General features: G+C 44.6%; 1 long non-coding RNA gene across 1 annotated transcript; it reads left to right on the top strand.

The window, feature by feature from the left end:
- The first annotated feature begins 37,404 nt into the window (after positions 1–37,404).
- LOC149127356 (uncharacterized) lies at positions 37,405–39,720 on the top strand. The gene is made up of 2 exons (XR_016231494.1): positions 37,405–37,732; positions 39,355–39,720. It is a non-coding gene; the product is annotated as an uncharacterized LOC149127356 (long non-coding RNA).
- Positions 39,721–144,179: the final 104,459 nt, after the last annotated feature.

Here is a 144,179-nt window from a genome sequence, read left to right as displayed (position 1 = left end):
GCCCAATTTTTTGTCAATTCATTAGCAAAGATACGAAAGTAATGGCAGGTGCAATCATGGTAAGGCTGTTGTCACACAAATGCTCTCATATAATATTTGTTTCATATCTTCCTCAATGAGCATGAGTTATTTTGTTATTCATGAAAAAAGTATTTTTAAAAGATTTATTTATTTGAAAGACAGAGTTACATAGAGAGAGGGAGAGACAGAGAAGAGACAGAGAGATCTTCCATCTGCTGGTTCACTCTCCAAATGGCTGCAAAAGCAGGGGCTGGGCTGGGTCAAAGCCAGGAGCTTCCTCTGGGTCTCCCACATTGGTGGCAGGAGCCCAAGCACTTGGGCCATGTTCCACTTCTTTTCCCAGGCCGATAGCTGAGAGCTGGGTGGGAAGTGGAGCAGCCAGGATGAACCAATGCCCATATGGGTGCTCCAGGTAGCCGCTTAACCTGCTGTGTCACAGTGCTGACCCCCAAATAAGTATTTTTATAAAAGATGGTGAAGGCAGAGTTGATTCTAATTTAGACCCCACAATATGCCAATTGTGTATATTAGATAAATTACTTACTCTCCCTGAGTCTCGATTTGTATCTAAAATAGAGAAGATCCATTCAATTTGCAGGACAGCTGTGGTGCTTAAACAGACACTGTATCTAAGGAGGCTCACACAATGGCTGGCACACACTAGACAGTCAATGAGGAGCACTTACTATAATTTTTACTCTGGGGTTAGAGATGATTGGAAACTGGCAGGAAAATTGTCTTTACCAATTAATCTTCTATTTTTTATTGTGTACTTCGACATTTTACAGAAAAAAGATAAAGAACCTCTTACTGTTAGACTCCAGTTAATCATGTATATGCCTTTTCTGATTTTCAATGTAGAAACATACATTTTTGTCCTGTTTAAGGGGGTGAATCTTGTTTTACCATATCTGCACATCACTTTACCTCTGTCAATGTTATTTAATGGCTACCTAATAGGCTATGATAGTGATAGCAATATATCAGAATTTACTTATCTCTTTCCCAATTGTTGGACTTAAGAAATTCCTTCAATAAAATTGCTAGAAACATCTTTGTACAAGGAGCTTTTATTTCTTTTTAAATAGTTTCCTCAGAACCTGCAATTCAAAATGCATTAGTGTACCAAAAGATAATTTTAAAAGTTCTTATCGGCCGGCGCCGTGGCTCACTAGGCTAATCCTCCGCCTGCGGTGCCGGCACCCCGGGTTCTAGTCCCGGTCGGGGCGCCGGATTCTGTCCCGGTTGTCCCTCTCCCAGGCCAGCTCTCTGCTGTGGCCAGGGAGTGCAGTGGAGGATGGCCCAAGTGCTTGGGCCCTGCACTCCATGGGAGACCAGGAGAAGCACCTGGCTCCTGCCATCGCATCAGCACGGTGCGCCGGCCACAGTGGGCCGGCTGCGGCAGCCTTTGAAGGGTGACCCAACGGCAAAGGAAGACCTTCCTCTCTGTCTCTCTCACTGTCCACTCTGCCTGTCCAAAAAAAAAAAAAAAAAAAAAAAAAAAAAAGCTCTTATTGTATTTTTCTAAATAGCCCTTTAAAAAAGAATATTTATATACAATCCTACCAGAATGATTACACATGCAATTTAGAATTTTTGCTAATACAAAAGCATGGACCAGGTCATAGTTGCTTTAATCTACATTTTTACTATTGGGAAATCAGAATATAAATTATAAATATTGATTTTTATTTGCACGTTATGTTTTTGGATGAGAACTGTAGTCTTATTTTTAAAGGACTTTTATTTACTTATTTGAGAGGCAGAGAGAGAGAGAGAGAGATCCTGTCTGCTGGGTCATTCTACAAATGCCCATTACAGGCAGTGTGGGGAGCAACTGGGAGCAACTCGGACTAGACTAAGTTACTGGAATTAAGACTTATTCTATGCATCTGCTCTCCCACAATATGGCGCTGGGAGAGGAGGAAACAGCTTCTACACAGCTGCCTCCAGTTCAACCAATAAACAGCAGGACCTGCTCCTGATTGGAGGAGAGCAGCGTGCTCGGCGTGTGGGTAGCAGAGTTGGGATTGGTGAAGAGGACTATAAAGGAGGAGAGAGACAACATGCACCAGGAACATCTAAGGGGAACATCTATCTGAAGGAACACCTGTGCAGCCCCCGAGAGAGCCGGCCGGCGGTGTGCTGCTCCCCCGCGGAAGTGGGGAAAGTGGCCAGGGGGAACCGCCCTTCCACGGAGGTGGAGGGACGGTAGCCAACCCAAAAGAACGAGCAGCAAACCTGGGAAGGGCCGAGCAGATGAAAGAACAACGCAGGGTCCTGTGTCGCTCCTCCACGAAGACGGGGAGCGACAGGCAGATCTGGACCAGTGCTGAAGAGAGGAGCCAGAACTTAATCGAGATCTGCCATGGTGGAAGAAACCCAATTACTCAAGCCAGGACCACTAGTCCTATGAGTCTGCATTAGTAGGAAGGCAATTAGGAGCCTGAGGGGGGAATTGAACCCAGGCACCCACATAAGGATGAAGATTTCTTAACCACTAGACCAAAGATCTGCGCCATGAATTACAGTATTCATATTTTTCCTTTTATACTCACCATTTTAACTCATCTAAAATAAATAGTTTTATCACAAAAGGTACTTCAAAATGTTTATGGAAAAACAGAATGAAAAGCTTTGTTTATTTTGGTGCAAAAATTTTGAAATCCATAGATAATTTTTTATAATATGCATTTTTCCATGAACTATTTAAAGATCTCATGTGTGTAAAATGGACCTGATTTTTTTCCCCAAACTGATTTCCATCCAATTTACTCACCAGCAACTATTAAATATTTATTTATTTCCAATTGGTTTATTAGTTTTAGTTAAATTCTCTGTTGGGTACCATAGAATATTTAGATATGTTGCTTACCAAACAAGCTCATTTTCATAAAAGCTTTTGTAACACTGGGAGGATAAACTGTGTCATTAAAAATGCCTATGTTGGATTGGACATTTAGCCTAGAAGTTAAGGTGCTTGTATCCCACATTGCAGTGCCTGGGTTCCATTCCTGCCAGTGTAGAACCCTGGGAGGCAACAGGGATGCCCAGAGAAATTGCATTCCTACCACCCGCCCGGGAGACCTGGATGGTGTCCCCAGCTCCAGGTCTCAGCCGTCGCCCAGCCCTGGTTGCTGTGGCCATCTGGGGAGTGAACCAGCAGATGGAAGCTCTGTGTCTCTCTGTCTTGCCACCTCGCAAATGAATAAAGAAATGCTCTGTTAGGTACTAAAGAAATTCTTTTCCAAGACTCTAAAGCAATCCTTCTGAGTGGAAGAACACCAATTTGGATTGAGTAGAAAAGCCACTAATTCCACTGGGGGTGTTCTTAGAGATAGTTGGAATGTACTTTATTTGTATGTAGTCTTAAAAATGCATGAAACAGATTTAGCCAGCTACATGGGCATTTTACTGACAGAACTGGCACCATTACTATGGAGGAAATTTTGATGGCTCCCCATACCTAGTAAGACAGAGGAAGAGTTCCGTAGCATTCTCCCCTTTTGGCATCCTTCATCTTCCCTGGCCCCCATGCCTCTCTGTCCCTTTTGCACCTCGCCATGAACTTACCAGACCAGGTTCCCTTTGTTACTTAGGATAGCAGGCCAGCTGCTTTAACAGAGACCATTCCACAGTGACTGCAACAAGGCAAGGTTTATTTCTATTTCGTGCAAGTGTGAGCTGGTGGACAGGCCCAGAGTGAGTTTCTCTTTCCCCTTGGGTCATTTAGGACCAAGATGCCTTCTCCCGGAGGCTTGTTTTTAACCACATGGTTTAACTAGGCTATCACGCCCTGCACCTGAGCCGCGGAAGCGCTCAAAGAGGCCGCGGAAAACAAGAGGCTCCTGTTTAAGGACGCGGTCCCGGAGCTGCTAGCACACAGCTGCTTCCTGTGGCACTGTGATGCCGGGCTCGTGGTAGGAAGAGAGGCTGGAGCTTTAGTGTGCTCAGTGCTGACTCCTGTGGAGATGTGGGGTGGGGAGTGTGTTCCACCAGGGGAAGAAGAACAGACTAGATAATGGGTTTCCTCACTTCCGCTCCATTTTCTCTACGAGGACTTTTCTGAGATTCTCAGGCACAGTTAATTTCTCACCCCTCTGGGCTCCATACTTATGGCAAGCCATTTGTGTGAGTTACCTTTTTATTTCACACTTAGGAGGACACTCGTTTTGTGTCTCAGTGTCATGCATTATCTACCACGTTGACTTCTCCCCAGGAAGATGCAACTTGAACTCCTTGCCAACTTCCTCCCCTAGCACACAGCCTTCTGATGTCCCCACCCACTCAATACACTTCTACAGTCATTTTATCAGTGCCAGCATTGTGCTCTGTTCAGATGATATGACATGTAAATGCTTATCCAGGTGAGGAGCCATGTGGTGTAATATAACCATTTTTTCCCATCCTGCCTAAAATGTTCTTTTTGCAGAGTTTATAATTAGGCTTGTTTTGAATAAATTATTGTTATTTAATGTCTATGTACTTATCAAAGAATTTGATTCAAAATTTCCCCAAATTGCACAATATGCTTAAACACATTCAACATAACCTACAGCTGCTTGAAGAAAATAAGCCTTCCGATGTGCTTGCATTGGCAACCCTTGTCCGCTCTTGGCATGTGCAGGCTCTTTTGTGTTGGTCCCTTGTTTCCTAGATTCCATGACTCCTCCCTATTTCGGGCACTGCACATCCTCCAAAGCCTTGAGAAAGCATTCAGAGATGTAATATTTGAGATCTTATTGGTTTGAAAACAAAATGGCTTTATTCTACACTCATTCTTAAGCGAGAGTTTGGTTGGTTATAGAATCCTGGGTTGGTAATAATTCTCCTTCAGCATGTCGGAGGCCTTGCTTCATTGCCCTCCGGAGTTGGGGTTTACCTTGAGAAGGCACACTCTCTTCTACTTCTTGATCCCTCAGAGGTGTCGGCTTTACCCTTCTGGAATATTCGGGGGCCCTTCTTTTTGTTTTCAGTGTTCTGAAACTTCATGCTACCGTACCTGGACACGAATCGATTTTGTTCTGCATACATGGTAGGACTTTCCATTCTGGAACTGGGTGTTTTTCCGTATTAAATTTGGTGCTGTGGAAAGCCAAGACACTCTGGCAAAAAGATCTCTGTGAGTGAGATCCCAGTGGAAAGAACAGGTCTTCAAAGAGGGAGGTGCCTTTCTCTGAAGGGAGGAGAGAACCTCCACTTTGACTATGACCGTGTCTAAACAAGATAAGAGTCGGAGAACTCAAAGGGCTTCCATAGCCTTGGAAACTCATAACTGGTGCATGGGGAGATTACTGATGCCATAAACAGGAGTGTCAATTGGTAAAGTCAACAGCAGGAGTCACTGTGCACTTACTCCTCATGTAGGATCTCTGTCCTTAACGTGCTGTACACTGGGGCTTGATGCTATAACGAGTACTCAAACAGTATATTTCACTTTGTGTTTCTATGGGGGTGCAAACGACTGAAATCTTTACTTAATGTACACTGAACTGATCTTCTGTAAAAAAAAAAAAAAAAAAAAAAAGAAATTATCAATTCCCAACTTGACTCTCACTGGGATTAAACATGACAATAGGTCTGATCTGATTTCATCATCATTTAAAAAAAATCATCTATTATTTTTCACTTTATGTTTCTGTGTGGGAGCAAACTGTTGAAATACTTACTTAAGGTATACTAAGCTGATCTTCTGTATATTAAGATAATCGAAAATGAATCTTGATGTGAATGGAAGGGGAGAGGGAGTGGGAAGGGGGAGGGTTGTGGGTGGGAGGGACGGTATGGGGGGGGAAGCCATTGTAACACATGAGTCGTACTTTGGAAATTTATATTCATTAAATAAAAGATAAAAAAAAAAGATAATGTTAAAAATCTTCACTGGTTTAGATTTTCAGGAAATAAGTTCAGGTAACTAAATGGACATTGTTGGCTTCTAGAGACCAGTTACAGGCAGATCTATCCTATGATGCCATCCTAGAAAAGAAGATGCCACCTACATCTTCTCCTTTCTGTAGTGTTCCTCTAGAGCACCATTCAGACATATTGGAATGTTTACTCAAAACCTCCAAATCCCAGCTCAACCCCATTAAGTTCTTCCAACCTTTCCTGGTCTTCACAGCTGAATGTTCATCTGAGCATGGACACCTCTGCGCTCAATTTTTCTTTGAAGCCGAAATATGGACAGAATTTTGAAGGGAGGTTCTTCTTGCAAGATTCCATCCATCCCAGAAACAAAGCTGGGGCTGGCTCTGAGGCCTTTCACAAGACTTAGCTAATTTGAGGAAGAGATCCGGATTTTATAGCCAGTTCTCGCTCTTCCACACCAACAGGAGGGTATTGGGCTGGAGAATACATTAACAAATTCCACAGATACTCCAAAGTTTCCGATTGTGTCAATAAATTTTCTTTCCTTTTATTAAAAAAAAAAAATTTGGTGCTGAATGATTCCCTTTATTTCTCCTCAGTTTCTTCTTTCTTTCTGTATTTCCCAGTGCCTGGACTTCAGACTCCCTGGCCTAATGCTCTAGTTTGCTTTGAGTATTACCTCCTTTTTAGTTCATAGTTTCTTTCTGCCCTAATTTCTAATTTCCAAGGTGTTTTTAAACTATTTTGACTCTCACATTTTAAATTTATATAAAAATGACAATCACATTTTAAAATATTTATTAAAGCAAAGCATATTAAAATATTTCACACCTTAGAAGATCTCTCTTTTCTCCAACTCTCACGTGTGGGTTCTCGCTCTCTGGGCTTTTTTTTTTTGGTTTGTTTTTTGCTTGTTTTGGCCTCCTATTTTTTGTATTATAGACTTTCATCATGTATCTAGTGATTCTTGGCTACTTTCTTATTTCAGATTAGGATCAGTAAAAACCTCTGTTCATGTGAGTAACGCACGTGGATGCTGAAACAAGTGAGTCAGATGGACCTGAGCCAAACTGACATAGCAAGAGCAAGACATAAACCTTTATTGTTGTATGTTACTGAGTTGTGGGTGCTCTTTACACCTACAGCATAACATAGCTGAGGAATACCGGGAACCTATAGCCTCTTCTGCCACAAGAATATTTGTTAAAATCAACTTCATTTTGGTAAAATTTGTATATGATACATTGCAGGCATTTAAAATATCCTGCTCATTGGGTTTTGTTGGATGTGCACCCCTGTGAAGCTACTTCCACAATCAACATGTAGAGCATCACCAACATCCTACAAAATCCCTCATGTCTAATTGCAATCCATTCTTCCCTCTGGCTCTGGTCCCAGGCTGCTGTACTTTCTGTCACTGGATTAACCTGCATTTTCTACGTTTTTACGCAAATGGAATCATGCAGCATACCCTCTCTGGTTTTACACCGCTTTCTTTCAGTATACTGGTTTGGAGATTCACCATATTGTATGAGGAGGCTTGGAAAAGTTTGAAAAAAAAAGTATTGAAAAAATTCACAGAGGCCGACGCCGCGGCTCACTAGGCTAATCCTCCACCTTACGGCGCTGGCACACAACGTTCTAGTCCCGGTCGGGGCGCCGGATTCTGTCCCGGTTGCCCCTCTTCCAGGCCAGCTCTCTGCTGTGGTCAGGGAGTGCAGTGGAGGATGGCCCAAGTGCTTGGGCCCTGCACCCCATGGAAGACCAGGAGAAGTACCTGGCTCCTGCCTTCAGATCAGCGCGGTGTGCTGGCCGCAGCGTGCTGGTGGAAGTGGCCATTGGAGGGTGAACCAACAGCAAAGGAAGACCTTTCTCTCTGTCTCTCTCTCTCTCACTGTCCACTCTGCCTGTCAAAAAGAAATTTTTTTCACAGGAAATGTATATTATGATAAAACTATTCATGAATTTCAAAAATTTTGCCCCAACATAAACTAATCTTTAATTCCACTTCCCATGAACTTTTTTTTTTTAACTTTTATTTAATGAATATGAATTTCCAAAGTACGACTTACGGATTACAATGGCTTCCCCCACCATACCGTCCCTCCCACCACAACCCTCCCCTTTCCCACCCCCTCTCCCCTTCCATTCACATCAAGATTCATTTTCAATTATCTTAATATACAGAAGATCAGCTTAGTATACATTAAGTAAGGATTTCAACAGTTTGCTCCCACACAGAAACATAAAGTGAAAAATAATAGATGATTTTTTAAATGATGATGAAATCAGATCAGACCTATTGTCATGTTTAATCCCAGTGAGAGTCAAGTTGGGAATTGATAATTTCTTTTCTTTCTTTTTTTTTTTTTTTTTTTACAGAAGATCAGTTTAGTATGCATTAAGTAAAGATTTCAACAGTTTGCACCCCCATAGAAACACAAAGTGAAATATATTGTTTGAGTACTCATTATAGCATTAAATCTCAATGTACAGCACATTAAGGACAGAGATCCCACTTCCCATGAACTTTTAAAAGTACCTTTGTATTAGCAATTCTTGGCCTTCATTGCTGAGTAATATTCTATATATGGAAATACCTCTGAAAGATTTTGATTATTCTTCCATATTACTAATAATTTTTGAGTGTTCACTCATATACTTAGTGTATGAGTACTACAATACATTATAGACTGATACAAACATCTAAAATTTAACAGAAGAAAATAAATTTGGCTTCTTACATATAAAACATCATCCTGATGAGTTCATGAGCGTACATAGTCGGAGGCCATATTAGCACACCATTTGGATACCTTATGATTCTTCCAAATTGATTCACTTTCCTCCCCCTAGATTTAGCTTCTGTTGGTTTCCTTGTGCATGCAATTCATCATTTTACCCAACTAGACAAGGTTAGCAAGAATTACCTTCACCCACCTCTTTCTTATTCCTTATAAACAATTTCTAATCCAAAAGTATCTCTTGGATTCATCCAGTAGGCGGTTCAACACCTCCTCTCTGTGTTCGTGGTGATTCCTGCTTGCCATTTCTCTTTGGATCAACTATGAAATATAATACTTTTTCCAGGAAATCATCCATTTCCTTTAGGTTTCAAATGTGTCACTGCAAGTTGTATGTGGTATTCTATTATAGTCCCGTAAGCCTCTTTAGGACTTGAGACTGTGCCCTTTTCACATTCCTAATTTTACTGTTTGGCTCTTGTTCCCTTCATCACGTTTGGGAGGAGTTCGCCCCATCTATTAGTCTTTTCAAAGAACTACTTTTAGAACTTATGCAGTTTTGTTTTCCATTTGACTAATTTCAACTTTAATCCCCCTAAAGTATAGTTTACATCAAGTCATTCCTTTCTTGGTAAGCCCTCAATGGCTCCCCATGGCCTTCTGAATTATGTACACACTCTTCAGACAAGTGTTTTTGGCCTTAAGGAGATGTGTGTTGAATGGAGCTCTTTCTCCATTGTCGGAGGAGGAGAGCCAAAGTTGTGTGGAGAAGAAAACCATGTCTGCAGACCAGCCCGTAATCTGTTTAGCTGTGTTATACAACACCTTTTATGTTTAACATCAGGGCCAGATCTCTGACCTCTGGCAAGGCTGTGAAATAGACCTTGCTTTCCTGAAAGTTGGGGATATAAATAATATTTATATATAAGGTCTGCAAAACTATAGGATCAGTTTCATGAGCTGTAATTAAATAGGACTCTTGCCATAAATTCTTCAGTTCCTGATGGCATGCAACAGCTGGTGACCTTAGTTTTTAATAGTGTTTTCAGGGGAGGAGGGAAGAAAAAGAGAGGACCATTAATATGGCCTAGCCTCTGAGACTTTTGTGAATATTTTGGTTTAGTATATACCCCCATCCACTAACTGAAAGACATCTGTTCCTCCTGTCTGTAGGCAGTTGATATTGGCATTGAAGGCCGCCCAGATGAATGGGCCATCCCAGTCATGGTCCACCCGTTTGATGGAGAGGTGGTATTTATCACTTTTGGTGGACTTAGGCAACTGAGCTGATTTTTATTCCCCACAGACTAACATTCTCAAAAGCTGAAATTACTGATTGATTTGAGATCTCTTTATACTTTCTATGAGAAAAAAATGCACTGCCAGCTGCCACACAACTTGCCACATTTAGGCAAGTGTGACTGGGGCCTAGTGGGCTTGTGGATTTTCCTGAACGTGTTGCATGAGAATGTCATGGCCATGTCCACGGTCACTTCCCACACTGATTGGGTTCCCAGACTCATTACGGATTGCGAGGCATGGCAGGCAACTGGTGGTCTAAGCCATTGGGGAGATTTGTTTATTTATTTATTAAGATTTTTATTTGAGAAGTAGAGGTACAGACAGTGAGAGGAAGAGACAGAGAGAAAGGTCTTCCATCCTTTGGTTCACTCCCCAATTGGCCACAACGGCCGATTCGAAGCCAGGAACCAGGAGCCAGGAGCTTCCTCTGGTCTCCCACATGGGTGCAGGAGCCCAAGGACTTGGGCCATCTTCTACTGTTTTTTCAAAGGCCACAGCAGAGAGCTGGATTGGAAGAGGAGCAGCCGGGACTAGAACCAGCACCCATATGGGGTGCCGGCGCTGCAGGCGGAGGATTAACCTACTGCGTCATGGTGCTGGCCCCTTGGGGAGATTTATTTATATGAATATGATGGAACACAAGGATGGACTCCTGTACTACTTGCACTTGGGGGTGTGATGGATTGGAAGATAGCTGTGGGGGGAAGTGTCCAGCTAGTGCAGAATAGGGAGGTAAAATATAGCTCAAATGTTCTTTCTAAACTTTAAACATTAAAACATTTTTGATTTGTTTCTGTTCATAAAATTAATAGAGATTCAGTATAAAAATTGGGTTAAAGAGGTGAAAATAAAATGCATCCAGTTTTCAGAGAAAAGTCACTCAATATTTTATTTATGTCCTTATAATCATTTTCCCCCCTGCCACATGTCTAATTAACCAAAATACATCTATACTAGATATTTAGTGATTGGCTAGGACAGTTTAAAAGGTATCAGCTTTGTGATGCTCTTTTCATTGTCTCTTGCCTCAAGTCTAGGCAGTTTGTGACTTGCTTGTAATTGATAGAATGTGGCCCAAGTGGCTCGGTGGGACTTTGAGGGCTGGGCCAGAAGCTTTGGTTCAACTTTTACCTGTTCTTCCTCACGCTCGTGCTGAAACCCCAAGCTACGATGCCAGGTCAACTTCCTGAATATGAGCTTGATGTCCAATGAAGAGGCCAGGTGTCGGGACAGAGTTAACAGCCCAAGCCCAGCCCAAACTCCCTGCTGAGCCACCCCATCTTGGCGCCAAAGAGCTCTGCAGATGACGCAGCCTTAGTGTTCGGCTTACTGCCGTGGCTTGGGAAGTCTCCCACAGGAACTTCTCAACGGAGCCCTTCCTAAATTCTTGACCTGCAATTTTTTACAAAAGCTTTTATTTATTTATTTGAGAGCTAGAGTTACAAACAGAGAGAGGGAGACACAGAGAGCAAGGTCTTCCATCTGCTGGTTCACTCCCCAAGTGGCTGCAACTGCCAGAGCTGGGAGGACCTGAAGCCAGGAGCCAGGAGCTTCTTCCAGGTCTCCCATGTGGGTGCAAGGGTCCAAGGGCTTGGGCCATCTTCTGCTTTCTCAGGTCATAAGCAGAGACCTGGACTGGAAGAGGAACAGCAAGGACACGAACTGGCACCCATATAGAATGCTGGTGCCACAGGCAGAGGCTTTGCCTACTATACCGCAGCGCCAGCTCCCTGCCCTAAACATAACCAGAAAACATGGTTAAAATGAAACATATTGTGCAAAATATTGTGAATTCTTCTTTCATATCATTTCATTTCCCTGTATACAACATCAGTGGTTGTAAAATGTTTTATGGGATGAAAATAACATTCTTTCTAAAATAACCCCCCAGTGTCTACCTACTATTAAATCTTTTAATGAGTAACATATAGTGAAATCTTTGTGCATACCTAGGAGTTATCTCTTAAGATAACTTCCTACATTCAAAAAGTCGAAGTGCTAGTTATTATTTTTAGTGCTTTTAACAAATGCCATCAAATTGTCCTCTACCAGTAGTGTATGATAGTGTGTGTGTGCCTGCTCACTCGCTCTCTCTTTCTCTCTCTCTCTCTCCCCATGTGTGTGTGTAAGAGAGAGAGAGAGAATGAATAGAAGATAAATTATGAATGAACAAAAGAATGAATAGAGGAGAAATTTGCAAATCAAAGTTCCACAATTTGGATGACCTTGAGCAAATTCCTACAGCTCCCTGAACTTCATTATAATCATGGGCAACCTGGAGATGAGAATACTTACCTCAAAGGATTGTTAGGAGAATTAAATAAGAAAAGGTATTAAAATGCCAGGCCCAGAGAGGTCATTCAGAAGGCTACCTGTTGTTCTTACAGTTAGTTATGCTGAGAGCGAGGTAATCATTCCCAGGTTCTTGTTCCCGCGGGTGGTTCTGCTTTCCTTCTGGTTCTCTCTGTGGTCCCTGTGCTCTGGGACTTTTTAATGCTGGATCGATGCTTTCTGAGTGGTAGCCGGAAAAGGTTGCAAGTGTCACTTCTGCCAGCTACTGGGTGCATCTGAAGAGGCCAGGCTTGAAAGCAAGGCATCTTTAAGGTCAGCGGCACGGGTCCCTGACGCCACCAGGACTCCTGCACCTGCCCTGCCGAGGGAGCAGACGTTCTGGGGAGGAAGACCCCCTGTCATCACGCCCTTCACCCCACCAGCCTCGAGCACTGCCTGTCATGAGGCTGACCCTGTTCCCCAGCAAGCCGGCCTTGCTGCTGAATTAGACGTGAGAAAACCAAACCCCGCAGACAGTTCTTTCACATTAAGTTCTGAATTAATTTTGGGAGACAGCACGTGAGCTCTAAGGCGTGTGTGAAGGGAAAAGTGTTCACAGATGTGGGCAGGGGCAGGGTGGGGGCTCTGTAGGCTCTTTGGAGGACGTCCAGCTCTGGGCAGCCAGAAAGGCTGATGGCACGCATGCTCTCTGCTCGCTATTGGCAGAGGACAGTGGGGACGATTTTCTGCACCACTTGGATTAATCTCTTTAGTATTCTTTCTCATTCCAGAAAACGGGATGAATTGAGCACTACAAGGAAGAATGTGTTTTTGACTTTGTTGAAGCTTTTCCATGGGACTCAGCCCTGTTTTACTTTCCATGTACACAGATGGTCTTGTGGTAAATGTACTATTAGGCAGCAGTTAAAGATCCTTCTTTAGAGACTGGAACTAGGCAAGATGCTTTTTTAAAAAAAAAAAAAAGTAAAAATTTGAAATTTCAAAAACAGTACATTATTTTCATTTGTATATTTCTTTTTAATCTTTGTCTACATACTCATGGTGTAGTTATAAATTTTCTCTTAATATGCTCAGGTCTGCAAAAATACAGCTTTTTGTCTCCACAAATCCAATCTGATCTTCTTGACTTCCCACCTGCATGTTGGTGGTATGAAAAAAGGTAAATAGTAGGTGTTGTTAGTGGGCAGATTTGGTTGATATGAGCATTAAGCAGTCTTCATAAATGTTCACCTGCTTCAGATAACATGGGCTCTGATGCATGCCCGCCCCTACCCTGCTCTTCTCTTAGGAGGATCTGGTGAGTGAGAGAGGACGTGGGAGGAGATGGGGGCCTTTGAATCTGAAGAGATTTCCTTGGTATATGTGTTGGTCCCTGCTGTAAAATTTGGTGGCTGTCCAGGAGGGCAACCGTGGGGTAGGACCTGTCCCATAATTGGGTATGATTGGGAGCCAAGGCTCAGGTCTCTGGTTAGGCAGCTTGGGAAAGGTTGGAGGTCTCCCCTAGGGACCTGGCATCTCTCACCTGGACTTTCACTGGAGGCTCCACGCCCTTGGATTCTGTGCCACATGCTCCGTCTGGCCTGGCCTGGTCCTTGCATTTCAACCTTCATCTCCACGGGCCCTGCTGGCTTTCAGTGCAGCGGCCATCTGTGTCTGTCCTCAGGGCATGTGAGAAGTTCTGGGTCATATTCAAGCCACACATTATCCAGGTGGCCAGGAAAGCTGGCCTGTTGCTACCCATGCTGTGCTACAGTTTATTTTCATGCCTCCACTTCCAGTTTGGAGGGGCCAACCTCCTCACGGAGTTCAAATATGAGGTGGGACCAAAGCTCTCCTCCCTCCAGCCTCCCCTCCCATCTTCCCCAATTAAAAATGTGGTCCAGTTGGCGAGGCCTCAGCTTGGTTATTCCAACAAGGGCACTTTGTTATCTAGACCTCACTCCACCTCTCAGCCACGTCTGGCTTTCAAGAAAAATGTCTCCCTGAAGAAAAGAGAAGATTGGCCCCAGCCTCAAAGCTAACCCATAGTCTCTTTGTTCTGTCTACACTACTTACCTGAGTATCTTCTGTGGGACAATAACTCAGTTGTTTTAGACTGAAAGTAAAAGGCTGCAAGAAGACATGATTTCAAGTTGGCAATATAAATACATGAGTTTAATGCTTGCAGGCTATCATCCTAGTAACAAAATATTTTATATTATTACATTCAAAATATAGATAATTTTATATTATGTTCTTCCATCACTTACAATATTTGTCCCTTATACTATAATAAATATCCATGTTTTCATAAAACAATTTTAAAATGACTATTTTTAGCAGCTATGAAATATTTCACAAGTTTGGGGTACCGTGATTTAATTAAATGGTTGTCAGACATTGTATTAGTTGGCTACGCTGCCATAATGAAGTACCATACACCAAGTAGCTTTAAAAACCCAGAAACTTATTATCTCACAGTTCTAGAGGCTGGAAGCCCAAAGTCAAGAATATCAGCAGAGCCATGCTCCCTCTGAGATACCTAAGAGAATCCTTCCTTGCCTCCTCTTAGCTTCCGGTGATTTGCCAGGAGTCGTTGGTGCTCCTTGAATCGTAGATGCATCACCACAGTCCTCAGGCTGCACATGGCACTCTTCCTGTGTCTCTTCTCATATTCACCCCTCTGTGCACGTCCTGGTCAGGTCTAATTTTCCTCTTTATTTTTTTTTTTTAAAGAAATCAGTCATACTGGCTCAAGATCCACCCTAAACTCCTCATCTTGCCTACATCTGCAAAGACCCTGTTTCTAAATAAGATCACATTTTGAGGCTGTGGGGGGATAGGACTTCAACATATCTTTCTTGGGGAGCATAGTTTTTGTTAACAGGAGTTCAGGCTGCTTCTTGATTGTTGTTGTTGTTAGTGGTGATCACGGTGATATTATTATAGGTAAAGCTGCTCTTGAATTCTTCCAAGTAGATAACCATTTTACTTTTGTTGAAATGAATTCTAAAATTGAAAGCAATGAAAACATACTGGAAATAAACATTTTTAACGTAAATTATTGAATTCCACTTTTCATTATTCATACATTTTCAATTGATATTGTAATAAAAACTTGTTCAGAGCTTGAAATCAGTTCATTCATAAATAATAGACTCAGATTGAGTTGAACATAATCTGATCACTAGTAAGGCACTGTGAACAAAATAAAAATTTAAGAACTGAAAAATTACTTCTTTTTCTAAAGAGTTGTTTTGGAATCATGTTGCGTCGCCACATGTAGTAAAGTTTTTCCAGATAGTTTTCCGTGAAGGACAACTGGTAGTCATGTTTTCAACATGTTTCGAAGTTCTAATGTTGCCAAAGGCTGCCAGAAGAAAGGAACTTCTGTTTTGGAAAGATGTCCTGGGAAAATCGTATCTTTATAATTTATGATGGGAGGTTCCTTTATTCTGTATCCCTGAAAAACTCATCCAGATCTCATTTACTGGGCCTCTGCCTCAAGGCCTGGGCTGTGTGTGTGTGTGTGTGTGTGTGCGTGTGTTTGGGGTTTCCAATTGGATCCCACATGTCCTTCACCTGATCCAGTTTTGTGGGTGGCTGGGATTCAGTAGACTCTTGGTACTCCGGGGAGACCTGAGATTTCCTGGCAATGGTTGATCGCAATGTTCTCATTACAGTTATTCTGAGTCTGAGTCTTCAAGGCCTGCAGTATAGCTCCACAATCTTTCTATATCTTTCTGTTGGTAATTCCTTCCTCTTTTCTAGTTGCTTTGATGCCACAATTAGTGAGAAGGCATTAATGTTGCTGGGCTCTTCCTGTGTGCCAGCATTGTGTTATGTTTTTCACAGACCAATTATATAATATTGCAATTGAAAGCTGGCGCTGTAATTCCCACTTGCAAATGGGAGAATGGGACTCAGGGTAAATTAGAAATATTGTCTAAAGGTCCCCAGTGACCGTGTGGTAAAACCTGCATTCAAACCGAAATCTGCCAGGTGCTCAAAGCTGTGTGCTAATTCTAGTACACCTCAATTCCTCCCGAGACAAGGTGTACTTCTCTGCAATGGGCACACCTAAAGCAAACCTGAGCATATCTGGGATTGGTTTGGGGCTAAGGAATCATGAGGCAAATCGAGATGGGACTAGCGCAGTGGTTCACAACCGGGTTGATTTAGGCCCCAAGGGACATCTGGCAAAAAATGGAGACGTATTTGGTTGTCATAGCTGGGGAGATGGGTTTTATCGGCACCAGGTGGGTAGAAGCCAGGGACACTGATGAAGATCCTACAACACACACTTTGCTATTGTTAAGAGAAGTAGAATAGAGAAAGAACAGAGTTTGGAGAAATTGATTCATAAATTAACAGGCTCAGAATGAGATTGATACTTACTATCCAATAGATAATCAGATGAAACAAAATGCTCACAACATACAAATATCTGGTATAAAATGTTAACGGTGCTAAGGTTGACAAACCCTAGTCTAAAGGGTTCGCTTTTCCTAAGGCTTAGGAAGTTAGTGTTGTCACTTGGCGTCTCTCTGCCTCAGTATCTTTAAGTGTAAAGTGTATTTGCAGAGACCCATGAACTCTGTGATTCCAGGGTTCATTAAAGAATTCCCATGCCTGAAAAACCAAAAATGATATAATCCTGCTTTTTCCCCCCAGAAACCTTTTATTTAAGGAAGACAAACTTTATGCATTTCATAAATACAACTTTAGGAACATAGTGATTTTTCCCACTGTACCCAGCCTCCCACCCTCACTCCCACCCCTCTTTCTCCCTCTCCTATTTCCATTCTTTTTTTTTTTTTACTAAGATATATTTTCAGTTAACTTTATACACATATGATTAACTCTATACTAAGTAAAAACTTCAACAAATAGTATGAAAAATAACTGTTTCTCAACAGTCAAAATAAGGGCTTTTCAAAGTCATTGCTTCTCAAAGTGTCAATTTCACTTCTATAGATTACTTTTTAGGTGCTCTATTAGTTACCACAGATCATGGAGAACATATGGTATTTGTCCTTTTGAGACTGGCTTATTTACTAAGTATGATGTTTTCCAGTTTCATCCATTTTGTTGCAAACAACAGAATTTCATTTTTTTTACTGCTGTGTAGTATTCCATGGTGTTTTTATCCCATAATTTCTTTATCCAGTCTTCAATTGACAGGCATTTTTGAGTTAATTCCATAACTTACCTATTGTGAATTGAGCTGCAATAAACATGGGGGTACAGATAACTTTTTCACATGCTGATTTCATTTCCCTTGAGTAAATTCCCAGGAGTGGGATGGTTGGGTCATATGGTAGGTCTATATTCAGATTTTTTATACATTTCCACACAGTCTTCACAGTGGCTATACCAGTTTGCATTCCCACCAACAGTGGATTAGGGTACCTTTTTCCTCACATCCTCAGCAGCATTCGTTGATTTCTGTTTGAAAGCCATTCCAACTAGGATGAGGTGAAAGCTCACTGTGTTTCGATTTGCGTTTCTCTGAGGGCTGGTGATCCTGAGCATTTTTTATGTGTCTGTTGGCCATTTGGATTTCCTCATTTGGAAAATGCCTGTTTAAGGGGCTGGTGCCGTGGCTCACTTGGTTAATCCTTTGCCTGTGGCACCAGCATTCCATACGGGTGCCGGGTTCTAGTCCTGGTTGCTCCTCTTCCAATCCAGCTCTCTGCTGTGGCCAGGGAGGGCTGTGGAGGATGGCCCAAGTGCTTGGACCCCTGCACCCACATGGGAGACCAGGAGAAGCACCTGGCTCCTGGCTTCGGATAGGCGTAGTTCCGGCCATAGCGGTCATTTGGGGAGTGAACCATCGGAAGGAAGACCTTTCTCTCTGTCTCTTTCTCTCTCTCTGTCTATAACTCTACCTGTCAAATAAAAAAATAAAAAATAATAAAATAAATAAAAAAGAAAAATGCCTGTTTAAGTCCTTTGCCCATTTCTTAACTGGGTAGTTTGTTTTGTTGATGTTGAGTTTCTTGATATCTTTATATATTCTGGTTATTAATCCTTTACCAGTTACATATTTGTAAATAATCTCTCCCATTCTGTTAGTTGCCTCTTTACTTTGCTCAGTGTTTATTTTGCAGTGCAGAAGCTTCTCAACTTGATATAATCCCATTTGTTAATTTTGGCTTTCACTGCCTGTGCCTCTGGGGTCTTTTCTAAGAACTCTTTGCCTATGCCAATGTCTTGCAGAGTTTCCCCAATATTCTCTAGTAAATTGATGGTATTTAGGTCTTTAATCCATTTTGAGTGGATTTTTGTGTAAAATGTAAGGTAGGGGTCCCACTTCATACTTCTGCATGTGGAGATCCAGTTTCCCCAGCACCATTTGTTGAAGAGACTGTCCTCGCTCCAGGGATTGATTTTAGCTCCTTTGTCCAAGAGGAATTGACAAGTTGGTTGTAGATGTATGGGTTGATTTCTGACATTTCTATTCTGTTCCATTGCTCTATCCATCTGTTTTTGTACCAGCACCAGGCTGTTTGATTATAACTGTCCCTATACTATGTTTTGAAATCTGGTATTGTGATGCTTCCAGCTTTGTTTTTGTTGTATAAGATTGGTTAGCTATTCTGGGTCTCTTGTGTTTCCATGTGAATTTCAGCATCATTTTTTCTATATCTGAGAAGAATGTCCTTGGTATTTTGATTGGTATTGCATTGAATCTGTATATTGCTTTTGGTAGTATGGACATTTTTATGTTATTGATTCTTTCAATCCTTGAACATGAAAGAGTTTTCCATTTTTTTCTATCTTCTTCTGTTTATTTAATGTTTGTAATTCTCATCATAAAGATCTTTGACATTCTTGGTTAAATTATTCCAAGATATTTGATTTTTTTGTTAGCTTTTGTGAATGGGATTGATCTTAGATGTTCTTCCTCAGCTGTGGCATTGTCTGTGTATACAAAGGCTATTGATTTTTGTGTGTTGATTTTATATCCTGCCACTTTACCAAACTCTTATATGAGTTCCAACATTCTCTTAGTGGAGTCTTTTGGATCCTTTATATATAGAATCATGTCATCTGCAAATAGGGATAATTTGATTGCCTTCTTCCCAATTTGTATCCCTTTGATTTCTTTTTCTTCCCTAATGGTTCTGGCTAAAGCTTCCAGGACTAAACTGAATAGCAATGGTGGGAGTGGACATTCTTGTCCGGTCCCAGATATCAGTGAGAATGTTTCTAACTTTTCCTCATTCAATAGAATCTGGCTATGGGTTTGTTGTAAATTGCCTTGATTATGTTGAGGAATGTTCTTTTTATACTCAACTGGCTTAAAATTTTCATCGTGAAATGGTGTTGTTTTTCATCAAATACTTTTTCTGCATCTATCGTGATAACTGTATGTTTTTTTTTTGTACTTCAGTTTGTTAATGTGATGTATCACATTGATTGATTTGCAAATGTTGAACTATCCCTACAACCAGAGATAAAACCAACTTGGTCCAGGTGAATGATCTTTCTGATGTGTTGTTGGATTTGATTGACTAGTATTTTGTTGAAGATTTTTGTGGCTATTTGTAAAGGAAATTGGTCTGTAGTTCTCTTTCTCTTTTGTATCTTTTTCAGGTTTAGTAATTAAGGTGATGCTGGCTTCATTGAAGGAGTTTGTAGGATTCCTTCCTTTTCAATTGTTTTGAATAGCTTGAGAAAAGTTATGGTTAGTTCTTCTTTAAATGTGTGGTAGAATTCAGCAGTGAAGCCATCTCGTCTTGGGCTTTTCTTTGCTGGGAGAGTCTTTGTTACTGATTCAATTTCCATCTTGGTTATTGGTCTGGTTAGGTCTTCTATGTCTTGGCTCAATTTAGGTAGGTTGTATGTGTCTAGTAATCTATCCATTTCTTCTAGGTTTCCTAATTTATTGGCATATAGCTCTTTGTAGTTATTTCTTATGATTCTTTTTATTTCTGTGGTGTCTTGTTGTTACATTTCCTTTTGCATCTCTAATTTTATTGATTTGGGTCTTTTTTTTTTTTTTAGTTCATTGGGATGGTGTGTCAATTTTGTTTATTTTTTAAAAAAACCAGCTCTTTGTTTTGTTGATTTTTTTGTATTTTCTTTTGGTTTCAATTTCTAATTTTAATGATTTCTTTTCTCCCACTAGTTTTGAGTTTGGTTTGCTGTTGTTTTTCTAGGTCCTTGAGATGCACTGATAGCTCATTTATTTGGTGCCTTTCCAATTTCTTGGTGTAGGCACCAATTGCTATAAGCTTTCCTCTTAACACTGCTTTTGCTGTATCTCATAAGTTTTGGTATGTTGTGTTGTCGTCTTCATTTGTTTCCAGAAATTTTTTTATTTCTCTTTTCATTTCTTCAATGACTCACTGTTCATTCAGGAACATGTTGTTCAGTCTCCATGTGTTTGCACATGTTTTAGAGATTATTTAGTTGTTGATTTCCAGCTTCATTGCATTTTGGTCTAAGAAGATGCATGGTATGATTTCAATTTTTTTGAATTTGCTGAGACTTGCTTTATTGTACTGCATGTGTTCTATCCTAGATAAAGTCCCATGCACTGATGAGAAGAATGTGTATTCTGTAGCTTTAGGATGAAAAATTCTATAGATATCCATTAGACCATTTGGTCTACAGTGTTGATTAACTCTATTGTTTCCTTGCTGATTTTTGCCTGGTTGATCTGTCCATTGCTGAAAGTGGGGTACTGAAGTCCCCCATTACTATTATATTGGAGTCTGTGTCTCACTTTAGATCCATTAACATTTCTTTTAAATAGCCAGGTGCCCTGAAATTAGGTGCACATATGTTTATAATAGTCACATCTTCCTGTTGAATTGATCTCTTATCATTACATAGTGCACTTTTTCTCTTTTAATAGCTTTTTGTTAAAGTCTATTTTGTCTGATATTAGGATGTCTACACCAGCTCTTTTTTCGTTTCTGTTAGCATGGAATATGTTTTTCCATCTTTCAGTTTTAGTCTGCATGTATCTTTGTTGGTGAGATGTGTTTCTTGTAGGGAGCAAATAGATGAGTTTTTGTTTTTAATTCATTCAGCCAGTTTGAGTCTTTTAACTGAGTGGTGAGGCCATTTCCATTCAAGGTGACTATTTATAATAAATGACTTGGCCCTGCCATTTTCCCATAAATATTCCTGTTGTTTACTTTGGATTTCCTTTGTACTTTTACTGGGAGATTTCCTACCTTTTCCTTCTTTCATTAGTGATGACCATGTTTCTGTGTTTTTGTGTGTAGCACATCCTTAAGCATCTTTTGTAAGGCTGGACGAGTGTTGACAAATTCAATTTCTGTTTGTTACGGAAGGTCTTTATTTCACCTTCATTCCTAAATGAGAGCTTTGCAGGGTACAGTATTCTGGGTTGACAGTTTCTTTTTTTTCTCTTAAGACTTGGAATATACCTCACCATTCTCCCCTAGCCTGTAGGGTTTTTGATGAGAAGTCAGATGTAAGTCTAATTGGAGATCCTCTGAAAGTAATCTGGTGTTTCTCTCATGCCCATTTTAGAATCTTTTCTTTATGTTTTACTATAAAGAGTTTGAAAACAATGTGTCGTGGTGAAGATCTTTTTTGTTTATGTCTATTTGGAATTCTATGTGCTTCCTGTACTTGGGTGTCCCTTTCTTTCTCCAAATTAGGAAAGCTTTCTGTAATTATTCACTAAAAAGGTGTTCTAATTTATTCTCTCTTTCCACACCTTCACTGTATGTTGGGTCATTTGATAGCATCCCAAAAATCTCCAATACTGCTTTTTAGTTTTCTAATTTCTTGTCTTTTTTGGTCTGAGTGTAAAATTTCTAGAGATTTGTCTTCTAACTTGCATATTCTTTCTTCTGCCTCACTGAATCTATTCTTAATGCTTTCCACAACATTTGATTTGAATTCTTCATTTCCAATATTTTGTTTTGATTTCTCTTTAAAATCTGAATTTCATGGGAAAATTTTTCATTCATGTCATGTATGAATTTCTTTAGTTTGTGGATTTTCTTCTGATTACTTCTAAGTAATCATATGATCAATTTTTTTTTGAATTCTGTTTCTGGCATTTCTTCAATCTCTTCATCTTCACATTCTAGTATTGAAGTGTTGCATTCTTTTGAGGGCATCATGTTGTCTTCCTTATTCTTGTTTCTTGAATTGCTGCATTTATTATTAGGCATTTGTGAGATTATTTTTTCTCCCCCCTCTATGATGGCTTTTATCTTTGGACTATCCCTCTGTGGCTTAGTGGAGTGTCCACTCATTCAGCACACACTGAGGTGTGTGCTGGGTGTGGTCAGGGAGCTCTGTTCAGTGCTCAGGGGTGAAGGGAGTGTTTAAAGTGACACCAAGTTTAGCATGGTAAATATCCTCTTCCCCCCCCCCCTTTTTTTTTTAAATCCGAGGGGAGATTTGCTCAGCTCTGTTGGCATATTCTCAGTCTCACCTCCTCTTCTCCAAGGAGACCAATGCCTGGACACTAGCCCCAGTGGGTACAATATTTGTCTACACTGCCACAAGAACCACACAAAGGATCCATGCAGTCCTCAGTGTGAGCACAGATCCTACAGCAATGACCCTCACCAGGGAGTAAGGGAGCCCTGAGTGTGTTGAGCTGCCCATAGTGACTGCCCAAAGACCCAGCCACATTCTGCACCCTCCCATGCAGCCACAGTGTTTTCACAGTCCTGGCACACAAGGCTCCCACAATCAGGGCCTCCCAGCTCCCTGTCAACTCTCCCAGCAAGACTCAGGCATCTCCTCTCTGCTGGTTCCTGCGCACCAGGACATTAGCTGGTGCAGTTTTTATGTATATCCAAAATGGCGCCCGCCTCTCAGCTAGTCACAGGATGCTGGTGCTGGGTAGTAGGGAAGAGAGAAACATGTCCCCCTTTTTTGGCAGGTACACTGTCCCTTACAGGGCTCCAAGGGTACCCATGCCAGGCTCTTCCTGCAGCTTTATTGCCAGTGGCTTGGGCTGCTGCAGTCTGGTCTCACCTCAGTCAAGGCTGTTGCTGAGGCTCTCAGCTGCTGGGGTCCTGGGTTGTGCACGTCCATATCTCCACATAGGTCCACAGTGTCCTTCTAATTTGCGTGGAGTTCCCTCTGCCATTTTCTCCCTCTTTCCTGAGACTGCACTCTCTCTACTTTTTTTTAAAACTATCTTTCTCCTAGACTAGAGAAGTTAAATTCCCTCCCTATTCTGCAATCTTGGAAAACTCCTGTAATCCTGCTGGGCAAGTACTAAAACATGTTAGAGTTGGAATTAAAAGCATCTATTTATATTTAAATGAACTAATTGGAATGGCTCCCTCCCCCTCCCAACCCTCCAGGTTATTATAAGGTAGCTCTTCTCTCTTCTCAGCTGGCTGTTTCAATTCATTCTGCTATTGCGGATCTGCTTGTAGTGGCAGGAAGCTCCATACATGTATTATTATTTTCTGAGAACAGTTTCCATGTATCAGTCTCTGCTCACTTTCTGTTGCATCATTTGAAATATTTTGAATCTTCTTTTAGAGAGTCTAAGTATTAACTTTTCTTGAGTGAGTTAGATTCCAATGAAAGTATGGCTATTATAGAAATTAATTTAAATATTTAATGCAAAGTTGGATATTTCGAGGACTACGAGTTTAAAAAAAGCATCAGGAGATAGAACTGCTGAGTTTTTAGCTATAGACGGAAAATCCTAAGTCAGTTCAGAATGGCTGTATTAGTCCAACATCAGTGCTGAGAACATTACTTGCATGTATCGTGTGGATTATGTCCAAAAGTTACTTTTTCCTTACTCTCAACAACCTCATATATGTTATTTCTAGAATAGCTACATGAGACTTAGTGCTGGAATATTCATACTAACTAAAAAATATATCTAGTTACTTTTATTTAGACTGGAGGATAGATGATTCTCTTCCAATAACATTTAATGGGAAATAGTAGGTAATAATAAGATGCTCCAATAATAAGAAATATAATAGGATTTTGTAAAAATAAAATTTTCTTTTGGTATGACCACTACCAACCAAATGAAATCATATGTCTGCCATTCAGTGCAAAAAAATTGTTCATGTAAGGAAAACAACACCTCCATTAATCATGATTTTTTTGTTATTGTTAAGAATTCGAAGTGTAGAGTATGGCTTTACCAACAGACGTGATGACATAATTTTCTGGAGTGTTTAATTGCCAAAATTTCTTTTTTCCTCTAATGTGCTTAAGGTCTAAGTTATTAGGAAATGGGCATTATTTGCTGACTGTTGCTAACCCAGGCAGTGTTCTCCATCTGCTCCCAAGCTCATGGGTGTGTCTGTCAGAAGCCCACTGCGGCAGGTTTGTATGTGACTCATCACAGTGAGGCCCAAGAAGAAAGGCCTGTGACAGACTTCTCAGCAGAAAATTCCCTTATTAACAGATAGAGGTTACGTGGCCCCTGTACTGTGGGGGAACAGAAAAGCCAGCCAGTATGTACGTTGTCTCTGCGGTCAGAGATGGCCCACCTCAAATCCTCCCTGTCCCAACACTAGCTACATGGACTTAGACAACTTCCCTAAGCTTTCCCTTGTAGTCTGTTTTCTTTTCTGTGGAACAGGGCTATTATTTTCCTCACTGGGTTGTTTGGAAAAATTATTTCAATGAGACAGAGTATGCAAATTGCCTGACTTAAAATATGTGCTTAATAAATGTTAGTGTTCTTTCCATGCACCTGCCTGTTCGCATTCCTCCCAGCACCTTCCACGGTTTATATAGCAGTGGATGAGGGAGGGGCATTTGTCTCACAGGGGCACGTGATTCGTGTCAGGTGAGATGGAGACCCAGGATTCTGAAGGGTGAGGCCACTCCAACCTGGTGAGCCTGGGAGAGAAGCAAACTTCATGGTGAATAATCTCATAGGCTTCTCTTGGTGGGGCACCTCCATGCCACCCACAGACCCACCACCCAGACTATGCATGGCTCTGTGCACAACCATGGTCCTTCTGGCCCTGTGTGTGTGCGCGCGTGTGTGTATGCATGTGTATGTGTGCATGCATGTATTGCATGTATGTATGTGCACATACATGTGTGCGTGTGTGCATGCATGTCTCTGTGTGCATGTGTGTGTGTACTTGAGGTTAATGCCCTTACCTTAAATATCCATGCATCCCCGGGTCTACTTGCATAGGACAGTTACACGTAAATGGTCATGGGCTGAATGAATGAAATGAATGAGCATGGAAGCTGTGCTGAGAACTGTGTGTATTTGGAAATGTCCAACAGACAAGTATATTTCAGGAGTAGTGAACGTCTACAACCTGCTTCCTCCCCCCAGTTCATGATCGATTTATTATTTGACAGGAAGAGTTAGCAAAAGACAGGGAGAGCAGAGAGAGAAAAAGAGATCTTCCATCTGCTTGCTCATTCCCCAAATGGCCATAAAGGCTGGTACTGGGCCAGGCCAAAGCCAGGAGCTTCGTCTGGGTCTCCTGTGTGGGTGCAGAGGTCCAAACATGCCGGACATCTTCTGCTGCTTTCCCAGGTGCATTAGCAGGGAGCTGGATCAGAAGTGGAGCAGCCAGGACTCGAACTGGCACTCATATGGGATGCCGGCATTGCAGGTCGTGGCCTAACCTGCTGTGCCGCAATGTCAGCCCCTCAAAGCATATTTTTAATAAAATTGTGCAAAAAGTTGTAAAATGTTACTTTGTTACTTGCTCTGGGCAAATGGTTAAGTGGTCATTGCTGTGATAGTTTTTCTTTGAACCCAGGACTAGGAGGCGGAGGACAGGGCACATTTCACTACAGTTCTATTAGAATTCCCTCCAGTGTGAGGGCCTACACGGGCTGGAGCTGTGCCCTCATTTTACAGACTCAGGCCCTGAGGCCAGTGGAGGGACCACAGTGCCTGGACACAGTGCTGCTTCGAATGGTGAGACACAGGATCCCACCCTTCAGTTTAGCTTAAACAAAAGAAAGAAAAAAATCAAACAAACATTACCATTTGCTTTCTATGATTCTTTCTGACTGTTTACTTACAGCCAGGCAGAGACCAACTGCTCACCACAGCTCACTAAATGCCTGTCGGCCACCAGCTGGGCTGCCAGGCGGTGAAACTGAAGGGGCTGGCCACCATGAAATCAACTATTTATTTCAGGTACAAAGTACCAGCCTCCATGTGCTAGGTTTACAGGAACAAGGAGTTTGCAAACGTTGTGAGGCTTAAGCTTCTGGACTTTGGGCTTGCATGGTTCCCACCTGTGCAAGACCCTGGCAGAAGCCTATCAGTGCCTTGGTAGGATCATATATTTTTGTAACATTTCCATTTTTAGGAGATGTTTTTGTGTATTTGAAAGGCATAGAGAGAGAGAGAGAGAGAGAGAGAAGAGAGACAGTTCTTCCAACTGCTAGACCCCCCTCCAATGTCTCAATGTCTGCAGCAACCAGCGATGGGCCATGCCAAAGCCAGGAGCAGGGCCCCAAGTACTTGAGTCACCATCTGATGCTTCCCAGGTGCATTAGCGGGAAGCTGGATCAGAAGGGGAGTAGCTGAGTTTCAAGCTGGTGTTCCAAAATGGGAAGCTGCCATTGCAATTGGTGGCTTGATCTGCTGCACCTCAAAAACCTAGATTTATTATTACTATTATTATTTTGTAAAAGATCATTGCTCCAGGACCCTACCCTGATTGCAAAACCTAGATATGCTTTTGATCATAGGCAATTTTGTTCTTTTCCAATTCTGATTGCTTAAGAAAGAACCTGTAAACATATTCCTTGTGTCAGAATGGCTAATTTCCTACTCATATTCATGTTCTCCTTCTTCCTTGTGGAAAGAGCCCTTCAGCTGTAGGTGAGCAGATGTCTGCCCAGCTAGACAGCATATTTCTCAGCTTCCCTTGCAATCATGTGTGGCCACGTGGCTGCACTTGGTCCAGTAGGATGGAAGCTAAACCGAGAACGAACAAAGTGTATGTCTTAAAGGCTAAACTGTTCGCCTGAAACTTTCTCCTCCTTCCCACTGGCTGGAACAGGGTAAGGGCCTGAAGCCACAGGGGCAGGATGGTAGGGTTGCCCTGGCCCAGCCGCTCACTCCACTATGAGAGAAATGCAGTCACATAACTTTTGGGTCTCAGTTATAGCAGTTTAGATCATACCATAATTAATTCAGTTCCCTCTCTCCCTGGTCAAAGAAAATAAAACAAGTGAAATAAAAACCTACCCCAATAAAAATGTGTCTCCTTAATTATTCCTGATCCTGCTAAAATCAAGTTTGTTTAAGATAGGCCAGGCTCCAGAAACAGCCTGATTGATAGATTCCGTCAGGCACTATTGGCCTTCTATTGCTAAGAGCAGTTAGGAGGAGTTCAGGATTTTACTGTTCATAAGCATGGAATCGAAACTATCTCTGGGCCTTGGGATTTCAGTCTGTGTGTTGTGAATACTCAGTTTCATCAAAGTCTTAGGGAGCTCAAACGTGTACGAATGTAAGATACCATCCAAGATCTGTGTTGTGTATTTTCCTTTATTCTTGAAATCATCTGACAAAGCTGGTAACAGTGTGAAGCTGCTAGTTTGCTTAGACATGAGCTCCTCAGTGGGTACCAGACCAGCACACGCATACTGTGAATACAAAACCAGTAATTGACGAAAGTTCATGTTCAATAAAGTACAGCTTTTACTATTTATAGTAGTGTGCTCTACCTGACGTGATTACTGTTGCTGTCGAACTTATTCTGAATAAACATGAGGACTTCCCACTGGCGGAGACGATCCAAGCAAAGTCACTTCGGGAATGTCTACAAGCCCCAGGTCCAGGGCGGACAAGCGCAGAAGGAGGCGGCTGTGCGGCTCGGCTGCGCCCCGCAATCCTGTCGGTGGCTTCTCTCCCAGCTCCTGACCGGGTCTGATTGGTTCCAGGGCAGAGATTTTACCCCGCACCGGACCTACCACATTGTCAAAGCTGACACACTTCACTAAGTCGGTTTGTAGAACGGAGCCTGGAGCCCCTCACGCGGGCAGGGGGCGCGGCTCCACTGCTCTCTGCGGGTCCGGGTCTCTTCCTTTCTCCCCCGGAGCTGGGCTGAACCTTCCTGTAACTCACTTCTTACATCAGCAAAGGTCTGTTTCCCAGCTTGTACCTGGAGAATCTTGACTGACACTTCAGGAAAACTGTTTACTTTTCTCAAAGGTTTGCTTTGCGTGTTTGTGAGAACTGAATAAAGTACAAAAAGGTGTTAGGCTGGGAAAAGGGGAGACAATATAAAACAGCACTTTTGAAAATTTTATTCCACATCCTTCAAATTATGGAGTTGGAAGATGAAAATTAAGGAGAAATATTAAAGCCAGTGAGAAATATTTTATTTTTTCAAAGATTTATTTATTTACTTGAAAATCAGAGTTATAGAGAGAGGGGAAGAGAGAAAGAGAGAGAGAGAGAGAGAGAGAGAGAAAGAGAAGAGAGAGAAAGAAATATCTTCCATATGTTGGTTCACTCTGCAGATGGTAGCAATGGCCATGGCTGGGCCAGGCCAAGAAGCCAAGAGCTTCATCCAGGTTTCCCACAGGGGTGGCAGCGATCCAAACACTTGGGTCATCTTCTTCTGCTTTGCCCAGGCCATTAGCAGGGAGCTGGATCAGAAGCAGAGCAGCAGGGACACAAACCAGTGCCATATGGGATGCCAGCATTGCAGATGGTGGCTTAACCCACTACGCCACAATGCTGGCCCCTAGAAATTTTTTTAAATCAAATTATAAAACTATCTGGGACTAATCTGACCCATATTAAGGCAAAATTAATGCATTTTATATAAAGAAAATACACAAATAAATGACTAAACGTACCATGTTTCATGGGATCTCAAACTAAAACCACAATACGGAGATGCTTGACCCAGTTGTAGTCATGGAAGTCTCTTCCCAGAGACAAGAGTTGTGTGAACTACAAGCTTCCTTGCCCTCCACGGAGTGCTGATTGCTGATGTCCCAAAGTGGCTAATTATAAGGCCATTCTCTCTCTAGGCAGTCCCTGAGCACAAACTCTTGAGAATATTCTCTTTCTGCACTTATGAAGCTGCTGTCACGTGGGTTTTGAAGCATAGTGACACGGATGATCTATGTGGGAATAGAGTCCTGCAAAAGTAAAAATTATATTTACCTTTTGTAGCATAAAATGGATCATGTCCTTCATCCTGATCACATTTTATTTCAGGCACCTTCATTTTATAGGGATTTTTTTTTCTTAAAGAAATCTCTCCCAAGCATAATAAAAACCTCATTGATCCTTTCTTTGGAGACATTCATAACCAGATCTTTGATGAAATGCCCCGTAATGGCTGTAAATGAGGTGTATTGAACTGTTTTGTCGATTCGTCGCAGGCATAGTGGCATTGCCAATATTAAACAGGAGGCAAATAGTTCTTATGCAAGGTATTACAGAAGCAGTATAATCTTTGCCTTTTAAAGCCACAGTTTTGTATTTTAGATCCTTTAAATATAGTTTGGAAATGCTCCACACGTATTAAGTAACAGAACTAAGAATACCTTTCAATGTTAAGCTCACGCTCAAGGGCTGGCTTTCTCTGATGTTTCTTTTCATACCTTTCACAGCTCCTCAGACAACATCCATTCACTTATTCGTCCATTCACCCACTCCAATCATTCCTTCATGCAACTCTTTTTTTTTTTAAATGTGCCCACTCGTGCTTTTAAAAAGATATATTTATTTATTTACGTGAATGGCAGAAAGAGAGGGAGAAGGAGTGGAGACAGGAAGATCTTTTTTTTTTTTTTTTTTTTGACAGGCAGAGTGGACAGTGAGAGAGAGAGACAAAGAGAAAGGTCTTCCTTTGCTGTTGGTTCACCCTCCAACGGCCACCGTGGCCGGCGCACGGCGCTAATCCGATGGCAGGAGCCAGGTGCTTCTCCTGGTCTCCCATGGGGTGCAGGGCCCAAGCACTTGGGCCATCCTCCACTGCACTCCCTGGCCACAGCAGAGAGCTGGCCTGGAAGAGGGGCAACCGGGACAGAATCCGGCACCCCGACCGGGACTAGAACCCGGTGTGCCGGCGCCGCAAGGTGGAGGATTAGCCTAGTGAGCCGCGGCGCCAGCAGGAAGATCTTCTTCCCATGGATTCACTCCCTGAATTCCCGCAACAGCCAGGACTGGGCCAGCTGAAGCCAGGAGCCTGAAACTCATCCGTGTCTCCCGCGTGGGTAACAGGAACCGAGTGCTTGAAGGGCATTCACCTGCTGCCTTCCCAGACGCCCTCGCAGGAGGCTGGATTGGGAGCAGAGGCGGGACCTGCACCGGCTCTCTGATAGGGGAGGCAGTCAGGCAAAAGGTAGCTTAGCCCGGGGCCCCACAGCGTTCATCCGCCAGCAGCTGCTCCGTGAATGCCAGCAGTGAGTCACTAGGTGAGCATCCACGGGCAATTAAAAAAAGCCTATTTCAGTGTCACAGAATTGTGAACGCCACATGTACTGGGTAAACGCACAGACAGCAGCCCTGAAGGCTCCCGACGGAAATATTTTAGAGGTTTCTGAGGGTTCACGGCAGTGATGGGGTAGCACTCCTGTCACCAAAGAGCTCCTACTGTTTCATGACCAGGAACTCAACATCTTGCCAAAAAGCATCCCAGACACCATTTCTCAGTCGGGCATGAATATATCTGTTTCCAAGAGCTGCGTCTCCGAGGAGGCACGCCCGGGGTGCACCGAGTGCGCTCCTGTGCGGAGGGGGACACTTCGCCACACCCCTGTGAAGTGACTCAACCGCAAATGCAGTTTTCGGGGAGCAGCTCCATCCGGAACCCATGCTCCTGGCCAGGAGCCCTTCACGGCCTGGGGTCTGCGCTGCCACGTGACCGGTGTACCTCAGTACCTTTCAGCTCTCCTTGAAACCTGCACCTGTGGCCTCCCGAGGTGACTTTAATGCTTGCAAACCTCTTGGTCTATGTATTTTTTTTTTTTTTTCAGGTCAAGCCATCCCAAGCATATTCTCGAAACTGCATCAAACCCTTATCTGTTTTAGCATGATGTGATGACAGAAGAGAGACAGGAACTTAACTTTCCATTTATGAAACAAAAATAAGGCATGATCGTATGCTACAGAGAATTTTTGCAGGTTCAAAATGAGTTCAAGTGTGTGGCAACAAGGCTCTTTGTCTTTTGATGTCTATTCAGGAATTTAGATGCCGTGAATTTCATAACATCAACTCGGTTTCAAGGGCCTCGCTCGTTCCCCTCCTCTGCTCCCTACCAGATGGAATCTGTATGGTGTATGTGAGAGGCTGTGAATACCAAGGCATTTCATCCTCTCCTTGTCTGTCCCACTGTGGGGCCTGTTCACACGAAAGCCGCATTCCACAGGAGGGCATCTTGCAGGCAGAAGAACATGGCACCTGTGGCCATGACTTTTCCATGCACTTCCCTCAAACTCTGTGCGGAGAGGCTCAGCTAGCTTTTCCTGAAAAAGTCAGGATTTGAAGACAAAGATGCTTTCCTGCCATCTACAGGAGCACTCCCTGAGATTTAAAGTTGTGATTACATGTGAAGAAGTCTGACCGTACTATGAATTATTGATTACTATTGATGTCCCATCCATCAGGGGAGTGCATTTATAGTTAGCTAGAAGTTGCAGAAGTCCAGCATCCCACTTGGCATGGCTCTCGGCAGGAAGGATGCGCAGACAGTCCCAGCAGAAACCCTTGCTCCACAAGGTATGTGGGATATATTTACCCTCCAGACGGTATTAATTCTGGCGGAGCTCTGGACAGCTTGCTGTTCCGGAGCCGGTTTTCATGAATGGCAGTGCAGGGAAGGACCGGTGCTGCATATGACTCACTACCCTGAGACGTCGTGGTGGCAAACAACCCCTGTTCATTCAGTTTTGTGATTTGCACTGGGCTCAGTTAGCTCATTTTGCTTGTCTGGTCTGAGTCATCTATGTGGCTGCAGTTGGTTGCTGGGGTGGCTGGGGGCTGGCTGGTTGAGGGTGGTCCTGTTCATACATGAGTAAATTGCTGAAATAGCTGGCTGTCTGAGCCTGTCTCCCTGCCCTGGAGGTCTCTCCTGCTCCAGGAAGCGAGGCTGGGCTTTCTCAGGGAGCGCTGTTCCACAAGGGTGAAAGTGGACGCTGTGAGAGTTCTCACATCGTCACTTCTGCCACTGTCCCTTCATTCAACGGGAGTCCCAAGGCAGCCCCAGTTGGAGGAGTGGAAAAATGGACTCCACATTTGAATGAGAGGGAACTCAAAGTAGTCTACGCCTTGCTTAATCTACTGTGGTAGGAGCAGTCATGGTTCGAGCCATTGGCTGCCATCACATTGGACTGTTGAAACTTTTGCTTAAAGTAAAGTGAGCTCCATCTCAGCAAGAGTCATAGCATGAGCCAGGGAGCGGTCTCTCGCCTCTGGCCTACCCTTGGCAACAAGCTCCTGCACTCGTGCGGAATGACTTAGCTGAGAATCAAGTCGGATTACATCACCCTCAAGCTTGTATTTTAGCAGAGTCATTTCCTCCGGAGGGCGAGGTTCTCATTTGTCAGCATGTCGCCTAAAGCCTTTCGTCATCTCGCCCTTGTCTACCTTCTGAGCCACCTCTCCTGGTTTGCTCAAGATCACGGTCACGGTCACTCCACACTGTTTCCTCTGTGCGTTCACGCTGGGCTGTGCCTCCTGATGTTCACAAGGGCGCTCTGTGCCCTCTCCCTACCCAAGGTTCCCTGGGTGTGTGCAGGCTGAGTTGACTTGCTAAGCTTGTAGGCAATTGCCTCAGCTAAGTTAGATGCCCCTGCCTGAGCTCCCCGCTGGTGCCCACGGCATCCCTGACTTGCCGCCATCATAGTTCTGGGCACACGGTAGGAAGGGTGGTCCCCTTGACCTTACCTCCCACCCAGCTACAAGCTCCTTGAAGGCACAATCTTGACCTCTTTCCTCTCTGTGGCTCATGGGGTGGGCACATGGGGTGGGCACACCATGATGGCTCACAGCGTGTAAATGAACACATGAATGACATGGCCAAATCTCTTTGGGACTGATTAGATCTTTCCTTGGTGGGCCCCTTGGCAGCTGCAACTCTGCGGGCTTATGTCACAGAACAGAGTCTTCAGGCTTGGCTATGGGCCCTTAGAGGATTCTGCCCATTTTTCAACATTTCTAACTCCCCTCAACTCCCAGTGGTATGGTCTCTTATATTCCTTTTTCTTCTTCTTTATGTGTTTTGGAATTATGTGATCCTTGTCAGTGAAAAGTCCTGTTTGGGTAAGGACACCATCCAGAAATGGCAAAGAGAACAGCAATGTTAAAGTCTTCCTTACACTTGCCTGCGGAGCCCATGCGAGCCCCAGGAAGGCGGCACACAGGTGCTGCTCCCCCGCAAGTCTGGATGGGTGGGCATTCATGATTCGTGTTTCAGTTATGCAATGCTCCAAAGTACAACTCTCGGGATTCCATGTTGGTTTTCTTTCCTGTAGCAAGGACAACCATTCGGCCAAAATGTCCGTGGCTCTCCCACGTTGATGGTGGTCTGAGGGCAGTCACTCTCCAGCCACCCGGGGCCGTGGTCACCCTCCTGCTCACTCACTCGGGCTGCCTGGCCCTTACTGCTGCTACTGACAGCAACAGACACACATGCCACTCTCTCACCATTCAACAGCCACGGCAAGAGAAGGTGTGGTGAGGAAGAGCCAGCAGGCCAGGTGAAGAGAGGGCCAGACAAGACAGGGTGGCCAGAGACGGAGCAGGGAGAGGGAAGCTGAGGGCTCGGCCCGCTGTCACCTTCACTTGCCCTAAGTGTGACCCATCTGAGCTTCTCCCTCTGTTTCTTCGTCCTCAGAGCCTGGCAAGGACAGAGTGGTCAATACATTAAGACACACTGGCCACAGGGGAGGAGTACTGAACTTGAAGTTCTGGAAGTATTGCAAGTTTCAGCCCATAACTGATTTTTATTAGTGCCTTTCATCTTTTCTTTTCAAAACCCGCAATGAGTATTGATTACCAAAGGCCTTGTGTCTATCCCAAAAGGACTGAACTTGCTCCTTGATTGGCCTCGTTTGGGGGACATTTGAGTAAACATTTGCACTAATTTTTAATAAACTTGGGTCTGAATGAAACCCAAGGGGAAAATTGCAAACCTTTTGTCTAGTGCCAGGGACTGTGCTACAGTTTTGTGAGGGAACTTTAAAAAGTTCAAGGAAAAATGCAATCAAAAGATAAGTTTATCTTGAGGCAAGAATATCTTTAAATCCACGCGTAGTTTTTTTCATAATGCATATTTTCCATGAGCTTTTCAAAGGCCCCTGGTGAATGCCTTGTACCATGTATTGTGACCTCAAACCTATGAGGTAGACCCCCCTGGGATTATCCCCAGGTGGCGAAACTGAAGTCAGCGTGACTAAGTTGGTTGAGTAAGGCCCCCTGCACATCGTGGTTGAAAGAGTTGGAAAAAGCCTCGCTCTGTTTAGGTCTGTGTTCTCAACTAGTTCCATAAAGGAATATAAAGGCTCAGTACCGTGCAGTCATAAACCTCCTACTCCCATTCTAATCTTTATGCACGTCTCCTGTGTGCCAGGGACTAGAGCTTCCAAGGCTTATTACATTTAGTTACAAGATGCACATATTCTCTGAGTCTATGGGCAACTATTGGTGGTCTTTCCTTTCTAAAAGATCACACAAGGTGGCTCCTGGCTTGGGCTTTGGCGCCAGACCTTCTGGATTCCAATCCTGACTTGACTAGGAGCTATTGTTGTGTATTTCGGCAAGAAACTTGATTTCGCTGTACCTTAGTTTACCTCTCTGTGACAACATACAATAGAGGTATTAACCTCATGAAGCTTAAAGAACTTAACATTTCTAGAGTGCCTAGAACACTGGTAGACACCACTTACATTCTGTAGGAAATTGGCTTTTTAAAATGTGACTGTGAGGAGAACAGTGTGAATAGGGGCCGATGCTGTGGTGTAGTAGGTTAAGCCTTCATCTGCGGCACAGTATCCCATATGGGCGCTGGTTCGTGTCCCGGCTGCTCCACTTCCAATCCAGCTCTCTGCTATGGCCTGGGAAATCAGTGGAAGATGACCCCCTGCACCCATATGGGAGACCCGGAAGAAGCTCCTGGCTTCAGATCAGCCCAGCTCTGGGCGTTGTGACCATTTGGGGAGTGAACCGGTGGATGAAAAACCTCTCTTTCTGTCTCTCCCTAACTCTGCTTCTCAAATACATATATAAATCTTAAAACAAAAACAAAAAACCTTGTGAATAGTGAAACCATGCCAGATAGTAACTCCAGCAGGAAAATCTTTAAATGAAAATGAAACAAAAAAAAAAACCCACCTATCAAATTACAAAATCCATAACAAGCTTAAAATGAGAATGTTGCTCAAATTTGTCTACAGAGTTGTAAAGTGAGAGTATAATGAGCTAAGCTGTCTGATTTTATTCAAAAGACAAAAGAAATCAGTTATTTAAAATGTTTAATCAGCAACACTTGGTGGGATTGGATCCTGGTTTTGAAAGGGAAACACCATGGCTCTAACTTGTGAATTATTTGCATCCAAGATATTTTAGAGCTGTTTAAAGCAGGGCCGATTGTTTGAGCTAATGAGTGGGTTTTTAATTGTGATTATTTGTTTACTGATGAGAGAACATGGGGTGCTTTCCACACAGGCACAAGCTATCAAGTAACACAAATGACCCTTAGGAAATTAAATAGCAAGAGGCCCGCTTTATACTGGTGCCCGTGTGCACTATTGTCTTACACTTTTATGAGATAATCTGGGAATTCCTTGTGCCTTTGAGATGATCATGGAAATCAGATAAGGCCAACTTCAAACTTTTGCAGACACGTATTCAACCTTCTTCATAATCTCATTTTGATGACTGCCTTCCTTTTTCAGGTTTTTGCTTTTAATCTTGGCCACAAGAGCCACCGCCCATCAAAATATGCATTTTCAGGAGAGGGGGGATGAAGGTTTCCTAGAGAGGAGTGTCTGTTTTGAAGGAGCTGGTGGAGAGCTAGGGAAATCAAAATGCCAATTATCTGTAAGGTCAGCCGGTGTGGAGCAAAGCTATAAAAAGGAAAGGGTTTACTGCAAACGCGTGCCCCCTGCTGGCAACTCACTGAACTGCACTGCCGTCAGCTCGAAAGGCTCAGCTCAGCTCAGCCCTGTAACCTAACGCAGCTGCTGTAGAGGGGCCTCCTTCTCCCAACACCCAACTCATAGCCCCAGACTCTCTGCAGATGTTTCTTTATGACCCGTCAAAATGTTTGCTAAATATCATCTGTTAATTTCCCAAACATCCTGGCTCTAGTTCTTTTATGTGTAACCCGACTCAAGATCTTAAAATAGATGACAGCAAAATAAAATACTAGTCCACGAAGGTGGATTTGTCCTGACATATCAACAAATGGTGCTGCTCAGGAGGATTCCCATCCCCGAGGGCGATCATCCCTTTCCCGTTGTTTTTACACTGGGCAGACCGGGAAGGTGTTTGGTGAGCATCCCTGCTCTTCCGCTTTTGATCGTAAGATTTTAAAACTATCACCATCTGTAGGGAGAGCTACTGGTCCCCACCTGGGTTTGCTGTGGCCACACGCACACCCCTCCCCACCCTCAGCAAGCACCTCGCAGCAGGACTTTGGTGCAATGGTATTGCAGGCAAAATTGCTGCTGTCAGCATCCTTCCACGGCTGAGGTCTGGCACTCTCTGCCCTGGTACCAGGCTCCATTTATGGAGGAATTCACACTCTTCCCAGCGACCGTTGGCATTGTAAGATGGGCCTCCTGGATGAGAAAGGGCTTCCTGCAACGAAGGAGCTCTCTGTGGTGAGATGGTTGTCATAAGGGGGAAACAGAAACGAACTCACCCACCCATCAAATCACACACCGGCGTCCTCCTATCCTGGGTGGAGAGAGGTTACCATGGCAACCAACCCTCCAGCTGTTGCCCTTCGGACCGGGGTAGCCTGCTTCCGGGAGGAGAGCTGACATCAGGAAGTAAGCGGAAGTGGGGGGGAAATCCGTCCTGGAGGTTGGGCTGCTCGGGTCCTCCCGATGCCCGTGGTTCCCCTGTGCGGAGGGAAGTGGGGCCAGCTGGGGCTCTGCTCCAGGAAGCTGGGAGCAGGCAGCTGGGCTGGGAACCCTTTGTGCTAAGGGAGGTCTGTGGAGACAAGCAGCCGCTGATTATAGGAGATTTCATCAGAGCAGCTGCAACCCATCAGCTCCTGACTCAGTGCCTTTTAGAAGGTCCACCCTTAGAAACGTCTCAAGCGCCGTGCATTGAACTCCATCCCAGAGACTCTACTACTGTCAGCGTGCTTTGAAAAGAACAGGCAGCCATCACTCTTTCTTCAAAATCGTTTGTTCCTATCCTAAAGTTTGCTAGCATAGAAACTTGGTTCTCCAACAAGTGTGTTCCTCAAGTCAGCAGCACCACGTCGGCTGGCGAAGTGATGGAAATGTGCCCCATCCCAGACCCTGACTGAGAGACGCTCTGGCTTCGGGCACAGCTGTCTGTTTTCCAAAGCTCTGAGTCTTTTTGACTCACACTGGCATTTGAGAACCATGGAAACAGGTAAGGAATTCATAACTTAGCTCATATGGGAAGCAGGAGAGGTGGGTATAATAGCACCCTAAACCTTCCAACTCGCAGGAGGCCACCGGTGGGTTCTCAGTGCATGGAGCCTATTAATAGGTTTCCTCTCTTCCGAGCCCAGCAAGCATCTTTAGCGACCTGTCGAGTCCCCACCTTTGCGACCTTTCTTACAGAAATGGGCAACCTCTCCAATGCTGGTCACCTTCGTCGTGGGGCTTGCAGTAGCAAACTGGGACTGCCCAGTAGCTGGGGAGTTTGCTGCTGCTCTCTGGAAAGTGTTTCAAACCAGCGGCAGAAAAGGAAAGCCAGGCGTCAGTGGCAGTGCTAGGGTGTGCCTGTTTTCGCACTGGGCGTCGTGGTGTAGGTCTCTCTGTGGTCAGAAGGTGGTTTTACATTTTGTCATTTTACCCGTTTTGGAAAAAAAAAAAAAAGTTGGCACAGCTTCCTCTCAAGGGTGAAACGTTAAGAACCAGCTGCCATGGATGGAGAGCTTACGATCTGCTGAACACACAACATACCAGTTTCTCATTGAGTTCTAACCACAACCCCATAAAGTAGGTGTTTTCAATTTCCCCATAGAGCAGTGAAGAAAAGTAACTTGCCCAGATTCCCAAAGCCAGAAAAGAGGCTCCCCCAGGGTTAGAACCCGCGGTGGTGGTCGCTCAGGGATCTACACTTCTGGGAATGGGGAGTCCCTACCCGCACTTCCTGGAACGAAAAGTCCTCGCCAAGGTCCCCGCATGCGCCTAAAGGTCAACCAATGAGGATCAGACCTGCCCCAACCTTTAATCTCCATGCCCTGTATCTATAAAAGGAGCTCTCCCAACCTCTGACGCGCAACATCCGCCGGTCTCGATCTGTTGGGACCAGTGAACCTCGTCCAGGAGTGGAATCCCAATAAAAGCCTGTAAATTGATCCATTTGGCTGGGAAGATTTGTTACGCGCTAGACACCTTGCAGGTGGTCTGAATCCAGAGGCCAAGGGTTAGTCATAGTCTCCCGTGAACTCCTTCCCAAGTCTCCAGCCGAGTGGGGAGCATTTTTCCTGCCAGGGGCCATTTGGGTATTTATAACGTCATTCATGGGGCATCTAAAATTATCCACTTAAAAATTAGCCTGCCAGGGGCCGGCGCCATGGCTCATTTGGTTAATCCTCCACCTGCGGCGCCGGCATCCCCTATGGGCGCTGGGTTCTGGTCCTGGTTGTTGCTCTTCCAGTCCAGCTCTCTGCTGTGGCCTGGGAAGGCAGTGGAGGATGACCCAAGTGCTTGGGCCCTGCACCCGCATGGGAGACCAGGAGGAAGCACCTGGCTCCAGGCTTCGGATTGGCACAGTGCCAGCCGTAGCGGCCATTTGGGGAGTGAACCAACGGAAAAAGGAAGACCTTTCTCTCTGTCTCTCTCTCTAACTCTGCCTGCTGTCAAGCCCCACCTGCATTTGCCTTGGTGGCGCCAGACCAAATGATTTCGAAGTCCTTATATAGCCTATAGGCCGGGCGTTCCCCACCCATGCTAGAGAGACCCTGTTCCTCTCATCACTGCCGCCAATATCGCTATTGAGAATTTGCAGATTGCATTGGTTATTTTGTTTTGTATTCACAGACCCAGGAGTGGGCCGAGAGCCCTCTTCCAGATGAGGAAACCAAGGCTGCAAATAGCCCAGCCACCTCTCTGAGACCACCTGGTTAGCATGAAGCTGAGTGGAGGCTCAGAGCTGGCCGTTCCTTCATGTTCATTACACTTCATTAGCGCATCGTGACTGAAATCTGCATTATTGATGTTCAAATCCATGGTTGTCAGCTACAGAGGACAGACTTTCTGAGTTATCACTTTTTTCTTTCAAATATTCAAAAGAGACTGAGATTTAGGAGTTGTACAAGCCATTGCTTGTTTTTGCATTGCAAAGGTAATCTATGCTTGTAGTAACAAGTCAAACAATTCAGAGGTCTGTTCGCCTTTTTGTATTCCCCATAGCACTCAATCAACTGCCTGGCATAAAGTAGATGTTTAATAAATAAAGTAGATATGAATAAATATTGAGTGTGCCCAAGTGTCCGCTGAGCACCGAGAGTGTGCATGGGGTTGTGGATCTGTGTGCTCACAGGTAATTCGTGTGACGTGAATGGAAAAAGGGACAAGGCCGGCATGGCCGAAGCCTGCAGCAGGGGAATGGCCAGGTTCTAGGACTTCTGTGAACACCTCCCAGGCAAGAGTTACCGAGTCAGGGCCTCCATTCCGGTCTCAACTCTGCTTGCTAACCTCATGCTGTTCATTTGATCTACAGCTGAAATCATTACCCCGCTCCTCATTCATTCAACAAATATTTATCAAATACCAACTACATGCCAGTTCTTTACTGACATAAGACTCTTGGCTGTTGTTGTGAACAGTTTGAGATACAATTCCTGCAACAAACAATCTATCCACTTAAACGACAATTCATTGGCCATTAGTGTGGGGAGCAACCCGGACTAGACTGTTACTGGAATTAAGACTTATTCTATGCATCTGCTCTCCCACAATATGGCGCTGGGAGAGAAGAAAACAGCTTCTGCACAGCTGCCTCCAGTTCAGCCAATAAACTGTAGGACTTGCTCCTGATTGGAGGAGAGCAGCGTACTCGGCGTGTGGGCAGCCGAGTTAGGATTGGCGGAGGAGGACTATAAAGGAGGAGAGAGACGGCATGCACCAGGAACATCTAAGGGGAACATCTAAGGGGAACACCTGTGCAGCCCCCGAGAGAGCCGGCCGGCGGTGTGCCGCTCCCCTGCGGAAGTGGGGAAAGCGGCCAGGGGGAACCACCCTTCCACGGAGGTGGAAGGGACAGTAGCCAACCCGGGAAGAACCAGCAGCAAACCCGGGAAGGGCCGAGCAGACGAAAGAACAGCGCAGGGTCCTGTGTCGTTCCTCCACGAAGAGGGGGAGCGACAATTAGTATACTTACAACTGTGACCTAATCACTGCCATCAATTTTAGAATGTTCATCATCCCTTACAAGAAATCCCACAGACACCATCAGCCACTTCTTTACCTCCAGGTCCCTTTGTGCCACTCAACCATTGATCCATGCTCTCTCTCTATGGATTTGTCTATTTTGGATAGTTCATATCATATGTGATCTTTTGTGACTGGTCTCCTTCACTTCATATACATTTTCATCGTTCATCAATGTTGTAGTAAATTTTAGTACTTCATTCTTTGTTACTGAATAATATTCCATTGTATGTATTCACCACATTTTATTTATGTACTCATCTGTAAATATATTTGGGTTGTTTCTACCTTTTAGTAATTGTGAATAATGCTGCCATGAACACTCACGAACACATTTTTTACATGAAAATATGTTTTAATTTCTCTTTCTAATCTAGGAGAATTGTCGGGTCAGATCTGGATTGTTGTAGGGGACTACTTGCAAGAGCCAGATCAAATGACCCAGCAACCGCACTCCTAGGTGAGAAGTGGGAATGAAAAATTTAACCTTTTGAGAAACTTGCAGATTGTTTTCCAAAGCAGCTGCACTATTGTACATTCTCACCAGCAGTGTAGAAGGGTTCCAATTTCTTCACATCCTGACCAACATGTGTTACTATCTGTCTTTTTGATTATAGCCATCTTAGTGGGTGTGAAGTGGTATCTCATTTGGTTTTGATTTGATGGCCAATCTGGAGAATTTTGAGCACTGTGGTGACACAATCTGGCTTGGGTTTAAAAAGATGTGTCTAAGAATAGACGGTGGAGGGAGAAAAGAGGGGGTAGGGTAGGGAAACCAGTTAGGAGAGTTCTGTGGTATTCCAGGTGGGAGGTGGTGTGCGCCAGGGTGATGGAGGTAGAACTGACAGAATTCGAAGAGTGTGCGTGTAAGAATGTCCATCTTCTTGACAGTACAGGGGGAAAAGTTACCATTATCCTTGGGAACAATAAAGGATGCGTGAACCTCAGCTCTTTTAAGACACAAATGCAGTAAGGAGGATGGTGAGCCTGGCAGCCTCTTTTCCATGTGATACATGGCTGGATCCAACCCTGGGCTGGGGGCTCCGTGGTATTGAGCACAGCTGGGACTGTCTGTCACAGAGCAGGAGCTGGAGACCTGCTCCTTCACTATGTGTCTGGCGGACTTGGGGCAGTTCCTGTAGCAGCTCTATTCGCCAAGTCTGAGGTGGAAGGAGGGAACAGTTCCTGACTCTCCCAGGGTTGCTGTGGGGAGCTCTGTGGGAAATTCAAAGCATTTCAGTGATTTTTCTCAGAGCTTGAGAAGAGAGTGACCAAGTTGGAAAGGGAGTCGGTGGAAAAGAAGAGCTCTAAGGTCTTTGGTGTGGAATCACCTTTGAGGTTCAGCTGCCATTCGTAGTCCCCTCCTCTCAAATGCTCATTTCCTTCAACCTTCTAGAAAAGGCAAAAATTGTCTTAAAATATTTCATGTAAAAGCATAAGACTTTTTATTTTTTTGCAACTCTGGGTCCTCTGATAATCTTACAACTTGACCGAAACCAATTGGGTGGATGTATGCAGCAATGAGTTTAGCGACTGTCACAATCAGTGGCTTCAGTCTCACCTGTACAATGCCAGTGAGATATTGTCAGGTCTCTGTGAGTTCTATTTGATGAATGAAATTAAGAACGATGCGTGAAATTCAAGGTGAGTCACTGTGCTGTGTTGGTGGAATGCTGCCTTTACTGAATACCCTTTGGAATTGGAAGATATCAAACACGAAAGTGTTTCCTGGGCAGGCAGAGGGACGAGACCCCCCCTGGTATGTCCACACTGAGATGGAATAGACCTTTGGATACAATAGCCACTGAGTTCATAACAGCAACTTTAAAATGTCTAAAAAATAGATGAGTCACTTTTTGTGGCTCTATCTTGGCTTTCTGTTTCTAATTTGATCAACAAAATAACATACGTTGGTTTTTGTATTAGTGATACATTTGATTTATTAGACCACATAAAAACATTTGAAAATGTGGATCATTTTACAGTTAGCAAGCTAGTACTACTAGTGTGAATAAGTAGTGGTGTATACTTACCCAGCTCACAGGGGAGCGAATGGAGGAGACCTTTTGCATTCTTGTTAGGATTTCAGTCCTAAGATGGAAGCCTCAGTGGCCCCAAATTGCCCCTATTTCTTGATTGTTTGGGGCTGGGTATTTAGTGGAGATGGAAGGGGCTCTTTCACCCTTCCCATGAGCACTGTTGTTTTTGTAGGCCCTGGGGTTGCTTGACAGGTGTTGCAGATGAGTCGCTGTTCAGGGACTCCTTTTTCTGTGGGCACACCAAGAACACACACTTTCCAGCCTTCTGTTCAACTATATGTGGTTATGTGATGGAGTTTTTGCAAAATGTGTATGAATGGAGTAATGTTAACCCCAAAATGAAAAAAATGGGTTAACATGAAATCTATTGTAATTCAGCATAATAATACCAGAGGGAAGTCATTTGATATTTTCAAAAGGTACCTCAAAAATATTTGATAGATTTTTATATCTTATCTGCTTTTTTAAAAGAAGTTAATCTCAGAGAGCCAGCACTGTGTCATAGTGGGTAGGGCTACGACTTGTGGTTCCGGCACCAGTTTGTGTCCTGGCTGCTCCACTTCTGATTCAGCTCCCTGTTAATGTCTTGGAAAAAGCAGCAGAGGATGGCCCAAATGTTTGGTCCCCTGACTCACCTGTGAGAGACCCAGATGAAGCTGGCTCCTGGCTTCGGCCAGGCCAAGCCCTGGCTGTTGTGGCCATCTAAGGAGTGAACCAGCTGATGGAGGCTATATCTCTCTCTGCCTCTCCCTCTTTCTGTAACTCTGACTTTTAAATAAATAAATAAATCTAAAAAAACCTAATCTCAAAATAGAAGACAATTCTTTTAACTTGTTAAAGGGACCTAAATAGCTGGTAACTGCTGCTCTGTTCATTTCATATCTTTTGTTGACCAAGAGTTACGGCAAAATTTTGCCTGGGAATAAATCTATTGTTATCTAGTCACTGAAGAGCAGTTCTGATCAGAGAATTTTACTACAGTGCAGATTTCAAGGATAGAAAGATAGGAAAGTATTTGCACTCATTACACTTCATCCTCTGTCACCAGGAGAACGTTGGTTCTAAAATCATTCCTTGGCTGGCTTTAGAGAGTGGCTGAGTCCTCAGCTCTCTTGGCTCCCTGTCAGGGTGAGTGCAGGCTGGGCCTCTCCACATCTGCTGCCTGTGGTTTGGGGGGGATGTAGGGCACCCAGGATCTCTGAAGAGTCTCCCCTTTATGGTCCTGCACAAGTCAATTTATGAAAACAGGTTTTTTTTTTTTTTTGGAGTCACTTCCTTTATAAACCTTTCCTTCCAGACTGAAAAAAAGAATAAAGGTCTAAGTTTTATGCCCAGTAATAAAGTTATATTTCCTTTTTAAACTTCTAAAAATGTTTCCATCATCCTTGAGTGGGCTGGAATTTCAATTTATTGAGGCATGGGTCATTCAAAAAGAGGTTTTGCTGGTAAAAGAGAATGAGAGGGAGAGAGAGAGAAACAGACATTAAACTACTAGCACTTTTAAGTACCGTTCAGCAATAATTTCATCCCCTAAATGCAGAACTTTGCATGAGAATGTGTCCAATAATTATCTGGTAGACCAGATTACTCAGGAGTCTGCTCTGGTCTCTTAAGTAAATAGGATTTCTTTGTTGTGATTATTTATTTTCCCAAGAGGCCAGAGAGGCTGTAATCTTAACAACAATTTTATCTGTTTCCTCTCTCCATAATGATTTACGGTGTATACCTAAGAGATGGGGAAACCTCTCTGGGTTTCCCTAGCCCAGGCTTCCAGAAGATATTTCTCTTTTAAAGGACCCAGGTGTTAAGCCAAATCCCCTGTTTATAGAATGTTAAGGTTATGACACAAGTCAATAAAAGCCTGGAAGTGCTGTTACTGCTGACATTGCCCCCCTAACACACGCCATTGTGCCTTTTATTTCTCTTTCACAATAGCATGGAGCGAAGGAGGGAGTGTAAAACTTAACTTTGAATTTCCTGGTCTTTGTTGGTTTGTTGAGCAATCCTAACAGCTATTGAATTTTTTCTCCTGGCTGGGTGGCTGTTTTTCTGGTATGCAGTTGTGCATTGTGTTTTTCTAAGAATTACAATGGTTTGGACACGTACTGTTGGTATGAATGTAAACCGTAGGTTGACCTTTGGCACGGTAAGTAAAAGCAGAGGAACATGTGTAAAATGTGTTGAATTCATTTGAACCTGACAGTGAATTCCAGTGGGACAGGTGGTGTATATATAGGAGTTCACTGGGCATCCCTCTCCTATTTTCCCTTAGGTTGGGCCAGCTCATGGAGATTTTTTTTTTTTTAAGATTTATTTATTTATTTGAAAGGCAAGGTTACTGAGAGGCAGAGGCAGATGGAGAGACAGAGGTCTTCCATCTGCTGGTTCACTCCCCAAATGACCACAATGGCCAGAGGTGGGCAGATCCAAAGCCAGGAGCCAGAAGCTTCTTCCGGGTCTCCCACACAGATGCAGGGGCCCAAGGTCTTGGGCCAGCTCCCACTGCTTTCCCAGGCCATTAGCAGGGAGCTGGATGGGAAGTGGAGCAGCCCAGACAAGAACTGGTGCCCATGTGGGATGCTGGCATTGCAAGCAGCAGCTTTACCTGCTACACCACAGTGCCGGCCCTGAGATGCTGTTTTTGAATGAAGGCAAGTACCCCAGTGCAAGGGATAACGTTCAGCCAATTGTCACAGTGCATTATCTCTTAGGGAGCCCGCGTTTACTCTTTCCTGACAGCAGACTCCGGGCCTCTGTGCTTTTCCTAGTGGCTTAACTGCAAAACAGTGGCATGAACTAATGCATGTGGCACAATTAAGAAATTTTATTAGTTGACTTTTTCTCTTATTCCCTTTGGATATTAAAAAATAATTTATCCTGTTTATTTTTCTCATTGCAAAAACTATAATGCTCATAGTTGAAAAAAATTAAATAAAAATAAGCACAAAGAGGATAACAGCATTACTTAATCACTGCTAACAGTCGCGGTTCTGTCTTTGGAGGCATTTTTCTTATGCAAAACTATTTTTTTAAAAATGAATTATATCATACATACTGTTTTATAACCTGCTTTCTTTTAAACTACAATCTCAACATAATTGCCTAGTAATAATGTTTCTTTTTAAATGTTAATTGTAAAAGTAATACGTGTGGATAGTTTTTTTTACTCTTTTTTTAAAAAAATTTTATTTAAGATTTGCACGTTTCATATACTTCATACATACAGATTTAGGAACACAGTGATGCTTCCCCACTTACCCTCCCTCCCGTCCATGCTCCCACCTTTCTTCCTCTTCCTTCTCCTTCCACTCTTAATTTTTACAAAGATCTACTCTCAGTTTACTTAATGATCATAAAGTTAACCCTACACTAGGTAAGAGTTCAACAAATAGTATGAAGAAAAAAAAAACCACTGTTCTGCAACAGTAGAGACAAGGGCTGTAAACCAAATCTCAAAATGTCCATTTCACTCCAATACATTACATTTTAGGTACTCTATTAGTTACCCCAGATTAGGGCAAAAATGATATCTGTCTTTTTGAGACTATCCTATTTCACTAAGTATAATGGTTTTCACTTGTAGCATTTTGTTGCAAAAGACAGGATTTCATTCTTTTTTTACATCTGAGTAGTACTCCATAGTGTATATATACCACATTTTCTCTATCCAGTCATCGGTTGATGGATATCTGGGTGGATTCCATATCTTAGCTATTGTGAATTGAGCTGCAATAAACATGAGGGTACAGATAATTCTTTCATATGCTGATTTCGTTTGGGTAAATTCCCAGGAGTGGGATGGCTGGATGATATGATAGGTCTATATTCAGATTTCTGAGGTATCTCCATACTGTTTTTTGTGGATAGTTTTTGAAAAGAAGAAAACATCACATGAGGTGACTTATGCTAAGTTTCCAACTTTGTATCTTTTCAGATATGCACATATATGTAAATACATTAATTGTTGTCCTTTATACACTGTTCCTGGGTTGGGTCTTCCCACCAGGCTGTCAGTTTCATCACTGTTACATCACCAGCACCAGCATAGTGACAGCTACAGGTAGTTCTCAGCAAATAACTGATGAGTGAGTAAATAGACCGTTGGGCTGATTTCATCTTTTCTCCATTATAAATGTTCTCCCATGTGCAGCTTTGACCACATGCATTTGGGGGGTTGTCTGTAGTTCTAGAAATAGAATTTGGAGGCATGGGCGTAGACTTTCAAGCCAGACTGCTTGAATTTGTTTCCTGATTCCTGACTTGCAAACCGTGGTGTGCTGAGTCTGGCACTTGAAAGCCAATTGTTCGGATCAGTTCACAGCTCTGGTTTCAGTGACTTCATGTTGGCAGTATGAAGTCAGCAGAAGTAGCAGTATTTACACCATCGAAATTGGCGACTGCTACAAATCAGGGTGTTTGCTCTCCTTTTCAATTGTCTTTTTCTTTCCTAAGAGAGCCAGTTTGCTGTCATTCTATTAGGGGGGGCTACACAACCTGTCCAGGTCTTAGTTTTCTCATGTGGAAAGTGAGGACAGTTATGATACAGCCTAATGGTCAGGGAGCCTGCTTTGCACAGCACCTGGAGGCATTACATAAAGTCTTGGAGGAACTGTGTGGTTGTGAGGATTAAATATTTAATGCAAGCACTTAGTCCAAGCACACACTAAGCTCTCAGAACATGTAAGCAATTATGTTTTTACAGGCACTTGTGTTATTTTAGATGTTTTCCAAATGCTCTCCAAAGGTATACCAACTTAAAATCCTAAACCTGCCATAAGTGAATATCATCTCTCTTTTTTTCTGGTCTAATTGCTGAAAATATCTAGTTATGGCTCTCATTTGTTCTTCACTGATTATTTGTGAGGTAGGCATCTTTTCATTTGTTTATTGCCAATGGATTTCTATGAATTATATGTTTACATTTTCCGGAAGATTTTCTGCTAGCATCCTCTCTTTGTCCTCCTCCTCTTTATTCTTTTTTTTTTTTTTTTTTAGGATTTATTTATTTATTTATTTGAAAGTCAGAGTTACGCACAGAGAGAAGGAGAGGCAGAGAGAGAGAGAGAGAGTCTTCCAACTGCTGGTTCATTCCCCAATTGGCCGCAACAGCTGGAGCTGCACCGATCAGGAGCCCAGGAGCCAGGAGTTTCCTCCTGGTCTCCCATGAGGGTGCAGAGGCCCAAGTACTTGGGCCATCTTCTTGTGCTTTCCCAGGCCAGAGCAGAGAGCTGGATTGGAAGTGGAGCAGAACTCAAACCGGCACCCATATGGGATGCCGGCACTGCAGGTGGCGGTCTTACCCGCTATGTCACAGCGCCAGCCCCTCCTCTTTCTCTTAAGTAGATCTATATGTGTCCTTTGTATGTGTTTTTTTCAACCTACAAAGGATCTTCAAAACATAATCTTTTAATTCCATTTTCCCACGGGTGTCTTAAGTACCCTAGAGTGTTGCAAGCATTTTCCTTGTTTTGTTTTTGACTTTATTTATCCTGTTTTGATTTTGTGTTTGTTTGCTACACCAAAGATATGTTAAATTTGTATGAAGTAAAACTCACTCATCTTTTCTTGGTTTTGTATTCCTAAAATGTTAAGCTTAATCTCAGAAAACATCAATAATTATGGCAGAATATTTCCTGTTTGGAAAGACTTCTTATTTTCAAACCTATGTATCTATTTGCCTATTAATTATCTATCTATCGCCGGCGCCGCGGCTCACTAGGCTAATCCTCCGCCTAGCGGCGCCGGCACACCGGGTTCTAGTCCCGGTCGGGGCGCCGGATTCTGTCCCGGTTGCCCCTCTTCCAGGCCAGCTCTCTGCTGTGGCCAGGGAGTGCAGTGGAGGATGGCCCAGGTGCTTGGGCCCTGCACCCCATGGGAGACCAGGAAAAGCACCTGGCTCCTGGCTCCTGCCATCGGATCAGCGCGGTGCGCTGGCCGCAGCGCGCCAGCCGCGGCGACCATTGGAGAGTGAACCAACGGCAAAGGAAGACCTTTCTCTCTGTCTCTCTCTCTCTCACTGTCCACTCTGCCTGTCAAAAAAAAAAAATTATCTATCTATCAATTCTTTATGTATCTATTTATTTTGCCATAATTATAAATACATCCAAGAATATATAGAGATGGGCGTTTGGGCATTTGGTGCAGTGGTTAATATGCCACTTGGGACACTAGTATCCCATGTTGGAGCACCTGGGTTGAGATCCTGCCTGTGGGTCTGATTCCAACTTCCTGCTAATGCACATCCTGGGAGGCACTGGGTAATGGCTCATGTACTTGGGTCCCTGCCACCCTGCCACCCCGCCACCCACATCAGAGACCCGAATTCATTTCTGGGCTCCTGGTTTCAACCTAGCCTAGCCCTAGTCATTGTGGGCATTTGTGGAGTGAACCAATGACTGGAATATCTTTCTCTCCCATCCTTCAAGTAAATAAAACCTCTAAAAACTACACAACAACCATAAATTTACACTGTATGAAGCTGTTTTGCTTTTATAAATGGCACCAATTCAATATTCTTCTAAGTATAATTTTGCACACATCTGAAGTTATTTTCCTAGGATAGTTCCAAATTGTCCTCCTGAAAGGTTATACTATTTTCAGTTTTTATTATGTTGCAAACATTAGAAATCCTTGGAACAAGCTGTTATTCATATTGAGAGATTGTGGTGTGGCTTGTGATCTTTTTAGTTTAGGTAAGAAGATGTCTGGATGTTTTTTCAGTTCTGGTTTTGCCACATAAAATCTTTACCACATAAAATATCCAAACCCAAAGGCTGAAATGCATTGCTAAGCTCCTTATCAGATCTGGGGGACTAACAGCACCTGGGATGGCAGTGGGAGCCGCTACTTAATGCTCGTGATGAAGTCTTGAAAGGAGATATTGCACACATGCAAAGAGAGGCTGAGCAAAGGAAAATTGAGGGCACTGCCTGTGCAGGAGCCCAGCTCACAGACCTGATATGAGCGAATGAGACACACCCCAAGTTCCCGGGCGGATTGTGGCAAGTGCGTATGTGGTGTGAAGGCATCCAGTGTATTTCTAACATGAGCTGCCACACTGCAAATACACCAAAGGGTGTAGCAATGATTCCACACAGCAGTTCACATGGTGATTCACGTGGGGGCAGGCAGTGGGTCATTTGACGTTCCTGAGCCAATAGGCAACAGACCTGCCTTGCCACTGACAATCAACCCGCACCGAGAGATGTCAGCAGCCAATATGACTGAGAACTGGGAAAGCATAATAACGTTTACATTGATGTTTCCAGCCGCAATGGCTGCATGCTTTTTCTCTGCTATTGCAAAGATGCAATATGTTGATTGTACAATAAATTCTCCAGCCTTCGTTCTGTAAAGCTGGCTAACCCAAATCTGATGATTTCACAGCAGTGCCGTGGTTAGCTGGTACTCTAAAATGGAATCAATATCTATCTCATGTATATGGTTGTGCTGGGATCATTGTTTCCACTTCCTGAATGCCAGTGCCATTTAATCAGAAGGCAAAATTCAAGAAAAGGCAAGATGATACTGTCCTGAATGTTAAGCAACAGCCTGCATGCATTAGACATTGATGAATATTACAAGGAGCATCTCATGACTAATCTTTGTCACTTTAAGATAAAAGATTCAGTTGTTACACAGAACCAAACTCTTACACTCAGCGCAGAAGAAAGTAATTGATAAGAATGGTTCTGCTGTGTAGCTGCACACCACCACGTTCTCCCAGGAGAAAGTACATACAATAAAGGTTACTTAAAAGGAATGCAGGGGTTATGTTCTAATTGTTATTTGTATTTGGCACTTACCAAGACGCAAGTCTTTCCTAGACCCCAGTATTTTTTAAAGAAAAGGCTAAAGATACAACCAGCACAGCCTGAAAATGACAGTGGTGGAATTCTCAAGGCTGTTTGGTTTAGGAGCAGGAAGGTGATGGAGGTAACTCTGTCCATGGTGCTCCCTGAGGACTTGCCTGCTCGGATGCCTCCCCCGGGAGGGCCAACATTTGTTGGCTTTTCTTGTTCCCTGTTTGGAGAGCAAGTCTGCAGGAGAGGCTGCAGCATGGCAAAAATGCCATTACAGCCCACCCAGCACACTGGCTTTCCTCTTGGCTGGTTGATAACTCTTTCTGCATTGGGGAAGTTGGACCCCATGTCTTCACCTGTAAAGGAGCTTTCTTCTCTCAAGTGCTGGAAGAAATCTGAGACAGTAAAATTGCTGATAGGTGTAGAATATTCTAGATTCTTTCTAGCAGAGTAGGGGAGAAATAGGAAAAGGTGCTGGTGATCAAGGAATTTCAACCATGAAATGAGCCTCTTACTATGTAGCCCTTTCTGGAAGCAAAATGAGATTCACCAGTGGCTGAAAATTATTCTACTGCAGCAGACACATGAGTGAGACCCTGTTGCACTCATCATTGTGTCCCAGAGCCTAATGCCATGTCTGTCTTGCATGTAGTGGGTCTGCTGTGAGGTGAGTGAACCTTAAGCTGCAGGGTCCCTTTTATTTTCATGTTAAGACATATCCACTTGTATATTTAATTTTGTATTTGCATTTTATATTCTCTTTCATAAGAGAGTCTCCCAAAGAATATAAACTCAAAGCCCCAAAGAGCCTGTATCTGCTTCCTGTAGACATGCAATAAATAGTTGTTGACCTACTGAGTAATAAAAAAGAAATCAAGCCAAAAAGACAGTGGCACCTGGAAGGATCAAGGTCTACTTTGTTCACTTGGAGACAGCTTCCCTAAAATAGCAATAGACAATGATTTATCTCAATTCATTTGGCCAGTTGAAAGCCACCTAGAGTCTAGATGGCAAATGTGTTTAAGCATCTCTTCCTACAGGATTTTTCTCTGAGTAATTGCAGTAAGGGCTCTAAGCATCTCTGGAGACAGAGAGGCGGGTACAGGGGGAGCTGTGTGCTTGGCACTGAGCTGTGTACATTCTCTCAATTTATTGTTCACATTCTGTAGATGAGGAAACTGAAGCTCGCAGAGGTAAAATCATTCTCCTTAAAGTTACACAACTATTAACTGGTTATATTGGCCTTTGAAGCTTGGTTGCAGCGTTCCAAGCCCTATATATGTTCTGACTACTTGATGCCATTTTACAGTACACAAATAGAGAGTGCCTTTTGTATGAATAAAATATGAATAAAAAAATAAGACGAGCACAAAGGAGAACAGTGAGAAATCAAAGTGAATAGGAACTAGTGAACACTGATACTGATATATCACCTAATTGCTTTCTGACCTGTGGTATCTTTTATTTTGCTGCTTATTGGAATAATACACATGCTATTCAATGTAGACAGAGAAGAACCAGTAAGAACATGAAGACACAGTGAACCTAGAGGGAGGATTTGAAGGTGGATGAAAGATCAAATCCAAACTTGCAATCAGGGGGATCAAAAAATGTGCTTAGACTAAAATGATAAACAACAACATATCTTTACAATTTTAATTTCTTTGCAGTCCTGCAGAGCTCCTGGTTATTCACACCTTATAGCAGGAAGCCCTCAAAGATGTCAGTTTTGTGAGCACCATAATGTGTATAAGGCTGTGTACATTCAAAAGAAACGCATCATGAGAGTGGGCATATGGCCTAGCAGTTAAGATACCTGCATCCCATATCAGAGTGCCTGGGTTCAATTCCTGGTCTGGGACTCTAGCTGCCTGCTAATACAGACTCCAGGAAGCAGAAGTCATGGTCAAGGAGTTGGATTCCTGCTACCCCCGTGGGAGACTTGGATTACATCCCTGCCGCTGGTTTTTGCCCAGTCAGCCCTGTGGACACTGGGGAGGGAACCAGCTGGTGGGAGTGCTCTCTCTTCTCACGTCTTTGTCTTTCTCCCCAACTATCTGTCTCTCAAATAAAAGGACAATTGAATACAGATTACACGATGTAGCTGTCCATAAGAACTAACAGGACAGTTGCGGGCAGGGGCGGTCTAGGTACAGGATCAGAACACCAATCCAATCAGAATACTCTGTGATGAAAGAAAGGAAGTTATAAGGAGGGACAGGAAATAAGAAAACCGGGCAAAATATAACGCACTGCATTTTTGTGAATTTCCTGACCTGTTCACAGTGCCTTCCAGTTAAGAATGTGGGTTTTGTGTACACCCTCCAGGTAATCTTGCAAAGTAGGCTGGGAAGTACCCGAAGCTCAGAGGGTGGGGTGGATTGCCCAGGCCACCCAGCGAATGAGCTGCTGAGCTGACAGTGATTGGCAGTCATGCTCGTGCCCTCTGAGTCCCAGGCCAACGTGCTTCTGACCAGACAAAAATGCTGTCAGAGCTACTTTCTAGTAGGAGGCAGCTCCGTGACTCAGTGCATTTTACAGAAAGAGGCAAGTCTCCTGACCACTGAATTGAGACTCAACACCCAAGTTTGGCTCAATATTAAAAGCATGAGAGTAGACGTCTATGAATTTAGGTCCAGGCTTAAGGTACATTTGGACTTGATCAGTGCATGCTGGTCAAATGGCCCTGCGGATGGGGAGGTAGGAGGCTCTGCTTCTAGCATTTGCTGATTGCTATTGTACAAGTGCTTGCTATAGCTGATTGCAAGCTACCAACAGTTTAAGGTCTAGTTCAGGAAATTATTGAATATTTAATAAAAGGCTCCTATAAGCTGGTAAGAATCTAGCCCTCAGCTGGCAGTAGTCTGCTACACTTTTATATTTGCTGCTAAGAAGAATCTCCAGAGGAAATTTTGGACTCAACTTGAAGATTTTGTGTCTAACACTGTGGTTGTGCCTCCGCTCTTCCTCATTTGTGCCTGTCCATTAAAATACAAATTCATATTCTGTATCTCATTGATTTTTTAAAAGTAGCTTGACTTTATCTGTCTGACATACACAAGCCTGAGTATATTATTGATAATTACTTCTCCTTTTTAATTCTTAAAGAACAATGCAGTCCTAGTGGATTTGAAAATCAGATTTCTAGGGCCAATGAGACAGATGTGTTCTCATTTCAATATTCTCCCTTTTCTTATATACTCTATGTTTCTATAAGGAACTAATCCGTTTAAGAGCTCTAGCTTTGCTGAATTTTAATATAACTCAATGTTAATGAATTTTGGATTCTGGGTTTCTGACTTCCTGATATTTGTGTGTTTTTTTTTTTTTTTTTTTTTTTTTTTGCCTTAGTGGCACTGCTTTTCCATGATTGAGTCAAAAGAGCTCCTTTATTCATGTTGCTCTGAAAACGTGAAGTGCAAGGGATCCCTTCAGTTTTCTTCTTCCCTGGTGGACACAACTCTCATTGGATACTAATGAAAATTACGGACGTGGGTAAAGGAGAAACTTGTGCCTTTGGAATCGAGGGGCTGATTATTCAGAGATGTATTGCCATGCACTTAAGGAAAATGATTTATCTGTTTTGTTTTGTCCTCCTATAAATCAAGTATACAGCAGAGCGTTAAACATTCCTCAATATTTATGCTAATATAAATTTGGGTTTACATACTTGACACTAATTCAGGAGGAGCAGTAGTATTAAAATAATGGCTACCTGTGACAGCCACGGGTGTTACCCAACAGCCACTTTAACTCTTTATTAGGCTGTGGATATTCTGAATCAAACAGACACAGCAAGCTTCCCGGCAGGAGCAGTTTCTCAGGCAGGTGTTTTCAGACTACATACTTTATCTTTGGCTTAGTTTTGTTTTTGACGTTAGGTTAGAAGTTGTATTTGTAAATGTCTTCGTAAGAAATCACTGGAACCCAGTGAGGGGCAGAGTGTGAGCCCAGTGGGAAATCAGAACCTAGAAAGTGCGACTCTGTATCTGCAATTGTTCCAATCCATGGATCAGGTGAAGAAACAAATAAAATAGAGGTTCAGGATCCCTTGTCCATATTCCTTGATGCTGAAAGTGTTTCAGATTTTGAAGTTCTTTTTTTTTTTTAATATTTGCATAGATTTACAGGCCAGGCAGGCCCTCATCTGAAAATCCAAAAAATCCAAAATGACTGGAGCTCACTCAAAAAGTTTCAGCTCTCAGATTGTTTGGATTTAAGATTTTACAGACGTTCACCCTGTACAAGCACATGCTGAAGGACAGGTTTTATCTATTTTACTAGGCATCTTCTTTTTCTGCCATTGTGTTGGCATCACTTGGATGTGGCTCTCTCAATTTCCCTGGTATTTAAGTGCGTCAGGTTCTGCAAATGGAAAATGGAAATACCAACAGGATTCGCCTACTAGGAGTGAGAGTGAAGCAAAGGCATACACACAGTGCCTACAAATACACGCACATGGCATGTGGGCTCAATGTTGTTGGGCATGGCACTTGTCAGGTGCAGTTAGAATCCTGACTGTGTCCTTGATCTCTTGATTCTATTGGAATATGAAAGTCCACTGGGCTGAAACAATCACAGGCACTTTTCTGAGATTTTTTTTTCGTTAGGATGCCCTCTGCTCATCTATAATAGAGGCTCAGAGACTTGTTGGGGTCCATTGAATGGGGAGTGTCCTCAGTGCCCCATCAGACCAAGAATCAGGCCAACCTTTGATTAGCTGCCCTAATGGCCTTGTTGGGAGTGTGTGTGTGCAGCTCTACTTTCCGTATTTCTCAGTGTGGAGTGCATGACCCATTTGCTTGCACCCTCTTCATGCTCACATTTAATTGAGTAATTGGTTTCTTTTAGAAGGTGTAACCCATGTAGACTGGCTGCCATATCTCCCATGAAAATTTGGAAGTTCTTTGATTATTTTCAATGCAAAGTACAATGAGAATTCAAGGCCTTATTATTATTCCTACTAACCGGGAGACATGCCAGGTTTAAAGTCAGATTTGTTTCTGTGTTAATAATACATTTGTATTACTCTTCCTTGCAGTCCCCGTCTCTACTCCTGCTATCTTCAATGTGAGTTTGCACTTGTCAAAATGAATAATATGCGGCATCAATTCAAACTCCACTTTTCCAGTGTGTTCAGCCATAATAGTTTCACTTTGCCTTGATTCTGTTGATTGCTATTAAATCCTGGATTGCTTTAAATTCTGTGAGATAGTCCTCAAAGTACCACTTATAAATTGTGTGCATTTATTAAAATTCTGCTTAGAACAAAGAGTATTCAAGCCCCTAGAAAAGACTGCTTTCTCTTACACTCTAGGCAGAAGAGGTTGTGGAAACATGTTTTATTTTTTGAGAAAAATTAATTGAAAAAGTCAATATAATAAATAATTATGTGAGAGCTTCTTGCTTTTCCCCCCCTCTCTGTCCTCTGTCTTTCCCTCCCTTCCTCTCCCCACATCTCTCTCTCTCTCTCTCTGTCTCTCTTTTGGTGGAGGAAAAGTATAATACAAACCCAATACACTTTGGTGGAGAGAGTAGATTGTGGCCACAATTCACAATAAATGTCTTTGCGTATGTATCATGTTGATTTAGATGAAGTATGCATTGAAGGAATTGAGAGGGCATTGTTCTGATAGGATGTATCTGTTTCAAAGGCTGGTCCCCAGTTCTTTTATTCCTAGAAGTATGCCTATTATAAACTGTATTTTAAGAAATCCTTCCTGATAGGCTATTACAAGTATCATGTCTGTTTTTCTACTTGTATTTTTAAAAATTGGACCAACTTCAAGTAAAAACTCATTCACAGTGCGCTGGAGTTAGTTGCACCTGGTAACTAAAATGCAGCTGCTGTCAGGCATGGTTGAGCACACCCTGAGAGTGCAGCCCAGCCCAGGTGCAGGCAGAGGGGTGCTGGCAGAGGGGTGCTGGCAGGCACAGTCCTGGAGCAGCTCCCAGGAGAGGAAGAGTAACTCCATCTATGTTCCATCTAGATGCAGGCTTTTGTTTTTGTTTTAAAGATTTGTTTATTTATTATTTGTTGCATAGAAAGAATAAAAGAGAGAGAGAGAAAGAAAGAGGAGGGGGTAATCTTCCATCTGCTGTTTCACTCAAACGGCTGCAACAGCTGGATCTGGGCCAGGTTGAAGCCAGGAGCCAGGAGCTTCTTCCAGATCTCTCAAGTGGGGACAGGGGACAAGCACTGCTGCTGCTTTCCCAGGCACATTAGCAGGGAGCTGGATCCTAAGTGGAGCATCCAGGTCTCGCCAACTGGTGCCCACATGGGATGCCAGCATCACAGGCAGAGGCTTTAACCTGCTTCGCCTTGGTGCTGGCCCCCAGGTGAAGGTTTACTATGATACCAAAGATCCTTACACTTCAGGGTTTATCATTTGCATGAGATCTTTCTCTAGTCAAGTGTAGGGTCTGAGTAATATGTTCACATGGCCATATGTTCTGTGTTGTTGGAAAAGTAAGACATTTAAATGCAATTGGTTAGGACCACTGGTTTTGTGGTCTCCAGCCTCCTCTGTTGACACTTCCCCTAGCCCTGGGTGATATGTGTGTTTGGAATGGCCACTAGCATTTTGGAGATCTCGGTAAGGGAAATAGGATTAGAACAATCTTTAGTTTTGGTTTCCTGAGATATGTTTTTGTGGTCCACAGTCACCTCCGTGTCCCATTAGGTTATTGCTAAGACTCCAGTCTAGAAATGGCTTCCCAGAATGCTGTCATTGTGCTGACTAGCACTGAGACAGGAAGGCCCAGAGCCCAGAAGTCAGATCATGACGTCAGCACACATGGTCTCCCAGGCATGGCATCTGCAGGGGCGGGGACAGAGGGTGAGGATGCAGATACAGGATTTGACATGCAGAGGCAAAAGCTATGCTCATCAGTGACTGGTGAGACGGAAGTGCGTTCCTGCCAGGATTATACACAACAGTGGAACATCTATCGTCATACAGGAACCCAGTGCATATTTTTCTTTTCCTTAGAAATGTGTTACACTTTTAGGGTACCCACCCCAGCTACATTATAACCATAGAGCTATGTCTGTGTTTGATGCTCAGTTGTATCCCAGCAATTAATAATAAAAACTAAAATTTTGTCCAAACAAGATAAAGACTGCATTATCTTTTTATTTTCTCTATAAAAATCATATTACAAAATCATTGTCATGTGAGGAAGTGATCATATGATAGCCATATATTATAGGAAAACAGCCATATTATAGGAAAAATACTTTGGAGCTCTATCAAGCAATGGATTAATAACAAATAGTTTATGTGTGAGTGTGTTTTGTGATGTTGGTGTCTTTTGGCAGCTTAAAAATATAACATTGTGGTGATCCTTCCTAAGGACGTTTGTTCACTTTGTATTCTCATCTTCAGAGCCTGCTGTCCAAGCTGTAGGAACTCAGCTCCGCACAGTCTGGACCCTCCAGGCCCTGGCTCTGGGCTGCTGTCAAGTGCATTGGCTGCACCCGCTCAGCCCTTTTCCTAAGGAATTAAGTGGAGCCCAAGAGGCTAAGTCACCTCTGTGAGGTGAGTGAGAGGTGCTGGCCGGACCCCTGGGTCCCCACAGGGCAGTGTGACTCCCACACCTCTCCTACTCCTGGGACTCATTTTCTTGCTCGAGACTGGACGGTGCAGTTCTTCTAAACTCTGCATGGGCTTCATGGTCGTTTGTCCTTATTTCATTACCTCTTCCATCATTTTTAGCCAGTGGTTTTGGTAGATGATAGATACCATTTTAGGCAGGACTTTCTTAACCATTCCCCTCCCTCTCTCACCCTTCTCCTCCCTCTCTGCTTCCTGCCCACAAGCACTCATGTACTCCGTGTCCATCAGTTTCAAGACTTCCAGGTGCCTGTCACCCTCTCCTTCCCTCTCCTCTGCCCCATCGTCATCGTTGGCTCAGGCCCTCACCTTCCCCTGCCTGGATTCACTCGGTGACCTAGGGAATGGAGACTAGCAGAGTAAAACAGTGTTCCTGCCCTTGTGGAGCTTACGTTCCATAGGGGAGAGAGACCCTACAGAACATCAGTAAGTTAAAAATATACAGGTACATAAAACTAGAACAAAGCATATGTCAGAGATTGACAAACACCAGCGAAGAGAACAAAGTGGAGCAGAGCTGGAGAAAGTAGTGGTGGGGGAGGGGCGTTGGTTGTTCTGTAGCTGGCCTGGCTAGGGGAGGCTCGCTGGTGCGAGGGGATTTAATCTGAGATTTGCTGCGAGCGAGGGTGCCTAGCCCTGTGTATAAGCAGAAGAGCCCTCTAGGTGAGGAAACAGAGGGCAAGAGGGTGGGTTGGCTGCCCCAGAGCCAGAGGGAGGCGATGGTGTGTGCTTCACAGAGGGCTGTGGGCCATGGAGAAGTTTCAAGTTTTCCTCTGAGTGGGCCATGGAGCTGTGAGGGGGTTTTGAGCAGGGAGCTGATGTGGTCTGAGCGGTAGTTGGCAAGATCATGCGATGAGCATGGAGGATGCTGGGAGGCTGCTACAACAATTCTGGCAAGAGCTGGGAATGGCCTAGCTGGGTGGAGAGAGGTTTGGGTTGAGTTTGGATATCTGTTGTGTGGTTCTCTGTGTCTTTCAAGATAAAATGCCAAATGCTCAGCATAAGATAGAATGGTCCAGGACTGGTGCTGTGGCACAGTGAGTTAAAGCCCTGTCTTGGGGCACCGGCATCCCATATGGGCGCTGGTTCGGGTCCCAGCTGCTCCACTTCTGATCCGGCTCCCTGCTGTGGCCTGGGAAAGCAGTAGACGATGGCCCAAGTCCTTGGGCCCCTGCACCCGTGTGGGAGACACAGAGGAACCTCCTGGCTCCTGACTTTGGATCAACTCAGCTCCAGTTGTTGCGGACTTCTGGGGAGTGAACCAGTAGATGGAAGACCTCTCTCTCTGTAGCTCTTTCTTTCAAATAAATAGAATAAAACTTTTCTTTTTTTAAAGACAGATGGTCCTTTCTGGTCTGCCCAGGGGTCAGAGGCCTCTGGGGCTTTGCCTGCCTCCTGTGTTGCATGGCCCTCAGCTGTATCCTTCAATGCACAGCTCAGTAAAGCCCTCCTTTTCTGCCCCTCCTCCTCTAGAGCTGGGGGAACTTTTTTTCCCCGGTTCCCTGCTTGAGCTCCAGCCATCCGTGTTGTGGCTGATTTCTCATTCGTCTGTTCCTCCCCCCCCACCTCCACCCCCACCCCCGTTTGTGAGATGCTTGAAGAAAGGAATGGTGTTTCCTCACTATTTAAATTTTGGGGCATGTAAGAGGTGCTCAATGAATATATTCACTGGCTTGGCTGGACCTTGAACTCCTGATCCCCACAGGGAATAGCCGTAGACAAGGCGCTCCCTGTGTGGTGGCACACACACAGGTGGGAGTGGGATTTGACTAGAGGATGCAGCACGGCCACCCCAGGAGGTGTTTTAGAACGTGGTAGGGTTTAAACAAACAAGTAAAAGGAGGGATAAAACCCCTAATGTATAGGCAAAAGGAATAGAGAGCTAGCTAGCAGTTATGGAGTAAGAATATGACTTCATATTCTTATATGTGACTAATATAGTGACTCTTCACTACTTATAGGGTACCTACTCTGAGCCACACCCTCCACTGCACCTGAAATCTGGAGTCAGAGGTGGACTGGAGCCTTAGGGGGCCCTGAGAAGGCTGGTTGAGTGTGATTTAGACAAGTGCTGTGGTCTGGATATCTATGTCCTCCCCAAAACTCATGCATAGATATAACTTCCAAGGTGATGGTATTAAGAGGTGTGGATTTAGGGTTGGCCTTGTGGAACGGTGAGTTAAGCTGCTGCTTTTGAGGCTGGCATCCCATATCAGGGTGCTGGTTCGAGTCCCTGCTGCTCTACTTTTTTTTTTATTTAAGATTTTATTTATTTACTTGAAAGTCAGAGTTATAGAGGCAGAGAGAGAGGGAGAGGGAGAGGGAGAGGGAGAGGGAGAGGGAGAGAGAGAGAGAGAGAGGTCTTTCATCTACTGGTTCACTCCCCAGACAGCCACAATGGCTGGAGCTGGGCTGATCTGAAGCCAGGAGCCAGGAGCTTCTTCCAGGTCTCTCACACAGGTATAGGGGCCCAAGGGCTTGAGCCATCTTCTACTGCTTTCCCAGGCCACAGCAGAGAGCTGGATCAGAAGTGGAGCAGCCGGGACTAGAACTGGTGCCCATATGGGATGCTGGTGCCGCAGGCAGCAGCTTTACCCACTATATCACAGTGCCGGCCACTGCTCCACTTCTGATCCAGCTTCTTGCTAATGCACCCAGGAAGGCAGCTGATGATGATCTAACCACATGTGGGAGACCTGGATGGCTTCAGCCCAGCCTAGGCCTGATGTTGCACTCATCTGAGGAGTGAACCAGTGGATGGAAGATCTCTCCCTTTCCCTCTCCCACTCTGCCTTTCAAATGATTAAATAAATCTTAATAAAAACTTAATAAGAAATGGGGCACTTAGGGAGAGAGAAGAGCTCACATGGATGGGATTGGTGCTCTTTGCAAAAGAGGCCCAGGGGATCTTGCTTGTCCCTTTTACCATGTGAGGTCATAGGGAGATAACCTCTATTTCTAAGGGAAGTGGACCCTTTGATGGAACCCCTCCATGCTGGTACAGTGACCATGCACCTTCCTGCCTCCTGAACTGCAGGAAATGAATTTCTGTTGTTTGTAAGTTACCCAGCTTAGTGTGTTTTGTTATAGCAACCCAGACAGACTAAGACAATAAGCCTGCAACAACTCACCCATCATTCTGAACAGAGGGAATGAACATGATGTAGATGACACTTGAAAAAGAGCATGGAAACTGTGTAAAGGAGTGGGGGTGCCTTGCCTGTGCCCCATAAACAGAAACTACCGTGATGCCCGCTCTTGTTGACATGCCCAGCAGCATTCAGAGCTCACAGGGCTGCTGCCGCTGCCCGCTACCCTTGGCATTCACTGGTTCATTTTCACCTAAAGGATTTTATCTATTTACGGTGAGCGTTTCACCTGCAGTGCCTCCCACGCTCGGTCCACCTCTAACTCTAGCTGCTGCAACTGTCTTTGGTTTCATGATGCCTGAATTTGACAGTGCCTCTCAGATACACCATGGAGCTCTTGCTTCCTCCCTATGTTGGCTAATTCTTGCTGTCAACTCGACTAGATTAAGCCATACCCAGAAATCTGGTCATGCATCATGGGTGTGTCTCTGAGGGTATTTCCAGAGGAGACTGATGTGTGTGTCGGGATGGATTAGGGGAAGGTTGCCATCAACGTGGGTGGGCACCGGCCAATCCACCACAGGTTGAGACAGAACAAAAACAGAGGAAAGGCAGTTTGGTCTCTCTCTTGCCTGGAGCTGGGTACACTACTCTTCTCTCACCTTTGGACACAAGAAATTCAGCATCTTCAGCCTTTGGACTCCAGGGCTCACACTCATGGTTCTGAGACCTTATGACTTGGAATGAGCCATGCTTCCAGCACCCCAAGGTCTCCAACTTGCAAAGAGTTTGTTGTAGGATTTCTCAACCTCCATAGCCATGGAAGATAATTCTAATAAGTTCCCTCTAGTTTCTCTCTCTCTCTCTTATCTCTTTGGTTCTATCTCTCAAAAGAATCCTGGCTAACCACTGCCCCAAGGCCCCTCTGAGGGTGAGAGAGTGGTCTATGCAGGCTCTCTCACACATGCAACCTGGAAGTGTGGGAAGGTAAGGCTCACAGGCGACACTTGGTCAATGGCATCGGAGCTGAAGAAATGCTTCCCCTGCTGTGCCCCAGTCTGGTAGTCTTAAGGCACAGTCTATGTAGTTTTTCAGATCATCTGCTGGGCTTGAGCTCCAGTCATGCACAGTATTGGCCAACTGGGCTGCACATGATTCTCTGGACAGTCTTTCTTTTCCTGTTATTGTCCACAGGGTCTCACTCCCACTTTCTGGGTGCACCACTCACCCAGGTGCAACCTACTGTCTTAGACTGCTTAAAAGCAAGGGTAGGAACAGGGAAGGTGTGTGGGGGATGCAGAACCTGGCTCAGAATCCCATGCATATAACTTGTAAGTCATAAGATGTTAAGCTCCATTTTGGAGCCAAATGACAGACTTGCAGACAATATAAAAAAATATATATATAAAAAATGAATAGTGTGGGAGAAGCAAAATCGTCAGCATGGCTGGTCAGATACCGCTGGAAAAGGATTTGTTTTCATCACACTGTAAAAGTTACCTTCTAGCTTCCACGAGCCAACCTGTTCCTGTCATACAGACACAGGCCCTGGTGAGACCACCTTTTTTCAGAAACAAATGACCCCAAGCTGAGGATCTTTGTGGGATGATCTGCTGCCTTATTACCTGATAAATGGCCTTTCACATAAAGATAGCATGGATTTTACCACCAAAAACTGTTTGAAGAAAGGGATATTTCTTACTATGAAATCTGCTGTGAAGGCAGTTATCACGTTTTGCTATGAACTCATAGAAAGCAGTTGTTTTGGAATTGACGCAGCAATATTTCTGTCAAATCTATCATTTGTTAATTATTCAAATGGGAATTCCATTCATGTAAGTCTTGTGGGTCTCAAATACATATTTCCCATGGGAATTCTCCTAACTATTATGAATCAGGGAAATATCTTTCATTTTTGTATGATATGGGTTTGTGTGGACAAAAAGAGAAGTAGATTCCAAATCTACCAGTACAGAGCTGATTTATCTAAGTCCCTCCCATTGCAAATTATATAGAGGAGCAAAAGTAATTACAATGTAAAAATACTCATTAATGTTATTTATTTGTAAAATTGCTCCCACTTAAAAAAATCTTCCTTAATTGACACTAAACTTGTCAATTACTTAAATAAAATAAATATACTGTATATCTACATTATATTTTCCAACTATTTTAACATAATAATATAAATCAATTGCAAAATATGTGGGATTTTGTGAAGTTGGTAAAAGCAATTTGACAATTGTTTGAATCATATGCCAAGTTGTTGACAGATGGGAACTGAAGCATTAGAAAAATGAATATAGTCAGTAAAAGAGAAAAAATGGTGATAAAATAGACATTCATCAGAAGTAGTTGAGAATCACATAAGAGAATCCTTGAGAAAATGGTGAATCCTAAATTATTTTACTACTTTTGTTATTGCAAAGGATATAATAATGTAGTATTACACTCTCATAAAATTGGGTAAAACTTTAAGTGAACAAATACCCTGCTTTTTTCTTTGCTCTAAAAAGTAATTTATAGTTGTAACTATAAGCCACATTTTAAAATACGGTCAAGTAAGCCTCTTCATTTTTGGCTCTGTTTTTCAAAGTGAAGTCCTGCTCAAACTTCGCTCTTGGGCTCCAACTGTGTACTCAGATTTAAGTTTCTGCCTCAAGGGGCTTCTCTCGCAGGAGTGAAATCATAGAGTCATGGAGCAGAGTGTTTTGAAACCGAGAAGGCATTTGGAGGAAACCAACTGCTGTTGGATTCTTCTGTAAAACTGGACGATAGCTGATTGTCAGGGAGAGGGCAAGGGACGGCACTCTAAGTCTTGGGACTCTCAACACAGTTCTCCTTACACTTTGTTGTTGCAACTTGCCCCGCATCAGCACAGTCCTCTGCACCTGAGAGCTCAACAGCCCGGCTCGCCAGCAGGTCAGGTGGCTGCAGTTCTGGAAGCTCGCTGAGAAGGGGTACTGCTGGGAATCTGGATATAGCCAGGAACTTCTGGTCATTAGGATCTTAGGATGAGAATGAAGTGGGGAAAAAAGTTGAATGTTAGAAGTATTTACTTCTGTTCTGTTTTATAATGCATGGCTTATTTCAGTGTTACGTTATTTTTTTATTTTTACGCTAAAGGTTTTGAAATGGTTTTTGGCCAAAAGCATTAAAATTCTGACCTAAGAATCTAACACAGGAGATAATTCAAAAAGCATTTTAGTTTTGTAAACTTAACAAAATATTTTTTGTAGTAGAGTTATCTTTCCTAAATATATCTTATTTAGAAAAATGTTTAAGATTAGCTTGTCTTTTCTGAGCATAGATTGCTAATAGTGGGCGGTAGAGAAAGTCAGTTTTGAATTAAAAATTTGTCTTAGATAATCCACTGAGCCAAGAATTTGCATATGGATGTTACAGAGTTGCTTGTATTCCAAATTTCAAACACATTTGTTATTCAAACTTTTCAGGTGCTTACTACAATAGTTTGGGACATTTCCAGATGTAGCATTTATATAGCATTTTTAAAGCATTAAGACAATACTAAAAATTTAGAGGGTTTTTTGACCATCAAATAGTTATCAGTAAGAAATATGAATAGAAAAAAATTCTTCTTGTTATTCATTGCATTATACTTGATTCCCTTCCCTCTTCCCAGCTTGAAATTACAGCTGGTTAACAGATGGCCGACACAAAGATTGCATAAATAAGCAATCACACATGCATGTGTACACATACACACACATTTGCACACTCAAAATGGGGTCTCCTGTGTGCGAGCGTGTCCGGTAAAGACTGGCTGAGGAGGACACAGTCATCAGTCCTCTGTCGGAGCTAACGTGAAGAGGAAGGGCTTTGGGATGTATTTGCTCTGTATTTGAGTCCCGTAGCACAAGACCTGTCAGAAAGTTGCGCATCCTAAATCTGAACACGGTGGAGGCCTCTCTGAATTCCTGTGTTCCTGACTATTTCTTCAAGTCCCTGGGAGGCTGGCGGAAGACCTCCTGAGGCATCTTGAGCAGGGGAGCGACACGCCCCAGTTCAAAAGACCCATTCTGTCCTGTCCGCAGTAGAGGAATAGAATTTGCAAGGAGTAGGGAGAGGTAGGGGGTGCGGGGAGGGCACTGGGGAAGGGGGGAATGTTTGTGCAGGGAGGGGGGTGCATAGGCACCAGGGGATGGGGGGATATATGGAGACCCAAGGTGGTTCCTGCAGTCATTGAGGGAGGGATGATGGCTTCTGGGCTAGAGAAATGCCCGGATTTCCGAACAAGTCGAGATGAACCAAAAGGGCATGGTGAGTACTTGGCAGTGTGAGCTAAGGAGAGAGAGGTCTAAAGGAAATCTCCCAGCTTCTAGCTCGAACATCTAGTTAGGTAGTGGGGCACTTGCAGAAATGATGGCAACTGGAATAGGTGGAAATTGGAGATGATCAGCAGTCGATTTTGGATGTGTTAAGGGTGAGACCTGGAACATCTTGTGGTAGAAATGTCAAATGGATCACCCAGCAGAGAAGAGTAGAGGGTGAGCTGAAGACTAATATTCCAGGGCATTTCAGATTTTTCAAAATGTGAATTTTTTTAACTTCTATTTAATAAATATAAATTTCCAAAGTACAGCTTTTGGATTACAGTGGCTTTTTCCCCCCATAACTTCCCTCCCATCCACAACCCTCCCATCTCCCGCTCCCTCTTCCATTCCATTCAAGATTCATTTTCAGTTATCTTTATATACAGAAGATCAATTTAGTATATATTAAAGATTTCAACAGTTTGCACCCACACAGAAACACAAAGTGTAAAGTACTGTTTGAGTACTAGTTATAGCATTAAATCACATTGTACAACACATTAAGGACAGAGATCCTACATGGGAAGTAAGTGCACAGTGAAAACATGAATTTTATCTCATTTAATTGTATTGCAATCCTTTTATGAAGTCAGCAGAGCAGATACTGTCCCATAGTTGGAAATTCAGAGCTTTAGCTGAATCCAATGGCATCCTTTGGGGGCCTGGTCATGAGGTCCTGTTCTATACCAAAGTCTTGTTGATTGTTTTGGTCTGATTTAAGACTTGTTTTCTAGTCTAGGTGCTTTTTTCTTTATAGAAATTTCCATACTCTGCAAGTATAGAAAGGGCATAGTCAAGTTTATAGCTGTCCCTTGCCTCTTTAGGTCCAATGGAGAAAGAAAGGGGATTATTTCTAACTCAAAAGAGAATTCAGGGCCCTCCATAAGTCCCATTAACCTAGACAGAGTCGGTATGGCAGGAAGGGTTCTGAAAAAAACTGGTCGTTTTGTGTCAGGTCAGTGGACGGACAGCTCTCTCACCCACTGGGTCGCAGCAGGGACCAAAGCAGACCTGTAGAGGGAGAGCCTGTCCTGTTGGTGTGGGAGGATGGTCACAGGTCTTGTTCTCACAGGGTGACTGGGTGTGGTCCTCATTTAACAAGAGCATCTGGCGTAAGCCCCACCAGTTCCTTCAGAGCATCTGGCTAAAGTCAGCCACATTACAAACTCATCCTGGGTTCCTTCAAGACTTTTCCATTATAACCAAGGTGCAATGAATAGCTTACATGTTTTTAGGGGAAGTCTGGTAATCCAAGAACTTCTTATAGAGAGTGGTGTTGGCTAAAGGGATTACAAAAGGCACTTTAAATAGAGGGGTAAGTTTATTCTGGTGCAAAAAATTAGTTTGAAGGAAAAGAGGGCCGGCACTGTCATGTAGCAGGTAAAGCCACCCCCTGCAGTGCTGGCATCTCATATGGGCACCCCTTCCAGTCCCAGCTGCTCCACTTCCAATCCAGCCCCCTGCTAATATGCCTGGGAAAGCAGCAGAGGATGGCCCCTACACCCAGAAGAAGCTCGAGGCTCCTGGCTTGAGATGGACCCAGCTCCGGCTGTTGCGGCCATTTGGGGAGTGTACCGGTGGATGGAAGACCTCTCTCTGCCTCTGCCTCTCTGTAACTCTGCCTTTCAAATAAATACATAAGTCTTTACAAAAAAAGTTAGTTTGAAATCCACACCTAGTTTTTTCATAATACGCCTTCTCCACGAACTTTTTGAAGACCTTCTTGAATCTGCACCAGGGAGGTGCGTGTCTCAGGGAGCCCCGTTTCTCTAGCTTTGGCCCCTGCAGCTTTTAGAGATTCCTTTCTCTATGAAATGTGAACTCTCCCTCCCCCTTTCAGCTCCAGCATCCCTTGTTCTCCCTTTATGAACTTGACGTTAAGCAGGTCTTCCCTCAGCTGCTGCACACATTCTATCCGCAGTAGGAGAAGGTGAACATGGCTGCACTTTGGGTTCAACCAACATCTTGAACTATTTTTCAGATGTTGCGGGTAGAGCCAGCCCCTAAATAACTTTAGTTGAACATTTTGCCCTTAATTTCTAGCCTCATATGTATTGAAAGGGAAATACCTTCCACATGTTTCTGATTTTATTTTTCCCTAAGTCTTCCAGAGGTTACATTGTAAGACGTGGTTGAGGTTCCAGAGGCCCCATGAATCCTTTCTCCTCTCAGTCGAACCCATCTCTGCCAGGCTTAGATGCCCACTTCGAACTGAGGGTCAGTAACTCAATCAGAGAAGTTTTCTCCTGAGCTATGTGTATGTCCGTAGCTCTCTTTCTGTGTCCAGTTTTCCAAATATTCTTTGGTCTATGTAGTTAGGGCTGTACAAGTTCACAGGCATGCAAATTTCTTTGTACTTAATCTTTCTGATGGGAATCAAGCCACAAAGACTTATGGAGCATTTCCTACAGGTCCCTTTGATGCTGAGATCAGTAGTCAGGGTATGTAGAATATGATAAAACTAAGTTTTTGAAAATGTATTTCATTAATTATTTTATTTGAAGGGAGGGGGGAGAGAGAGAAGGAAAGGGAGAGAATGTGCTCACATCTGCTGGTTCACTCCCCAAATGCCTGCAATGGCTGGGGCTGGACTGGGGCCAAAGCTTGGAGCCAGGAACTCAGTCCAAGTCTTCCTTGTGGATGGTAGGGACCCAACCACCTGAGCCATCACTGGTGCCTCCTAGCATCTCATTAGCAGGAAGCTGGAGTTAGGAGCCAGGGTCCGGGAGCTAACCCGGGACACAGGTGATTTCCCCTGCTAGGTGAACTGCTCACCAGGTAAAATGAATTTGGGGCGAGATTCCTTTCACAGACTCTGGCCTGTTGAGTGAGGGTGTCAGCGGACTGTTAGGAATACAGAATGAGAAAGCAGGTGAGAGGACGCGCAGGCGCCGAGAAGCCATGAGACTGAAAGCTCTCCCAGAGGGGTGAGAATCGTTGAGAGGAAGGGAAGACTAAGCAGAGGCAGCAGGAGGGCCCCAGGCCAGGACGGTGAGAGCCAGGGGGTGACCAGAGTGCGGCAGCCCTCGTCCCCCGTGACGGCGCACCTGTCTTTCGGGAGTACAGCTTGTTGCAGCAGGAAGCGTTTGCCGGGGGAAGTCACTTTCGCATTCTCACACCAAAGGAAAAGGCGAGCAGAGAAATTTTCTTGAAACTCACATTTTCTTGGGTCACTTGGGCCTTGGAACTGTGTAAAGAAGTTACAGGAACTAGTTTTTTGTTTTTAAAAGATTTTGTTTATTTATTTGAAAGGCAGAGTTACAGAGAGAGGGAGAGACAGAGAGAGAGGTCTTCTACCCACTGGTTCACTCCCCAGATGGCCACAACAACCAGGGCTGAGCCAGGAAGAAGCCAAGAGCTTCTTCCAGGTCTCCGACGTGGGTACAGGGGCCCAAGAATTGGGGCCATCTCCTGCTGCTTTCCCAGGCACACGAACAGGGAGCTGGATGGAAAGTGGAGCAGCCGAGACTGGAACCAGCGCTTGTATGGAACGTCGGCATTGCAGGTGGCGGCTTTACCCGCTACGCCACAGCGCCAGCCCTGAGGCCTATTTTTTCTTTTTAAAAGACATTCTTAAAAGAACAGGCAAACTTGAGCGAAAGCAGGAGATGCACTAATGACTGCAACCCCAACTATTTAAGATGCACAAACACTTACGCTGGGGGAAGGGGGGGTACAGAGGAAATTCCATTGAACAACTGAAAGCAGAGCAGAAGCACTTAAAGTGGGTGGGGCTCATTTCCTCCGCGAGAAGTTTTCTTCAGCTCTCGCCCCAGGCCTGCAGTCTCTGGCATTAATAATTCACAGGAAAAGGTAATGAAGTAACCCCAGCCTCGTCAGGAATGGAAGCGATTGCGAGCTCTAATGAAGGGCGGACCTTCCCAGCGCCTTTGCGCCGCAGCCCTGTTAGGCGTCCCCTCTCGTGGGCTCCTGCCGGCAGCCTCCTGGGTAGTTTCATCGATGATCTAGAATGGATTAATGTCTGGCAAAAGAATTACCACCTCGAGCTTGGGACAGCTGACTGTAGATCAATTCTGCATCCACGGCCAATTTCTGTTGAGCGTGATTACGTGAAGGCAGCTCTTGGCTCGCGTGTACAATTAGCAGGGTTAAATGAAGATTTAATGACCCAGGATTCAGCTGTTTCATTTTCAGTTCACCTACGGTTTCCAACTCATCATTCTCATGCTCCCTACCTTGAAGGGAGAAGTGCATCTGGGACCTGTGTTTGTAGACACAGTCTGGGGGCTTGAGAACCAAGGTTGGTGCCTAGAGTTCTTCCGGAAGCGACACAGGCACTGCTGAAAGTGAGGGCTGTGGCAGGGTCATTGCTACCTGCGCCAGAGTAGACAGTGAGGACCTAATGCCGTGATCAAAGGCCCACATAGCTCAACCCTGGGTCGTCCCTCCTGGTAGAGAAAGGGAGCTGAGACCAGCTCACGTGTCCACACCAGAAGGTTAAGTGCCCAGCAAGCGGAGAGGGTCTCGGTCAGCCCTCTCTGTCCAGCTCCCTGCTTTTTCATGGCCTTGCCCCTGCATCTGGGGTCTGATATTCGTAGACCCCCAGAGGCCCTCCTCTGTAGAAAACACAGCTGTTCTCCCACAGGGGGCCTGCTGTCTGCCGCATCCCCTCAACAATGACAGCATCGCCGTGGGGGCGAACAGAGATGCACATTTTCCCCGCTCCCTCTCTTGAGATCAACTGTTGTGCAGTGGTCGGAGCTGATCGTGCTGAGCCGCTGGGGCCTCTGTGCAATGCTACTTGACTTATGCATATTTTATTATGTTTGGCTGTTGGTGATATTTTGATGAAAATTATTTCCAGAATATGATACAGGCAACCCTCTATAAAAGGAGACTGGTTAGATCATTTGCCATATTAAAATGCTCAAAACCAGGGACTATATATCAAAGCATCAAGGAAGCAGAGATTCCAAAGGTTCTGGAATGGGGGCAGCGTGTAGGGTTTCTGGCATAAAGCACCTGCTGAACCTTGGAGAAGATGTCTTGCACATTTGTTATGATGTGGCACCATCACCAAGGACATAAACCAGCCACTGGCATTCTTGAGAAGAACACATCATTGCAACTCATTCTAACAGTATTTAGGAAGGCTAAGCTGTGAAAACAGCACAGACCAACCATCCGCAATGATGTGTCACTGAAAGCAAATGTGCACGGCGTGATCAGTTCCGTGAGCCCTGCTCGGAGTGGCTGAAGCAGGCTGACCACAGGGACCTCCTGTGCCACACACTGCTGCCCAGGATTCACCGAGGCCTGGCCTCCGGCAGCTCCTTCCCTTTCCCTTAGCTCCCTTGCCATTTTCGACCTTCTGTGGTGTTTACAGCAACCTCACCTGGTGCTGTGTCTGGTGCCTAGGGCCCAGCAGAGGAGGCTTGCCTTCCGTCTCTGTGTGCTGATTTGCTGTCTCTCCAGGTGGAAGGGAGTCAAACGGCTTTGCTTTCTTGGGGAAAAGCCTGCTGAGGGCCACCTGCAAGGGGCAGTCAGGTGGCCAGCTGGTGATCCGGCTCCCGACTTTGGATCAGCTCCGTGAAGGTGCTCATGGGGTTTTCAGGGACTGGCATTTATGAGTTACCAACCACAGCCCACACCACAGCAGTGACCAAGAGGAGCAGGGACGAGGGGGTTCATTTAATAGCTGGCCCAGGAACTAACCACACAGAGGCAGTGAGGAAATGGGATGGCGAACGGGGAAAGAACTCATAAGTGGGACCATGAGGTTCAGGCCAGCAAGGTGGGGGCTGTGGTCAGTACAAGAAGATGGAGGCAGGAGGAGGGGGCTGGCAGGGCCAGAGAGCCAGAGGACCCAGAGAACAGGTTCACTGGCTTGTTCCAGGAGGTTTAACCGTGGTGAGAGTCCTGCTAGCTCATGGCTGATCCGAATGCAGTGAGCTGATGCCCCCACTTTCAGGAAGGCATCTTCCCCCTGCAGGATTCCTCCAGAAATTCCCACTCCTGCCAGAGGCCCCAGCAGGGAAGAAGCTGGGACCGAAGGTCTGAGAACGCTGCAAGCGAAGCCTGCGCCTTGGAATGTCCGTGTCCGTCTGGAGAAGGAAGGGCCCAGTTTCTCACGAAGCAATCATTCCTGGAAGCTGCCTTGCTTTATCCATGCTCTATCAATCTGCCACCTTTTAGAACTAAATCGAGTCCAAACGTTTTTATAACGCTATCTGATAGTTTGAAACCGAGTCGTATTTTATCAGACCTACATTGTCATAGTTCCAACAGAGAGGCTACAGAGCTGCCCTCCAAACGTGAAGTTGAAAAAAAAAATCTGTGTTCCTCATTAGCCACAGACCTTAAATTTCACCACTGGAACCTTCTCGGTTAAGAAAAATATCAGGCGAAACAACCCTAGTGATGACTTTCTCACCACTGCTAAAATCGGAGGTGCAGGCTGAGAAACAGGCGGCTTCAGAGCTGGGTTTGCCTCTCCCTGCTGGCCTCAGACCCCTTCCAATGAGAAGAGGATGGACAAGAAGGGCTGTCCTGGGAAGCTGGCTGTGTTCTGCCTGCACTCAGTACTGAAAACCTCGCTGTTGATGCAAGGCCAAAGTGGTTTCCTCACCAGCGATCATTCCAAAGGCCTCCCTGGTTGATCGCTGCATGGGGGTCTCACAGATGACAGTGCCTTCCCACTCAGGCCCGTCAGTTATTTCGGAAGTGACCTCCTCAACATTGGACCTGCATTTTCCAAATGAAGAAAGCAAGGTCAGGAAGGTCCAAGTGACTTACCCATGGTCACACGAAAGAAATGGTTTGACTCAGGAGTTAAAGACTCAGCTCCCAAAGTGAGATCAAATGAACTAACCAAGCGCCTGCTTCGTTTCCTAGCTTGCACCGAGTGCAGGTTCAAGTTCAGAGTGTTTACCTGTGACTGGCCACCCTTCTGTCTATGCCCACAGGCAGCAGGTCCAAAAGACTCCTCGGAACCTCATCCTTGGGATTGCACTGGGGCTGCTCTGCTTTGTGGCAGCAACAGTTAAGGTCAGCCAGTCTCTTGCTGGCCAGATTTGGCTCTGGCTGCAGACAGAGGTGGGCAGTGCCAAGTCTGCAGGAAGACCGGGCAGGCAGCACTGGCTGAGGCGGAGCAGGAGAAGGGATGAGGAATGGAGAGTGGCCATGGCTGCAGGAACTTGCTGCCAGCTGCCAAAGAACTTTATTTGCATCCTCTAGTTCTTCCCTAAGTCTTAGAGCGTGGAATGGCTTTGGGATAGCCTGGCGCTGCACAGATAACACATCTGGCTCCTTTCTCTAGGCAGGAGGGTGCCTGGCAAGACGGGTGCCTATGTTTTACACTCTAATTATGCCAACAGAGCACGCAGGCTTGCACAGAAGTGATGGGTTTGCTCCTGCCTTTTCCAGCAGTTCTCAAAATCCCCACTGCAGACCACCTGAGGGAGGGCTGGGGCCTCTCCTGGGGGCAGCCCACTGCTTTGCTCTCACAAACCTCCCAAGCTTAGTCTCTCTTCCACCCTACCTTTGTTTCTGTCCCCCTGGAGGCACAGAGAGGACACAGGTCTGCCCCGACCTGGGGGATTCGAGCACGTTTGAGTCCCCATGCGGTTTCATTGTCCATGGCCAGATGTGAGCTGAGGGCAGGTGAACAGCTGCAGACGGTGCGCACACAGCTGGAATGACTGAACATGATTCGCACACACAGCTGGAATGACTGAACATGATCCGCATTGCCAGCGTGGCCTGCTCTCACCCTCCCTAGCAGCTTTTCACATCCCAGGGCTTGCTTCACCCAGACTAAGGGTTCAGGCCCGCTGAGCGGGGCAGCTCCTACCCACCAAACCTCCACCCAGCGACTGAGCTGGGCTTCCCCTGGCAGCAACCATCATGGCCACGACCACGGCCACGACCATGGCCAGCTTCTCAGCCTCCACATGAGAACGCGGTGGAGGCAGGGGGCCTGCGGTGGAATTTCTCCCTGGCCCTCTCAAGCGGTACCCATCATGACATTCTTGCCACACAGTCAGAACAGAAGCTGTTCACAAGCCCAGACATTGTCTTCAATGGAACAGAAGAGCAGGTGATTCTTCGCTTTCCGGGTGAGAGGGGTTCAGAACCCCCACTTTCCTCACTGGGTTTGGACACGAGCAAGGGAGCCATGTCGCGCGTTTGTTCCCTTGGAGTATGGACAAAAATCCTTGAAGGAGGTTGTTCTTGAAGTGTGTATGAATCCCTGGGATTGGGGGCCATATCCTAGTTGTCAGAAAAACCTCTAATGGCCACACCCACAAAGAACCTGAGCTCAGGAGACACAAAGAGCCAACCAAGCGAATAGCATCAGTCACCCTAAAGTGCCCAGGAAGTGGGCGGCCACTTCCGTCAACTCACACGTGGATGATTTTTGTGATGAGTGAGGGGGCGGCTCAGTGATGACTCAGAAACTGGTCTGAGCCAAAGGTGGTGTTGGTCTGCTGATATGAGCTGCCCCCCAAGCAACCACAGGCGGAGGAAGAACAGAAACTTCAAATGAGGGGCTCTGGCTGGTGAAAATGACTCAACTTGTTTGGGGGGTGAACTTGAAAGTGTGCATCCCAGATGTAAATATTAAGATCCACTCTGCCCGACACAGCTGTGGTCTCCAAGCTGCCTCGGGCGGGAGTGGGGCCACACCCCCAGCTGCAGCCAAGCAATGCTATCTGAAACTCCCGCAGGGCCGACTGCTGTGAAAAGAACAGTTTATGACACAAAATAAAACAAAATGCCAGCTCATCTTTACAGTTTCACGGTCTGCCTTGGGGAAAAGAAAAGGAGTTTTAGTTTTCACCCCTTGTGTACCAACAGGACAGCCTTGGGGCCAGTTTTGGAAACATCTCGAAGGTTCTCTGTTGACTCATTGCCTGATGAGGCCCTACTGTGGACTTGACTGGCCCCTGCTTCTCTTTTTGCGAAACAAGAGAATGACATTTGCCTTTGACTTCCTGGAGCTGCTACGGAGTGTCCCGGAGATGGAGCTAGATTTGAATGAAGTGTTTGGTGCATCCAAATCATTTTCTTTCATCATTTCAAACAAAGATGACCAAGTTTGTGCCAGTTGTTCACACTGATAATAGCTATAAGGAATGCAATCAACTGAATTCCTGGTTTAAGAGCAGGCTTTAAAAGAAAAAGGTACGCCTGAAAGACTATAAAGTTGGAATACTGAGGCAGATTTCACAGTTTTTCTACACTAGATACAACACAGACAGCAGACAATAAGAGTATGCTGGCCAGTGAGGCATCAGAAGTACTGGCTACAAGATAAAAATTCTTTCCCATAAAGTTTAGCATGTAAGGTGCAGGCTGTTTGCTTACTGTTCAGACAGAAGCGACCTTGGTGTGTCTAGAATCTCCCTGCTGTGCTGAATTAGACTCTCAAGCTTAAGGAAACCGGTAGTTTGCACTCTGCAAGGGAGAATCTGGCCTGTGAATGGGTACAAGCACGCTCCTCTGGTTCTCCAGCATCTGAACGAAACGTGAACTGAGTTGATCAAGCAGATGTTTTGTCTACACAATGCTCAGCATTAAGATGTTTTCCCTCTATGTGGATGTTTGGTGTCATATAGATGAAACGCTTGAATGGGTAATTGAGCCCCCCCTTTTGTTCTGATATTTATGATATATGGCAACAGCTGAAGAAGTATTCAGGTCAAAGTTCAGAAGGAGGAAACAGAGAGGCAGGAGACGAGAGGAGTGAATAGAAGCCACGCAAAGACCGCTGCCCCGTCTCTGTCGGCGTGGCCCTCTGCGTCCACAAGCGTAGGGCGTCTCTGTAGGAAATAAAAAGCACCACTTCCAGACGACAGCGCGGCTGCATCCCTTGGTCTTTGTTTAGTCTCCACTCTTTGCTCAGCTGGGAACCTTTGTGCAGTGCACTCACCATGCAACTGTACATAGAGTGGCCCTGGGGAGTCCTCAAAAGAGGTAGCAGAAGTGTTCAGTACTAAGGAAGAAGCGGCCATGAAGAAAAGAGAGTTGAGGTTTTCTCCGCTGCTGGTTCTACTCCATTGAAGGCTCACAGTCCAGGGGGGCGTGCCTGCTAATGCCTGTTTGGCCAGGCCACAGGCTCACCTTTGCCTTTTTCCCGTGTGTGTGTGTGTGTGTGTGTGTGTGTGTGTGTGTGAGCGCCGTAGCTGACTTATTTTGAAGGTAAGGAAACGCTAGCTGTAAATTCTGGTCGCGTATTCACTGCCTTTGCTCTGCAGCCCTGCGCCTGTCAAGTGTTCCCTCCCCTGGAGTTTTGGCTCCCCAGCCTGTTCTCCCCGTCTGCGACACAAATGCCTTTTTTCGTTTTGCTAGTTTAATTAGTGCATGAATTCATTTTGATTGATGAATTGATGTGGCTTATTGGCATGAAGAGTTCCCTCCCCTCCCGGCACTGTGTGTAATAGAAACGGCTTGTGCGGGGCGACACCTGCTTTGATGCTGCGGACGCTCTGTTTGATGCGAAGAGGCCAGCCCTTCAGCTGCGATTTTCTGGTCTCTGGGGAGAGATTTTTTCATCGCCGCTGGAGTAGGGGGAGGCTGGTGGTGAGCAGGGGAGAGTGGTGCGGAAAGTGATGGCTGAGAAACAACATAGCTAAGGACTTAATGTTTCTATTTGACTGCACTGATTCTGAAATAGGCAGTGTTCACACCCCGGGCCCAGGAGAGAAGGAGACCTTGACTTTCTGCCATCAGTAGTGAGGCATTGTGAACCAGGGCAGCGAGCTGAAAATTTCCAACGCCTCTTGCCAAAGAATTAAGCTGAAATTAGCACACAGTTGGTAACAATTTGATTTCTGGTTTCACTTTAATCAGGGGGGATTAATGGTTAAAATTTTTATTTCTAATCTCACGTCAGCCTGACTAACAAAAGCTGTCACTTTCTTCAAAACTGCTAAACTTGAAGAGGGATTTATAAGCTCTTGGAGGGAATAAAAGCTAAAGGGCTAAGGCCCACTTTTCAGACCATAAAACTTTCAAATTCCCCCACCAGTCACCCCTGTACCACTCGGAGAGCTGGCTGCAGAAAAGTTTATTGCTGGACTGAGGTGGGGAAAGAACTCGGGTGCGTTCTGAATGGCTCCAAAATTCCGGACGCAATGCAGTACTCTTCCTGGGGACATTAATATCACAGAACAGGGGAGGCATTGTGAATAGAGCCTTGGCGTGTGGCTACATAGTTCTGCCCTTTTTGCTTGGCCTGTGGCCACCTGGGCCAGCCCTGTCTGCGACCCTCCCCTGCCAATGGGGCTACAGCAAAGTTGGGACTCTGGTGAACTCGGCCCCCATTCTCCCTAAGCTTTCTCTGGATGTCCTTCGAGCAGTTTTCCATGGAGCCCACCCCCAAGGGATCCTTGCTGAAGGTCCTTGTCCTTGAGGGTGACCCCTACCTCTGACTTTACCCTGCCACCTTCTCGGATCCCACCCAAACCAAGGGGTGTTGCAAGCCTGGATGTGTTCTCTTTTCTCTGTTTTGAGCATCTTGAGGGCAGAGCCAGTGCATCCGTTTCTGTTTGCCCCTCCATGCCCCGAGCAGCACCTTGAACTCAGAAGTCAATGTTTGAGCAGGTGTACTTGATGGGCATGTTCAGGAGGGAATTTGAGCATTGTATGAGTAGTAGGACCAGATGGTCTTTTTAAAAAAGATTTATTTATTTGAAAGACAGGGTTACATAGACAGAGGGAGAGACAGAGAGGGGAAAGGAGAGAGGGAGGGAGGAGAGAAGAGAGGAGAGGGAGAGATCTTCCATTCCATTCTACTGCTTTACTTCCCAAATGGCCACAATGGCCAGGGCTGGGCCAGGCTGAAGCCAAGAGCCTGGAATTCCATCCAGGTCTCCCAGGTGGGTGGCAGGGGTCCAAGTACTTGTGCCCTCCTCTGCTGCTTTCCCAGGCATATTGGCAAGGAACTGGATTGGAATTGGAGCAGCCAGGACTCAAACTGGAGCTCATATGTGATGCTGGCATCACAGGCAGTGGCTTAATCTACTGGGCCACATTGCCAGCCCACAAAATGGTCTTCAAGATTTCTTCTAACCAGTTCTGCAGCCTCAGCAGGATGGACAATCGGCTCCTTCAACCCTTTCTTTGGTATTATCAAAAACAAATATGAACCTTTCTCCAAGACTTAGTTGTCTTGTGGTAAATACAATTTCCCAGCTTCTGTGTTGCTCCCACAGATTATGCTATGGGATGAATGCCTCTTTTAGCAATAAACTAGGCAATGAGAATGGATTCTCTGATGCTTAGATGCAAGAACCGTCAGTCCTTATACTTTTTATTTTTTTCTCCAGTTATATTAATTCTAATTCCACATTTATCAAAGGAAGTTCACTGTCAGTTATTTTGAGGGATCCTCCCCCTCCAGTGAGTTATATAAGGGCCCTAGAATTTAGATGATACTTGGGAAACAGTTCCTAGCTCATGGTAGCATTTATATTTGCAATGGGCTTTCTACAAATGAAGTGCAGTTCAGGGCTGGCGCCCGGTGCTGGTCACGGCGACCTGTATAGCTGGCCTTGTAGCTTCCCCTCACCAACCCAGCCAGGCCATGGGGCAACTGGCCAGCTCTCAAGGTCATGGTTCTTGCATATATTATCTCCCACAATGCCACTTGGGGAACTTGTCACAACTCTGTTTCCTGTCCTGTTGGTAGGGTGAGGGGATTCTTTTGTCCCTGGATTGGCCTATGTCCACCATCTCTAAGCCTGGGGGTCCTTCCCCATCTCAGGCAATCAAACTCATTCCTCCAGACCCTTGGATTTACTTGTTACTTGTGGATCTCTTCATTTAGTGAAACAGTAGGTCCTTGACTGTAATGCTAATTAAAAATATGTTATCTCAAAAATTAAAAATAAGGAAGGTAAAAAAGAAATGGAAAGGGAGGGAAAGGAAGGGAAAATCATTATATTCTTAGAATTGTATCTATGAACTACACTGAATCTGTATGAATATTATTAATATTATATTAACATAAAAAAACAAAGTATTGGGAAAACAAGTTTTTCCTATCTAGTAAAAGAGAAATTTCCCTATTATTTTTTTAATTCTTAGAGCAGACAAAAAGGCACAGCCACATTAACTTGTATTGGAAGAGGAGAAATCAGGTGGTGTGAAAATTTTCATTCATACTGAAAACCCGTTTGTCCATCATTTAGATTAATGTCTGTGTCTACATGTCTATCTAGAGTTTATTTAATATGGGACTGCAGTTACTGTTTGAAAATCACTGTTCTTGAACACATTGTACTTTGGTTTAGGTGTTAGTTTGGATGGTTAACGTTACTACCCAGGTAGTAAACAAAGTCTTGGTCCCCAGGGCGGAGCTTGTAGGAGGAGCTGGATCCTCCAGTGGGGGTCGGGGTGAGGCTAGTGGGAGGTCCCTGGGTAACTCAGAGTGCATCCTTGGAAGGCAGTTCTTGTGAGAGGGTTGTTACAAAAGCCTGTGTTGGGGCCCTTGCTCTCTGTCTGCTTTCTGGCTCGCCATCTGATCCTTCCTCTGCAGATTTGCCATTGCCATCTGCTGCCCTCATGAGATGCTAAAGCAATGGGGCTGCCAACTGTGGACTTGAGCTTCTGAAACTGTTAGCTAAATAAGCCTTTCCTCTTCATAAGTCAGTTAAACTTGTTACAGTAATGGAAAAGAATGAATACTACCCTTTATCTAATGTCATTTTTGCATGAATTGGCGGGGACTGCATGTGGTTATACATAGCAAAAACTTGACTATAATGACTTGATACCAAACAGAGGTTTGTTTTCCTCATGTGATCAGGAGTCACAGAGTAGGTGGCTTATGGACAATGCCATGGCTCCATGCCGCCACCAGCGTTCTCTCTGCGCATGCGTGGTGTGTTCTTTCAGCCATGGGACTGAAAGTAGATTGCTCCCAGGCAGTAAAAAGGGAGATGAGCAAAAACCTTCTCTTCAATAAACTTTGTCTCTTTATTTAGACATAGGAGCTCTCCCAGGAGACCTTGCCTGTGTCTAGGACTAGGACACTGCCCCAGAGCCACCCCTGGTTGTATGGACAGCTGCATATGTAGGTTAGCTTTTTAACCTTTTGGTAGAAGACGGTGAAGTGACGGAAGGCACTGGAGTAGGTGTTGAGTGAGTCATTCCACAGCATCGTGGGCTGTGGAAGTTCGTGAAGTGTCCTACATTATTAAAAACAGAAGGAAGAACTGTGAGTTGTGTTTGTGTGTGTGACGGTGACTAAAGAGGCAGTGTCTATTCCAGATTACAGCTCTTATACTCACAAAGTTGGAACTTGGTACAGGGAGATGGGCAGCAGAAGCCAGGTCGGAGCTCGGACCCAGGAAGTCTGGGAAGTCTTCCAGGGAAGAGGGTTGCAGCCCGAACTCTCCTTTGTAACGATGGCAGAGAGGAAGCCTCTGAGCCACGCTGGGCCCTGCGTCTGGTCCTGTGCCTCACTGAGGGACGCAGTGCCAGGGTGCGTGCGTTCTGCTCTGGGACCGCGTCATCAGCTGCTCATGAGGGAAAGAAGGGTGAGCACTGACCACGGCGGCATTTGACTCTGTCTGAACTGTGAAGTGCTTTAGGAAACTGTTTTAAAGATACCGATGCCTGGGACTCCTCCCCAGATGTTCTGATTTCACTGCTCCGGGGTGCAGTCTGGGTATCGGGATGTGTCAGAGCTCCCCAGGGAAGGTTCTACTGCGCAGCCGTGGTTGAGGTCACTGGATCAGATTATTCTGAAACAATTCCCGAGCATTGGGACCACTCCAGCGGCCATGGCGGACACTTGCAGGTTGTGTCTACTGTCGGATGCCCTTTGGCGCCCTCCGGAATCTTCATGGGGAGCTGGAGGGAAAGACGCTTTGAGATCCCAGTGTGCGGAAGTGTGATTCTCCCGAACATCTGGTTTGGTTTTGTCTTGCTGACACGCTGAGTCTTAGAAATGATGGTTTTCCTCTTTTTATTTTGGACGCTGGGAAGCCTGGGAGCAACTCTGCCTTACCATATGATCGACATTCCTTCCTGTTAGTATCACTCATGGAGTTCATACACTCACATCCCAAATTTTTAGTTAGATTCCTTTGGTGTGTAGGAAGACAGTTCTGTTACATTTCTGTAAGCCATCACTAATTCTTGGTAGAATGACGCAGAGGATTGAAATAAATAACTAACATAAAAATTTTAAAAATGCCTAAGCCCATCGCCATCATCTAAACAAAACTCTTCGTTCCTCCCTCAACTTTGCCAAAGTTCAAATTATTAAAAATTTGGTTTCTTTTTAACGTAGCCCTTGAAGCTTATTTTAGTCTGGTTTCTTCCGTGTGAAAATGTTTGCCTTGGGGATTTGAGTGGCAGCATCCCAAAGGAGATTTGTTTCTTGGTCTTCACCTTGAAGTGATGGCCTCAGTTCTTCGTGGAACTTGGCTTTGGGACTCTCAGGAAGTTAAGATCGGGGAGTTGGACGTTCTGCTAGTCCTTATTCAGTAGTGTCATAGGTGTGGCCAGAAAATGGCTCTGTGTTTTGCTTCTCCCGGTTTCTTCCCGGGTTTATTGTTTCAGGGGTGCTGTTTTTAATTAAAAGAAAAGCAGTTGCTACAGAAGTTCACTGAGAGACAAAGAACCAGAAAGAGAGCAGCCCTCATTTGATTTCATTTCATTTCACAAAGACAACGCGGGCGCTTTGATTTGCCCCCTTGCTCCGTATCAGCTGGTCTGTTTAGCAGACCCGTCAGACAGCCACAGCCCACTTGTAAGTCACTTCTTTTGTGCATTATGGCCTAATGTCTGGCAAAGGGTTTTTGGGTTGTCTATTATCATAAAAGTTAAGAACTCTGACAGAGATATTAGAAATCATAATGATGTAATATTTATGAGGCAAACAACCAGGTAAAATCTAGTGATGGAAAAATAGCTAGCAAGTGTTTTCAAAATAAGTCTGCTCTTTGTCAGCCCTTGTTAACCCGGGTAGAGTTAGAGATAAGCCAGATGTCCAGGATTAGTTTCTAAGTACTTGCTGTGTGTCGTTGGGCAACACACTTAACCTTTCTGGATTCCAGTGTCCAAGGAGGCCGGTTAAGGAAATGGGCATTTTAAGGTTGAGCTAAAGAGGCAGGGTATCAAGCTTATTACTTCACAGCCAGAGATGAAAAGAGGAACAGACAGCTGGTGCCAGGTCCTTTTACCTCAGGTGCTAAGAGCCCAGAGAGGGGGAAGCCTGCTTGTGGAGCACAGGTACCCTGAGAGCGCCCACTGCCTTTCGAGAGTGTAGGCAAGCAAGCAAGGCCAGATCTGGCAGACGCAAGTTAGGGATTCCATTTCTTCCCATCCACTTGCTCACCTCTCTGTGAGCACTGTTTATATGGGTAGAAAATTTGGTTCCCATGCTTCCCCCCATTCCTGTTTCTTTCCTTTCTTTAAGCATGGAAGATTGCAGAGGAGAAATTTGAAACATAAAGCTTTCACCTTGGAGGTATGGAGATCATGCTATAAAAATCACAGAAGTGCTGTGGTACGGCAGGTCAGGCCACTGCCTGCAGCACCAGCATCTCCTGTGGGTGCTGGTTTGAGTCCCGGCTGCTCCACTCCTTTTTTTTTTTTTTTTTTTTTTTTTTTTTTGACAGGCAGAGTGGACAGTGAGAGAGAGAGAGACAGAGAGAAAGGTCTTCCTTTGCCATTGGTTCATCCTCCAATGGCTGCTGCGGCCGGCGTACCGCGCTGATCCAAAGCCAGGAGCCAGGTGCTTCTCCTGGTCTCCCATGGGGTGCAGGGCCCAAGCGCTTGGGCCATCCTCCACTGCACTCCCGGGCCACAGCAGAGAGCTGGCCTGGAAGAGGGGCAACCGGGACAGAATCTGGCACCCCGACCGGGACTAGAACCCGGTGTGCCAGCACCGCAAGGCGGAGGATTAGCCTAGTGAGCAGCAGCGCTGGCCAGGCTGCTCCACTTCCAATCCAGCTCCCTGCTAATGTGCCTGGAAAAGCAGTGAAAGATGGTCCAAGAGCTTGCACCCACATGAGAGACCCAAATGAAGCTGCTGGCTCCTGGCTTTGCCCTGGCTGTTGCAGCCATTTGGGGAGTGAACCAGCAGATGGAAGATCTTTTTCTGTCTTTCCTTCTCTCTCTCTCTCTAACTTTGCCTTTCAAATAAATAAATCTTTCAAAAGAAGAACATTGCAGAAGTCTTCAAATGACTGCATTGAGCATAGCCTTTGTGTGAATCAGAGTCCTGTCATCCAGAGCACGGGCTGGCCCTTGCAGAGTTTTGCCCACCCCCGCCGGCCTGTCTGGTAAGTAGCGATGGTTGTTCTGAGTTCTGCTGCTTCCCATTGCCAGAGAGTTCTGTCCAGAGGAAAAGCCATCATTGTTCCTCTGAAGTCATTACATGTTGTGACACCTGTAAAATGTCTCACAGTAAAAGTAAAATTTAAAAGGGAAACAGACTTTTTGAAAACAGAGGTCTTATCCAAATCACATTGGTCCCAGAGTGATAGCTCTGTAGTAATTTGGTGGCAAAATCTGACTTTTCCAATGCTGTTTTTCCCCCCACTGTGTACCAAGGGAGTATAGTGACTTTTGGGCTCAGATAAAATTATGCCTCTGCTCACCTCCTCTCATGGCCCAGTGCTACAGGTGTCTGGGTTTCTTTTTTTTTTCTTTTTTAAGATTTTATTTATTTATTTGAGAGGCAGTTACAGATAGAGAGAAGGAGACACAGCAAGGTGTTCTGTCCACTGGTTCATTCTTCAAATGACTACAATGGCTAGAGCTGGGCCAATCCAAAGCCAGGAGCCAGGAGCTTTTTCCAGGTCTCCCACATGGGCACAGCAGCCCAAGTACTTGGGCCTTCTTCAATTGTTGTCCCAGGCCATAGCAGAGAGCTAGATTGGAAAAGGAGCAGCCAGGACTTGAACCAGCACCCATGTGGAATGCCAGCGCTACAGGTGGAGGTTTAGCCTACTATGCTACAGTGTTGGCCCTCTGAGTCTCTCTCTTGAGCCCATTTCAGAGTGATTGTGAACTAGAGCTCAGAGCCAGATGCCATGAATAGACCCTGGAGCTGGGTGGTGGTAGCACTCTCTATGGTCTGAGAGTAAAAGTGGAGGAGTCCCTTGGTAAAAGATTGGGGTATAGCTCTACTGTGTTATAGTGCTGCAAGCACAAGCTCATTGTGTAGCCTCTGCCCCCTTCAGCCACTAGACAGAGTTAATAATATCTGTGTGTGTGTGTGTGTGTGTGTAGGCGTGCATGTGTGCGTGAGTGTGCAGGCGTGCATGTGTGCTCTTCAGGAGACTCAATGAGATTACATTGGAAAAATGTCCATAAATACACGAGATGTAGCAGGCTCTCAATAAAAGGGCAATGTTAATGTATTTAGATGTAGCCAATCTTTTTTGTTCCCTCTACACAGGAGGCATGCGCTAAGACCCTTTGGCCCCAGTTACCCTTTTAGGCATTTTCTTAGCCACTGAGGTTTCCTAAGCTCTCAACATAAAGAACTTCTTCCAGCTAGGGCTTTGAATCTGCCTTTTGTAAGCCCTGCGAATGAAACTCTGTTTTGGTATGTGTTTATTGTTGTGGTTATGATTATTGTTAATTTGCCATCAAAAGAAAGTATATCCTTAATCAGTTTCTGCATCTCATCGCACACATTTCCAAATCAAAGCAATGAAATGCACAATGCAGGCTGCTGGTGAGGGAGGCTTTTTAGTTTAGTTTGTGCGGCTCATGCAAAAAAATATTCCCCATGACCCGCCTCCCTACTCATTCTTGAGGGCTGAACTTATGCCCAGATAGTTCCATCTGGTTCTAGGGTTAACAAATGGGTCAGAAGGAAAAAGGAGTGAAGAAAACCATCCAGTCCCCCGCCCCTTCTCCCTCTCTCTCCCCCCACCCCTTCTTCTTCTTTTTTTCTTTTTCCTCAGTGTGAAGTCATTTGCTTTTTCTTTCTAGCCTATACCAAGTCTTCAGAAGTGGAGCCAGGCAGATGGTGAGGTTATAGCTTGGACAAAATATGTTCTAATGTTATCAGCTTTAAAGGAGCACGTGGAGCAGAGAGGAAAGATGGTTTGTGGTATTTTTGTTTATTAAATTTGATGGTTGGATTATGACATTTATATTTATTAAATGTACAGAATCTCATCCATCACAGCTGACAGTCAGAACATGTCCTGTGTGGTTGGCATAGCTGTCTCTTCCTGCAAAGAGATCTAACATTTATCCTTATTTGGGAGACTAAGAAGAGGCGGAGAGAAAAGGAGATCCACCCTTCCAGCCACCGCCTGGGGAGACCGGGTATGAGATAAGCGTTATTGTGTGTGATTCTGTCGTGTTAAGAAGCAGTTTCCTTGTTTGGGCTGTGGATGGAACACTAGGCAGCCCCGGAGCGGCGCAGCCCGGGGAGCTGGTACAAGAGGAATGTGGAGAAAGAGGGCTCTCAGCTCTGCCCCCGTGAAAATCCAGGCATCCGCAGCGGGTGAAATGACGTCGCGATGGCTTCTTCTAGTGGCTGGAGCACTTCGGCAGCCAGGAGTCTTCGTTTGCTCTGTGTTTTATTACCTACCAGATGTGGGCCCTTGGATATTTTATTGGAGCACCAGGTGAGCCGATGAAAGGCCAGCCCTCCGACTGCCTTCTAAATGACTCCTGGCTCACTTGAGCTTTGTTTACGTGTAAGAGGAGACCAGAGCGGCGAGACTTAGAAACGAGAAGAAGGCACTACCACCCATAAAGTGAACCAATAGATCTACAGGCGAGAGACCGCGTCCTTCCGCAAGGTTTACGGAGGTTTTTCCCCCGAGTACAGCTTAAAGATGCTTTTACGGCCAGCGAGCGCATGAATTAGACACATGGGTTCAATCTCTGTAGCCACATATGCTCCCAAAATTAAAAGTCCCTTTAGGTTTGAGCAAACCCAGCCCAGTCCATTTGGAAATGAGTTAATCTACAATACAGCCCATACAAAAGCCTGGAAAACTTTGAATTCCACACAGGAAAGATACTAACCTAGAGAAGCGATTAGATATCTCATTCTCTCTCTCTCTCTCTCCCTCTCCCTCCCTCTCCCTCTCCCTCTCCCCCCTGGTCCCTGGCCCTGGATTCTAACTGCAACCAGCAACTCCTACATCTGAGAAAGAATCCAAGTGGTAGCAAACTCTGCAGGCTTCACACTGGTTTTGAACCCCAGATACTTTCTTTGCTTAGGCTGACTGAAGACCTGGCAAATAGTTTACCAGAGTGACAGGCCCTCATCTCATGCCTCTTTAAATTTGGAAGGGAAGTCTTCATAAGCCATCGGTTAAGCATCTTCTGGGCCCAGCTAGTCTACATATTATGAGGGCTATTAAACAAAGGTAAATGGCAGTTTATCTCCAGGGTCAAAACAAAACACAGCACAAGCCAGACCTCTCTGAAGAGGCACCATTTCCTGCAAGATAGTGTGTGTGCATCTGATTACAAAGATGGCCTGCAAACAACTCCAGGGGTGGGAGAGAGTGGGAGAGAGTGCTGTCCTGAGTGTTAACAAGGCAAAGGGTGTGAGAGCATGCCTCACACAGCCCATGGTCACAGCCAGCCCTCGTCACCCAGGAAGCCACCATGACTGCTCTGCAGCTCACGTGAGCAAAGCCAGGGCTGGCTGATGGAGTTCATATGGTTAGTCTTCCCTGTGTCTTTCCCTTTCTTGAATAGAAGCAAAACCATGAAAGATAGAATATTAATTCTACTTACAATACATTTTCTGTAATTCTCACCTGCTGCTTGAATGGAATATTTGTTAGCGCATATTACATGTGAGGGTTTTCAGATACATCACAAAGCTTCTGTCAACTGTCTGTGATGTGTATACACAAACTCTCACACAAGGAGTCTTCAACAAGTTAGTGAAAATGTATATTTTGAAAATGCATATTAAGAGAAAACTGCTTGGATTTTTTAAAAAAATTGCACCAAAATAACCTACTCTTTTTTTTTTTTTTTTTAAGATTTATTTATTTACCTGAAAGTCAGAGTTACCCAGAGAGAGAAGGAGAGGCAGAGAGATAAAGAGAGAGGTCTTCTATCCGATGGTTCACTCTTCAGATGGCTACAATGGCCGGAGCAGCACCAATCCAAAGCCAGGAACTTCTTCTGGGTCTCCCACATGGGTGCAGGAACCCAAGGATTTGGGCTGTCTTCTACTGCTTTCACAGGCCATAGCAGAGAGCTGGATTGGAAGTGGAGCAGCTGGGACTAGAACCGGCACCCATATGGATGCCAGCACTGCAAGTGACGGCTTTACCTGCTATGCCACAGTGCTGGCCCCTAAAAAACCTACTCTTAATTTCATTTTCTCATGAACATTTTGAACTACTTGTGTGTGTGTGCTTTCGTTTGATTCTCACAAAAAAATATCTGGGGTTCAAAAACAGTTGAGGTAGGGCCTTAGTATCACTATTTAACTGCTAAAAATCTGAAGATTGGAGCCTAGTATGTAGCAGGTGTTTAATAAATATATGTTACATGAACAGATGAGTAAAACTCAGATTAAGGAGTTTGCTTTTGTTCATGGCCATAAATCAAGTAAGAAGCAATGTTGAATTCTAACCCAGTTCCCATGGCTCCAGAGTCTACTGCTTTCATCTTTTTTAAAAAATGTATTTATTTTTATGTTTTTGAGAGAGAGAGAGAGACCGCTAGAGAGAGATCTTCTATTCTCTGATTCACTCCCCAAATACAACAGCCAGGGCTGGGCCATGCCAATTCCTGGAGCCGGAAACTCCATCTGAGTCTACCACGTGGGTGGCACAGACCCAGGCACTTGAGACATCACCTGCTGCCCCTGGTGGTGCATCAGCCGGAAATTGAATCTGCAGCAGAGGTGGCTCTCAATCCCAGGGCTGTGGGCCACAGTGCCTGCTCAAGGCCAGCATGGTTCAATCCCTGCACCACCAGTGCTCAGAGAGCTGTGGCTCAGGAAAGAGAAGCACAGCTGAAAAAGGACCTCCCCACTCTCGGCTGCACGCGAAGCCACAGACGTTACATCCCGTGACATCCCTGCTACGGAACTGCGATCAGGAGAATATTGGGTTTGGACCTGGTCTTCTCCCTGGAGTGATGCATAGCCAACACATGGTAAGAGGACCGGGTGGTGTGAGGAGGTGGGTGTGGACGTAAGAGTTGTGGACCCAGGAACAATCCTGAAATCTTTGATGTGGATCTGCCTCTTGCACTCATTAGACCCCCAACAAGCAGATTTCTAGGTTTTGCAGGTTCACACACAGGCATTCTACACTCGGGAGTGAACTGCTATTTTATTGCCCCAATTAACTGCTTTATTTGTTTATAAATTCTTCCCTTTTCTGTTTTATGATGCAGTTGTGGTGTGTTTAATGGAAGTGCAAGATTAAGACTGGCAAACAGACTGCATGTTACATTTCCAAAGCTTATAAGTGGTTTGCATCCACTATGTTTGTGGCCCTTTCCAAAAATATTTGGTTTCTCTAAAAAGCAACAGCTGTTGGGAAATGGGTGGAAAGTTTTTTTTTTTTTCAGGAGGAGAAAAGCCATTATCTTTGACTGTAGCGTGTATAGCATTTCATTTGATGCTTTTATTCTTTTGGGAATTTGCCTGTTTGATAACAGATGAAACAATTGTGACTTAGTGAAATATCAAAACTTCTGATGTTAAAAATCAGCAAGGTAGATATTAATTTTACCAATCACACAAGAAAGCCAAGCTTTCTTTGCTAAAAGTACCTCTTTCTATGTGGACATTTTTGCTTTTGTGAGAATAGATATACATTTAAAATACTATGTTCTATTCATATTTCCGTAGTATTTTGCAATTTACAAAGCACACATGGATTTAAACTCTGATCACTACAATTCTAAGCAGCTAGAGGACAATGCTTTTCCTTGTTACAAATGATTCAAGTGAGGCCTAGGGAGGCTGCAGTGGCTTGCCTGGTGTCAGGCAGCTCATCAGGGGCAGAGCCAGGATTAGAACAGAATTTTGCAAGGACTAGCCCAGGGCTTACAGTCACACTAAATTGTCTCCATTATCAAGGGGATGACAGTTGGGCAATGTGATCTGGACAAGATGTTGTCCCTTCTCCTGTGGGATTCTGGTGCCACCGCTACAATCCCATTGCTTACTTCCCAGTCGATGTCTTGGTAAAGGCACCTGGTGCTGAGTGTGCTTACGAGCTCTGGCCCTGGCTACCAGGGACCGGGATCCGAGGAGCTCTCTCCGCTTGGGCGCCCCACAGGAGGCAGGGCTCGGTGTCACAACGCTATGTTCAAATGGTGAGTTGTTTCCCCAAGCAGGAGAGCAAGCTGGATGCTGGAAAGAGCGAAACGTGGTGCTGGTGCACTCGTCCAGCTGAGCAAGAACAGACCAAGTTGAACCTAGCAGGCCAAACTGAGGATAAATCAAGCTTCGTGCACCGCCCTGCTTCCTCCCTCCCTTTCTCTCCTCCTTCTCTTTGCCACAAAATATCAACCAAAAGGATTGGGAAAGAAAAATAGAGGAGGTAGTTTTCCAATTTTAGTGAATGTAAAAATTACCAGGGGGCCAGTGCCGTGGCACAGTAGGTTAATCTTCCACCTGCGGCGCCAGCATCCCATATGAGCTCCAGTTCTTGTCCTGGCTGCTGCCTTTCTGATCAGCTCTCTGTTATGGCCTGGGAAAGCAGTAGAAGATGGCCCAAGTGCTTGGGCCCTTGCACCTGCTTGGGAGATCCGGAAAAAGCTCTTGGCTTCTGGCTTCGGATCAGCTCAGCTCTGGCCATTGCGGCCATTTAGGGAGTGAACCAGTGAATGGAAGACCTCTCTCTCTCTGTCGCTCCCTCTCACTGTCTATGACTTTACCTCCCAAATAAATAAATAAATAAATAAAAAAGTTACCAAGGAGCTTAATGAAAATGTAGACCCTAAGGCCTGAGCCCCAAGCTTTGGATTTCATAAACGTTTTTAGCACTTGTCAGAAGTAGGGGTTATTTTCTAAACTACAACAATTTGAATAATATCAAACAGCACAATAGTTTTTGGAATAAAGGGATAATAAAATATTTGGTCAAGGTTTCTTGATATTATAGAATGTTTCATTTTTAACATACAACAAAAGTAGGCCAGTGCCCGAAGAGGTGTCACTCTTACTACTCCAGGAGTAAGTGTGGAATGAGGTTTTTTATTTGACAGAGTTAGACAGTGAGAGAGAGAGACATAGAGAAAGGTCTTCCTTCCATTGGTTCACCCCCCCAAATGGCCGCTACGGCCGGAGCTATGCAGATCCAAAGCCAGGAGCCAGGTGCTTCCTCCTGGTCTCCCATGCAGGTGCAGGGGCCCAAGCACTTGGGCCATCCTCAACTGCCTTCCTGGGCCACAGCAGAGAGCTGGACTGAAAGAGGAGCAACCAGGACTAGAACCCAGTGCCCATATGGGATGCCGGTGCTGCAGGCAGAGGATTAGCCAACTGAGCCATGGTACTGGCCCCTCTTTTTTTTTTTTTTTAAGACTTATTTATTTATTTGAAAGAGAGTTACACAGAGAAAGGAGAGGCAGAGAAAGAGAGAGAGAGGTCTTCCATCCAATGGTTCACTTCCCAATTTGCTGCAATGGCTGGAGCTGCGCCGGTCTGAAGCCAGGAGCCAGGAGCTTCTTCTGGTTCTCCCACGTGGGTGCAAGGGCCCAAGAACTTGAGCCATCTTCTATTGCTTTCCCAGGCCATAGCAGAGAGCTAGATCAGAAGTGGAGCAGCCAGGTCTCGAACTGGTGCCCACATGGAATGCCGGTGCTTCAGGCCAGGGCATTAACCTGGTGAGCCACAGCGCCAGCCTCGGGAACCAATATTTTTAAACAAGCCCTTATATGATCCTGATGCAAGATCCTCATTTTTACAACCTTGGCCTAAGGAATCAAAGTATTATCACAGGTGATTCTGCCCAGCTGATAGCTGGAGAAACTGTAGTCCAGTTAAACTGTGGAGCCACTTCTGTGTGTGTGTGTGTGTGTGTGTGTGTGTGTGTTTTGACAGGCAGAGTGGATAGTGAGTGAGAGAGAGACAGAGAGAAAGGTCTTCCTTTGCCATTGGTTCACCCTCCAATGGCCGCCACGGCTGGCGCGCTGCGGCCGGCGCACTGCGCTGATCTGAAGGCAGGAGCCAGGTGCTTCTCCTGGTCTCCCATGGGGTGCAGGGCCCAAGCACTTGGGCCATCCTCCACTTCCTTCCCTGGCCACAGCAGAGAGCTGGCCTAGAAGAGGGGCAACTGGGACAGAATCTGGCACCCCGACCGGGACTAGAACCCAGTGTGCCGGCGCCGCAAGGTGGAGGATTAGCCTGTTGAGCTGCGGCACCGGCCTCTGTGTGCTTTTAAATGGGTTTCATCTCACCCTTAAGTTGCAGGTTCTGCCTCTATCTGTTGTCACTAAGCCTCTGCAAGGCAGCAACCCCAGGCACCTATACCACCAGCTCATTCAACCCCTGCTTCAGCTCCCAGTGGCCGGCATCAGTGGTCACCAGGTGCAGGGAAGTGGTTAGGTTACATATATACTGCTGAAAATAGAGCTGGGCCGAGAGTGAGAAAGTCCACTGTGACTCCCACCACCCCTTCTGCTTGTGGGGGTGAAGGGTTGGTGAGACAAAGAGGAAAAGATGGAAGATCATGAAATTGTATCTTTCCTTGCTTTATGATTTATATGGAGATTTCTGATCTAAGAGCTTCTAGAAGACAGACACGAGGTGAAAGGGTCCAAGGTGAAAGAGGGTGAGCTGGAGGACCGATGAGGGAATGCATGAGAGCATCAGAGGTGAGGAAGCCTTCCAAGTAGCGCCGAGCGGCGTGTCCCACTGCAAAGTGCACTGTGCAGGTCAAGGTCATGATGATGCCCTCTGACTTCCTGGAGGAACAAAATTGTAACCTTGGACAATGGTAGCTTGTCAAAAGTACAGGAGATCCTGTGAATTTATTAGGAAACATAGCTCATTATTATGAACCATAAGTGAATTTATTAGGAAACATAAGTGGTTTGGCTCAGAACAGTTTAAAATGTTGTACAAGTTTTGTTACTTCAAGCGAGTGATATTTTTATTAGACATAAGGAGGATTCTCTTGAAAGTGGGTAGACTAATGGCCATGGGCTAGCTATCCATTTGCTATGGCTGTCATCCACAGACTGGGTGGCATACCCAATGGAAATTTATTTTCTTACAGCTCAGGGGCTGGAAGCCCAGGGTCCAGGTGTTGGCAGGTGGTCTCCTCTGAGGCCTCTCTCTCTGGCTTGCAGGAGGCTGCCTTTTCTGTGTCTTCAGATATCTCTCTCTCACGGCTCTCTGTATTTCAATCTTCTCTTGTTAAAATGACACCGATCATATGAGGTTAGGGCCCACCCTAAGGGCTCCAGTTTAACTTAATTCCATCTCTTTAAAACCCTGTCTCCAAATACAGTCATGTTCTGAGCAACTGGGAGTCATGACTCTCATATATGGATTTGGGAAGAGAGGAGCTCACAACACAGCCCACAACAGCCTCCAAGCCAGAGACTCCTTGGGAGTATGGGAAACATGTTATACCTCAGCTGGCTTGGTTGTAGCCTGGATTAATGAAGCAAAGAAAAGGGTTAGATGAATTCTTCAAGACCTTGCCAATTCTAGGCATTTGGTTTGTTCTGCAAAGCTCCTCAAACCCAACACCTCATCACAAGGAACATGAACACAGAAGGGTACAAAGAGCAAGGCTGTAGGAAAATAAAAGACAACAGCGAATGATTTGTGCTTCAGGGAAAGCAAAGATGGGAAAGAACTTGGAAGCAGTAACACTTGGGGCAATTCCATGACATCATCAGGCAGAAGTACTTTATCACACAGCTATTATTGTCTGGTCTGTGCCAGTATGTAAACTTTTAGAGAGAATAGGAGTTTATTTCACATAAATCCCACTTTTGGCAAATGCAAAAGCAGGATCCTGCTGAGGACAAAGGAAAAATTCATGATGCAATCCCACTGATCCTCATGGGCGCCTTTTTATGGCTAAGAAGGGGGAAGAAGGATTCTTTTCTAGCACCATTGTGAAAGAATACTTACAAATGACTTGTTCTAGTTGTTTGGACAGTAAAAGCAAGTAATGAGTCTCATACCACATGGCGCTGGCTTTTATTGCCCCAATAACCTATCTGTCTCCTTACGTATGTTCCCAGCAGCACAGGGGACTGGAAAGAGAATGAATGCCTGGGTTCTGGCACTTGGGCCTGCGTCCAGACCATTCCTCCCTGTGGCTCTCACAGCCCACAGTCCCCTGATGGTCACCAGCTTTGCCTTCCCACTGGGAGAGGCTGGCATGGTGCTTACAGTGTATTTCCCATGACACTCTGCAGATCAGCAATCCTCATCTGCTGAAGATTATGCATCTTCCTTAAAGAATATGAGCCCTGTCCCATAAAAATGCATTTTAATAACTAAAATCCAGATTTCATCACACACACACACATTCACATACACACACATTCACACAGAAAAAGCAGTTTGGGTGGTTGTATTTGACACGTTTATTTGTATGTCATTAGCTTTTCTAGAAACTATCTTTTAGCCAAACTTTTAAATCACCCTAGTGAGGAGTTTTCTGTTGTTACTATAGCAAAATTACCTCAAATTTACCAACTTAATAACAAAATTTCTTCCCTTCCACTCCTGGAGGTCAGAAATCCAATGTGGGTCTCACTGGGCTGCAGCCACAGGCTGGCCGGGTTCAAGGAGAACCCTGGCCTCTTCCAGCTTCTCGAGCCTCCCCACGTGTGCTGGCTCACACCCCTTCTCCCATTTCAAAGGCGGAAAGGTTGCATCTCTCAACTCTTCTGCAGGCAGTCCCTCTCCGGCTCTGATATCTTATTTCGCTCTTGGAGACCCATGTAATTGGACCCACCTGGGTGATCCATCTCTCCATCTCAAGGTCTTTAGCTTCCATGACATTGGCAAAGTCCCTTTTGCCACAGGCTCTGGAGAGCAGGATGTGACCACCTGTGCAGGGCCATTATTTCTGCCTACTACAGTACTAGAGGCTCTGATCAGTTAAATCGCATGTTTTGTTCTCCATCTGCCAACCATGGAAAGAGACAATTTCAAGGAAGAGTCTTGTTCTTTTTTGAAAAATTATTTGAGAGGCAAAGAGATATAGACAGAAGTTATACCTGCTGGTTCCTTTTCAGGTGCCTGCAATGGGAGAAAGGGAGTCAGGAATTCATTCTAGATCTCCCAGGAGGGTGGCAGGAACCCAGTCACTTGGCCATCACATGCTGCCTCCCAGGGTATGTGTTAGCAAGAAGCCGCAGTCAGGAGCTGGAACTGGGCAGCCAACCCAGGGCTACGTGGGCATCTTAACCAGCATCTTCACCCCTCAGCTAAATCCTCGCTTCATGTTCTTGTTTCTCAAAAACTCAGTTTCCTTTTTCCATCAGCTCAGGGTGCAGTGATATTTCTTTCACATCCTGTTGGAAAAGTGGGAGAGCCCAACACTTCGAGCCCACAGGGTGGAGTGTGGGTTCTGTTGGGAGATCTTTTCTGGTCCACCCATCCATGAGACCAGTAGAACTCCTGTGTCACTGTGATACACCATGGCCTCTTGATGGAACCAAACATGCATTTTCAATTTTTAATTAATTAATTTAGGCAAAGCCTTACCCGAGCCCCTTTTCTCAGTAAGAACAGTCCAGCAATCTCTTGGCTCTCATGAGAGCAGGTGGCACACCTCTTGTAGTGCCTGTTTCCTCAGCCACTGAGGTTGAACACCTGGAAGGCAAGGACCTGGACTTGTTTTTGTTGTACTCCCAGTGTCTACCACATGACCCAACACATGAGAAGAGGAACAAACATCTGTTGACATAATGAAGGCTCTACATGGAACGTCTGCTTAAAGTGTGGCAGCCTTGCCTCTGAGGGAAGTGGGTGGCCTTGGAGTTGTACTAGATGGAGTAGAAATCTGAAGATAATTTATTTTCCTGGAGTTTTAATATTGGATTAATTAAATTGGGGAAATTCAGCATTTTTTTAATAAAACAACCAGGCAGATGAATTTTGTATAGTCAATAATTAGATTTGTCCCACATGATATTAAAACTTACCCATGTGCAGGGATATAATGTAGTGTCTAGGCAAGCATCCTGATCTCGGATTAGAATGCTTGAGTTCTAGTTAAGCAAGTAGTTGTATAGCTTGGGGAATGTCATTTGCCATCTCTGAGACCTTGTCCTTATCCCTGAGTGGATCTGTTTGACATTAAACATCAGTAATGGCCAAGAGCCTTCTCAACGCTCAACTGCTGCCATCTCTATGGTCCTGTCATTTTAGTGTGATGTGCCTCAATCTCTCCCAAAGTGTGGAATATAGAATGTTGGTCCCTAGGGGATGTGAGATTATTTTAGCTGGCATGTGAATGGATAATTTTAATTTTAACAGTCTACTGAATAGGCTGAACACCACAAGTTACATCAGGAAATAGCACTGTCTTCATCCCCTACTGTCTCTTACTCACTCCGTCAGATCATCCATCCCACTGCTGGATGATATTCTAGACCATGTTCAGAACTTTTCGGATCACTCTTGGGTATTTGAGCAGCCTCATGCTGTTGTATTAAAAACTCCAGTCAGGCCGGCGCCGTGGCTCAATAGGCTAATCCTCCACCTTGCGGCGCCGGCACACCGGGTTCTAGTCCCGGTCGGGGCGCCGGATTCTGTCCCGGTTGCCCCTCTTCCAGGCCAGCTCTCTGCTATGGCCAGGGAGTGCAGTGGAGGATGGCCCAGGTGCTTGGGCCCTGCACCCCATGGGAGACCAGGAAAAGCACCTGGATCCTGGCTCCTGCCATCGGATCAGCGCGGTGCGCCAGCTGCAGCGGCGGCCATTGGAGGGTGAACCAACGGCAAAGGAAGACCTTTCTCTCTGTCTCTCTCTCTCACTGTCCACTCTGCCTGTCAAAAAATAAAAAAAAAAAAAAAAAAAACTCCAGTCAATGAAAATCCAAATTCCAGTCTTTCATCCAACTCATGGTTTTTGCCCTCCATCACCTCAGCCCTGACCTGGATCCTAAGGAAGAGGTAGTAGGAAAGGGAGTAAGGTTTACTTTTTTCTCCCAAATCACTGACTCCAATTCACAGTGTGGGCTCTGCTTTCCCCAGAGTAACAGCCAGAGGGTGGGGAATTAGAGGAAAACAGAAAGACTTGCCTGCCAGGAGCTGGTGTGGACTTGCTGCCTGTGGCTTCCCTCTGCCTGAGGCCCGGGAGGGCCTGCTCTGGGGGCACTGAATGGGCCCCACCACCCTAGTGACAGCCACTTCCTGATGTAGATGATGGAGTCTCTCTCTGACTTTGGATGATGCCCCCCCTTGCTCCTGTCCTTGACAGTTGGTCACCACTGGGCTCTCTGTGCTGAAGTTACTTGCCGCAGTAGGCCGATCGTGGGCTGCATCCTTTCAAGCTGACTCTCACTGCACTACTTCCTGGAGCAACACCCACACGGCTCAGAGCAATGCACACAGTTGCTTGCTCTGTCTGCCATTGGCAGACGTGCGTCTCACTCTGCCCATCCCTCTCTCTTTGTGCTGCTGCCCGGGGTAGTAGCAGGTAACTTCTTGCCCCTCTGACTTTTTCAGCTCTCTAAAATGGCAAAGAACACAAGTTGGGACTTTCTTAGGAATTCACTCATGCTCTAGAGTAGTCCCAGGCTTGTACCGAGCTGTGGAATAAGAGGCCAGCCTTCACATCTGGCAAGCATCATCAGTCTAGAGGAATGGTTTTCTTGAGGCCTCCCTGATAGCCCAAAATGGAAGGGAAGAGCCTGCCATCTCTCTACCCCAGTGAGGTGTTCTCCTGACAAATCTTCAGCCTTCCCCCAACAGCGTTAGGGAACCAGCTTGGCCACTTGGGAACACCTGCCTGGGAGTGCTGGGGTACCTGTGGGAATTCTTATCACTGCTTTAAAGCTTCAAGACTAGAGCCAAAATTCTGAGCTGATAGGAAAAGGCCCCTCTCACATCTTGGCATGTATTTCACTGTGTATCAAAAGCTCATATAACTTACCAAATATGTTATCTCATGGGTACCATTGCTTAGGTATTGGGCATTGCCTCAAATAGTCCCTAACAACATGGCGGATGTTTGGGGGGCATGTTTGTGGCCGCTGCGGTTAAGCCATGTGAGATCGGACCACCTTCAGGGATAGGTCTGCTTTAGTTCCGGACATGTGAACAGTGCATGATCCCTACCTGCCCCTGTGCGTGGTCCACCCATGCCTGCATGACCTTTTCGCTGATTGGCTCCCCTACTGCGCATGTCCTTCGTAAGTTTTATAAGCCTGTACACTTCCTCAATAAAGTAGTTCCTGCTTCGACAGAACTCACGGGTGCTTGCTGCGTTGTACTTGACCCGTCGACCTTACCTCTCCTGTTCGCCTTGTCAGGGAGTGCTTGTACTGTCCCCTGCTGGTCAGGGGCCAGCCTCAGGCTTAAGACCCCAACACTTAGGATTAGAATGGATACACAAAATAGGGGGTTGCAAGAAAAAGTAAGGGAGGAATTGTGTAAGTGGCTCCCAGCTGTGGCAAAAACAGCGGTGGTAACACCCATGTGGCATTCAGCAGGAGGGCACCGGGCTAAGGCAGCTCCTTCTCCCCTGCCCAGCCCACTTGTGAGGAGCAGTGCTTCTGAGGCTTGAAGACAGCATTTCTCCTCCATTGCAGCTCCCCAACCAGGGGTCATCACCTCCTTCAGCTTCACAGCTTAATGTCTCCAGGGTTCTCCTTAAAAGCAAGATGTTACTTTCTAAGTTATAAGAGAGTAATCTGTTTATGAGGGCAAGGAATTATCTTAGAATATAAAGCATGTGTTCAGTAAGGTAATCACAACTTAGAATTATACAGACCTCCATAACCTGTACGCAAAGGTGGACAGAAATTGTCTCAACTTTTTCCTGATTACTTAGAGTAGAGCAAAGCAACTGCCTTGGACTGAATGCCTGTATCCCCTCAAAATTCCCAAGTTGAAACTTAACTGCCAGGTGATGGTGTTAGGAGGGGGGCTGTGGGAGGTGATTCGGTCCCAAAGCAGAGCCTTCACGGATGGGTTCAGTGCCTACTAAAATACGCCCAAGAGAGCTTGTTTTCCCCTTCTATCTTGTGAGGTCCTGGTAAGAAGAGGCCGTTCACCAACCAAGCCCTGGATCTTCAGCAACTTGATCTTAGACTTCCCAGCCTTGGAGGAATTCTGTTCTTTAAAAGCTACATCAGGGGCTGGTGCTGTAGCATAGCAGGTTAAGCCTCTGCCTGGGGCACCTGCATCCCATATGGATGAGGGTTTGAGTCTCAGCTTCTCCTCTTCCGATCCAGCTCTCTGCTATGGCCTGGGGAAAAAGGCAGAAGATGGCCCAAGTGCTTGGGCCCCTGCATCCACGTGGGAAACCCGGAAAAACTTCTGGCTCCTGGCTCTGGATCAGCTAACTCTGGCTATTGTGGCCATTTGGGGAGTGAACCAGCAGATGGAAAACCTCTCTCCCTATCTTTCCCTCTCTCTGTAACTCTGCCTGTCAAATAAATAAATAAATCTTAAAGAAAAAAGCTACATCAGTCGATGACTGAGTGAAGTCATTGAAAATATCAAAGGCAGATTTAAAATATAAATTTTCATTAAAAAGAGGCTTTGTACATAAAGGAGGCCTGAATCTGGAATAAAAAATTCCAACTGTGCAACATAGACATAGACAGTATGATGTGGGCAAGTCCTTTGGCCTCTGTGAATCCACCTTTGTAGAATCGTCCTGTAGAACCATATTGGATGTAAGGATTGGGGAAGACGTGGATGTTAAACAGAACAATCTGAAGATACTAGCTATTGGCTTCAACAGTTTTCTTCAAGGTATAATTTACATGCAGTAAAATGAACCAATTTTAGGCCGGCGGTGCGGCTCACTAGGCTAATCCTCTGCCTTGCGGCGCTGGCACACCAGGTTCTAGTCCTGGTTGGGGTGCCGGATTCTGTCCCAGTTGCCCCTCTTCCAGGCCAGCTCTCTGCTGTGGCCCGGGAGTGCAGTGGAGGATGGCCCAAGTGCTTGGGCCCTGCACCCCATGGGAGACCAGGAGAAGCACCTGGCTCCTGCCTTCGGATCAGTGCGGTGCGCCAGCCGCAGCATGCCAGCCGTGGCGGCCATTGGAGGGTGAACCAATGGCAAAGGAAGACCTTTCTCTCTGTCTCTCTCACTGTCCACTCTGCCTGTCAAAAAAATAAAAAATAAAAAATAATAAAATGAACCAATTTTAAGGTATAACTTAATATTTAGTCACATAACCAATACTACAATGATATAGAACATGTTCATTAACTCCCAAAGTTCCATTGTATACCCATTTTCATTTTTTGTAGAGTTTTCCTTTATTTTCTTGAAGTGGAGTCATGTAGCATGTAATATTTTGTGTTTGGTTTCTTTTGTGTGGCATAATGCTTTTGATACTCTTCAATGATGTAGCATGCATCTAATGGATCCTTGTTATTGCAGAGTAATATTTCATTTTGTGGATACATAATATCTTATTTATCTATTTACCAGTTGACGGGCACTTCCTGATTGTGGTTATTATGAATGAATTACTGTAATCGTAAACACCTAGAAGTGCAGTGTCGGCGTTGTGTGGAAAATCTATGTTTAATTTTACAAGAGGCTTCCAAGTGGCTTTACAAGGTGGCTGCCTCATTTTGCACTTCCGCTAGTCATTTACCAAGTTCCCAATTGTTACACACCCTTGGCAGCACTCTGCGTTATCAGCCCTGGTAATTTTAGTTCATCCAGTGGGTGTTAAGTGATATTGTGGTTTGAATTTGCATTTCCCTAATGAGTGACATTTAGCATCTTTTCATATGACTGTCATTCATATTTCCACCCTCCCCCCTTTTTGTCTTGGTGAAGAGTCTGGTCAAATGTTTGGCCTATTTGTTTCTTTATGTTGAGGTATAAAGGTTCTGTGTATGTCTCAGGTAAGTATCCATTAAGTGTATATTTTCAGTGTTTTCTCCTGGTCTGAGGCTTGCCTTCTTCATTTTCTTAGCCGTGTCTTTTGGGGTATGAATGTTTTTGTTGTGGTTTCTATAAAAACAGGGTGATCCTCCCCGCCCCCATTTTGGTACAGGTGTTGAGACATGACACCACACCTGCACTGAAGGTATGAAGGGGTTTATGACTCACATAATGAGACTTGGCCGGGATAGCAGGGCAGGCTCCTAAACAGGTCCAAAAATGGCTTCGCTTGAGTGAACAAGGAAAAGAGATTGGCCTGACTTTCATTGTGATTAGGGAAGGGGGTTGGCGTGAGGGCTTCTGTGCAAGAGAGCCAGGCCTTGCGTGCTTTGAACTTCCTGTTGGCAACAAAGGTGGGAGCACCTGGCCTTGCTTATCAGCTGGCCCAGATGTGAGGCAGACGGGAAGGGGAAGTAGTGGGGCTTGACAGCTGCCAGAAATCAGACGCAAGCATCAAAATGGAATCAGATTCTTTATCTTTTATTTTTCTAAAGACCAATTTATGATCATTTTAATTTTGTGAGCCATTAATTTTTATATATACAACCTAAGAAATATGTTTTCTGATCCTGATAAAAGTTTTTTTCCTATTTTTTGTTCTTGTGGTTTTATTGTCTCAAATATTACATTTGAGTCTTCGATCTGTTTTGAGTTAATTTGTGTGTATGGGGTGAGATTTGAATCTAAGATTCTCTTTTTCTTTGCATGGATGATCGGTTCTTCCAAAACCATTTACCGAAAAGACCATCCTTTCTCCCACTGACTTGTCTTGGCACCTTTGTTGAAAATCACTTGGCCCTAGAAGGTCTATTTCTGGCCTATTCACACCATACCACATCATTTTTACTACTATAGTCTTGACATTAATTATCATAATTACTCCAAGATCTTCTTTTCAGAACAGTTTAACTTTCCAAATTTTCCTTTGTATTTCCATGTATGTTTTAAAATCAAACTTGTCAATTTATAAAAAAAGGCCTGTTGGGATTTGATTGAAATTTCATTGAATCTATAGAACAGTTGAAGGAGAAATAGCATATTAACAATATTGCATCTTCTGAGAAATGAACTCAGTTCATCTATCTCTCCATTTACTTAAGCTCACTTTTAATTTCTCTCGTAAATGTATTACAGTTTCAACTGTACATGTTTTACACACCTTGCATTAAATTTTCCCCTAAGAGTTTATATTTTAATGCTATTGTAATAGTAATTTTTTCTAATTTCATTTCCAATTGTAAAGCTTTTTCCTGCTAAGATGGAGTAACAAGAACTGAATCTATCTTCTCAACTGAAACAATTAAAAAACTGAATAGACTGTAAGACAATGGATTTCAAGTTATGAGACATCAGGCAATAAGAGAAGAGTGGTTTCTGAGTGATTGGTGGTAGGGGGAATGGGGAATGAAGGGAGACATACAATGGACCAGCACAAGGATGTCTCTAGACTACAGTGGAGGATCTGAGTTGAGAAAACAGAGTTCAGGCTGGCCAAGATGGCTAGAGGTTGTAGGTCAGAGTATGAGAGGGACTCAGAGACTCGGTACAGGGCTGCTGAAAGAGAGAGAGAACTGCGAGTGTGCATAGGCCTTCGGCTGAGCACTGAGCACTGCTTGAAGGGAGATTACCAGAGGCCAGGAAAGGAAACAGCTACAATATTTAGAGTCAGCCATACCTGGGGCTCACACAGTGTTAGGAATAATTTTTGTTCCTTACAGTAGAAACACCTTGCGTAGTAGACAAGGCATCATGTAGAGTACGGCCAAGATTAGCCCTACACTAAATGCTGCTTTGGCCCCACCTGACAAAAATTAACTGTAAGACTCTACTGGGTCAGAATGCTTCCAGGTAATATAAAACTCAAGGATGCGAGGGAAAACAAAAATATCCAACACTTAACAATTCACAGTCTGGCATCTGATAAAAAATGACCAGATACATTAAGGAGCAGGAAGATGTGATCTGGAACTAGGGGAAAATTCACTCAATTGAGAGCTGACCCAGAAGTGACACAGAATTAGTAGTCAAGCACATTAAAGGAGTTCCTATAACTGTATTACATGTGTTCAGGAAACTAGAGCAAAGGTGAAAAATGTTAAGTAGTGACATAAACAATATATATATAGTATATATGTGTGTGTATATATATGTGTATATCTATCTATCTATCTATAAAGACCTAACTTGAACTTGTAGTAATGAAAGGTATAATGTCTGGGTGGAGAAATTTACTATATGAGGACAGTAAGAAGAAAATATTAGTAAATGTGAAGCAATAGGAACTATCCAAAATGAAACTGAGATTAAAAAATGAACACAAGAAAGCATCAGTGAGCTAAGGGATAACTCCAAGAGCCTTAACAGACATGAGGAACGAACACAGCAGAACGAAAGGGAAGAATTTCAAAAGAAGTTCCTCATACAAACACACACATATATGTCAAAACATCAAAGGATACACTGCAGACATCTACACCTTGTTATATATCGGTTATGCCTTACTGAAAATGTTTAAAGTTTCAACTGTTCCTGATACATAGAAATTCAATTGATTTTTCTATACCAACGTGTATCCTACAACCTTGACGTACTTCTTAGTTCTAATATGGCTTGTTAATGTCACTATTATTATTGATGTTGTGATTAATGAGATATGTAGTACACGTGTGAGAGCTTTGCAGACTTGAAGCGCTCTGTGATGCTACATTGTTTTATTTTAACCACAGTGGGAGAGTAGTGCTTTTCTTCTCCCGGGTTCCTGAGCTTAAGGGGTTTCTCTGCAGAAGATTAAAGGCTGGATAAACTGAGATCCTAGCAATCTCACGAGGACAGGAATGCACAAAGGGCTCTAATAAACCCAAGGGCCAGGCCACCACCCTTTTCTAACAATTGCAGGAAACGAACTCAGATCCCTCTTCCTTAGAGCTCGTGTGCCAGCTCCCATGGTGGGGAAGCCCCTGCATCCTGTCTGCTCGGGATTTGATGCTTGGTGATAACAGGCCTGGACTCTCCAAGAGCTCAGAGCTGTTCAGGATGCAGGTATTTATAGGTTCCCTGGAAATGCCTGCTGAGTGCACCCTGGAGCCTGACTGGAGTGCGTTCCCCTCACAGAGCTGCTGGCTCCTGTCAATGCTGGGAGAATAGGCGAGAGATTCTCCCAGGGAGCCTGGCTCACTTTCCTGGCTGGCTATCCCTATGCCCTTCTATGAGAAACCCGCACTACCCACCGTCATTGCAGTTCTGCAGTCTGTGTAACAGGAGTTAGTGCAGGAAGAGCAAATTCCACTTATCCTTTATGAAGAATTAATGATTCAATGTTTGTAGCTTTGTAAAGAGTTCTCCATAGGTTGCCAACAGCAGAGGATTAAGTAGAGAGCAAATTGGATGTGTTGAAATCCATACACTTATATCCCATTGTTTTCTTAGAGCTATGAGAAAATGTTATTTCATATGGACATCACATTTCTCTCTAGTCCCATCAAACATTTGATGTGCATTCGAGTGTTTTTTTTCTGGCTCTGTAGATGGCAATGTGACAAGTTAGGCTTCCAGCTATCCCTCGGGGCCTTAGCTAAATGCACATACCTTCAATTTCTCCTGCAGCTCTGATTGTCTCTCTTATGGAACTCATCTTTGCTCCAAATGTCTTCCTTAGCAATGCAGAGAGTTTAGCAATGGGTGAACTATTTTCTCCAAGTTCAGAAATTGTTCAAGACTTCAAGGTTTGGGGAATTTAAAGGAGATTCTTGGTCTCTGCAGCAGGTCACCCGTGACACACTGCAACTTCTGTTTTTAAGTGGGATGAAAAATGCTTTTAAGAAGCTTATTGAAAGGACTCAGAAGATTTCATGGACATCAAATAGTTTTTAAAGGACAATATTTTGATGGTTTAATTATAAGAAAATAGGAAACATGCAGATTAAATTGACCTTAAAACACACATGGTTTTAAAAATTAAAGGCGAAGAATTCTGACAAAATACATTTTTTGAATCTAAAACATCTGAACAAAATCAAAAGGACTGATCGATGCAGATTTTAGGAGTTCAACTCACATGATGGCCACATGGAATGCCACAGGGAGTCACAGGCCACTTTCCTATGTCACCTTGGACTCTCCTGTCACCTGACACTCCATTTCCTACATCAGGTTTTTGCTTCTGAAAATGGGTATAAAAATACAAAATCTGTCCACGTATGAAGACTTTTAAAATTATTTGGAAAAGTCCATGGTTTTGTGTTTTTTTTTTGTTTTGTTTTTTTTTTTTTTTTGAGTTCCTCATACACATCAAGTTTATTCCCAAGTAAATTAGTTCTCAACTGAAGGAAGGTGACCACTTTTATTCTGCTTGACTTCTTGTTAGGGAGCTGGGTGTTGGTATATTATGTAATAAGGAAATTCCAGTGTTTATATTCCCGTGATAGTGTGATGTTCAATCTTCTCTAAATCTTCTCTAGCCACAGAAACTGTTCATAAAATCTTAAATGAGCTCCAGGGCACCTACTCCTGTGGGGCTGGACAGGGTCTCCTCCTCTCCTAGTGGCCCTTCTGTGGAGCACCATTAAGAGCTGCCAAGCAGATAACTGGTTTGCTTAAGGTGTCTAGTAACTTGTATGCATGTGCCTGTCATTGTCTCGGAAAATTTCTTTGTGGGAGTCCTCGAGGCCTATAGTGAAGGAGCATTTCTGCAGAGAGGCTCTGCTTCAGCCCGGCCTTTCTGCTCATTATAGATCCTTGGACTCCTTGAGCCAAAATCTGAGATTGAGAGTCCCTGAAACGCCCTGGCAATGCAGACACATGTGAGGGCTGGCCTATGGCTCTGATGTCTCAGATGTGGATTTTTTTGCCCCATTATTTCTTTCTTGCTTTCCTTCCCTTCTGCACCCATGGTCTAATAGGGGCCAGTTGACATATACTCTGAGACCGTTATCTTTGGGACTCATTTAATGTGGGGGAAATGTTTCCTTAGACACCCCTCTTGTATTGACTCTAAGACTGGAATGCTGCTTACCTTTGCAGGAAGTCAACACAATTTAGCAAATTTCAGGACAAAAGCATCTCTGGTGTTCAAGTCTTGCTTTCCTTCCTCTCTTCCCTCTTTCTCTTAGATATTGATCTGGTAGTTCTTTGCAGCTTGTTAGCTTCTTGACACTTAAATGAAAATTTTGGTTAACATTTTCATCAATATTTTAAACATTTCATATTTTTACTTGTTTTCTGCAGCAGATTTGGTCTGAAAAAAACCTATCCCATCACTTTTGGAAATAGAACTTTTCTTGACATAAAACTGAGTTGATCATTCCTAATTATCTGATAGTCAACTGACTCCTACTGCAAGGCCCAGCATTGAATCAGGCCTATAATGGTTAGAACATGGAGATTACATTCTGCTTTCTCTATGCTGGTTGATGACATATGCTCCACCACTTTTCATTAATAAAATCCTGCATAACACACTTTAGGAGAATCCTGTTTATCTCAGCCCTATACTAGGTAATGCACATGGTGATATAAAATGTGATTTATTTTCACACAGTTCTAAGGAATTTGGGCTTCTTTTTTAAAAAGATTTCATTTATTTATTTGAGAGGAAGAGGTACAGACAGAGAGAGGGAGAGACAGAAAGAAAGGTGTTCTATCTGCTGGCTTATTCCCCAGATGGCTGTGACAGCTGGAGCTGCGCCAGTCGGAAGCCAGGAGCCAGGAGCTTCTTCCATGTCTCACACATGAGTGCAGGGGCCCAAGCACTTAGGCCATCTTCTGCTGCTTTCCCAGGCATAGCCGAGGGCTAGATCAGAAGAGGAGTAGCAGTGACTTGAACCTGTGCCCATATGAGATGCTGGTCCTGCAGACAGAGGCTTAGCCCACTATGCCACAGCACCAGCCCCTGGGCTTCTGTTTTAAAGGCTTAATTTAATTGGCCTTTAACTTGAAGGGGAGAAAAATGTTTTAAAGTGAATTGTCTGATGTCATTAATTTACCTCAGTAGAAAACTGATTCCAAGTTGAGAAAAATAATAGCAACTCCTTCACTTGAGAACGTCCCTACTTGAGCTGGCCTCTGTGTTCCAGCTCTCACCAAAAGGGATTGCAGCCTGCTAGAGGATGACTCAGAGCCAGAGCTCAAAGCAAGCCTTTAAAACTGCAGAGCTGAAGAGCGCTCCAGCAAGACGAGTCCAAGTGCTGAAAGCAGGAAACAGAATGTGGGTGTTCGATGAGCCTTTTTTTTTTTTTTTTTTGACAGGCAGAGTGGACAGTGAGAGAGAGAGAGACAGAGAGAAAGGTCTTCCTTTTGCCGTTGGTTCACCCTCCAATGGCCGCTGCGGCCGGCGCACCACGCTGATCCGATGGCAGGAGCCAGGTGCTTCTCCTGGGCTCCCATGGGGTGCAGGGCCCAAGCACTTGGGCCATCCTCCACTGCACTCCCAGGCCACAGCAGAGAGCTGGCCTGGAAGAGGGGCAACTGGGACAGAATCCGGCACCCCGACCGGGACTAGAACCTGGTGTGCCTGCGCCGCAAGGAGGAGGATTATGAGCCGCGGTGCTGGCCTCTACGAGCCTTTTCTGGGAACAGACTTTGTACTTGTGGCCTCACAGAAAGCAAAATTCAAGGAGAAAAAGATTGCTTTCCTGCACCTGCGGACTCTGTGTGTGACAATGAGCCTTCTCATGCCTCACCCTGATTATGGATGAACCTCCCAGAGCAGCCGCAGGGCTTGGTAAACCAGTAAGTGCTTTGGAGAGATGCTCCACGGGATGTGCAAGAATGAATGAAGGGATGAGTGAATGAAGGAACGAACAGAATGTCTTTTCCTTGCAGGTTGCTGATCTTCCTTCTGTTCCTCAGAGCGTTCATCACCATTGCTTTGGGGAGAGCTTGCTGACTTACTGGAAATAAATTATGATTTCCTTACAGTATTGTCATATGGCAGTTTATCATTTAAAGTGGCTCATAGGCCCTCTCCATCCAGATCACTTGAGATGTTGATCAGAACTGCAAATTCCTGGGCTGTAACCCACACATCCTGGGCATGGACTGAGGGACTGTTCTGTTAACAAAATTCCAAGTCATTTTATTATGCAAAAGAGTTTGAAGGACACTGTATTAGGTGGATATTATCATCACCATTAATAGACATTTATTAAACAACACTATAGCCACTGCATGTTTTAGTTTACACTCTGTAAAAATGATCTGTAATCTATCTCATCAGGTAGTTTGAACCTTTCTAATATGGAATGCATCTATTTGTTTTGTCACAACAATTATCTTTCTTTTTTAAAGATTTATTTATTTGGCCAGTGCCGCGGCTTACTTGGCTAATCCTCCGCCTGCGGCGCCGGCACCCCAAGTTCTAGTCCCGGTCGGGGCGCCGGGTTCTGTCCTGGTTGCTCCTCTTCCAGTCCAACTCTCTGCTGTGGCCCAGGAAGGCAGTTGAGGATGGCCCAAGTGCTTGGGCCCTGCACCAGCATGGGAGACCAGGAGGAAGCACCTGGCTCCTGGCTTCAGATCAGTGCAGTGCACTGGCTGTGAGCTGGTCGTAGCAGCCATTTGGGGGGTGAACCAAAGGAAGGAAGACCTTTCTCTCTGTCTCTCTCTCTCACTGTCTAACTCTGCCTGTCAAAAAAAAAAAAAAAAAAAGAGAGATTTATTTATTTATGTGAAAGAATCACAGAAAGAGAGAGGGAGAGACATACAGAAAGGTCTTTCATCTGCTGGTTTACTCCCCAAATGGCCGCAATGGCCAAGGTTAGGCCAGGCTGAAGCCAGGAGCCAGGAACTCCATCCCGATCGCCTATGTGGGTTTCAGGCACTCAAATACTGGAGTCATTTTCTGCTACTTTCTCAGGCACATTAGCAAGCATGTGGATTGAAAGTGAAACAGCCAGGACTCAAACTGTGGCTCATATGGGATGCCAGTGTCACACGTGGTACCTTAACCGGCTGTGCCACAATGCTGGCCCCTACGCTTATCTTTATTACAAACATCCATACATATTTTATACCATGATTAGTTTTCTGTAGACTGACAAAAATAGAAATATTTCTGTCTAGATTTTAGACAGTTAAAATCTGAAATATCACACTAGCATAAAAGGTGTAAAATTCTGAAGTTAAAGTGTTAGGGGAGAAGGGATTTCCTTTGAGCTTTCTCTAATTTGGAAGCTATTTCAGTCTCAAAATAGTAATTCACATAAGCAAGTCTGTCTTCTGCTTGTCCAGTATGGCTTCACGTAATCAGATGGATTGTTCTAATCAGCAGTCCTTTTGTGAATCAACAAGAGGCTGAGGCCAGAGTGTTGGGTTTGACTAGCGTTCAGTGTTGAGGAAAATCCCGTGGATGAAAACAAACAACCAGCTTCTATTTTTGAAGAAGAAATGGATCTCTCTAAACGTTCGTACAAAGTAAGCTTGCTTAATTATTGTTCTTTTGCCGAGGTCAGATTTCGAATGCAGGATACAGGATGCAGTGACATATTTAAGAGAGAGTTTGCATAGTCAGCTCCGCAGGGCACGAGCAGAGACCTCACACAGCTCTCTGTAGCATCCCGGTGAGTGAGTGAAACCAGGATTAGGAACGCCATGACCTAGCACAGTATACCCTTTGTTGAAGACAATAGATAGGCAATTGATCAGTTGCTTTTAATAAGATGAGGCAAGTCTCAGCTGAATTTTCAATGAAAATATGAATTCTCAATGAAAAGCAATGAAAATATAAAGCAGTAGTCACATGCAGACTGGCAAGGAACCCTACCGCATGGGATTCACTGCGTCCTCTGTGTAGGCCTTGGGCTGGGAATCAGCTGAACTTGTAAGTTTTGAGTCCTCATTCGTCCTGTTTGGAGCTGGCCTGCCAATGCTAGCTGTTCCACTGCACAAACGTAGGATCATCATCAGGAAAACAGGGTTGTGACACGGGCACACCCAGGCTGAGCCGGGGAAATAAGTTACACAAGCTGTGCCAAGGAGAGGGAGCGACGAAAACAGAAAAGCGAACAGAGATGTTGCCCAAGGCGGATCATCTGAGCCCCGCCCCCCAACCATAAATGAGAAGGCTGCAACTTGCCCTACAAAGGGGAGGTCTCTAGCCTTCTACAGATAACAGCCAATTCGGTAAGTTAGAGCTACAGAGTTCAAATAATACGTAACATCCTTTAGTTTATGAAGGCACACTGGTCATTGTACCCAGCTATGAGGAATAGGTTCAATTATCCAGAAGGAAACTAAAAAAAAAAAAAAAAAAAAGGTTGATTTAGTGATCATTTAATAATTGCTCATCACAATAATTACAAAGAAATCAATTTAACTCTCGTCTCTCCAAAGGCAAATAGAAAATAGGTTTATAATCATTTAAAATGAAATCTCCAGAGCAATTTATGTGCACTGCACGTTGGAAACAGCGGAAGGGAAAATCCAAGGCACTTCCTGCCACAAGAGTCAATTGTGCATGGGCTGAAGAAACAGACTTGTGAGTGACCCTAATGAGAGTGGAGTGTGGGTGCTCACATCAACCGAGAGTCAACAGGAAGTGCGTGCCACTGGTTAGGAGCAGTTCTCTCACCTGAGTATCTGGTAGGTTGGGAAGTTAAAACATAAACCTTATCCACCAGCTGGACCCAGCTGCATGAGTACTGCTGATGATTACGGGCAGAACACACGGTCCACCTCCCTCCTAGAGAGTCCAAGGAGAATCTTCAAGTGGAGCATCGATTCCGAAAGGCCACGCCGATCTCGTCTTTTTCTCCCTCTAGTCTTGTTCTCTTGGCCTGTCTTGTGTAAAGTGGCTTCCCCTGGTTTATGTCTTTGGTATTCTCTTTTATCCAGTGGAATTTGTGCTGTGTCGTAGAGCTCTTCTGAACCCTAAGTAGCATATTAATTAATTATTGAGTTAGTGAAACAAATTGCACATCAGTGTATTTTATAATTATTCTTCAATTAGATTTGGTTTATCGAGTTAGAGGCGGAGGAGAATGGGGTTTTTGGCTAGACGACAGGGAATGGCATGCAGGGTTATGTTCTGAATTGGGAGACATTTTGAGCTTTCTTTTTAAATAAAATCAAGCAGTCCATGGATGTACAGCAGCTGGGAACGTGTAGAGATTCCAAGAATCAGATGCTGTGTTCTTCCTTTGCAAGGCTTCTCCAACTTTTGCAAAGGCTGCAGCGTGGATACAAGTGCAAAATACAGTCCAGGGAAGATACGCTGAGAGGGGAGAGAGAAGGAGTTGACATGTTATTGGCATGGGGTCAATAATGCAAAGAGTTGGGAATTTAGACTATTTCAGATGGCAAAACAGTCTCGGGCCTGAGGTATAAGGCCGGGAAATCACAGAGGTCACAATGGACCCCACATCCGGAGTGCCACGTGTCACAGAGCTCCTATCCAGAAGAAAATGCCTCGTGCACTTGGAAATGCCCGGCTTTCCTGACTCCTGGAACGTTCTGAAAGAGCTAGGGACTGATGTTGGACTCTTCACTGGTGGGGTTTTTACCCCTCACACCAAGAATCCTTCCTCAAGCAAGGGCCTCCATTCTTGTCAGTGCTGTCTGCAGCCTGGCCACTGGCTCCTTTCAAATGTCGTCCTCGGAGGCTGCCACCAGCAGCTTCGGGCCAGCTGAGCCAGTTTCTCTGCTGAACACTCCTAACGCCTTCCTGGACACTGGCTCAGAGCACAGCCCGCTCTCTGCGTGGTCTTCCTCCTCTTGGCTTGCTCAGAGCCTACCCAGCCACCCACAGGGCCGGCACAAACTCAGCCTCCCCCAGGAAGCCACCCCTGTCTTCTCTGCTCCCAGAGTGCTTTGTGCTGCTTTCTGAACCTTGTACTTCGTAATTTACCACATGCCATTGTATATGAGAGAATTCAAACAAGTTTGTGGAAAATGAAATCAAAAGATAAGTTTATTTGAGTGCAAAAGAAATTTTGGATTTCATGCATAATTTTTTTTTCATAATCATTGTCCATGACTTTCTGGAGATCCCTCTCAAATACCATTGCCTGCATTGTTAGAACATTTCAGGCCAGCGCCGTGGCTCAACAGGCTAATCCTCCGCCTTGCGGTGCTGGCACACCGGGTTCTAGTCCCGATTGGGGCGCCAGATTCTGTCCCAGTTGCCCCTCTTCCAGGCCAGCTCTCTGCTGTGGCCCAGGAGTGCAGTGGAGGATGGCCCAAGTGCTTGGGCCCTGCACCCCATGGGAGACCAGGATAAGCACCTGGCTCCTGCCTTCGGATCAGCGCGGTGCACCTGCTGCAGCGCGCCAGCCGCAGCAGCCATTGGAGGGTGAACCAATGGCAAAGGAAGACCTTTCTGTCTCTCTCTCTCTCTCACTGTCCACTCTGCCTGTCAAAAATAATAAAAATAAAAAAAAGTAAATGTATGTTAAAAAAAAAATTTCAGTGCTCTGGGCTCGTCTACATTGGAACTTGGAGAGCAGAGGCTAGGTCTAGTGTGTCTTGGTAGCCCCCCGCAGGCCACAGCACAGTACCTACTACACAGGCAGAGCTCAATAAACGTACAGTGATGAATTTGTAGACAACCACAGAAAACCATAACATTCTGAGAAACAGTTCTTTCCTTCTTTGCAATTCCTTTCATTCATATAGATTTGTTAAACTTCATTCTTTAATCTGTTAGATGCTCAGTTAAAATACTAATAAAGCATTACCTTTCATTTTTTTCCCAAAGATTTATTCATTTATCTGAAATTCGGAGTTACACAGAGAGAGGAGAGGCAGAGAGAGAGAGAAAGAGAGAGAGAGAGAGAGAGAAGGGGGTTGGTGGAGAGAAAGAGAAGTCTTCCATCTGCTGGTTCACTCCCTAAATGGCTGCAATGGCCGGAGCTGGGCTGATCGGAATCCAGGAGCCAGGAGCTTCCTCCAGGTCTCCCACGTGGGCACAGGGGCCCTAGGATCTGGGCCATCTTCCACTGCTTTTCCAGGCCATAGCAGAGAGTTGGATCAGAAGTGGAACAGCTGGGACTCGAACTGGTGCCCACATGGGATGCCAGCACTGCAGGCAGCAGCCTCACCTGCTATGCCACAGTGCCAGCCCTGAAACATTACCTTTTAAAATGCATTTAATTTCTATTAAAGAGAGCTCGAGACATTTTTTCTCCCAAACTATTACTTATATTTTCTCATAAAATGAAATAGAGTACTATTACTTCAAATAATTATGTCATCACACTTTTGTATTCTTACCCTTTGATTGTTTTGTACTATAAAAGAATAATAGGCAAACTTGGCATCTGACCTAAATTAATGAAGCAGGGAGAGACAAGGATATTACATTGGGTTTCTGTTCCCTTCTACACAAAGATATCCCAGGTTTGATCTCTCTTATTTAATGGGCCCTCACCCACCGCTCCTGCTCACCTCTCACTGGTCAAGGCTGAGCAAGGCCCCACGGGATGATATACTAAGTCACAGCACTGTTGCTTCATGCACTGTGCAAGCAGAGGCAGCTAAGTGGTTAACTGCGATTCACGGCCCAGCACAACTAAAAAGCCGCTTATTCACCAAACCGCCCTCTTTTTTCCTCTTTTCTTTGGAGCAAGCCCAGCTCTAATTAAAATGTAATATTCTCCTTCTGTGATTCCTTGGAAAAGTTTGTGGAATGACCACATAATACAGAGCAGCTTTCCCAGATGGTCCCTGGCTGGTTTTCTCAGGCACAGAATCTCCACCCCCAAATTTCTCTTCTATATCCTTACCAGATGACCCCCTCTCCCCTCCCACCGCTCCCCTGCTGTCCCCGATATATTGTACACAGCTTCCTGAGCCTTATTGCTGTGCCTTCAGTGTATCGAACCATTACTGAAGTGCAGTGGGCCAAGAGAAAAGTTAATACTTGCCTCCACAGAGCACTTTAATGCTATTTACAATGGAAAAAACAACTTTGAACTGCTTCCAAAATAACAGGCATTAAAATCACTTCTGTTTGCAGTGGAGATGGATTTTGCAGTAACCTTTCCAAGCCTGCTTCCTCTGAATGTTTTTCAGTCCACAGAGTGGCTTTCTCAATGAAAATTTAAAGTGGTGCCCACATAAACACTTGACATATGCCACAAAAGGTAATTTTTCAGCACTGACTCAAACATTCGCTTGCAAAACCAGGGTCTGCAGTCAGACAATCCCAGCTGAAGACTGTGCAAGTGTGGAGATGCTGTGAAACACTGTTCCAAACGAAGAAGGAATAGAAGCGGTCATTCTGGCATGGCCATCATGGTTAGGCACATGTTTGATAAAGTGATCGCTTAGCAGAGTTCTGTGAATGTGATTTCCCATGCCTCTCCCCACACATATCTTCCATACACCTTAAATCCCTCCCGTCTTTTAATCTGGGCTCATTAAATGTGAAGATGGTCTCAGCCCAGAGCTTGCTAAATGGCACTCTGTAAGTGAAATCCGTGAGTTTTGTTTTAGTCTGTATACTTTTCCCGGAACGTATGGATTGGTAGCTAGTGTTTTACAGTTGCACTATTTCACTCACAGATTTGGACTCCTGGCTTCTCTTGAGAGTGCATTTGAATCTGGCCATGCTGTGCTGATGCGGAACCGTGTGGCTGGCGTGCAGCCCCGTGACTGGCATGCAGCCCTGTGACTGCATGGAACCCCTTGACTGGTGTGGAGCCCCGTGATTGGCGTGGAGCCCCGTGACTGCATGGAACCCTGTCACTGGTGTGGAACCCTGTCACTGCTGTGGAACCCTGTCACTGACACCTTCACATGGGGTGGGAACTCCGTGTTCTTAGAGCTTCTGATTCTGGTCATTTCTTCCCATCACCTACCTGGCATTTGAGTTTACCATTTTTGGGTCATAACTCTCTTAGTTCAAACATTTCATAGGCATACATTGGGCCAAGCAAGACATGTTTTGAGCCATCTGTTTTTAATTTTTTAAAAAATCTGGGGAACGGCATTGTGGTGTTGCAGGTAAGGTGTAGGCAGCTGCTTGTGACACCAGTGTTCCATGTGGGCCCTGGTTTGTGTCCTGGCTATCCCACGTCTGAGCCAGCTCCCCACCGGTGACCTGGGAAAGCATCTGTTTGGGCCCCTGCCACCCTGGCTTCGGCCTGGTCCAGCCCTGACTGCTGGGGCCATTTGGGGAGTGAACAAGCGCATGGAAGACCTCTCTCTCTCTCTCTCTCTCTCTCTCTGTGTGTGTGTTTCTCCCTCTATCTGTAACTCTATCTTCCAAATAAATAAACAAATAACTCTTTAAAACATTCTGAATGTTTCTCCACAATGTAGCTATTTCTCATTTATCTATATTCTTGACTCTGGATTCTCAAGTAAACTGCGGTCCATTCCTCAGCTAGCCTAGCGGTTAAGAGCAAGAGCTCTGGAGTAAGGCAGACTCCATCACTTTCTAGCTTTGTGGCGCTGGGAAAATTATTTTAAGTCATTGTGAACTCAGTTTTCTTGTCTTTAAAATGGGAATATTCCTCGATCCAGTGGTTTGAGTGGCTGTTCCCTTTACACAGGGCAGGAACTGTATAGTGTGCATCTTGAGGGCTGGGTCCCATCCCCAGGGCTTCTCATTCAGTAGATCCACAAGGGCCTGGAAATTTTCATTTCTAACAAGAGCCCAGGTGATGCCCTCGCCCAGAGACCACATCTTGAGAGCAATTTCCTAAACCACGGGTTGAAGATTAAATGTCATAATTGTGTGAAACACATGGAACAGGGAGCTAGTCATTTTGATTGAAAGAACTTATTTTTAGTTTCCTAGAGGTTCAACATTTAACATTTTATAAAGCTTGATAATTGCATTTTAATAAATACATATCAATTAATGATAATTCCAGATTTACTTCAATTATTTCATCTTTGCAACCTATATATATATATATATGTATATTTTTTTGACAGGCAGAGTTAGACAGTAAGAGAGAGAGACAGAGAGAAAGGTCTTCTTTCCATTGGTTCACCCCCCAAATGGCTGCTATGGCCGGCACGCTGCGTGGATCTGAAGCCAGGAGCCAGGTGCTTCCTCCTGGTCTCCCATGTGGGTGCAGGGCCCAAGCACCTGGGCCATCCTCCACTGCACTCCCAAGCCACACCAGAGAGCTGGACTGGAAGAGGAGCAACTGGGACAGAATCTGGCGCCCCGACCGGGACTAGAACCCAGGGTGCTGGTGCTTCAGGCGGAGGATTAGCCTAGTGAGCCACGGCACTGGCCACAACCTATATATTTTTATAATGCAAAAGAGAAAATGTGCACCTTAATCTTGTTTTGGTCCTAACTTGGGTAGCTTGCTCTTTTCTTGCTCTAAGGGTAGAATTAGTGGATTTGCTACAACACATTGGAAAGAAAAGTGGCCAGAAAGGAATACATCTTAGATTGCCATGGATGTAACCGTATTCCATCCTTCCATTGCCTCTCCACGCTCCTCCTATGCCATCCGAGAACCCAGACCAGCAATAGAGGGGAACCTGAACAATGCAAGGACACAGAGCAGTTCTTGGTGCACCGGCTGTGTGTCTGCTCCTTCCCCTTTCTCTCCCAATCCTCCAGGATGGGCAACAGGAAACGGGATGGCCTCACAACAGAGGCCATGGGGGTGAGTTCTGTGGACCTAAAATCTTTAGACAAATAGGAGCCTTCACCCCCTCCCCTCTCCCCTTCCCTTCCCTTTTCCTCTCCTCTGTTTTCTGTTTCCACCTTTATATGAACATTATCTTAGGAATATAACATGTGTTTTGAAATACTGGCAATTTATACTTCCTTAAAAAAGACTAGAACCCAATCCAACCTGATTGATTCTTAAAAGACATTTATGCATGGTTTTCAGGCATATCTCACTCACACAAATAGCCCTGATGCATGTGCAACAAATAGAAGCTGTATAACTAATACCTGGACTATAACACACTGTTCGTAATTAACAAGTTACACTTAATTTTCAAAAAGTTTGACTACTACATTATCTTCTGCTTCCACAGAAATCTCCACATGGGATTTCAATGCCCCTTCATTTGGGATCACTGGGAGTGACTGTGAACTGTGGGGAGGGGAGGGGTGGCAAGGTGCTGGGTAAAGTTGTGTTGTGAATGTCATTATCAAGGACGTTTGTGGAACCCTCTTTCCTGAAGATTTTCAGGAATGTTCTCAGTGCAGTTCTACCCGGAGGCAGCAAACTGGACTGAATGAACTCCAAGGTGCCTTTCAAGACTGTGATTTTGTGAATTTTTTTTTTTACACCAAACTGCTCACTGCTTCCTAGCACCCCAGACACTTACAAAGTACCACACATACTCTCCACTATATAGTTAACTGCCATGCAGTCTTTTATGAGCAATTCTAATAAAATACCCACTTCAGAGAAGCAGAGACCATCAGAGGTAAAAATGGCTATGCCTTAGAGTAACCTTCGAAATAGGAGCTCTCAATCGGTATTTAAATTTAAATACTGTGCCATAATTCAGGATGCTAAATCAACATTTAAAAAGGGATCAATACCCAGTAAAACTACAAGCAATGCTGGCACAGTCTGCACAGCTCCTTTTCCATCTAAATGCTCCAAGTTGTCTCCAGGTCTGCTTGGTATTACCTTGTTTGAGATTACTTAGTCCATAAACCTTTACACACTTATAATGGGCAACAATAAGACTGAGCATAAAATGGGAGAAAGACATTCCCAGAACATCAAATACGGACATCATTTTCTAGCCAAATGCTTTATTAATGATATATCAGTAGTCCCAGATTAACAGCTGTGATAAAATATCTACTCCATTGGTAAGTTTTCATTATGAACTACACTTGCAGACTCAAACAGAAAAATCAACTATTCCACAAAGCACTTCCAGCTTCTGAATAATGTTCCCTTTGTCACAGGCAACTAGGAGGTATTGCAGCAACACGTCAATCGACCTCATCCGCAGCGAGACTGACTTTGCTCAAGCAGACCAAGTTGGATTGGAAGACTTGCACAAATAGATTTTTTTCTTGGTGTCATAGAAAGGAAAACCAGAAGAAATAGTTTGCTGGTGATATTTTTTTGATCCCTTACATCCCATAGCTTATTTGACATCATCAAATGATGCAGGATATTAGAAAAATATGGAAGAATGGTGAGGAAATAAAACTGGAGAAACAAGATTGTATTTGTTTGCATTAAAAAAAAACGGAGAGGAGAGAAAGAATTCTTTTCACTGACTCACGCGCGCCCTTTTTTCTTGCATTATGAGCCAGTCAGTCAACAGCTCTTTACAAGACATATCGAAGCTTAAAAGGACATTGCTTTAACGTCTGAGGTCTTTGGTCTTCCTGCCTAGCAGCTAAGGGTATCTTTTTTTTTTTTTTTCAACTTGAGAGCAAGCAGTTTGGCAGATCTTTGGAATTCTAAATGAACTGACCAAGTTCTCTCATAGTTATTTAAGCCCCTACAAAAATGGGCACTCAACCCAACACTGATGCTGCCGGTGGTAGACAAACACCCCAGACAGATTATCAGCTCGTCTGCGGACTGTTCCTTTACCCTGTAAGGGTATTTTGAGGCATGTTTTTGGACTTGTGATCTATTCCAGTGTATAGTACAAGTCATAGAATAACGGGATTTCATTCTTGGAGTCAGATTCAAGTAGCTGCCTTCACACCCTCTGGCTCCATTTCGAGGCATGCTCGGGCCCTGTCTGCCGCCTCCCCCGTGGCCCCCACAGGGCTCTTCCTCCAGAGGCAGCATGCCCGGGGCGTTCCACCTGCCTCTCACAGCACAGCACAGAACCCTGGGAGTTTTGGATACCCTCCCAGGCACAGTTCTAGACCCTTCTCCCGAAGTGGCAGCAGCCTTGCAAGAATTTCACCATGGGAAAAGGACAAATGAAGTGGACTCCTTGATGAACCAGACGCAAATGTCAACAGACCCAAGTCCACATCTCTACTCCCGACCTGACAACTATAAATTCAGAAGTCGTCACCACATAAAGTGCCTCAGGCACAGATACTTGAACTCTGACTTCCTTTCAACAGCCTTAGTGGCACAACCCACCATATCACTTTAACATGGCTGGGTGTTGCAGTCCTGTAAGTGATAAGCTACAGCCATGACTGTAGCCCTGGCTGCCGAACGTAACTCCACCACACCTCTGCCACGTAACTTTTGGCCCTGTCCTCGGCTCTCCCAGGCCTTTCTTTCTCTGTGAGAATAAGGATGCCTGTGACCTACTACTGCAGCGTACAGACATGAAAATAATTAAGCATCTCGTCCATGCAGCTGGAACTTACATTCCCTTTGAGGAGGAAAAATGAAGAGAGAGAGGGAAAAAAAAAATCAAGGCCTAGAGACCCACGTTTCATTTGGAACACTAGGGGTGCTTGGTGGAGATCATTAAAGTGTGGTTTGAAATATTTTCCTGTTCTCATCAAATCACTAGCCCTGTAATTGATGTCATAAAAAATATCTGTGTTCAGTTGCAGTGGGTTCCTCGGGTCCCTTCAAGTTATCAATTATTTACATCCCAGTGAAATGAAAGGGAGCAGTAAAGCAAGGTCCTGAAACGCCACCGAGGAGTCTGGGGGTGGCGTCGTTAATCTTGCGCGTTGCCCCCACGAAGAGGGCGCCAGCTCTGCTCGGGAAAGTTCATTTTCCCCTTCTCTGTCATACATTATCTGTGCGGATTTTATTGCTCCTGTTCATAAATAGTCTCTGTGGGCTTTTTGTTTGTTCATATCCTCCACGATTTATACTCCAAAGGACGAGAGGAAAAAACACCATTGCCTTCAGGGTCCTCAGACCCCTTCCTCTGGGTCTCCTGGGCTTCCGCCATTTCTTCCTCGTACCCCTTGCATCCGGGTGCTTCGCCCACTCACAGTCACACAGGCCGTATTCTAGAGGAGATTACACTTCCAAGCAGCGTGATCCTTTTGGTATTAGGAGACTTTCCTTTCTGTTGCTTCCTCCTGTTTTAATTTCTCCTCTGGAAACTCTTCTTGCATACACAAATTAGAGAAAAGCCAGCAAGACCAGAGAATCATCCTGTTACTTGTCCTTGGAGGGCAGCAACAGAAAACGCTGGGTGATAAGTCTTAAGACTCAACCCTGGCCAGCATTGCTTTAGTGATATAAAAATGACTCTTGGCCAGCACACAGCTTCGTGGGTATTGCTCGTGCATGAGATCTGATACTGCACCTTGTGCCAACTCGTTATTTTCAGGTGTCCTTGGGCTGGTCCTTTCACGGGTCTTGACAGTTTATGGAATCGCGATGACTTCTAGACTCCAGAAGGCTTTAGTTTTTCCACCATGGGAAGTGCAGATCAACGTCTGCCCCCCCGGCAGCCCATTTTCTGATCTCTAGAGTGGGCACTATGTTGTTATCAGTGATGTGGCAGGCAAACGCAAGATGGTGTCTCCAGGACCGAAGCAGGCATGTCTTTCCTGTCATTTCCATCTTTTCCAAGGAGAATTTTAGGGGACAGAGGAGCATGCAGGTCAGAAGAGACTGCTGCCTCGGTTCTTTCCTGATGCTGCGCTGTGTGTTCTGTATTTACTATTCCCTGGCCATTTAAGCATCTAAACTGGCATGAGAGTCAGGGGAATTCTGCCAACATCTGGATCCTGAAAACCTCAGCCACTTGATTAACTTTGGGGACTTGCAGTCCCACTTGCCGAGGAGTGTTATGCCAGCCGGAGTTTCACAATACAGATAACTAATATTCCTTTCACCTTCGCTTCCTGCAAAGAGCTGTTTAGAACATATGGGAATGTGTTTATTTAATGCAGCTACAAGGCAGGAGACAAGGGCATTTTGGCAAAAGGATTAAAAGCAGTTTACACAATTAGGTGCCTGGGATGAAGGACCCGGTGGTGGCTGGGCTCTCAGCTGGGTGCTCCAGCTTCCTGTAGGCGGGGGCATGGTGTGGCTGACAGCCCTGTGTTCACATGCAGGGAAGCAGGAGGGAGCAGGTGGGAAGGGGTAGGGGAAGGAAGTCCTCCCCAGCTTTCCCTTGTTCTCAGCCAGTGTCCATTCTTGCTGGGTCTTCCAGTGGAACATGGTTCCGTCAAGGACAGAGCAAGTGTGGTCTAAAGAAGCCTCAGCAGAAAAGGAGTAAGGGGTGCTGATGTGGAGAAACCACTAAAAATGTCCTAAAAACATGGTGAGAGCAGGGTAAGAATTTATGAAAATAGGCCGGCGCCGCGGCTCTCTAGGCTAATCCTCCACCTTGCGGTGCCAGCACACCGGGTTCTAGTCCCGGTCGGGGCGCCGGATTCTGTCCCGGTTGCCCCTCTTCCAGGCCAGCTCTCTGCTGTGGCCAGGGAGTGCAGTGGAGGATGGCCCAAGTATTTGGGCCCTGCACCCCATGGGAGACCAGGAGAAGCACCTGGCTCCTGCCTTCAGATCAGCGCGGTGCGCCGGCTGCAGCGTGCCAGCCGTGGTGGCCATTGGAGGGTGAACCAACGGCTAAAGGAAGACCTTTCTCTCTGTCTGTCTCTCTCTCACTATCCACTCTGCCTGTCAAAAAAAAAATTTATGAAAATAAAAAAAGCGGATGCAGGTGTATCTAGCAACCTCATGTGTTCTTAGTGCTACACAATCTGTATTTTCTACTGTACATTATGATGACTGCTTTCATCCACGTCGGGCTTAATGTTTTTCACCCACACTTATTTTGTGTGCTGTTCCTCAGGTAGTAGGCTGGCTGGCGTCCTGCTTCCCGGTGTGAGGGCTTATAGGGGGTGCCCGAGCTGCCTGGCGTCATGTAGTCCCCGGTAGGAAGGGCACCTCCTGGACACCATTCCGAGCGACTCTCCTCTACCCAGCTCCTTCAGCGAGCGCAGTGTCTGCCTTCGAGGGCTCCTCCACCTTCCCTGGCTCAGCAGCACCCAGTGCCAGTCCCTGTTCTCAGTGGCAGCTCAGTAAACACTGATTGATGAATTAATTGGCAACAGTGATAATGACTGCTCTCAAGTACCTACAACGAAAGTTGTTGTTTTCCTCAGGGATCTGCCCAGCACTGATGTACCTAGGGTTGGCATTAGAAAAATAATGAACAATATCAGCGGATATTAGTGGCTGAGGATGTAGGCTCTGATTTAACTCTCGACGCCACACTGAGATTCACACAATTAGAAGTTTATAGTCAACTGTTGGATGATACAGTCCATTAATCTTTCTAACAGTTACATGGTTCCATTTGGACCAGGCTCAGCTCTTATAAAATGCGGACTCATTACAGTGACTCGGAAGGGAGCTGGGGAAACACAGTCAAGGGCAGAGTGGCTGTTTGCAAGCATATTTAAAGAACTATTTTGGTACCTTCAACATGAAATGGAAGTTAAGCAAGTTTGCCAGAAAGTCCGTCCTCACCTTGTTCTCTGCTCTCCTGTCCTGTTTGCTGTGTTCAACCGGGCTAGGAAGTCAAATATTAAAAGAACAAAGGAGGTGTCATCGTCTGCACAGGGAACACAGCCTAAGGAGTCCAGCGAAGTAGACTTGATATAAAAACGTTGCTCTTTGGGATGCAGTGGAATGAGCAGCCAGTGCAAATATAGTGACTCAGAGGACAAAGTGGGCCGTTTGGCCTCTCAAATGCTCTCTGGAGTTTCAAATATCAAGATGACTGGACTGAACAAGGGAGCACACAGCCCTGGATCTCCAGACTTACAGACACTTCCACCTACATCCTTTCCCTTACAAAGACGTACCTCTTGGCATGGAGAGCCTTGGGCATATGATTTCACTCCATCCACACCCTCAGTTTTGGCTTTGATTTTTTTTTTTTTTTTTAGCTAAGGACAATCTGCAAAGGTGAAAGAATCACCCAAAGCCACACTGCTGTGACTTGATATGGAAATGGAACCCAAACTTAATCTCACTCAGGGCCATGCTCCAATAGCTTCTTTGGAGGAGCTGGCAGGAGAGGCATGTTTTCGGTGCTTACTAATCGTCTCAGCCTGGAGATTCATGGAGAGGATGAGAGGAAAGAGTGGGAGATGGGGAATCTGGGGGAGGGAAAGGACAAACTTCAGCCCTGTCACCATTGACCTGGACCATGGGCATAGTCAGGGATGAGGCGGCAGGGGTTTGGAGAGCGAGAGTTAGGACTCATCTGCAATCAGCCAACAAGTGTGCATTCTAATAGCTGCTTACAAATGCATTAGAGCTGGAGATGCCCAGGCCCTAGAAGAGAGTGCAGAGACACTGTAGGATTGTCAGTTCCAAGGGTCATTCCCACCTCCAGGTAGGTGTGATGCCTGTGGGGGTGATCTTTCCACTTAGGACCACTTTTTGGATCTGTTGTGTTCTCTCTCTGTGTGTTCCCATAAACTGTAACTGCTGTAATTGATAGTTCCTATCAACATATTCTGATAACTGAGTACTGAGCATGGTCTGGGAAAATGGTTCCCGGAATCTCCAGCAGCGATGGGTCAACTCCCAGCTCTGCCTATGGACTCTTCGCGTCCCATTTTTAATGCCAGTCTGACTTCCCCCTGCTGCACAAGTCTTCCTCTGTGCCAGCTCCTTTTGCACTCTGTCACTGGGTCCTCAGGGAGGGCACATTAATTTTAATATTGGCTTTAGTCAAACCTCATTAGGGAGGTCAATATACTGCCAAAATTCCATTAAATAATATGTTTAAAACACAAAATAAATAATGCTTAGATTATCCATAGTTTTGGATCATTGAGGCAGCTTTTCTCTTCCAGTATTGTAGCTAATTTAAGACTTTGGGGATGAAGTTTTAAACACATTCATTTTTGCTCCAGCCCAGCCATTTGCAATATGATATTTAGAGCTTGTGGATCAAGAGACAGACATATACAGCCAGGTGTGGTTTGACATAAAAATTTCTTGCAGACAGTTGGTCTCTCTGTATGATAAATGGTCAAAAGTCCTATTCATTTTTAATGCCTGTGCTTTAAAGGGAAAGGTAAATATACAGAAGGCTTCCTTTTCTTTGGTTGGCATTGATCTTCTTAGGACTGAGGGCCATTTGATTAATGTCTAGTCATTTAAGGAAAAAGATGTCTTCTCTAAATTGCATGAAATGCAAAATGATTAGGTCATGCTTCTGGGGAGTTTTTATGTTCAATTAGTTAAACTTTTTAAAACCTTCTTTTTTTTTTAAATTTTGTGTCCCATCTGCTCCAGGGAGACCCTCACAGCCCCTGCATAACTTAATCTATGGAACTGTTTCCTGACATGGCTTCTTCATTGGCAATAGTCTCTCCATGTACTTGCAGTGTTCAAACACTAGTGGATCAGGGTGTTATCTGGTGAGGACCCACATGCCAACCTATCACTTATTCCTATTTTCATCATGAGAGAAGAATGCCAGCCCTGATTACATTCTACATTGCTACCATCTAAGAGATGCAGGCTGTTGCTTTTCATTATATTATCATCCAGTCCAGGTTTTGATTTTTGTCATGTTTGTGTTGTCATTTTCGCCAGTGGACTAATGTAGTTTCAAACATTATATAAATAACCTAGTTCCATTTGCTGGTTTCCACAATTCTTTCAAATCAAGATACCAGATAGAATCACGTTTTGATGGCTACAGTCTATTATCAGTGTATGACACAAGCCTGGTCTTTGAAAAGGCATAAATCAGATAACACAGTTCCAGTGATGCTGTGCTCTTTTGATTTTTTAAAGCCCCTGTCAAGGGTGCCTTTACCTGTATCTTTTGATAACAAGAGAATTAGATCATTGGGATCAGCACAAGATGCACCTGGCAGCAGTGTTTCTTCATCATTAGCGTTCCCCGGGGGTGAGGTGTTGGGTTTCTTGCAGTTCCATTTGTTTTGTGGCTGTATATTTCTGGGTCCTCATTCTCTTGCTCTGTAAGAAGACAAAGTCAGGGGCCGGCGCTGTGGCGCAGTGGGTTAAAGCCCTGGCCTGAAGTGCCGGCCTCCCATATGGGCGCCAGTTCGAGACCCGGCTGTTCCTCTTCCGATCCAGCTCTCTACTATGGCCTGGGAAAACAGATGGCCCAGATCCTTGGGCCCCTGTGCCCGTGTGGGAGACCCAGAGGAAGTTCCTTGCTCCTGGCTTCTGATCGGCGCAGCTCTGGCCGTTGCGGCCAATTGGGGAGTGAACCATTGAATGGAAGACCCCTCTCTCTCTCTCTCTCTCTCTGTCTGTCCTTTCTCTGTGTAACTCTGACTTTCAAATGAATAAATAAATCTTTAAAAAAAAAGACGACAAAAACAGACTGAGAGAGACTAACGGAGGCATTAAGAGTGAGGTGGAGATAGATTGGAAGAAAATTAACAGACGTTGGCGAAGAGAACAGATAGCTGTGTGCGGAGGATGCCTTGCCTTGCCCTAATCCAATCTCTATTCTTTATCTACTAAGATGCCTACTGGGCCCAGTCAGCGCCTTCTTAGCAGAGGGGCACCGTGGATGCCTTTGGGACGGCGCCTGGCTTTCCATCCTCTCTCTGCCCACCCAGTCACCTTTCAGGGTGGACCAGAGGTCTCTGAAAAGTGTGGCAGAGAGGATTTCTCACACAGCAAAGCGTGCATTGTCCCCGCCCAGCTTTCAAAAAGAACATTCTAGACTTAGTGGCACAGGAAGAAACACATTCTCTGTTTCCATAGAAAGCCACCCTCTGCTTTTCTTGTCGAAGATCTGCTTTTGTTCAGCTAAGGTGAGTGGCAGATCATTTTCCACATACAAGTTCTTCGAGAGAGCTTCTTGCTTCCTCCTGAGCGCACAGCAGCGCGGTTCTGACTCCCTGTTGCCCTGGTATTCAGCTGGGACTCTGAGATTGAATTCTGGCAATGGTGTGTAGGCCGGAACTACATCGGCCAAAACAAGGCCTGACTGTAACAGCTCAGTGCATTTCTCTAGACTCTTCCCCTACTGTTCTCGGGCTGGAAGTGAGGGCTTCCAAGATTCTAGAAGATGGAGGATCCACGTGATGGAAAGGTTCATTGTTTTTTTCATTTTTGTAAAAAAGGTTTATTTATTTATTTGAAAGTCGGAGTCACAAAGAGTGAGAGAAAGAGAAATCTTCCCTCCTCTGATTTACTCCCTAGATGGCCGCAATGGCCTGGGCTGGGCCAGGATGAAATCAGAGCCAGGAGCTTCTACCAGGTCTTCCATGTGGGTGAAGGGACCCAAGCACTTAGGCCATCTTCCACTGGTTTTCCCAAGCCATCAACAGGGACAGGATTGAAAGTAGAGCAGCTGGGACTCGAACCAGTGCCCATATGAGATGTCGGCCTTGCAGGGGGCAGCTCTACCCGCTACACCACAGCTCTGTCCCCCTGCTTCAGATTCTTGACTACTTGGAGGTGCAGGAAAGCTGCAGGCCTGGGTCATTCACACTAGACTCCAGTGGAGAGCACTAGAGGTTTAGGGTGGATTGTAGCAGCTGCTCCCATCATACCATAACTCGATAACCTTGAAAAGAAGACAGCAACTCTGATGTAGTTTTCAGGAAAGCTTTTACTTTTTATTTATAAGGAAAACACTAGCAAGTTTCTGTCTCTGAAAACAGAATACATTTGTGGAAAGCACTGATATCATCTTCAGGTATAACATCCAACACTGCGCAGGATGGTCAATTTTCAGAAGAATATGTATTTGTAGTAATAATCAGGATTTTTGCATTATCCTCAATTTGGGGAAGAAATGATTATGGATGGCTCAGCTTGTACATTAGAGAAATCCCTAAATCCCATGGCATGCTTGTCATCTGACTGCTCATTTGCAGGTATTCAACATTTCCAATAAGAGGATTCCCTTACCTGCTTTTAAATCATTACTGTTTTTATAATGGCTTCATTATTTCTTAATTGTCCTAATTTTCTTTCTTACCTATTCTTGTTAAAAGCTGATTAAAATATGAATAATTTCAGCATCACAGGCATTCTGGAAATAAAATGAACGTCAAGTTTACATTCTTTTGTCAGTGAAAGGCAGAAGAGGAGGACTGGATGGACTATTCTAGATTAACCTTAACTGAATCTAATCACGCCCTTGTGACACATCCTCCCAGCAATGTCAGGGCCAGAAGAGAGTTCTGTGAGCAGTCAGCGCTGATGGGGAATGAAGGTCTAGAGAGGGCTGGAGTGTTAACCGTGATGGCGATAGGCTTAGTTCCAGGTTCAACACTTTCCTTCCAATCAGAGAGCTGTGTGGAATTGAACCTGTGTGTGTGAATGAGCTGTCACTCTCCCCAGCACTGTCTTCTGTCTCTCTGGTTTCCTCCCCTGCCCCCAGCATAAGATTCAAAGGCTAAAAGCACTAACAACATTATGGCCTACTGGTAGGTTGATGTTTGGTTGACATATTGAGACAATATGTGACAGCCATAGTGGAAGACCCTGGAAATCAAAGACAAACAAACTAATAAATATCCCCTTCCCCAACCTAGTGTGAAGTCCCTGCTTTTTCTAGATGAAGTAGTAAAGGTGGAGGAGCCTGGTTTTCTAGGGAATTACCTGTTTCCCACAATCACACCAGGAAATGTAGAATCCAGGGACATCAGAATCTGTCTGGATTTGTAAGCCTCCACTGGCAGTATTCTATCATTATTTTGGATCATGTTTTTGAGATTCAAATTACCTCTCACCTGTATTAAATTTTTTTCTGTATGTTTTATCTGTCTCTTGTCTTCTTTTCTAGTTTCTCTCCCATAGACTATCAACATTTAATTGTTGGGTTTCAGAAGAAGGAATTTAATATAGCACTTAAGACACACATTAAGGCACCCACCTTCCACATTGTAGTACCTGGGTTTGATATCTGAATCTGACTCCTGACTCCAGGCTCCCAACTAGCACACACCCTGGGAAGCAACTGTGATGGCTCAAGTCATTGGGTTCCCACCACCCTGGTGGGAGATCTCATTGAGTTCCTGGCTCCTGGATTTAGCTCTCCACTCCACCAATGGTCATTGTAGGCATTTGGGGGAGTGAACCAGAAAAAGGATTGTCCTCCCTCCCTCCCTCTCTCTCTCTCTCTCTCTCTCTCTCTTTTTCTCTCTGTCCCATCAAAGAAATAAATACAAATTTTAAAAGCATTGGGCTGGCCGGCGCCGCGGCTCACTAGACTAATCCTCCTCCTTGTGGCGCCGGCACACCGGGTTCTAGTCCCGGTCGGGGCACCAGATTCTGTTCCGATTGCCCCTCTTCCAGGCCAGCTCTCTGCTGTGGCCAGGGAGTGCAGTGGAGGATGGCCCAAGTACTTGGGCCCTGTACCCCAAGGGAGACCAGGAGAAGCACCTGGCTCCTGCCATCTGATCAGCGCTGTGCGCCAGCCACAGCACGTCGGCCGCGGCGGCCATTAGAGGGTGAACCAATGGCAAAGGAAGACCTTTCTCTCTGTCTCTCTCTCTCACTGTCCACTCTGCCTGTCAAAATAAATAAATAAATAAATAAATAAATGCATTGGGCTTTAGATTCTCAACACAGGCTACTCTGTTGCACTTATCCTGGCTTGCTACACATATCTGTTTTCATTCGCACACACATACATATATTCACTATGCTAGAGTTCTGTTTACATTTTTATCTTATGAAGAAATTTTCTTAATACATTGTTGTAAAACCACATCTACTGGATCAGTGGAAAGCAGTTTCTCCTCTCTGTTTCTATTCTACTTTAAAATACTGAGTACTTGTCAATCATACCGGTTGGGGATGGGAGGAATTTGGATGGGATGGTGGGAGGAGCCTAGGGAGTCTACCTACCAAAAGCTTCCTGGACCTCCATCCTGGCTGTGATGGTGGGACCTCTGCAGTCCATCCTGTTCTCTCCTGCCCTAACTCCACACATCTAAAACATGTGTACCTGCTGGTCTCCATTTATGTCTTCCTTCTTCATTTGCTGTTAGTAGCAGATAAATCAGGGATGACCGGTAACATTTTGGACTTCAGTTTAGTGTGTCAAAGTCTCCTAGCCTGAGGTTTCCCCCTCAGGGTTTTTGTGATCTTCCTTCTTCCTCTGGATGACTCTGTGCTTGGTACCTGGACTCAGCAGGTGAGCGGTCTCAGCTCAGCAGGGGCACAGATGGGAGTTCTGTGTCACCTTCCTGAACAACAGGCTCAGACTTCATATTCACTACGGTTCGTGTTCACTATTTAAAGTATTTTGGGTGTACTGGGCAGAATTGGCTTTGTTGTAAAAGACAGAAAACCCAGCTGTAAGCTGATAGGTTGTTTTTATTTTATTTTTTTTAAGAATTGAATAGATCATGTAATGATTCTTGAAGTCTAGGCTTTGGGCATGGCCACATTCTGGAGTTCAAATATATTTGGACTGAGACACACTCTTCCTCTCCCTTTTGTTGGTTCCACTATTTTTAAAAAATGTATTATTGGATTCTTTCCTTAAAATATGGTTTTTTTAATTTCTTTCATTATTTAAAAGGCAGACAGAGAGGGAGAAGTCGATCTGCATCTGCCAGTTCCCTCACCACATGCCCACGACAGCTGGCATCACTTGCTGCCTGCCTCCCAGGGTGCACATTAGCAGGAAGCCAGAATTGGAAACATAACTGGGATGCAAACGCAGGCACGCTGATGCGGGATGTGGGTGTCCCAAGCCATGTCTTAGCTGCTGCACCGAACGCCTGCACCTGGCTACGCTTAGAGATGAATCTGCTTCTCTCGATGGCACTCAGCAACTTCAGGTTTATATCTTCTCGTGGGCCCATGTTTAGCTCAGCCAACAGCTTCTGGGCCTGACACTTTCCAAGCAGAACGGAGTCAGGAGCCCGTCCTTGAGCCAATCATTGGGAGGAGTAAGGGTAAAAGCTCGGATTCCATGCCAGGAAGTGGAGGGTGCCCCATCTCAGTATGCTCTGAGGGTGGGGGAAGGTGGGTCCCAGAGAAGAGTAAAGGTTAACAGGAGAAGAGGAAGAGAATTCTGGACAGGCCAGAGCACCAGAGGCCCACTGCCTGGCACCTGCATGTTTGACCCATTTCTGTTTCTATTTTAAAGTTAAAATTTAGGTCTAGCCATCTCACATGCTTCCCTTTTGCTGGCTTTCCAGCTGTGTCTTTTTCTCTGATTATAACTCTAAGACAAAGAAGGTTTTCTCGTCTTTTCAGTATTTTAGCTTATCCTTTCAAAAAACCAAAGAGAGTTTCTGTTATTTGCATTCTGTGAATCAATAGAAAAAGTCAGCATTGTATAAGATTTCAAGTGTTTCTCCAATCTAGCATGCACACCACAGGGACTTCAGGATATTTATTGGTTACAAACACAATGTAACATTGTAAACAAGGCAAACTTTGTATTTTGTACTGCAATTTCATAAACTGTTCTCTGATTCATCAATTAATTTATTTTTATTTATGAAGAGAAGTTTAACATTTAAACTCTGAGTAAAAGCAGTCATTCCACATCATAAAATTAACAAACTTGGTAAAACATGAAAAGAAAAAAAATCACTCTCATTTGCAATTGCCTAAATAGTCCACAGATGCTCACGAGCTATTGCCAAGAATATTTGTTTATTTGCTTGATAAATAACAGGGGCTCAATGCATCAAAACATCACAGCATACATACAATAAAATGTGTGCCTGAGTTAATCCACTGGCTCGTGGTGTCTCATTTCTTCCTGTACTTCAAAATTGCCTTCGCACATCTTTGACTCTCAGTGTATATTTGTTAATAGATGCTCTTCCCTGTGACTTCACATAAACACCCAAAAGAGAGAGAGAGGGAGAAATAAAAAGGGAGAGAGAGGGCAGGGAGAGAGAGAGACAGAGAGAATGAACGCTTATAGAATCAGAAGCCTATGGAATCAGGATCTGGAACCGAACCCAGGTACTCTGAGCTGGGATGTAGACATCCTAATTGGTGGCGCAAACATAGGCCAAAAGCCTGCTCCTATGGGCCTTTCCTTTTGCAGTCTAGGAAGGAGGGGTACTATGGACCTCCAAAGACGTGACGGTACCAGATGTGCTTGCCTTCTTCCCTGTGCCGTGCAGAAACAGCCACAAGGATGCAGCTCCAGTACCCAGAGTAACTGATCTTCCAGGGCCAAGGTCACCTATGTACAACTAGCTATCAATTTATTTTAAAAACTGGAGCTAAAGCCCAATCAGTTACAGGCATTTCATACTTCAGCACAGTGCATTGCCATATTGAAATTAGATTGCATCAGCCAGTTTTATATTTTAAGGCCCATGGGATTCAACTAATTTAGAATACAAGCTGGTAACTAAAGCAAGTGTCTCATTACAAATGGCCTTTTCTTGGCAGCTTCAGGTCCCATAAAGGGGATTGTTCTTACCAAGACAGTTTTTGACTGAGTTGAAAGGATTACTGTTACAAACGTTGGCCTCTATCCTGAGTCTTTGGTTCCAATTCCTCAGCAACAGCATGGATCGGGCAATACTTACCACTCAAAGTACCTCATCTCTCTGGAATGTTCTGATAAGCCACGAAGTCAATCATGAGGTCCCCTGAACTCTTGGGCACTTCCCTGAAGACAGCTAGAAAAGAAAATAATGTCAGAACAGATATACATTTTGCATATCCTCTTTTCAATTGGATGGTCAAATGTAAAATACTGAAAAAATACAGGAGTATGGACAAAAAAAAAAAAAAGCATCTACCAGTCTTTGGGGATGTTTCTAGGCAACCAGCACTGCGAGATGTAGAGATCATTAAATCTGTTACATGATTATGCCTGGTATTCCCAAGGGGCTCAGGGGTCTCCAAAACGTTCCAGACGTTTCATACGGAGTCTCCTTTTAGCCTTATTAATAGCAATGGAGGACATTTTGGATGCAGTGACACATACTGGTGCAGCTTCTCTGAAAATGGAAATCTTCCCCATTTTGATTTAGTCAGGTCATTGGCACTGTAATACAAATACTATTACCCCACATCCCTTGCATGCTGGGATTCTCCAAATCGTGTGTAGGGGTATTTGTGCTTTAATTTTAGTCTGGCATTCTCATTCTGTTAGTTCATAGCTATAAACTAAGATCATCCTTTCCATGTGTCTGCTATTCTGTGCCAAGCAGCACAGGCTGTCACAGCTACTACGTTGACCAGGGGATTCCCCAGCTGGCCTCCGGATCCCCTCACTGAAATAGTTAAATGTATGAGTTTTTAGAATAAGAATTCTTTTTATGGGATCCAGATCTTTTTTTTCTTTTTTTTTTTGGCTGAAATTTGGACTTCTCACGATTTCTGCGGGAATGCAGGCAGCTGTCAGTCTTGTTCATGAGTAGGTTTGATGAGTCCAGAGATTCTTTGTATTTCACTCTATTTTGGGCTCTGATTTACTGCTCCCAGGGGACCAGCTGTCCAGTGGCTGCAATAAGCAAGTGCGCATCCTCATCCTCCTGCTTCTCTGGAACACAGTCTTTGCTCATTTTCTAGAGGCTTTAAATAAGCGGCTGACCGTCCACTGCCAGAGGGAACTTGTGCCGTGGGACCGCCTGACATCTTGAACTCCTTTCCAACTCTGCATCCCTGGAGTCCGATTTCCTCTTGGAGGGCAGATATGAACAGTTGAGGTCCCACGCTGCTTTGCTCTCTCAGCCTTTGTGTTTCAAGCGTCTATTGATCGTGCGGTAGCTGCATGGGATCCCTTTGTTCCTACAGCTTTATTGATGCAAAGCAGCGCCCGAAACTGCTTTTTAACAGTTATTCAATCCCTGATGCCCTTCATGTATCAGATTTGGGATTTCATTTCTTAGAACTACTGGGCTGGCTACACAATTAATTGCTTCTTATTAATAAGCCATTAGACTCACTTGACCAACCACCAACAGCCAAAGAAAAGTACACCTCCCCCTCTACTGCCTGTATCTCTTTCTCTTTTGAGGTTGTAGTCGCTCTCCTGTGTAATGGGAGACTTGCTGGTGGGTCTGGAGGATTCTGGCTCACTAAAAGTGACAGGCAATGCTATCTCCTGATAGCAAACAGGTTTCTGTGACTGTCACTGTGAACTTTATCCCTTTACCCACTGGAAGGAAAACCAGAAGGCTACTGATTCGTAACTCTGGGTAACCTCATGGCTTTTTTTCCCCCAGAAACCTTTTACTTAAGCAATACGAACTTCATGCTTTTCATACGTACAACTTTAGGAATGTAGTGATTCTTCCCACCATACCCACCCTCACCCCATTCTCTCACCCCTCTTCCTTCTCTCTCTCCTATTCCCATTCTTATTTTTTATTAAGATGCATTTTCAATTAACTTTACATACATATGAATAACTCTATACTAAGTAAAGAGTTCAGCAAATTGTGTTTAAAAATGTTCCTTAACAGTTGAGAGAAGGGCTGTTCAAAGTCATTGCATTCCCTGCTGCCAGAAACTGTTTATTTAAATAATACAAACTTCATGCAGTTCATAAATACAACTTCAGGAACATAGTGATTCTCCCCGCTGTACCCGCCCTCCTACCCACACTCCCACCCCTCTTCCTCCTCCCACTCCTATTCTCACTCTTTTTTTATTTTTTACTAAGACCTATTTTAAATTAACTTTATAACAAATATGATTAACTCTATACTAAGTAAGAAGTTCAACAAAAAGTATGAGAAGGCCGGCGCCGTGGCTCAATAGGCTAATCCTCCGCCTGCAGCGCTGGCACCTCAGGTTCTAGTCCCGGTCGGGGTGCCGGATTCTGTCCCGGTTGCCCCCCTTCCAGGCCAGGCCTCTGCTGTGGCCAGGGAGTGCAGTGGAGGATGGCCCAAGTCCTTGGGCCCTGCACCCCAGGGGAGACCAGGAGAAGCACCTGGCTCCTGCCTTTATATCAGCGCGGTGCGCCATTGGAGGGTGAACCAACGGCAAAGGAAGACCTTTCTCTCTCTCTCTCTCTCTCTCACTGTCCACTCTGCCTGTCAAAAAAAAAAAAAAAAAAAGTATGAGAAGAACTGTTCCTCAACAGCTGAGACAAGGGCTGTTCAAAGTCATTGCATCTCAAAGTGTCAATTTTACTTCTATAGATTACCTTTTAGGTCCTCTATTAGTTATCAAAGATCAGAGAGAGCATATGGTATTTGTCCTTTTGGGACTAGCTTATTTTATTAAGTATGATGTTTTCCAGTTTCATCCATTTTGTTGTGAATGACTGGATTTTGCTTTTATTTTTAATATAGCTGTGTAGTTTTCCATGGTGTACATATCCCTTAATTTCTTTATCCAGTCTTCAGTTGGCTGGTGTTTGGGTTGATTCCATAACTTAGATATTGTGAATTGAGCTGCAATAAACATGGAAGTACAGAGAGCACTTTCATATGCTGATTTCATTTCCCTTTGGTAAATTCCTAAGAGTGGGATAGCGGGGTCATATGGTAGGTTCCTAAGAGTGGGATAGCGGGGTCATATGGTAGGTCTGTATTCAGATTTCTGAGGTATCTCTATACTGTCTTCCACAGTAGTAGTACCAGTTTACATTCCCACCAACAGTGGGATAGGGTACCTTTTCCCTTACATCCTTTTCAGCATTTGTTATTCCTTGATTTCTGTTTGAAAGCTATTCTAACCAGGGTGAGGTGAAACCTCATTGTGGTTTTGATTTGCATTTCCCTGATGGCTAGTGATCCTGAGTATTTTTTCATGTGTCTGTTAGCCATTTGGATTTCCTCTGTTGAAAAATGTCTGTTTAAGTCTTTTGCCATTTCTTTACTGAGTTGTTTGTTTTGTTGTTGTGGAGTTTCTTGATCTTTTGATATATTCTGGTTATTAATCCTTTATCAGTTGCATAGTTTGTGAATAATTTCTCCCATTCTGTCAGTTGCTTCTTCACTTTGCTGAGTATTTCTTTTGCCTGTGTATTACTTTGCCTATACCTCTGGGGTCTTCCCCAAGAACTTTTTGGTTATGCCAATGTCTTGCAGCATTTCTCCAATGTTCTCTAATAATCTCATTGTATCAGGTTGTAGATTTAGGTCTTTAATCCATTTTGAGTGGATTTTTGTGTAAAATCTAAGATAGAGGTCTTGTTTCATACTTTTTGCATGCGGAGATCCGGTTTCCCCAGCACCATTTGTTGAAGAGACTGTCCTTGCTATAGGGATTGATTTTACCTCCTTTATCAAAGATAAGTTGGTTGTAGATGTGTGGGTTGATTTCTAGCATTTCTATTGTGTTCCATTGATCTACCCATCTGTTTTTGTACCAGCACCAGGCTGTTTTCATTATAAATGCCCTGTAGTATATCTTGAAATCTGGTATTGTGATGCCTCCAGCTTTGTTTTATTGTATAAGATTGCTTTAGCTATTCTGGGTCTCTTGTATTTCCATATGAATTTCAGCATCATTTTTTCTATATCTGAGAAGAATGTCCTTGGTATTTTGATTGGTATCGCACTGAATCTGTAAATTCCTTTTGGTAGTATGGACATTTTGATGATATTGATTCTTCCAAACCATGAACATAGAAGATTTTTCCAATTTTTTGTATCTTCTATTTTTTTCTTTAATTTTGTAATTCTCATCATAGAGATCTTTGAAATCCTTGGTTAAATTTACTTCAAGGTATTGATTGTTTTGTAACTGTTATGAATGGGGTTGATCATAGAAGTTCTTCCTCAGGCTTGGCAATGTCTATGTATACAAAGGCTGTTGATTTTTGTGTGTTGATTTTATGTGAGGTAACTTCCAAACTCTTCTTGAGTTCTAATAGTTTCTTAGCAGAGTCTTTTGAATCCTCTCTAAATAGAATCATGTCATCTGCAAATAGGGATAGTTTTATTTCCTTCCTTCTTAATTTGCATCCATTTGATTTCTTTTTCCTGCCTAATGGCTCTGGCTGAAACTTCCCGGATCTCAGTGGGAATGCTTCCAATTTTTCCCTATTCAATAGGATGTTGGCCGAGGGTTTGTCATAAATTGCCTTGATTGTGTTGAGGAATGTTCCTTCTATATCCATATTTGCTTAAAGTATTCATCATGAAAGGGTGTTATATTTTATCAAATGTTTTCTCTGCATATATTGAAATAATCATATGGTTTTTGTATTTCAGTTTGTTGATGTGATGTATCACATTGAATGACTTGGAATGTTGAACTATCCCTGCATACCAGGGGTAAATCCCACTTGGTTCAGGTGAATGAGCTTTCTGATGTGTTGTTGGATTCAATTGGCTAGCATTTGGTTGAGGATTTTTGCATCTATGCTCATCAGGGAAATTGGTCTATAGTTCTCTTTCTTTGTTCTACTTTTTTCAGGTTTAAGAATTAAGGTGATACCAGCACCATAGAAGGAATTTGGGAGGATTCCCTCCCTTTCAATTGTTTTCAATAGCTTGAGAAGAATTGGAATTAGTAATTCCTTTTTTTTTTTTTTTTTTTTTTTTTTTTGACAGGCATAGTGGACAGTGAGAGAGAGAGACAGAGAGAAAGGTCTTCCTTTGTCGTTGGTTCACCCTCCAATGGCCGCCGCGGCCGGCACGCTGCGGCCGGTGCACCGCGTTGATCCAATGGCAGGAGCCAGGTGCTTCTCCTGGTCTCCCATGGGGTGCAGGGCTCAAGTACTTGGGCCATCCTCCACTGCACTCCCTGGCCACAGCAGAGAGCTGACCTGGAAGAGGGGCAACCGGGACAGAATCCAGCACACCGACCGGGACTAGAACCCGGTGTGCCGGCGCCGCAAGGCGGAGGATTAGCCTAGTGAGCCGTGGCGCCAGCCTGGAATTAGTAATTCTTTAAATGTCTGGTAGAACTCAGCTGTGAAGCCATCGGTCCTGGGCTTTACTTTGCTGGGATGGTCTTTATTACTGATTCAACTTATGTCTTAGCTATTGGTCTGGTTAGGTTTTCTTTATCTTCATGGCTCAATTTAGGTAGGATATATGTGTCCAGAAATCTATTCATTTCTTCCAGGTTTCCTGATTTTTGGAGTACAATTCTTTGTAGTAATCTCTATTTATTCTTTTTATTTCTGTGGTGTCTATTGTTACTTTTCATTTGTGGATTTGGGTCTTTTCCTTTTTTTTTTTTTTTTTTTTTGGTTAATTAGGCCAATGGTATTTCAATTTTTTTTTTTCAAAAATCCAGCTCTTTGTTTTGCTGATATTTTTTGCTTCAATTTTGTTGATTTCTTCTCTAATTTTAATTATTTTCTCTCACTAGTTTGGAGTTTGGTTTGCTGATGTTTTTCTAGGTCCTTGAGATGCATTGATAGCTCATTTGTTTGGTGCCTTTCAAATTTCTTGATGTAGGTACCAATTACTATAAACTTTCCTCTTAACAATGTTTTTGCTGTATCCTATAAGTTTTGATATGTTGTATTGTCATTTTCATTTGTTTCCAGAAATTTTTTGATTTCTCTTTTGATTTCTTCAACAAGCCACTATTCACTCAGGAACATGTTGTTCAGTGTTTGCATATGTTCTAGAAATTCCTGAGATGCTGATTTCCAGCTTCATTGCATTGTGGTCTAAGAAGATGCATGGTATGATTTCAATTTTTTTGAAATTGCTGAGACTTGCTTTATGGCCTAGCATGTGGTCAATCTTAGACAAAGTTCCATGCACTTGTGAGAAGAATGTGTATTCTTCTTCTGTAGGATGAAAAGTTATGTAGATATCTGTTAGGTCCATTTGGTCTATAGTGTTGATTAAATCTGCTGTTCCCTTGCTGATTTTCTGTCTGGTTGACCTGTCCATTGCTGAAAGTGGAGTACTGAAGTCCCCCATTACCATTGTGTTAGAGTCTATGCCTCACTTTAGATGCATTAACATTTCTTTTAAGTAGCCAGGTGCCCTATAATTAGGTACATCTACATTTATAGTAATCACATCTTCATGTTGAATTGATCCCTTAATCATTACATAGTACCCTTCTTTGTCTCTTTTAACAGTTTTTTGTGTTAAACTCTATTTTGTCTGATAATAAGATGTCTACACCAGCTCTCTTTTGGTTTCTGTTAGAATGGAATATCTTTTTCTACCATTTCACTTTCAGTCTGCATGTATCTTTGTTGGTGAGATACGTTTCTTGTAGGCAGCAAATAGATGGGTTTTGTTTTTTTAATCCATTCAGCCAGTCTGTGTCTTTTAACTGGAGCTTAAGGTCATTTACATTCAGGATGTCTATTGATAAGTAACAACTTGTCCTTGCCATTTTCCCACTAATATTCCTATTGTTTACATTGGATTTCCTTTGGAGATTTTCTGCCTTCACTTTCTTTCATAGTGATGACCATGTTCTGTGTTTCTGTGTGTAGCACATCCTTAAGCATCTTAAAGGCTGGAAGGGTGTTGACAAATTCTTTCAATTTCTGTTTGTTATGGACTTTATTTATTTCACCTTCATTCATAAATGAGAGCTTTGCAGGCTACAGTATTCTGGGTCGACAGTTTTTTTTTTTCTCTTAATATTTGGAATATATCTCACCAATCTCTCCTAGCCTCTAGGGTTTCTCATGAGAAGTCAGCTGTGAGTCTAATTGGAGATCTTCTGAAAGTAATCTGGCATTTCTCTTGTGTACATTTTAGAATCTTTTCTTTATGTTTTACTGTGGAGAATTTGACTGCAATGTGTCACGTTGAATATCTCTTCTGGTCACATCTATTAGGAATTCTATGTGTTTCCTGTACTTGGATGTCCCTTTCTTTCTCCAAATTAGGGAAATTTTCTGTAATTATTTCATTAAAAGACCTTCTAATCCATTCTCTCTTTCCACACCTTCAGGAACTCCTAAGACTTGTATGTTGGGTCATTTGATGAAATCCCAATAATCTCCAACACTGTTTTTTACTTTTCTAATTTCTCTCTCTCGCTCTCTCTCTCTCTTTTTTTTTTTTTGACTGTAAAATTTTCAGAGATTTGTGTTCTAACTCAGATATTCTTACTTCTGCCTCATTGAGTCTATTCTTAAGGCTTTCCACTGTAGTTTTTATTTGTTCTATTGAATTCTTCATTTCCAATATTCATTTTGATTTTTCTTTAAAATCTCAATTTCATGGGAAAACTTTCATTCATGTTATGTACAGATTTCATTGGTGCATGAATATGCTTCGGATTACTTCTAAGTAATCACACAATCAGTTTTTTTAATTCCATTTCTGGCATTTCTTCAGTTTCCTCGTCTTCTCATTCTAGTATTGAAGTACAGTTGTGTTCTTTTAGGGGCATCATGTTTTCTTCCTTATTCTTGTTTCTTGAATTGCTGTGTTTATTATTAGCCATTTGTGGTGATAACTCTTGGTTTTTTTTCCCCAAGTGATGGCTTTTATCTTTGAACTATACCTCTGTGGCTTAGTGGAGTGAATACCCAGAGGTGTGTTCTGGGTGTGGTCAGGGAGCTCTGTTCACTGCTCCAGGGTAAGGATAGTATCTAAGGTGACACCCAAGTTGGGCATGGTAAATCTCTCTCTCTCTCTCTTTTTTTTTTTTTTATCAGATGGGAGATTTGTTCAACTCTGCTGGCATAGTCTCTTCGCTTACCTCCTCTCCTCAAAGGAGACTAATGCCTGGGTGCTATCCCCAGTGGGTGCAATATTCATCTGTGATGCCACAAGAACTACAAAAAGGATCCATGCAGACCTCGACGTGAACATAGATCCTGCAGCAGTGACCCTCACCAGGGAATCAGGGAGTCCTGAGCGTGTGGAGCTGCCCACAGTGACCGCCCAAAGTGCCAGCCACACCGTGTGACCTCCCATACAGCCACAGTGTTTTCACAGTCCTGGCACACAATGCTCCTACAGTCACAAGCACCCAGCCCTCTCTGGAGGCTCCTAGCCAGACTCAGGTGTCTCCACTCTGACACTCAGGTGTCTCCAGCTGATTGCTGGGCACATGAGCACAAGCTGGCGCAGCTGCTGCATATGTCCAAAATGGCACCCATCCTCTTTCAGCTAGTTACAGGATGCTGGTACCAGGTGGTGGTAGGGAGAGAAACGTGCCCCTTTTTCTCCTCTAGTTTGGCAGGTACACTGTCCCCCACAGGGCTCTAAGCCAGACTCTCCCCAGGCTCTTCCCTCAGCTTTATTGCCAGTGGCTTGGGCTGCTGAAGTCTGCTCTCACCTCACTCCAAAGCTGATGCTGAGACTCTCTGCTGCTGGGGTCCTGAGTTGTGCGTGTCCACACCCTCCACATAGGTCCACTGTGTCCCTCTAATTTGCGTGGAGTTTCCCCTGCTATTTTCTCCCTAAGTCTTCCTTGAGACTGCACTCTCTCCACTTTTTTTTTAAACTATCTTCCCCTAGACTAGAGCAGTAAGTTCCCTTCCTATTCTGCTATCTTGACTCTCTTCTCACCAAACAACTGTTAAGAAAAGGGTGTGTGTGTGGGTGAGTGTGTGTGTGTGTGTGTGTATGAAATATCTGCCACTAACACCAGTAATGGGCTATGTTGAGGAGGCATAACATAAACCATATCAAGGCTAGCTCTGGGGAGATACAGATGTCGCTCTGAAATCCAGTTCCATCATTAAATAAATATGTTACTTCTCTCTAAACCTCAATTTCTCCTTCTGAGAAATGGGAATTATGGTATACCAAGCCAGCTTGCTTGCTTGTCTTGAGAATTAAATGAGGTACCTCCATATAGAATACATTCCATGCATATTTGGTAGAATTTCTCTCGTTAGCCTGAAGCTAGTTAACCTATTTTCAATAAGAGATCTGCTTAGTGCCCATGGCAGTGAATGGACTTTGGAATTTGACCCCCAGCTGTGCCATTTACTCTGTGGCTCTCCTTGCTGATCCTTATTTTCCCTCTCAGAGCAAAAAAGTTAGGTAATAAGTTATGCCTGGCACACAGCAGGCTCTGAAAAACATGGGTTTCCTAACCAGAGCCCATCATAACTATTTGGACTTCCCTCTCACAAGAACATGGGCCAGGTTCAACCCCAGGTTGATGCTGGTAACCATGCTAGGACTCCCTGAGTGTAGCTGCAGGTCCAGATGCATTCCACAAGGGTGGACCTCTTTCCCAGACTGTGATCCTGCCATCTGGTCTGTGTTAATGGTCCTGACATTCCCAGGAGTGTAGTCTTCTCAGCCCCTCCCACTACAGGTCCACAATGCTTTCCCCAGATTCTTGGGGCCACATGTGTTTGAGAGTTCAGAGTTTTCCATAATTCAGAGAGAGAATTCAGCATTGTCTGAATGATAGTAACCAACACCCCTAGTGAGATCCGGACAGCACTCCATAATCAAACGCATTGATATTTCTGTAAAGAAAGGTCTGAGTATATATCTTAAAGTGGGATCAGTATATTTTTGCATCTTTTCCAATTAGATTTTTTTTTGACAGGCAGAGTTAGACAGTGAGAGACAGAGAGAAAGGTCTTCCTTCCGTTGGTTCACCCCCTCGTCTGAAGCCAGGAGCCAGGTGCTTCCTCCTGGTCTCCCATGCGGGTGCAGGGCCCAAGCACTTGGGCCATCCTCCACTGCCTTCCTGGGCCACAGCAGAGAGCTGGACTGGAAGAGGAGCAACCAGGACAGAATCCGGCGCCCCAACCGGGACTAGAACCAGGGGTGCCGGCGCCGCAGGCAGAGGATTAGCCTAGTGAGCCATGGCGCCGGCCTCCAATTAGATTTTGCCACCAGATATGTTCGGGCAAAGTCAGCATTAACTGCCAAATTAATTTGTGAAAAATGTTCAGTTTGCAGAATTTAGGGATTACAAATTAGGGATGGGGGACCCATGGAAACCCTAGAGATAGAATTGACTCTGTAGCCTTTGTTCATTTCCATCTCTCCGAAGTGTAAGCCATCTCTAAGTATTCTGTTCCCCTCAGCTAAAAATATCCTTTCTAATCTGTGTCCGACTACAGAATTCTCAGTTTCAAACCCTTCCTTCAGAGCCCTGTCTGTGGTAGAAATGTTCCATGTAATGTCAGTTATCCTCCCACATCCCTTGCTCCTTTCTCCCCAACATTGAACTTGAACATGTACCAATGTTCTGCGTAGGTTTGTATTGCCAGCCTTGGGTCATAGAATGCTTTCTTACTCTGCCTTTCACGCACCCAAGTTTGCTTCTCCTCTCTCCTTTTGTTGCCAAGAGAGCAGAGATCCTGTTATAGGATTCCTTATTGGCTCGCTGCCCACAGATGGAGATTTCTGTGGGTCTTATGGATGCTGACCGGAGGGAAACAAGGAACACAGACATTCAATACCAGCCAAAGCTTCTGTCACTTCTGTGGCCACAGGCTGGACTCTCCACCTCTTACCAAAGGGATTGTGCAAAAGGGAGTGGACAAATCAGCGGTCACATCTATCTCTGTTGCCATAAAACAACTCAATGTTTCTTCTATCAAAGATAAACCTCATCAAAAGAAAACGGAGCCACGGGTAATGTTACTTTAGCTGGTAGTAGCGATCCTTCCAGGCAAGACTGTCCTGAGAGGAGTTTCTGACCTCCACTAGTGAATAATAGTGACAGAGGAAGAACACTTAGCAAGGAAAATGAGGAGCTGCCTATCCTTGACGGTTCCATTTCTCATGTGCCAGTCAGTCTCCAACATGGTCTAATTAGTTTCCCCTTATCATTGGAAACAGTTCTTCCCAGAGTCACTCTGGGCCTCCAATGCCAAACTCAAGGGTTATTTTTCAGTCCTCGTCTCACTTAAGCTCTCAGAAGTATTTTATGCCACGAGCCAACCCCGCTGACTTGAAATTCTTTCTTCCTGTGGTTTCCATGTTATCATATGAAAGCAGAGGTGTTTTTTTTTTCCCTCCATTTTTTTACCTCTTCTATTCAGTATCCTTTGCAGGTTCAGCCTTCACTACATGGTCAAGAAATATTGGCCTTCCACAAGGCCCCCTTACCTTTCCCCTCCAAATCATTCCGCGTCCAATCTTTCCTCCCTATGCTCAGATGACTGACAACTTTACATTCCCAGCCCAGACCACTCTTCCCCGCTCCAGACTTGTATATCCAATTGCCTCCTTCAGATCTCTTCACGGGGATCAGCATAGCCAAAATGGAGCTCATGATCCCTTCTCCCAAACCTCGTCCTTCTCTCTCTCTAGATCCAGCATCATTATTTGCTCTTGTGCAAGCCATACATCCAGGGGGCATCTTGGACCCCTCTCTGTCCTTCATTGCTCAGTTCCATCAACTCCCACTGCCTGAGGTCTTACCTCTTAGGTGGCGCTCCAGTCCAGCACATTGATTAATCTTTGCCACCACGATGCTAGCCCCAGCTTCACTCTTCTCCCTCTGAAAACTGTGATTCCATTACTACAAAGGGAGGAAAGAATGGAAACTGGAAAGAAACCAAAAATCTCTGTTGCAATCACTGTAGGTCCATAACTGTTCAGAAAAATAGAATAGACACTGAAACATTGTACTTCTCACTTTTGCATCATGTCATTTGAGACCAGGCCATTTAGAAGACTTCAGGAGAGTCTTGCCTCATCAAAGCTTTTGGCAAAGGCATTCCTAAGATCTGTTTGCCAGATCACGGGAATGGTGGTGCCATGACTCTGGGAGAGAGAGAACGTGGGGACTCATCTGCACAAGAAGTTCCTTCAGCCCTGGCTGCAGGGAATACCGAGTTCACATGTTGCCACTCCACAGTTTCTTGATTCCAAAGGGCTCCGGTTAGAGGGTTTCTTCAGTTGATGCATAATCCAGCCCTTCAGTGGGCCGAGTATACAAGCTCTCCTTTCTCAACACTCCCCTGATACCTGCTCAGCCACAGCTACTGCCCCCTGGAAGCAGATTTGCAGAAGGAGCCAGCCCGAGCCTGCATTAACCCACATCCAAGGAGTCTGACTGGAACTGAACAGGTCTCGGTGCTTTTGTGGCTCATCCTCACCACATGTTCCATATGATGCTTGTGACACATTGCAAGTCTCATCTAGAGCACAGCTTCCTAGGCAGACCCCAGAGCACCTCACAGACAGAAACAGTCACAGGAGAATTCCAAAGAGGGGTCATTGCCTCCAACTCCAGCTCTGCCGCCAGTCTTTTCCATTTCTGCAACTGCCACGAATGGGCACTGGTGGTCATGCCAGAAGCCAGAGAGTCATCCTTAACACTGTCTTCCCTCTAAACACCCCTGTCCACAGTAAATCACTAAGTCCGTTGGTCTCCACCTACGAGGATTCCTAGAGTCGTTTTGCTTCTCCCAGGCTCCATCCTACTCAAAGCCCTCCTCTTCCTGTGCCCTGTCCACAGAAATAGCCCACTGGCTGGTCTTGGCATGATCTTTACAGCCCCCCCACCCCCCATTCTCTTTCCTGTTTCCAGGTCTCCGCAAATACTGTTTCTCCTACCTCCTATCCTTTTTATCCCCTGGCTAATTGCTCATTTCTCAAGGTTCACATTGAATGTCATTTCTTTGACTCCCCAAGTTAAATTCCTATTGTACTCTTTCAAATTTACCCTTGACTTTTAAAATTTCACTTGTTATAGCTTGTAACCCGACACTTACTTTTATGATTAATTGTGTAATGGTCTCTCACCCCAGCCAGAGTGTAAGAGCCAAGAGAGCAGGGACCACATCTGAGACAAATACCACTACAGATCAGCACCTGGCGACCTCTTTGAAACAGAGTAGGGGTTCGGGCTGCCATAACCAATTACCATAGAGAGCGGGGCTTTGACACCAGGAACGTTTTCCAACAGTTCTGGAAACAGGAAATTCTAGATCAAAATCCAGCAGGGTCCGTTTCTGGTGGGGGCTCTCTTCCTGGCCCTCAGACAGCTACCTTCTTGTTGGGCTGCCACATGCTCTTTCCCTGGTGAGCGTATGTGGAGAGAAATCTCTCTTCCTCTTCAGGGTATAATCCTGTCACATAAAAACTCCCACCATGATCTCATGTAACCCTAATTACCTCTCCAAACACAATCATACTGGGGGCTAGGGCTCAACATTTGAGGGTGGGGAATACAATTCAGTCTATAGCAGAGCCCAATAATATATTTTGAAAATTTGAATATAAAACACAGTCATTAATAAAAAGTTATTTGCCTTATATTGACAGCTGGCTGCTTATTGTAGTTAGATTTCATGAATTTATAAGACTTTTTTTAACTTTGCGTTCAAGTACATTTATCTTCATAAGCATTTTGTGCTTACTTTTGATTTTTTTTTTTTTTACTTTTCCATGATAGTTCCCCAGGCTATAGTATGGGATTAGTACTATCTAGACACATATGTAGCAAAATAAGGGGAAAAATTTTCCAAAATTTTATCAGAATTTAAGGGAGTGGGCCAGTGCCGTGGCTCACTAGGCTAATCCTCCTCCTGCGGCACCGGCACACCAGGTTCTAGTCCCGGTTGGGGCACTGGATTCTGTCCCGGTTGCTCCTCTTCCAGGCCAGCTCTCTGCTGTGGCCCAGGAGGGCAGTGGAGGATGGCCCAAGTGCTTGGGTCCTGCACCCCATGGGAGACCAGGATAAGCACCTGGCTCCTGGCTTCAGATCGATGTAGCTCTGGCCATGGCGGCCATTTGGGGGGCGAACCAACGGAAGGAAGACCTTTCTCTCTGTCTCTCTCTCTCTCACTGTCCAACTCTGCCTGGCAAAAAAAAAAAAAAAAATTTAAGAGAGTGGGGGTTGAAAGTTAAGTTTCTTGAGGATGTTTAATTCTAAAGTTCACTTAATTTTGGTTGTATAATTGACCCCCTCGATGTGATATTAATTTTATATGTCAACTTGAATGGAATTCCCAGATACCTGGTAAAACATTTATTCATTTTTTTT

The sequence above is a fragment of the Oryctolagus cuniculus genome, chromosome 3 (assembly GCF_051225735.1).
Source record: "Oryctolagus cuniculus isolate XC-2025 breed Fujian yellow rabbit chromosome 3, ASM5122573v1, whole genome shotgun sequence".
Taxonomy (NCBI): Eukaryota; Metazoa; Chordata; class Mammalia; order Lagomorpha; family Leporidae; genus Oryctolagus; species Oryctolagus cuniculus.
The sequence above is the reverse complement of the archived record's forward strand: the minus strand, read 5'-3'. Positions and strand labels throughout refer to the sequence as shown.